At 42.6% G+C, this 130,178-nt stretch overlaps 3 protein-coding genes across 5 annotated transcripts in view; 1 reads left to right on the top strand and 2 right to left on the bottom strand.

Moving 5' to 3' along the window:
* Positions 1-20,059: 20,059 nt before the first annotated feature.
* LOC149455927 (uncharacterized) lies at positions 20,060-44,932 on the bottom strand. The gene is made up of 2 exons (XM_089685675.1): positions 44,887-44,932; positions 20,060-20,810 (listed from the first exon to the last, which is right to left on the bottom strand). The coding sequence occupies exons 1-2, from the start codon at positions 44,930-44,932 to the stop codon at positions 20,122-20,124; spliced, it is 735 nt and encodes a 244-aa protein (XP_089541801.1). The 3' UTR covers positions 20,060-20,121.
* Positions 31,174-99,019, top strand: FSD2 (fibronectin type III and SPRY domain containing 2). 2 transcript variants are annotated; one of them, XM_089685708.1, is made up of 13 exons: positions 31,174-31,451; positions 46,638-47,523; positions 50,399-50,494; positions 55,414-55,647; positions 61,420-61,442; positions 64,488-64,609; positions 69,273-69,428; positions 79,277-79,411; positions 80,997-81,150; positions 83,224-83,357; positions 86,516-86,645; positions 90,628-90,804; positions 98,585-99,019. In XM_089685708.1, exons 2-13 carry the CDS (start codon positions 46,642-46,644, stop codon positions 98,835-98,837), a joined length of 2,496 nt encoding a protein of 831 aa, XP_089541834.1. In that variant the 5' UTR covers positions 31,174-31,451; positions 46,638-46,641; the 3' UTR covers positions 98,838-99,019. The 2 variants fall into 2 exon arrangements, with proteins under 2 accessions (XP_089541834.1, XP_089541833.1); XM_089685707.1 differs by having other exon boundaries at positions 31,189-31,490.
* A 16,655-nt stretch (positions 99,020-115,674) lies between these two features.
* Positions 115,675-130,178, bottom strand: part of PDE8A (phosphodiesterase 8A) — a 413,353-nt gene continuing 398,849 nt past the window's right edge. For both annotated transcript variants that reach the window (XM_089685705.1, XM_089685704.1), the window contains exons 17-22: positions 129,902-130,100; positions 128,116-128,333; positions 125,502-125,634; positions 121,073-121,237; positions 119,103-119,232; positions 115,675-117,206 (exon numbers count right to left, since the gene is read on the bottom strand). In XM_089685705.1, coding sequence (XP_089541831.1) covers positions 117,100-117,206; positions 119,103-119,232; positions 121,073-121,237; positions 125,502-125,634; positions 128,116-128,333; positions 129,902-130,100 — 952 coding nt within the window. In that variant the 3' untranslated portion in view covers positions 115,675-117,099. The remainder of the gene's footprint in view (positions 117,207-119,102; positions 119,233-121,072; positions 121,238-125,501; positions 125,635-128,115; positions 128,334-129,901; positions 130,101-130,178) is intronic.

Below are 130,178 nucleotides of genomic sequence, written 5' to 3'. Positions count from 1 at the left end.
TCATTTTGGATAGAGTAATGGAGGGTTATAACCCCGGTCAGATTTTTTTTCTGTCATCTGTCCCATTATGGAGATTTACCTTCACTGCCTGTCCCATAGACAAACAGGAAGTGAGAGGAAATCACTGCAAATGAAGGGAATTCCTTGGGGACCCCCAGGTCACCAGAACTAGTGTCCCCATTGGTAGATTTCCCTTCTGTGACTTTTCTGGGGGCAACCCAAAATTTTGGATTGTCTTTCACTTTCGATAAAACAGGACAGATAGGACGAATCTCCCCACCGGGGGCAGAGGCCACAATAAAAGCCTGACAGGTGTTCTCATCCCTCTCCACTCTGTCCACAACTAAAATAAAGTTTTGCCTTTAGTTAGTATCAATGGTAATACTACACTGACACTGGCTGGAAAGGGGTTAACATGTAGGGCAATCAAGGGGTTAAAGTGTGCCTAACTACGTGTATTATGTGCTGAATTTACTAAACCTCCTCTAAGTTCCTCATCCGTGCTCTGCAGGGATGAGAAATTTACAGATCGTTCCCTCTGTACAGAGCACTGTGTTGTTTACCACAGCCGATCAGCAGGTCCTGGCCATGAATCATTGGGGGGAACTTGCTGACAGGTTCCCACTGTGTACAATCCGCGGGTGCTGGTGGGTGGGGGGTACGCCCGAATCACAGAAGGAGGCAGTGACAAATCTGTACGTCGATTTTCCTACAGTGGCAGTACACTGTGGGCGGGTGGCCATGAAGAGGTAAAATACACTACAGTACACCAGCTTTTTTCAACCAGGGGGTACAGGCACCCTGGGTGCCTTCAGTTTTCCTCAGGGGTGCCTTGGCAAAATGCCTAAAAATTGCCCAAACTTTCTATACCAGCTAGTAAGTGGATGAAGCCTGCCTTTTAGTTACACTAAGCCACAGGTTTCATTGTGCACCATTACAACCTTCCAGCTGCCAGCATCTTAATAATCAATGACGTCATTGGTTGATAAGAAGGACTTGGGGGGCCTTCATAGCATCCTTGTTTGTCCCTTCCTCACCCCTCTGCTTCTGCACTGGGGTCACATTAGTGAAGGGAGAGAAACTGAGGGAGAAGAGAAACATAGGTATACTAGTCAGTACCAGTGTGCAAAGGTGTGTTTGCTTTGGAAGAATAAATCACCTCTAATGTTGGGTGTCCTACATGTGTGGATGTTGCTGTATTATGTAAAACCGTTAGTTTAGTTTTTTACATTCTAAAATGAGGGAGCCTCAAGATTGTGCACAATTTTAAAAGGTTCCTTGACTGAAAAAAAAGTTGAAAAACACTGCACTGCATGACATGTCCCCTTCTTCCTCCATCTGGCTGCCTGCCCATACGCGTCCCCCTCTCTATCCGGCGCTGCTGCTCATCCATACGTGCCCCCCTCTCTATCCAGCGCTGCTGCTCATCCATATGCGCCCCCCTCTCTATCCGAGCTGCTGCTCATCCATAGGCGTCCCTCTCTCTATCCAGCGCTGCTGCTCATCCATACGCGCCCCCCTCTCTATCCGGCGCTGCTGCTCATCCATAGGCGTCCCCCTCTCTATCCGGCGCTGCTGCTCATCCATATGCACCCCCCTCTCTATCCGGCGCTGCTGCTCATCCATACGCACGCCCCTCTCTATCCGGCGCTGCAGCTCATCCATACGCGTGCCCCTCTCTATCCGGCTCTGCTGCTCATCCATACGCGTTCCCCTCTCTATCCGGCACTGCTGCTCATCCATACGCGTCCCGCTCTCTATCCGGCTCTGCTGCTCATCCATACGCGTTCCTCTCTCTATCCGGCACTGATGCTCATCCATACACGTTCCCCTCTCTATCCGGCACTGCTGCTCATCCATACACGCCCCCCTCTCTATCCGGCACTGCTGCTCATCCATACGCGTCCCCCTCTCTATCCGGCACTGCGGCTCATCCATACGCGTCCCCCTCTTTATCCGACACTGCTGCTCATCCATATGCACCCCCCTCTCTATCCGGCATTGCTGCTCATTGGCACTACTGCTCATCCATACACATGTCCCTCTCTATTCGGCACTGCTGCTCATCCATACACTTGACCCTCCTTATCCGGCATTGCTGCTCATCCATACACATGCCCCTCTCTATCCAGCACTGCTGCTCATTCATACACATTCCCCTCTCAATCCGGCACTACTGCTCATCCATACACATTCATCTCTCTATCCGGCACTGCTGCTCATCCATACACATGCCCCTATCTATCCGGCATTGCTGCTCATCCATACACATTTCCCTCTCTATTCGGCATTGCTGCTCATCCATACACATGCCCCTCTCTATCCGGCACTGCTGCTCATCCATACACATGCCCCTCTCTATCCGGCACTGCTGCTCATCCATACACATGCCCCTCTCTATCCGGCACTGCTGCTCATCCATACACATGCCCCTCTCTATCCGGCACTGCTGCTCATCCATACACATGCCCCTCTCTATCCGGCACTGCTGCTCATCCATACACATGCCCCTCTCTATCCGGCACTGCTGCTCATCCATACACATGCCCCTCTCTATCCAGCATTGCTGCTCATCCATACACATGCCCCTCTCTATCCAGCATTGCTGCTCATCCATACACATGCCCCTCTCTATCAAGCACTACTGCTCATCTGTACACATGCCCCCTCTATCTGGAACTGCTGCTCATCCATACGCATGCCCCTCTTTATCCAGCATTGCTGCTCATCCATACATGTCCCCCTTTCTTCACCTTCCTGCCATCCATACTCTTCTCCCCTCTCCTTGCTTCAGTGTGGATCATCACTGTCTAACCCTGCTCATTAAAGTCTTTACACCCGACTGATTTTGGTGTATATTTTAGAATTGGTTTTATATTAGAACTTTGGCACAAAGTGCTTCATTGTTATGGTGCACACGAGTGAACATTTCTAAGTACTGTTGCATAGAACATTTAATGTGATTTGGTGCAACACCACATAGAACTTGTCTTTTAACAATATTAAAGCGGATGTAAATTGTTTGTTTAAAAAACAAAAGTGGGTCCCATGTGGTTTAAGCCATAATGTGCTAGTATGTATAGCATACAAGCAAATTATGACATGCTTACCTTAAAATTAAGCCCTCCAGAGGCACCCTGTCACCACTGTCTGAGCTTCCATCTTCACCCGGTCTTCCTTCCGACTGTTTGAATAGCTGAGCAGTAATGACGTCACTCCCGTGCATGCGCTCAGCAGTCAGAGCCTCGGCACAGAGCTCTGAAGAAACGGCGTGCCATCCCTTCAGTGTGCATGCGCTGGTGACGTCACCGGCTGCTTCCAGTGTGAATATCTCCTAAACACTGCAAGTTTAGGTGATATTCACTGTACCTACAGGCAAGCCTTATTATAGACTTACCTGACAGTACAAGTTCAGAAGCTTTAGTGTACTACCGCCTTAATTTGGCACATGGAAAGGCACCAATTTATAACACAAAACTGACATATTTTCCCTTTGTTAATTCCCGCCAATGTGCATTTCTGCTAGGCTTCATATATTGAGGAAGATCTCTGAGGCCTCATTCACCCTGACATTGACAAACACACAATTATGTGCATTTACTGTATGATGAGGACAGTTTAAGGGACACAATTTTTTAAATATACTTTTTGCATAGTATTACACATTGAGTATATTATTATTGTGATTGTTTTGCCACAGTATTTTAAATAATTACTATGCAGCACTATTTTAAACTATTTATACTTGATCACATGTCAGAACACAAAGAGTGTGGGCAGCAGTGATAATATCTATCATACAAAGGGTTTTTTGGAGTATAACATTGGTTGCACTGGAGGTTTTTTTTGGTTTATTACATTAAAAATGGAATGAGGAAAATGAATAAAACAAAAATGTTTACATATTAATGTTTAGAAAAAAGAACAGAAATAAACAAAACATAATCAGGAAAATATTAGTAAAAGGTAAGAAGGAGTTAATTAGGGCTGAATAGGTAAACGTTAATAAGGAATTAAATAGGAACAAATTTTATTTAAAAAAAAAAAAAAAAAATCTTATTCGGTTGCTTAAATTGACATCTCAGGGCATCAAAGCTTACACATTTGATCTGTAGATGAATTAAACAGAGTAGATACAAAAATAACAAAGTAACTTTGTAACTCTCCATCACAAGTCAGATAGAGTCAGATGGTTCATTTCTTTACAGCAGCAGATTGTACAGCTGCTGTATTTACACTTCACCTCCAGATTATCATTTTGACAGTTGTGAATTACCAACACATATAGTTACATAGGGGTTTATTTACTAAAACTGGAGCGTGACAAATCAAGCTCACTTCTGCATAGAAACCTATCAGTTTTTAATCTCAGCTTGTTGAATTAAGCTTTTGGCAATAAAATCTGGAAGCTGATTGGTTTCTATGCAGAAGTGAGCTTGATTTTGCACTCTCTAGCTTTAGTAAATAAACCCCACTGTTATTTACTTAATCTGATAGAAAATAGAGTCAAGTCCATCCAGTTCAACCAACAGAAAAAAATAAAAGAAAAACACACAAATAGAAACCTCCATATACACTATTCAATATCCACAGTTGATCCAGAGGAAGGGAAAAAAACCCCCAATAAAGCAGATACAATTTGCTTCAGCAGGGAAAAAAAATTCCCCCCAAAGGCCATCAGATATTCCCTGGATCAACTTTGCCTATAAATATCAGTATCCAGTTATATTATGTGCATTTAGGAGTCTATTCCACATTTTCACCACTCTTACTGTGAAGAAGTCTTTCTGTATTTGGAGATTAAATCTCTTTTTCTCGGACGTAAGAGTGCCCCCTTGTCCTCTGTGATGACCTCAGGGTGAATAACTCTACACCAAGTTCACTATATGAACCACTGATGTATTTATACATGTTGATCATATCCCCCCTTAATCTCCTCTTCTCAAGAGAGAATAAATTCAGTTCCTCTAAGTTTTGTTGCCCTTCTCTGCACTTTCTCCAGTTCCCAGATATAATTTTTTTGAGCTGCTTCACAAAATTGAGCAGCGTATATTGCATATAGACTAGTATCCTAAAGATATTGGAGTACAGTCTTTATATGAGTCCACTGGGTTTTTGGGATCAGAAGAGACAAACGTTTCCAAAAACGATCAAGTGGACTTGATATGACATCTTCCAAAGTTGTGAACAATACAATAACCACAAATAACATGCTTAGGTACAATATCAAATGGGAATTGGTCTTACGATAGTAACAAATCAAAAGACTATTATACAGTGTTGATTACCAGACAATTCAATTCAATGATGATGTTCTCATCATCCGGGTTTAGCAGAAAACATGTTGAGAATGTCGAATTTCTGGACTAGAAACCCCACGTCCATCCTAAGTAATCACATGCGAGGCATTACGTAATAGGAATGAACAGAACAATCTTACATATGGGACAGGTGTCGTACAGGTCATTATATAGCATGCATGCTGGGCCTTGAGATAGCGCCTGGGGGAAAGGGGAAAAAAAGTACTGAGGCCTGTTTACAAGTGGTAGGTCAATCCCTGTCACACTCTAAAAAGTTTTTTTTGTTACCAGATGGGTGTAGTGAGTATCCCCTCGGGGTGGCATGGGGTTATTCCCCACAACAGGAGGAGAGTCAGGTACTCTAAGTTTGCTCAGGGTGTTAGCCAGATTGGACTTGGCATACCAAGTAGAAAACTGAAATGTGGTCATAAGGTGCTGAATTTCACTTAGCGAAAAAGTATGTTTGATAAATGCCCTCCAGTGCGTGAACAATCGTTTAGTGGGTCCAAAATTCTGTACCAGATCATCTAATTTTTCCAGATACAGAAGTGATTTCAGGTCTTTCTTAACTGACACAAGGGTTGGACCTTGCGGGGAGATCCAGGGTTTCGCACGGTTTGAAGTCGTCTATGGTGACTGCAATAGGGCTATGATCCGAGATAGCTATTTCCAAAATATCAGAGTATCGTACTGCAGAAAGAAGATGAGCAAAAAAAATAATCAATACGGGACAGGGTGTCATGTAGTGGTGAATAGAAAGTAAATTCCCTATCTGAGAGGTGGGAAAGGCGCCAAACATCCGCCATGTGTAAGTGAGAGACAGTGTTTGCCAAGTGCGAGGAGGGATTTTGAGGAAATCTGGAAATTGGGTTGGGCCTTGGATGATGTGAGGCTCTATCCTCAACGGTATGCATTAAGCTATTAAAGTCTCCACCCATGAGATGGAGAGGCTCAGGGGTGCTCATGACCTAAGAGGTAAGATCCTGGAAAAACGTTGTGCCTGGAGAGTTAATAACATAGATATTTGTGAGTGCTATATCTTTGGATGCGATTGTTAGATGAGTTGTTAGTTTGCAACCTTCCGGGTCTCTGTCTATCGAGTGAATAGAGTAGGATAATCGTTTGTGCAAGAGGATGGCCACAACAGCCTTGCAGCCCACAGCTGAGGAGCCAACAACTTTTCCCACCCATGGTTTTTTGAGGCGCTGAAGATCATGTTCTGGCAATGTCTGCCTTTAAACGCTTCAGATGATGTAGGATCTTCATCCTCTTGCCCGGGGAACGAACTTTAACGTTCCAGGATATAACCCACATGGTGCCGGGTAGTTAAATTACATGCTTGTCAGAAGAATCATTCCCAGGCAAGAGGATGAGGAGTAGGGAAGAGGAAACTGACAAGAATCTTATATCTGAGGGAGCGGTCCACCTGTGTCAGACAAATACAACGGGCAGGCTGTATAAGATCGTAGCCTACTTTTTCCCCCAGGGATATGCATCTGAATTAGTATAGCAATGCAGAGAGTATTAGAATGAGCTGATGCACAAAAAAACAAAAACAAACAACAGGTAAAGCAATAACCCAGAATCCAAATATGTCTATGGACTTCACTTTTTTCCGTGCGAGAAATATACCACAACCAGAATGTCTAGCTTCCTGGCCCCTTGCTAATGAGAAACTCTCGAGAGTGAGGCAAACAGAGCGGGGGTAATCAGAGTGTGCATAGCATTGCGACTGCACCTTGGCAGCGAAGCTAGAAATTCTTAGCTCTATATCTTATTATATGATATTATAAAAGACGATATAACAACACAATAGTAATACTATATGATGTTATATCATATCATATTATATTATAGGCTTGACAGGGTTCTCCAGCCGGACAAATATATAGATAGGAAGGATACCTTCAAAGTAAAAAAAATAAACATGATGGACATGGTAGACATGATGCACAAGGCACATTAAAGGCTGAGGAGAGCATGCCCTCCTTGGGGTGAGGTGGCATGACCTCTCAGTTTCAAGTATCGCCCCGCTTCTTGGGGCCATTTGCATAGCATCCACATTTGGGAGGGTGCTTAATGGGACTACTTTGATGTTTGATAGCGTTGGTTCCTACAGCGGATGAATCAGCCATTGTATCGTCTATGAGATGAGTAGAGGCCAGGTCGCCAGCCAGCATGGATTCCACATACTGTTTAGCCGCCACAGGAGAAGTGAAGGACAGCTGGTCTCCTTCAGGGGGATGTAGATGCAGAGTCGCCGGGTAGGCTGGAGAGAATTTCAGATTATGTTAGTAAAGAAGAGAACAGGTCGGGGCAAAAGACTTGCATTGTTTTGAAACTTCCATGGAGTAGTCAGCGAATAATAATAATTTGTGATTGTCCATGGAAAAGCTCCCGCTCTTGCAATAGAATACCGCATAATTTAGGTATTGGACAATTATCGGTCTGGGCTTAAGTTGTTCTTGCGGTGGGCCCACCCGATGGGCTCGTTCAACAACACAGGGATAGCGAAGGCCCAAAACTTCAGGAATACGGTGGCTGCAGAGCTCCATTAAGGATGACAGTTTATAAGATTCTGGCAGTCCTATAATGCGTAGGTTATTCCTATGAGATCTGTTCAACAAATCTTCTTTTTTGTCAAGCAAAGATTGGGGTGCCCCCCTGTGTAGTGATGGCTGTGTTTACCTGGAGACTTTGCTTCTCTACATATGCTTCTTCTAGCCTACGTGTCTGACTGTGAATCTCCTGTCGTAGCTGTTCCATGGCTTGTTGCACTGCCCTGTCAACAGCCTCTGAGATCAGTGGGGTTGAGTATGTGTGCCACAGCCTAAGCAATCCTTGCGTGTGTGGATTCAGTGCCTTCCGCCGGCTGTATAGATGGCGGAGGATGGACATCCGCAAGCTGTTCATGCTGTGCATTGGTAGCCATCTTGGATGTCACCTGTGTCGAGATTCCGCTGGGGCCCCTGTGATGATCAGGGATCAGATCACTCCAGAAAGCGGTCCATCCAGTCCCCTGGGGTAGGAGGGAGATGGCCCGCCCACTGAACCAGAGCACTGGCACGGTCTCTAAGTGCAGATGACAGCAGGGATGGGAGCAGCGACAAATCACTCCATCCTCACACGGTGCTGGAACCGGAAGTTGAAAGTTTGTTTTGAGGCCTGAGTACAAAGAAATCTGACTGTGGGCTTAGTAAGGCCGGCCAAAGATGGAGCAAATTTCTTTCCCGCAAGAAAGAAATTTGCTCGATTCCTCTATCAACACAGACAGTGGAGAACACAGTTATTATTGCTAGTGGCTATAACAGTTGCTAGCAATAATCAAGTTGGGTACATTCAACCTTCCCATACACACATGGTTTGAATCTCAGCCAGTTCCTTCTGAACAGGCAGAGATTTGAACCGTCTATGGCCAGCTTAAATTTCCTAGAACAGCTATAAAATATAACTCTACTGGTGATGCAGTGGTGGGGTCTCTGTCCTACTCTACCGAAAGACATCACTATAGTCCCACTATAACTAGGGAAAACCAAGCAACACATTAGCAACTGACACACATACATGTGAAAGAGGTGAAATCTTGGGAATGCCTAGGTAGTTATAGGGAGGTCAGCTGAATATCACCTGAGATCCAGTTCATAAAAGTAATGTAAAGGTAGAGCCAAGGTACCCTCACCTACCATGTCTAACTATCTTGAGCTAAACTACATTAAAACTCCCTGCCCCAGCTGCTTACTTACATCTGCAAGATAGCCATGGGATGCTTCAAGCCATAACCTTGTGTTGGTTATCTTTGGCTGAAATCCCCCTTGCAATGAGTCCTCATAGACTGGTATAGGAGTGTCCTTTGAGAACCTCCAGCCTTGGGAGATGGCCCTTACAAGTACAATTAAGCCGGCCATAGACGATTTGAATCAGATTTGAACCATGTATCGTGTGACGGGAGTCACTTTGGGTGGGGGCCCATGGAACCCAGCTTACGTTGGAGAGACCCCTGTCTCAGCCCCCCATACCCCTATTATGTGCAAGTCACCCTGTGCCCGTTAGGGGTACAAGATGATCTGTCTTAATATTGTGTAGACATGTATAGGTGGGGTGGGGGTTGTGGATTGTTTATTGTTGTGGAGCTGCATCCCATTGTTCTGTTGTTTGTCTGGTTTGGGGGCAAACTATTATGGGATGTATGTGTTTATGTGTATTAGCTTAGTGGGGGGGAGGGGGTGTCTCCAGCAGCCCTCTCTCCTGATGGGACTGTCTGCTGGTGTGAAGTTTGAATACCTGTGTGTCTCTTGTTACTAAATATAGATTGCCCCACCCTGTGACATTATGCAGGGAGGGGGGATTCGTCCCCTGACTGTATATATCTCCTATCTGTGTTCAAATAAATTAGTCTACCTTCTGGCTTACTTCAAATCTGGTGTCATCTGGATCTTGCGGTAACAAAAGCCAGAGTCACTGGTCTCATGTTCCAGAGCCTGAGAAGCAGCTTCTTGATGGAGATACCCAGTCATGGGTGTCTGGGGTCCGTTACATATGGGCAGGCTGAATGTACCCAAGTCGATCGATCAACTTTGGTACAACCAGCCTGCCGGATTTTACATGCGATTATTGCAAGCAGCTTTTATAGCTGCTAGCAATAATCACTGTCTTTTCTCGGCGGGGATGGCTTCTTTAGCTGGAAGAACACAATGGATTGGCATGAGGGATTCCCCTGTCAACACTGACTGTGGTTGCAGTAAAGAAATTTGCTCTGTTAATGGCCTGCCTTACTAAGGATAGAGTAACTGATAGGAACCTTTACACAGGGGCTGATACATTGCACTAAGCAGATTTTAAATCATCATACCCGCATGCATTTCCACATAAACCTTTGTTTCATAAATAAACATCACAAAGGATTCCTGCACAACTATTAGTTTTCCAAAGAGAGCACAATGGCAGCAGCCTCATCTCAGGCTCTCTCTGTCAGATGAAACAATGAATGGAGCTAATAAGGGCTGAGTCATTCTTCTGACTGATTCACATGGGTATGAAAGTTTCATTTGATGATCAGAAATCCTCCTGCGCTTCTATGGACAACCCCCCTCCTCCTAATTAATGTGCTGCTAACACTCAAACCAATACCCCTAATCAGTGTAGAAATATAAATAAATTAGTGTAGCGCTTAAACATAAATAGAACAAAACCATTAATGATATAAATAATAATTAATGTGACAAGTGCTGTGATCTTCTCAGTGCTCATAAACCACTAAGTGCCACTCTATTACAAATAAAATAATAAAAATATATATTTTGTGATAGTGTCACTTCAAACAAAATAAATCAATATCGGGTGACGGTGCCACTTCAACTTCATTCAATGTCCAATATTCCAATTCACATCCATCTATTCAAAGTGTTCTTTATATACATGCATAGTGTTTGTAGGTAGTGCCACTCGTGAACCAACACACTTCTATCCACTTCGGCTGCAGTGCCTGCTCACCTCCTTCCTGCAACCCCAAGGGGCCCACAAGCCTTTAGGATCACCCTGGATCCTCAAAATTCCTGGTTTTGGCACCTTCCTGATATTCCTCCTATCAGGCCTCCTCCACTCCTTCACTGCTATGCCTCCCAGGTTCCTCACCAGCGATTGTCTGCAAGCTCTCTCTCACCAAGATAGTGAGTGAAAAAACAGATCCTCCATTGTGTAGTATTTCCAATCAGTAGGGTTTATTCACAAATAGCAAAAAGAGTGACTTACATTCGGTTGTACAGCCTCAATACGTCCCTCTATGGGTGAACTGCAACCTCTATGGGTGAACTGGGACCCAGAAGAAGTCACGAGGTACGTGACGTAACGCGTAGGCAAAACGTAGATGCTACTTCCGGTATCCGGAGTGTCGCACTTCCGGTGTGGGACGCCATTTTCCTGGTTATCAGGAAGTACTATCAGAGGTTGCAGTTCACCCATAGAGGGACGTATTGAGGCTGTACAACCGAATGTAAGTCACTCTTTTTGCTATTTGTGAATAAACCCTACTGATTGGAAATACTACACAATGGAGGATCTGTTTTTTCACTCACTATCTTGGTGAGAGAGAGCTTGCAGACAATCGCTGGTGAGGAACCTGGGAGGCATAGCAGTGAAGGAGTGGAGGAGGCCTGATAGGAGGAATATCAGGAAGGTGCCAAAACCAGGAATTTTGAGGATCCAGGGTGATCCTAAAGGCTTGTGGGCCCCTTGGGGTCGCAGGAAGGAGGTGAGCAGGCACTGCAGCCGAAGTGGATAGAAGTGTGTTGGTTCACGAGTGGCACTACCTACAAACACTATGCATGTATATAAAGAACACTTTGAATAGATGGATGTGAATTGGAATATTGGACATTGAATGAAGTTGAAGTGGCACCGTCACCCGATATTGATTTATTTTGTTTGAAGTGACATTTTTATTATTTTATTTGTAATAGAGTGGCACTTAGTGGTTTATGAGCACTGAGAAGATCACAGCACTTGTCACATTAATTATTATTTATATCATTAATGGTTTTGTTCTATTTATGTTTAAGCGCTACACTAATTTATTTATATGAAAGTTTCATTTGAAGCTATTGAGCACTGTAAATACCAGGCTTTATCGCTAAGAGGTAAAGAGGAACATGAAAACATGAAAGGGGTCTAAGAGTTTACCTGCTTGTGAAAACAATATCTTGGAGCTTTAAAGGAGAACGCCTGAGAAGACACCACAGATATTTGCTTTGGGACATATAAGCTTTACTTGACTCTAACTCATGCTGGGTCATATAGTCCAGTGAGAGTTTAAAATGCTGCAAGAGTCTTGTATGTTGGTGATCAACAGAAGATTGCTAGTGGATCATAGAAGAGTTGGTACTATTTGTATGTTATTAGTCACCTGGGAGCATATTTTTCCAGTAGCTGAGGAACTTTCTTCAATTCAATTGACTTTTTGGATATCTGAACGCTGAAGACTATAATATTGACTCCAACAATCCAGCAATGGCTCCACATTGTAGATCACCTCTGCCTTATGGAGGACCTGCCATCTTGCATATGTGATACACAAAGCATTTTTTTGAAAATATGGACTTGTTGGTTCTTCTTCAAAACTATTTCACCTTACCTGGAGTTAAAGTGGTAGTAAAGTCAATAAATGGAAATTCACTGACAGGCAGGGTTTTATAACAAAAGAGAACCTAGAGGTTTCTTCTATCATGAATATCCCCCCTTCCTGTTGGTGGATAATGCAATCTGAGCCGCACATGTGCAGCTCAGACCCCATTTATGGCCCACACTGCATGCTCCGGCGATGTGATTCCCGTGCGGGAGTGACATCACCTTGGCCCGACCATGTAAGAGGCCAAAGATAGGAAACATGGAAGGAAGGAAGACCAGGCGAAGATGAAAGCACTGGGGACCATGGAGAGCCATGATAGCTCAGCACTTGAGGGCTCCGCTTGTAGGCAAGTCTGTCATAATGTGCTAGTATGCAGTGTATACTAGTATATTATGGCAGAAACCAGCTGGGGGACCCATTATTTTCTTTATCAGCAAGAGTTTACTACTGCTTTAATGTCATCATGTCATACTGATAATGGGTGACTAAATAGTCCCAATTAGATGTATAGTCTATTCCATAAATAATTTAAAGCGGTTTGTAGAAAAGACCTACGTCCATAGCATACCATCTCCTTTTCTCTTCCTTTCCTCTCTCCCTCCACTCTTTACCTCATTACTTTGTATCTTTACTTCTCTGGCCTTAACGGGTCTGAATGTGAAATGTCTGTTGTTACGACAAGGTTGTGTTTAGGACAAGCACCATTGTATTAGATAAAGGAACATGGGGCTGACCGCACTTTATGACTTTCCTAATGTCTTTGGATATACCCAGGGTGTGCCCCGTAAATAGACCAGTACAATATGCTGTTTATGGCCATGTATGCATGTCTTAGTGATGTACTGTAAAATGTCCTTATTTCTCTCATGTATTATTATAATTATTATACGGGATTTATATAGCGCCAACAGTTTGCACAGTGCTTTACAAGATAAGGGAGACAGTACAATTACAATACTTTCAGTACAGAAGGAATAGGAGGGTCCTGCTCGTTGAGCTTACAATCTAAAGGAAGGGGGAGGTGATACAAAGGTGATAGCTGCAGGGGATGATCTGGTGGAGGTGATTCAAGTACAGTTCTTAGATGGAGGTGGGGTAGGCTTCCCTAAAGAAGTGAGTTTTCAGAGATCGCCTAAAGGCAGACAGGGTAGGGTGATGACCGGACATGCTTTGGTAGGGAGTTCCAGAGGATGGGAGAGGCTCTGGAGAAGTCCTGGAGGCGAGCGTGGGAGGAGGTGATGATGGAGCTAGAGAGGAGGCTATCATGGGAGGAGCGGAGTGGGTGATTTGGGCGGTATCTGTGGATGAGGTTGGCAATGTAGCTTGGGGCAGTGTTGTGGATGGCTTTGTAAGCTGTGGTTAGTATTTTGAATTTTATACGTTGGGTTAGTGGAAGCCAGTGGAGGGATTGGCAGAGAGGGGCAGCAGTCGCTGATCGGTTGGTAAGGTGTATGTTTAAATGTTTAATAAAACAATTAAACAAAAAAAAAGTATTATTTTTTTAATAAATGCATACCCAATTGTGTCCTTGGAAATTGAAATGCAACTTAAAACAGAACTAAACTGTATCTGAGCGCCACAAACTGAAAACATTATTTCATTAATGTATTATTCAGAGCAAACTCCCCCATCCATGTCTCCATACTTTATTTTCTTGAGAAAATCACTTTGAAAAACACCCCCTAGCATTTCTAGCTGTGGCCAACTTGAGTAAGGGAAAATGATTCATGTAGCATTTTCCTAATGGAATCCATCTGCCGTTAGCTCAGGCATGCAGACAGGAGAGTGTGCCTAGCTGAGAAAACCCGTCACTCCCCCTCCCCTCCTCCAGATGAAAAAAAATGCCCATCATGACTCCTGGAATATAAGATATCATTTTGGCCTAGGCTAGAAACCAGGAAGCAACTGCAGAAATGTAAAAGACAAAAGTGTAAAACAAGTAAATATATTATTTAGTACCTTCCAAACTAATTACTAATGTTATCAGTATCATCATTATAATAGTTAATATTGGTCGAGAGAGTTTAGTTCAACTTTAAATTCAGAGCTCTCTTATTACATTGAAAGATTCAGTCTTTTATACAGGCAATGGTGGAACTACCAGTGTCGCAAAAGGTTGCACTTGCGTCCGGGCCCTGGTGTTGCACCACTGTGGGGTGGGGGGGGTGGAGGTGGTCAAAAGCCAAGACTGTGGCTCCCCAGCGATGTTGCTGGCTGCAGTGGTCTGAGTGTCTCTCTCACACAGCCCAGAGCCAGCACTGACAGTTCCCCACCCTTGCATGGATAGGAGAGGAGTAAAAGAGCTAGATCTGCTCCTACTCCTTCCTGTCCTCTCCTCCTATGTCTTCCCACCCACACTTCAATCCCCGGCAGTGCTGTGCCTTAGAAAAGGGAATGTCTGGGTAGGAAGTTTGAAACCCAGCAGCTGGATTATAAAAAGGTGCAGTCCTGAGCCTCCATCCTGGGGTGACTGAAGCCTCCCCACTTCCTCCCTTCTCCCCTGCCTCTGTAAGGTACGCTCTGTGTTCTCTAATGTAAATGGGGCATTGGTGAGCAGATACCCCAGTGTTCCCCCTTACATCAGAGCCCCCATTAAATCAGAGTTTCCAGAGCACCCCTTACATCAGAGTTCCCCTTTACACCATAATCCACAGAGTTCCCCCTTACATTGTAAGGGGAAATTTTGCACACTCAGATGTAAGGGGGAACTCTTCAGACTCTGATGTAAGGGGAGCTCTGGGAACTGATTAAAAAGTAATGCTGGAAACACTGATATAAGTGGCAGCTCTGGTTACCAAACACCCCCTTATATCAGAGAACCCCTTTACATCAGAGTCTGCAGCATTCCCCCTTACATCAGAGTTCCCCTGATTCCCCTCCATACATCCCCTCCATACATCAGAGTTCTCAGTGTTCTCCTTAAATCAAAGTCCCCAGAGTTCTCCCTTACATCAGAGTCTGCAGAACCCCCCCTTACAGTGTAAGGGAACTCTGTGTGTTGAGATGTAAGGGGAACTCTGTGCATTCAGATGTAAGGGGAAATCTGCTGATTCAGATGTAAAGGGGAACTGTGTGTATTCAGATGTAAGGGGAAACTATCCAGATTCAGATGTATAGGGGAACTCTGTGAATTCAGATGTAAGGGGAAACTCTCTGGATTCAGATGTAAAGGGGAACTCAAAAGGTCATTATATTTTCTTTCATCATGTTCAGAATATAACAAATATTTTGTGCCCACCTAAAAAATGTAAATATACTGTTGTTTTGATAGTAAGGTAAGACGGTCAGGGTATGTACAGTATACACGAATAGTAAATTGTCATTATTCTTAAAATGAATCTTATATAAATTCTGCAGTGTTGGAAAATTGCTCTAAAATCAAATCAGTTTCTACTCTGCAGGGGCAATAATAAATATGATGGGGCCCATTAAGCAATATATTGATAGAGTTGTGCCCTCTAGTTGGTTCTCCATTCGGGTACATGGAGAACTTGAGTGCTGTGTAGTTTAATTAAAAAGCAGTGTGGGCACTGCTACAAATCTCTGCTACGCTCCTTCATATGCACAGATATTTGCCTTGGACAAGGTTGCTATGAAAACCCTTACAGTATAACTAAAGAAATAGACATGCAGACATCATATATGCAATTTGAACATCTTAGTAAAGTGCAGCAGCTCTTATTGCCCAATTGAAAAAAAAGCGATTCACTGTGGATCTCTGTTCAGAAAGTGGTTGACAATTGGCTGGGAGGTAATATGTTGCCTTCTCATTACCTGTTTTAACCTTAAGAAGGCTGAACCGCTGCAACCATGTGCATTGCTCCATTAACTTTAATAGTACTGCCTAAAAATGCGACAGGTTGTTTAATTTTTGCCATGAAGCAAAGCATCATGGCCAAGGCATATGTGCAAACCTGATCGGCTGCAATATCTTATTTAGGTCTATTAAGGTGGTCTGTTAGGGGTGGTAAAACTTCAGCTCAACTGCCTGCTTTTAACGCCCCCTGTCCCCTCAGATTCCTGAAAATACCCACAGGTATCCTGTTTTCTATTTCCAGTGACGTCACATCCGGCCCATGGAGTGGAAGAGCTTCCAGGTCCTTGATAATAGTGATATTACATGCTGTTTTAAATGTGAGTGCATTACTGAGTAGCAATGCCCCCTTGAGGGCCGCTGAGTTGTTTTCGGGTTCCCTGTCTCCCCGCCTTGGAAGCCCAAACCCTGCTGACACTACCTTGAACCTTTGGCCAGAAGAACCCTTTGGCCTTTTACCATAAAATAGACTCACATAAGCACAATAAGATGACAAGAAAATATGTGCAAGACATGACAGTTAACACTCTTGATAAACTCAAACAAGGGTTGTAACATAGCACACTCAAATCAGTTCTTTCGTATGTCCAGCAATTCAGAATTCAAACAGTCACCTCAGCCCTAAGATGTTTTCTCTCAAGTGAGCAGAATGGGAAGCAATAAAATTGATGGACTAACTCACATTGGGCCCTCAGGTACTGGTGGCTGGGTTTAATTCTGAAAGAGGAAGACCTCTGTAAAAGGATGTATTAATGTCCTTTTAAACTGCAATGTTCAATCTTCTGCGCGCTTGATGGGGCCCTGGTTGGTGCACATAAAGATTCAAATCTCTCTTGATGCAAGGGTAGGAGTTATCCACAAAAGGTGAACATAAAGTGAGGGCAGCTGCTCCCTTAACTGATGCTGAATTAGGATGGTGTCCCTTTAATATTCCCGGGGTGAAAGCATAGGATTAGGCTGAGATTGGGAGGATTGGGGGGGGGGGGGGTAGAACACACTCCTGTAGTAGAATGAGAAGGTTCCCTGGTGAGGGGTGCAAACTGAATCTGAGGCACCAAGGCAGCTTGACCCGCCAGGTGTAGATATTGCAGTAGGCTCTTGTGATTTATTAGGTTGAGAGCGTGTAATGATTAGTAGGCAAGATGGGCCAAACAGAGTAACTGAGTTTAGCAATGACTTTTGTAACTTAAGTAATTTGGAGCTCTCTCACCTGAACCGTGGCTGCGGTCAGGTAGCGGAAACTCTCTCTGCAGATAGGGGCCCCTGTGTTCTCCAGATTCCTCTGACCACTTCAGATGACAGCACTCCAGACTGAATGTTCGCTAGGTTGCCAGTCCAGCTCTCCTGTGGTCAGCGGTCTCCAGCTCTTCCTCCCTCCTTCACTCTCTCTCTGTGGTTCTGGCCCAGTCTGGACCTCCAGCGTTCCACACAGCTTTCCTCTCCAGCCCTCTGTTCACCTCCCTCTCTGGTTCCTGGGCTTTGGTATTTATCTGTCCAGCCCATCAGCCAGCTCCTCTGGGAAATGTAGTTTGTCATCTCCACAATAATAGCGAAGTCCTGCTAGCAGCCTACAAGTCCCACAAAGCTTTTCTTTGGCAGAGTCCATCTAACTGGGCTGCAGAATGCTTCCATCTTGTGTTCATTTAACATCCTGCACCCAATATTTCTGCAGGATGTTACAATGGTAAAAGGTTTTTTTAAACAGATTGAAAATGCAACACTATGATGCCCTTCTTTACTCCCCTTACTTCCATCTTAGCCATTGAATGCTTGTAGCCATAAAGGAGAAGTATACTGCAGTTGGACAATAGTGGAGGAGATACATGAGAGGAGGATCCAATTAGGAGCTTTGTATAACATCGTATAAGTTCATTTGAATGATCTGGCTGTATAGAGCCCATTCCATCTGGAGCGTGTGGGTACACCAGGCACACATACACCATTGGCGCAAAGAGGAAGTAGAAGATCAGCAAAATGATGCACTTTATATTCACTTGAGCACCTAACCACTTCAAGTCTGGACACTTTCACCCCCCTCCAGTCCAGGCCAATTTTCAGCATTCAGCGCTGTCGTACTTTGAGTGATAATTACTCAGTCATGAAACATTGTACCCATATGAAGTTTTTTATAATTTTTTTTACACAAATAGAGCTTTCTTTTGGTGGTATATAATCGCCGCTGGGTGTTTTATTTTTTGCGTTATAAACAAAAAAAGCAAAAAATGTGGAAAAAAAAGATTTTCTTTGTTTCTATTATAAAATTTTGCTAACAGGTCATTTTTCTCCTTCATTGATGTGCGTTGATGAGGCTGCACTGATGGGCACTGATAGGTGGCACCGATGAGGTGGCACGGATAGGCAGCATTGATGGGCACTGATAGGTGGCACTGACTGACAGCACTGCTGGACACTGACTGGTGGCACTGCTGGGCACAGGTGGATGGCGCTGATGAGCACTAATGGGCACAGGTGGGTGGCACTGCTGGGCACAGGTGGGCACTGATGATCGGTGCCAATCCGTCCTGTGACAATTGCCGTTATCGGCAGTACTTTCCTCACACTGTGACGGCGTGAAGAAAGTGCAGCCGATAACCGGCAACTTCATTTACCGGTGATCTGCTGTGTCATTGGACATGGCTGATCACATGGTAAAAGGCCTCTGTGATTGGCCTTTTACCACATCACGTGATCAGCTATGTCTGTAGGACACAGTGATCACGGAGATCGTCAGGTGTCTGCCCCCGGGTGCGCGCGGGTGGGCACGTCCTGAGAGGAAGTCATATGATGCCCTCCCAGAACTGGACAACCGTGCTGTAGCCATCATTTGGTTATAGCACGGTTGCCAAGTGGTTAAACTTCTTTTACTTTATTTTCACTTGGTAGTCCTGCATATAAGAAACTTCCCAACCCTGGGTGGCTACATCACTCCTCCACTGTATTTATGGAAGGAGCAATGGTTATTACCCTAGGCTGCTCTCCTGGCAGAGCACCAAACATGTCAGTATCTCTTCATCTCCATTACATAGGGGGTAGGGCAATCAGTACTTTAAATAAGATGGCTAGGAAGGAAGATATTCTTAGCTGCAGCTTACTGGAAGTGACACGGACATGGAATTTTTATCAAGATCAACTGGTATTTTCTGTACTTGCTGAAAAATGCTCTAAGCTTGGAAAAAAAAGAATATTAATGCAGCCATCACATCTAAGGATTAAACACAAAAAAAATATAAATTTTTTGTTGTAGGATATAGTTATCTTTTGAAGTGGAAATTGGGCCTAAAGAATTAAGGGTACAGAAACAAATATTTGTGGAAGTTTGTTTAGGAACTTAACTGTAATTGTCATGGTGTAAGGTCAGGTTCAGAGACCAGTTGCTATAGCAGTAAAAGGCTTACCTGGAACCAGCAGGATAGGTACACCAGCGGATCCCCCTGGGAATGACGCAGGCTCACCTGAGGTGCGGGGTCTAAGTATTAACCGGTATTCACCAGAGCTCCTAATGGTGGAGATGGATTGGGCTGCGTGTTAATACCAGGTCGCAGATCTCAGGATCACCCCACCAGGGAATGAGCAGACTGGGAACCAATAGCGGATCAACAGGTTAGGGATCAGACGAAAGCAGAGTCGGTCACAAGCCAAGGGTCGGTCACAAATGGTAGCAGATCAATCGTGGTCAGGAACAAGCCAAAGGTCAGTAGCGGAGGTGTAGACAGTAGCAGGATATTGGCTGGAAAGGCACAATAATCTGGCAAGGAGGAAGTCCAAGGACATGGCTTATATAGGAAGTTCATGGGAGGAGCAAGGAGTTCAAGGTTCAAGAGCAAACAAGGCACAAGGCAGGATTATCCAATAGATGAGGCAAAGTGTTGTCCAGCATCCTAGGTAGCTCAGTGAGTAGAGTTACTGCCTGACACAGTAGAAGTCCCAGGTTCAAGTCCAGGCCCTGACAGTACTCCCCTCCTCCCAGGACGTCCTCTGGACGTCTTAGGACTAGGCTTGTGTGGAAACCTCTGGTGGAATTCTCTTGTTAGTCTAGGAGCATGAACATTCTCCTCAGGCTCCCAAGAATTTTCTTCTGGTCCATATCCTTCCCATTGAACCAGATACTGTAACTTATTCCTAAAGATCCTGGAATCAAGGATTTTCTCCACCACAAATTCTTCTTCACCCTGTACCTCAACAGGTGGAGGAGGTGGAAAAATTCTTCCAGGGAAAGGATTTTCCTGAAACGGTTTGAGTAGTGATATATGAAAAACAGGGTGAATCCTCATACTATCCGGAAGCTGTAAGCGAAAGGTGACTGGGTTGATTTGGCCAGAAATCTGAAAAGGACCCACAAACTTTTGACCCAACTTAGCAGATGGCACCTGGACCTTCAAATTCTTTGTTGATAACCAAACTTTTTCACCCACATGAAAAGTAGGAAGTGTTCTCCGGTGTCTGTCTGCAGACTTTTTGTAATACTCCTGAGCTTCCCTCAAAGTCTCAATCAATTTCTCTTGAATCTCCTGCAATGTAGTTAGTCTATTGGTAACAGCAGGGATTGGAGCTGTGATAGGGAGATCAGGAATAAAAACTGGATGGTAACCGGCGTTTAAGTAAAAAGGACTTTGAGAGGTGGAACTATGTTTAGAATTGTTGTATGCAAACTCTGCAGTGGGAAGACAGTCCACCCAGTCATCCTGAAGATAAGTGACAAAGCATTGAAGATACTGTTTCATTGTTTGATTAGTTCTCTCAGTCTGACCATTAGACTGGGGATGAAAAGCAGAGGACAGATTAATTGTAACACCTAAGGCTGAGCAAAAACTTCTCCAGAATTTCGAAGTAAACTGCACACCTCTGTCAGACACCACATGTTAGGAATGGACTGGCCAGCAATGGTGGGACTCACCTGCCTTTTGATCTGTAGTACCAGGGCTGGCCAGCGGGTGTTCCCTGCAATCAGAGACTCAACTTTGCAGCCAGCTAACACCTGTAACTGATGATGCTGGGGTATTTAAGGGATGGCCAGACCCACAGACTCTGCCTTGGTGTTGTGTTTCTCTTGGCCCTGTATCCTGTTCCTGCTCTCTGTTCCTGCCTGATTCTCTGCTACCTGTCCTGATCCCTGGCTTGTGACCCTGACCATCTCTCTGCTTGACCCTCTGTACTACGCTGCTTGCTACCTGCTGAACCTGGCCTGTGACCCCGACCATTCTCTGCTTGCTCCCCCTGTACCTACCTGCCCTATTGATATTGACCCGGCCTGCCTGACGACGCTTGCTTGTATATACTGTTATCTGTGGGTGGTTGGTTTGGTTTGGTTGCACTGTGTTATGTTTTAGTATTGCACTGCGTTTATGTTTGTATTGTTAGTGTTAATAAATTGTATTGTTTATCACATATCTGAAGTCTGCGTTTCCCTGCATCAGTCACACACCTCTGGTCATACCTGGGAGCCCTGACATTACACCAAGGCCAATCCTGACCAGAAGTGGCTGCACAGGGAAGCCATCTTGGCTTGTTGATGGGAAGGATGGATCTTGATGAGGTTGAGTATTTATATCTGCTAGTGTTTGATGACAGGGAGTATGCTTATCAAACTCTGAAGGAGTATACCCGGGATGAATTGCTAGAATGTATACGGCTCGCTCATGTTCTAGTAGATCAGGGCACAGTGTTCTCTGAGGTGCAGCCATTGATTGAGGTTTGTGCAGAGTTGGTTTCATCTGGTTCCCCCGAATGCAGGGATGAATTTTTGCCACCATTTAGTGCAGACCAGGTAGAGTCCCTGGTGTGGTTATTAGAGGATGATGTGGGTTACTTTCTGGAGCGTTATTCCACATGTTCACCACTGACACTGCGAGATTGTATAAACGCAGTGCAGTCATTGACCAGACAGGCTTTGTGTAAGCTCAGCTTTGTTCAACCCCTACTGCAGACATGGACAGACTTGTTGCACCCAGCCTCAGTCAGCTTACAAAGACCCAGTCCTGCTTCTAACTCTACTCCTGTATTCCCACCAGCTCCTCCAGTTACAGCCCAGTATACTTGGCTATCTACCGCATGTCAGTACCCTGTTCCCACTCGCTGCACCTATCCTGCCTTTAATCCTGTAAAAAAGCCCTCTGTAGCAACTGCTCCCTCTCCTGTTCCATCCTCCAGTTCTTCTCTGTCTCCAGCTGCTCCATTCGTTTGCAGACCTGCGTTTACTTGCAGTGCTCCAGTAGTTAAAACCAGAAAAAAGCGAAAATTCTTTCCAACCAATACCATCCTGCCAGTATCCAAACCGGTGAGCCTGCCTTCCGTGGTTCAGACTGAAGCCTCTACTTGGCCTGAAGCCTCTACGCGGCCTGAAGCCTCTACGCGGCCTGAAGCCTCTCCTTGGCCTGAAGCCTCTACGCGGCCTGAAGCCTCTCCTCGGCCTGAAGCCTCTCCTCGGCCTGAAGCCTCTCCTCGGCCTGAAGCCTCTCCGCGGCCTGAAGCCTCTCCGCGGCCTGAAGCCTCTCCTCGGCCTGAAGCCTCTCCTCGGCCTGAAGCCCCTACTCGGCCTGATGCCTGTACTCTGCCTGATGCCTGTACTCTGCCTGAAGCCTCTACTCGGCCTGAAGCCTCTCCTCGGCCTGAAGCCTCTACTCGGCCTGAAGCCTCTACTCGGCCTGATGCCTGTACTCGGCCTGATGCCTGTACTCGGCCTGATGCCTCTCTTCAGCCTGAAGCCTCTACTCGGCCTGATGCCTCTACTCGGCCTGAAGCCTCTACTCGGCCTAATGCCTCTACCCAGCATGATGAACTGATCCAGCCTGACGATCCTATTAGGCCAGTTGACTCGATGCCCGCTGTTGATCCAGATGATCCGGTACCTGATCCGGTGCCCGCTGTCGTGCCAATTGACTCAGAGCCCGCTGTCGTACCTGGTGACTCGGTGCCCACTGCCTTGCCAGATGACACGGTGCCCGCTGGCAAGCCAAATGACCTGATGCCTGGTGACCTAGTGTCCGCTGTCATACCTGATGACCCGATGCCCGCTGTCGAGCCAGACAATCCGGTACCTGATGACCCGGTGCCCACTGTCGTGCCTGTTGACTCGGAGACCACTGCCTTGCCAGATGACGCGGTGCCCGCTGTCGAGCCAAATGACCTGATGCCTGGTGACCCGATGCCCGCTGTCCAGCCAGACGATTCAATGTCTGCCCCGGTGCCCGCGGTCATGCCAGTTGACTCGGAGCCCACTGCCTTGCCAGATGACGCGGTGCTCGCTGTCGAGCCAAATGACTTGATGCCTGGTGACCCGATGCCCGCTGTCCAGTCAGACGATCCAATGTCTGACCCAGTGCCCGCGGTCATACCAGTTGACTCGGAGCCCACTGCCTTGCCAGATGACGCGGTGCCCGCGGTCGAGCCAAATGACCTGATGCCTGGTGACCCGATGCCCGCTGTCCAGCCAGACGATCCAATGTCTGACCCAGTGCCCGCGGTCATACCAGTTGACTCGGAGCCCACTGCCTTGCCAGATGACGCGGTGCCCGCTGTCGAGCCAAATGACCTGATGCCTGGTGACCCGATGCCCGCTGTCCAGCCAGACCATCCAATGTCTGACCCAGTGCCTGCGGTCATACCAGTTGACTCGGAGCCCACTGTCGTGCCTGGTGTCTCGGTGCCCGCCGCTCCGCCTGGGGGCCCGAGACCTGTCGCTCCTCCTGGGGGTCCGGCGCCCGCCGCTCCGCCTGAGGGCCCGAGACCTGTCGCTCCACCTGGGGGTCCGGCGCCCGCCGCTCCGCCTGAGGGCCCGAGACCTGTCGCTCCACCTGGGGGTCCGGCGCCCGCCGCTCCGCCTGAGGGCCCGAGACCTGTCGCTCCTCCTGGGGGTCCGGCGCCCGCCGCTCCGCCTGAGGGCCCGAGACCTGTCGCTCCGCCTGGGGGTCCGGCGCCTGCCGCTCCGCCTGAGGGCCCGAGACCTGTCGCTCCGCCTGGGGGTCCGGCGCCCGCCGCTCCGCCTGAGGGCCCGAGACCTGTCGCTCCTCCTGGGGGTCCGGCGCCCGCCGCTCCGCCTGAGGGCCCGAGACCTGTCGCTCCGCCTGGGGGTCCGGCGCCTGCCGCTCCGCCTGAGGGCCCGAGACCTGTCGCTCCGCCGGGGGGTCCGGCGCCCGCCGCTCCGCCTGAGGGCCCGAGACCTGTCGCTCCTTCTGGAGGTCCGGCGCCCGTCGCTCCGCCTGAGGGCCCGAGACCTGTCGCTCCGCCTGGGGGTCCGGCGCCCGCCGCTCCGCCTGGGGGCACGATGCCTGTCGCCCCGCCTGGGGACACGATGCCTGTCGCCCCGCCTGGGGGCCCGATGCCTGTCGCCCCGCCTGGGGGCCCGATGCCTGTCGCCCCTCCTGGGGGCCCGATGCCTGTCGCCCCGCCTGGGGGCCCGATGCCTGTCGCCCCGCCTGGGGGCCCGATGCCTGTCGCCCCTCCTGGGGGCCCGATGCCTGTCGCCTCGCCTGGGGGCCCGATGCCTGTCGCCCCGCCTGGGGGCCCGATGCCTGTCGCCCCGCCTGGGGGCCCGATGCCTGCCGCCCCGCCCGGGGGCCCGGTGCCTGCCGCCCCGCCCGGGGGCCCGGTGCCTGCCGCTCCGCCCGGGGGCCCGGTGCCTGCCGCTCCGCCCGGGGGCCCGGTGCCTGGAGCCCCGCCCGGGGGCCCGGTGCCTGGAGCCCCGCCCGGGGGCCCGGTGCCTGGAGCCCCGCCCGGGGGCCCGGTGCCTGCTGCTCCGCCCGGGGGCCCGGTGCCTGCTGCTCCGCCCGGGGGCCCGGTGCCTGCTGCTCCGCCCGGGGGCCCGGTGCCTGTAGCCCCGCCCGGGGGCCCGGTGCCTGCTGATCCGCCCGGGGGCCTGGTGCCTGCTGCTCCGCCTGGTGGCCCGCTGCCTGCTGCTTCGCCTGGTAATCCGATGTGCCTCTGCCCGGAGTCCTGCCCGATGTGCCTCTGCCCGGAGTCCTGCCCGATGTGCCTCTGCCCGGAGTCCTGCCCGATGTGCCTCTGCCCGGAGTCCTGCCCGATGTGCCTCTGCCCGGAGTCCTGCCCGGTGTGCCTCTGCCCGGTGTGCCTCTGCTCGATGTGCCTCTGCCCGGAGTCCAGCCCGGTGTGCCGCTGCCCGGAGTCCTGCCCGGTGTGCCAGTCTTTGATATCCCGCCAGTTGCCAGACCCGGGCGGTGGAACATTTTGCCCAGCTAGGACTGTTTGGAGCGTCCTGAGGCCGCTCCTTGAGGGGGGGGTACTGTTAGGAATGGACTGGCCAGCAATGGTGGGACTCACCTGCCTTTTGATCTGTAGTACCAGGGCTGGCCAGCGGGTGTTCCCTGCAATCAGAGACTCAACTTTGCAGCCAGCTAACACCTGTAACTGATGATGCTGGGGTATTTAAGGGATGGCCAGACCCACAGACTCTGCCTTGGTGTTGTGTTTCTCTTGGCCCTGTATCCTGTTCCTGCTCTCTGTTCCTGTCTGATTCTCTGCTACCTGTCCTGATCCCTGGCTTGTGACCCTGACCATCTCTCTGCTTGACCCTCTGTACTACGCTGCTTGCTACCTGCTGAACCTGGCCTGTGACCCCGACCATTCTCTGCTTGCTCCCCCTGTACCTACCTGCCCTATTGATATTGACCCGGCCTGCCTGACGACGCTTGCTTGTATATACTGTTATCTGTGGGTGGTTGGTTTGGTTTGGTTGCACTGTGTTATGTTTTAGTATTGCACTGCGTTTATGTTTGTATTGTTAGTGTTAATAAATTGTATTGTTTATCACATATCTGAAGTCTGCGTTTCCCTGCATCAGTCACACACCTCTGGTCATACCTGGGAGCCCTGACACCACATCATCAGGGATTCCATGCAGTTTAAAGATTTCTCAAACCATCAGTTCAGCAGTCTGTTCAGCAGTGGGCACCCCCTTAACTGGAACAAAATGGGCCATTTTAGTGAGACGGTCAACCACTACCAAAATGGTGGTCATTCCTTTTGAGGGAGGTAAATCCACCACAAAATCCATAGAAATAGACCCCCATGGTCTTGATGGAACAGGGAGTGGCTGAAGCAACCCCAAAGGGGAGGCTCGGGGAATCTTATTGCGTGCACAGGTCAAGCATGAGGTCACATAGCGTTTGACATCTTTCTTGTACCCCGGCCACCAAAAGGAACGTGATAATAGTTCTTCGGTCTTAGCGACTCCAAAATGCCCAGCAAGTTTGGAATCATGAACCAACTTGAGAGCTTCCACCCGAACAGATTCAGGTACATAAAGATGATGTCCTTGAATCCAAAAGCCATTCTTATAAGTCAGGTTAATGTCCGTAGGTGGATGATTGAGAAGTGGGTCATTCTCATACCCCTCTTTAAGAAGATTCAAGAATGCCTTAGGACTTGTGGCCCCTAGAAAGTTCTTTTGAGGCAGGATTGTGCATTCAGAAGTGTTCTCCTGGAGAGGCCCAGACGACATTCGTGATAAGGCATCAGCCTTTCCGTTTCTTGACCCAGGTCGATATGAGATAATAAAATTGAACCTGGAAAAGAACAGTGACCAACGTGCTTGTCTAGAAGACAATCTCTTGGCAGAACGGATGAATTCTAGATTTTTATGATCCGTGAAGACAGTCACAGGATGCTTAGCCCCTTCCAACAGATGCCTCCATTCGGAAAAGGCTTCCCTAATTGTCAGCAACTCCTTATTCCCAATGTCATAATTCCTTTCAGCAGATGACATCAAACGAGAAAAATAAGCACAGGGATGAAGCTGCATTTTTTCTCCTCGTCGCTGAGAAATGATAGCTCCCACGGCGGAGTCTGAGGCATCCACTTCCACAATAAAAGGTAGCTCAGGATCAGGATGTACCAATATTGGTGCAGATGTGAAGAGAGTCTTTAGCTTACTAAAAGCAGTTTGTGCCTCAGTTGACCATGCAAAGGGCACTCCTTTCTTTGTCAGCTGTGTAATTGGTGCTATTACCTTAGAGAAGTTTCTTATGAATTTCCTATAAAAGTTTGCAAATCCAATAAATCGTTGTATTTCCTTAACGTTTCCAGGGGCAGTCCAATCCACCACTGCCTTGATCTTTTCAGGATCCATGCTCACTCCTTCTGAAGAAACGATATATCCCAAGAACTGGATCTGGGCTCGTTCAAACTCACACTTCTCCAGTTTGATGTAAAGTCGGTTCATCCTTAACCTTTTGAATACAGTGCAGACATGCTTGCGATGCTCCACCAGGTTGTCCGAAAAGATGAGGATATCGTCCAGATAAGCAATAACAAACTGGTCCAACAAATCTCGAAACACATCATTTATGAAGTGCTGAAAAGTCGCGGGAGCATTACATAGGCCAAAAGGCATAACTAGGGACTCAAAGTGTCCATATCTGGCTCTAAAGGCAGTCTTCCATTCGTCGCCTTGACGCATGCGTACCAGGTTATATGCCCCGCGTAAGTCAAGTTTTGTGAAGACTTTGGCAGAGCGGAGTCTTTCCAACATCTCTGCGATTAAAGAGAGTGGGTAACGGTTTTTAACAGTGATTTTATTCAAGCCCCTAAAATCAATGCATGGACGCAAGGTGGAGTCCTTTTTCTCAACAAAGAACAGGGCTGCTCCTGCAGGAGATATTGAGGGTCTGATAAAGCCCTTCTCCAAATTCTCATCAAGCCACTCCCTTAGCACCTTTAACTCAGGTTCTGATAAATTGAAAATGCGGCTGAATGGTATTTCTGCTCCTGGAAGCAGTTCAATGGGACAATCATATGGACGATGAGGAGGTAGTTGATCCGCATTTTTCTTATCACAGACGTCTCGAAACTCATGGTATTGTGGAGGCAGATTGTCATATGACTGTGCAGTTACCATATCAGCCTGTGATTTCCTGATTGGTAGACAACTTGTAGCACATGGTTTCCTACAATGTTCCTCACAATGGGGGGATGTAAAATTTATGGTCCGTGCTCCCCAGTTGATGAAGGGATTATGGTTAGTAAACCAAGGGATGCCCAGGATGACAGGAAATTTAGGTGATGTAATCAGCTGAAAGCTGATGGTCTCAAAATGGTCAGCCTGAAATTGGAGTACTAGAGGAACTGTTTCATGAGTAACTGGTCCTGATGATAAAGGTGAACCATCAACTGTCTCCATATCAATAGGGGCAGATTTGTTTCTCCTGAGAATATTATTATTGTGGGCAAACTCTATGTCCATAAAGTTTCCCCCAGCCCCAGAGTCCAGCATAGCAGAACAAGGAATTTCATGGCCCTCAGTAAAAAGTTTGATAGGGACAACAAAATGAGACTGTTTAGGACCAACTTTATTTTCTTCATCGATCAATGGGGAGATAGACTGGGTAATTGAATTTATGCGTTCAGGCAGGATAACATCAGTCGCAGCAATTGTTCTTTTGACTTTATTAGGACAATTGACTGCGTAATGCCCAGAGTCCCCACAGTATAAACATAAATTCTCCAAACGTCTTCTCTCCTTCTCTTGAGTAGAAATTGATCTTTTAACAGTATCTACTTGTATAGGTTCAGGTGTGTTATAATCTGAAGAAATGGTTAAATCCTTCTGACTGAACTGATTAGCAGAAAAACGCATGCCACCATTACTTCCCAATCTCTCCTTTCTTCTTTCTGTCAGTCTCTGGTCAATCCGAATGCATAATTGGATGAACTCCTCAAGATCGTTAGGAGTCTCTACTCTGGCGAGCTCATCCTTCACCTGTTCAGAGAGCCCCTGCCGGAACTGACTCTTTTGCGCTGCTGGGTTCCAGGTGGTGTCTGAGATCCAGCGTCGAAATTCAGTTGTATACTCCGCAACAGGGCGTCTACCCTGCCTCAAACTATGCAGCTTTGCTTCAGCGGTAGCGCAGCGGTTGGGATCATCAAAGACCTGGTTCATTGCAGTCACAAAAGTCGCAAAACTGTTTAACATTGCATTGTTTTGCTCTATATAGGGAGAGGCCCAAGCTAGGGCTTCCTCAGTCAGGAGGTTTATAACAAACAATACCTTCTGCCTCTCAGTATTAAATGCAGCAGGTTGCATCTGGAAATAAATGCGGCATTGGTTAAGGAAACCCCTGTAGTGGCGGCGGTCTCCATTGAACTTGAGTGGCAGAGGCATGCGTGTATTAGCAACATCGCGGGAGCACATGTCCAGCAATCGTGTCTGCAGAGCATGGATCTCTTCCTGTTGCCCTTCTACTACACTTTGCAGTTCAGCAAATTTCTTTTGGTAGGTAACACCAAACTCTTGTAGCTCTGAAATTTGCTGCCTGACAGGAGCCATGGCATTTGCTATAGCGGCCTCCATGTGTGGGCCAGATTATTCTGTCACGGTGTAAGGTCAGGTTCAGAGACCAGTTGCTATAGCAGTAAAAGGCTTACCTGGAACCAGCAGGATAGGTACACCAGCGGATCCCCCTGGGAATGACGCAGGCTCACCTGAGGTGCGGGGTCTAAGTATTAACCGGTATTCACCAGAGCTCCTAATGGTGGAGATGGATTGGGCTGCGTGTTAATACCAGGTCGCAGATCTCAGGATCACCCCACCAGGGAATGAGCAGACTGGGAACCAATAGCGGATCAACAGGTTAGGGATCAGACGAAAGCAGAGGGCTGCGTGTTAATACCAGGTCGCAGATCTCAGGATCACCCCACCAGGGAATGAGCAGACTGGGAACCAATAGCGGATCAACAGGTTAGGGATCAGACGAAAGCAGAGTCGGTCACAAGCCAAGGGTCGGTCACAAATGGTAGCAGATCAATCGTGGTCAGGAACAAGCCAAAGGTCAGTAGCGGAGGTGTAGACAGGAACAGTAGCAGGATATTGGCTGGAAAGGCACAATAATCTGGCAAGGAGGAAGTCCAAGGACATGGCTTATATAGGAAGTTCATGGGAGGAGCAAGGAGTTCAAGGTTCAAGAGCAAACAAGGCACAAGGCAGGATTATCCAATAGATGAGGCAAAGTGTTGTCCAGCATCCTAGGTAGCTCAGTGAGTAGAGTTACTGCTTGACACAGTAGAAGTCCCAGGTTCAAGTCCAGGCCCTGACAGTAATACAGTATATTTGAATATTAGCTTCCATCCCAGTTTCAGAAATGTAAACTTTTATTTAATAATCCTTAGCTATATTAGGAGATCTAAACAAGTTCCTGATAGAAACTATAACAAAATGTAAGTTTGCACTGGAGATACACAGCACATGTACAACTGTAAAGTAGGCAGGTATATGCCACCAATGGGGAGAAAAAAACCATTGGTCCTCTAATTGTCTTCTGAACTCCAGAATAAGCAAATGTTGGCTAAATACAAGTCATGTGTATGTGTATTCATTTAATATTTGTGTGCTTTGTGTATTTCTTCCAGATCTGTGCAGCAAGCCAGTGTGAATGTTTGCCTCTGCGCAGGAACTTCCTGTAATGAAGACCAGTCACTGCTGCTCTCTCTCCTTGTGCAAGGTGACTGGTCTTGTTTCCGCCCTTCATGAAGTTTTCTGCAGGAAGCCTGTAGTGGGTGGGGCCTGCTAGGTCCCTCCCACAGCTTTGCTCCTTGCACAATCTGTGTACAGCACAGTGACAATGCCAGTGCTACTTTCACAAGGTAATAACTATGTATGCAGAGGTATTTGGTACACACAAAGTTTCTTTTTGGCTATTGAGGAACGTATTTAAGAAGGTTTGTGCTTGGATTTCAGTCTCATGTCTTTGAGTATCTTTATTGTTAATGATATGAATGTCATAATAATATAAAAATAGTACATATAGTCATCAAAGTTTTTTTTTTAATATTGTCTTATACCCTGTATCTGTTGAGCAGATTAATAACTCTACGGATGGAATTAGGAAATCATGACGAGATAGTTTGCCGTCTTGTTCCAAAGCTGCCAGATTTTATAATCAAGATGAATCCTCTAGCGTTTCTTTGCCTCTTTATGGCAGAAGTTATAGTACAGAAACTCCAGAACATCCATTATCAAGAGGGTTTCAAGACTCGGCATTAACATTTACAGTGAATATTCAAGACAGTATCTGTATTGGTGTGATTCCATTACTAAACGTTGTGACATATTCTCAGCCACACTTCTGATATGAGAGGAGAAGGGGACAGCTGCAGGAGATCTATATTTATCAGTGTCTGCACTGCTGGGACATCAGGATTTCTGAGCACACTTTCTAAAATTACCATGGGGCTTTCATCATCCACAGCGAGCAGCAAAGCCTAGTCTCCGGTGAGCGTCTTACAAGGGGCCAGGGAGCCAAATTATCGGGTAAATCTGTGCATGTTTTATCTTCACTGATCATTTAGGAGCTTGGCACTGTGCTGCTAATGCTTCCCTCTCTCTCCATGTGTTCTCTACTGAATTTGTATATTCATAACATGCCTTTAATGTTTACAGCCTCCAGGAAAGCCAGCAACTCCAACATTCACGCTTCTAATGGTTTGCATAGACTGGAGCCTGTGCACTTATGTGGCTGCATTCTTCTGCCAATAGATAGGGACGTGGTTTGAATCCAAATCTGCAAAGTTTGAAATTCGAGGTCCCAGCAAACTTTTCCTCAAGTTCACCCTTGCTAACTTTTTTTTAACCCATAATTCTTTGTAAGGCCTCTTAGATAAGTCAGCCTTCTCACTCTAAAGGTGGAGGTGGTGGTGGGGGGCTCACAGCAGCCATATTTTAATGGTGTAGGAGCTGGAGAGGACAGGGAGAGCTGATAGACTGCATGCAAAGCGATCAGGGTGGTATAGAGAATTGCAGTGGTGGGGTTTTGCTTGCTGCCTTCACCTCCTCAGGTTCACAATTCTTTATTTAACCCAAATGTTCTTATAAGGACAACTATTTAAGGCAGCAAGTTTAATTGCTAACTCTTTGAGCAACCACCTTCTTTGCTGCCTTCATTTTTGTTTTTATTTTGAGGGCATTTTTTGTCTCTAGAGGAGATGTGTGGGACATAAAAAAAACAAGCAAACAAAAAAACAAATATGCATGCCTGGTCTTCACTGAGCAGAGAGCAATGAGTGTCAGTCACTGGCTCTCGCCTCTGCCCCTCCAGTGCTCACTGGAGCACTGGGCTGTGGAGGCGGTGGGAGTTCTGGCTCAGGCTCTCAGTGGAGCACCGAGAGGCTGAGCCAGCTACCAGTCAGGCATCTGGGTGGATCTTGAACTTACAGTCGAGATCGCTGTGTGATGTCACCCATCAGCGGCCTTTAGCCTGCAGTCGGCTGAATCTGGGTCACAAGAGTGCAGACATAAATGTGACCTAGAAGAGAAGTATGGGCAAAAAAAAAGCTTTGGCCGTACTTCTCTTTTATTTTAGTTTGTGGTTGGTTTGAGTGATCACATGATCACTATGTAAGCAAAGCTGTTATGAAGCAATCTCATTCATAACAGCTCTGCTTCTCTTCATAGTGAGCTGTGATTGGCCCACAGCTGTCACATGATACATGGGGCCAATCATAACACCCTGTACCATGTGACATGCTCCAGCCAATCACAGATCACTGTCTTGAGCTGTCAAAAACCTAACTCATTGATGACAGTTCATGACTGAGTTAGGGTTATGACAGGAAGCTTTGCATTGCAGGAGAAATTATCTTTATTTCTCCTGCAAAGCAAAGTGTAGAAAAAAAAATTCCCTGAAAACACACACACACACACACACACACACACACACACACACACACACACACACACTAGTACAATGTTATTATGGTAACATTGTACTAGTCTGATAAAAGTATTAGAAAAAAATAAAAAATACCATATTGAGAAATTAAAAAAAAAAAATTTAAGGTTTTTTTTTTAACTACTTGTCAACCACTTACCCGCATTTTGTGGGCGAGCAGCAGCTCTTGGCAAAGCAACGTAATCTTGCGTCGCTTCCTGTTTTATGGTGTGAACGCGCCTGTGCCCCCTGCCTTCCCTCCCCCGGTTGGTCCAGGGAGAGAAGAGAGAACACGGCACAGAGTAAAAGCACCACTACATTTTACACACACACATTAGATTAGCACATTTAACCCTTTAAACTCCCCTATTAACCCTCTGATCGCCCCGTCACCCAGCCAGTGCAATTAGTAAAGTGTCAGTATATAGAATGTTTCAGTGATCACTGCATTCCTGCCACTAGTGACATCAGACAGCGTCAAGGTCAGTTAGCGCCCCTCCCAGGGTCAGCTAGCGCTAGATTGCCCGCACACTATTGCACTCACGCTATAGGTCGCTGATCACCGCCATTACTAGTATAGTGTTTGTACGGATCAATATAATGATCATGAACAGAACTATACTAGTGCCTGCTTTGTATAGTGTCTCCAAAACACAGGGTTAGCGGGATCGCCCCCGTTCACTGCCAGCACTAGCGTTTAGCCCCTCTGTTTGTCACAGAAGATTTGTACCAACTGATTGTGGGCCAAGGCAATTTATACGCACAATACATGGCCGTCCACCCAAATTCAGCTCCTGCCAGACAATTGCATGGAAACCTATCACAGTTTCTGAATTTTAAACATTTTGGGCCTAACCATCAACATGAGCAATATAAAAAAGAATGAACTGCAGTCATGTTGATCCACAGAGCCCATTCATTATATGCCTGTGTTGTCTGCTGTTACATATATGCCCAACATGAACCAGAAATGTACTGGTACGTCACTGGACTTTGAGTGGTTATACCGGGATGATGCCTGCAGCTACAGGCATCATTCTGGTACCATTTTGTCAGCTGGCGGTTGGCTTTCATGTAAAAGCAATCCTAGTGGCCAATTAGCTGCTGAATTGTTTTTATGAGCAGTGAAACAGGGCATTCCCCCCCCCCACCCCCCTCCCTCCTGCTGCCTTCCACAGTTTTCTTGGGCTCTTCTGTCTTACAGGGGAATCCGAGAATGCAGCCGGCAGTTCCGCTGGCTGACTATAGAGTTGGTCAGAGAACAGAATAGCTCAAATTATCTCTATAGTCTAAGAAATCGGAAGCTATGAGCATTTCATCTCTTCACTTTCGCAGGATATAAACAGCACCATTTGTAAATTGGGAAAGCATCTGATCACACCGATCTTGGTGAGATCAGATGATGTAAGCACAGAGGAAATATCTAGAGTCTAATAAACCCCAGATTTCTCAAAAAAGAATATATGACAATGCCCATTGCAGTCAGAGGAGATATTTATATTCCCTGTGATAGCAATGAAAGTGATTGAAAAAAAAAAAAAAAAAAAAGAAAGGGACAGTGTAAAAATGATTTAAAAAATCAAAGCAACAGAAAAAAAAGCACCCTTGCCCCCCTGCGCACGTACGTGTTGACCCGTGACAATAAGTAAACAGCGGTTGCAGCATGCATGTGAGGTATCACTGTCAGATCAAGGGCAATAATTCTAGCACTAGACCTTCTGTGTAAATATAAATTGGTGACCTGTAATAAAACTGTATGTATTTTGTTGCCATTGCACCGGTATGCGCAATTTTAAAGCATGTCATGTTTTTGTGCATTAAAATTCTAAAAAGTGTATTTTTCTCAAATGATTTGCGCTTGAAAAATCGCTGCGCAAATACTTTGCGATGTAAAATATTTCAACACCCACCATTTTATTCTCTAGGGCCTCTGCTTTAAAAAAAACATAATGTTTGGGGGTTCAAAGTAATTTTCTAGCAAATAAAAACAGTTTTTTCATGTGAACAAAAAGTGCCAGAAAAGGTTTGATCTTCAAGAGTGGGTGATGTGTGGCATAAGCTTCTAATGTTGGCCCTGAAATGCCAGGATAGTAAAAGCAACCCCTCCAAATGACCCCTTTTTGGAAAGTAGACACTCCAAGGTATGTGCTAAGAGGCATGGTGAGTATTTTACAGATCTCATTTATTGCCACATGTTTTTGGAAAACAAAGAAAGAAAACAAAAATGTATTTTTTCTTTTCTTTTTCAAAACCCTGTGACAAAAATTATATCTGTAATACTCAACATGTCTCTTATCACATTCCTTGGGGTGTCTACTTTCCAAAAAGGGATCATTTGGGGGTATTTGTACTATCCTGGCATTTTAGAGCCTCCGAAACTGTGATAGGTAGTGGGGAAGTGATATGAGGAAATATGCACTTTGAAAGCCGGGAGGTGGTCATTGGACTTTGGGGGCCTGTATGTAGCTAGGCTGTCATAAAGTCTCTCATATCTGGTATCCCCCATACACGGGAGAAATAGAAGAATGTGTTTTGGGGTGTTATTCCACATATACCCATGGCATGCATGAGCAATATATAATGAAAGTGAAAACTTTGTGTAAAAAAAAAATTTGTCATTTTCGAAACATTTGTGGCAAAAAAATAAAATATTCCATGGACTCAACATGCCTCTCTGCAAATCCTTGGGGTGTCTACTTTCTACAAAGGGATAATTTGGGGGGGGGGGTTGCATTGCCGTGGCATTTTAGCACCTTAAGAAATGTGATAGGCAGTCAGAAAGTAAAAGCTACGTAAATTTCAGTATATATAACATAGTTTGTAGGCGCTATAACTTTCACACAAACCAATTAATATACTGCACATGTATTGAGATTTTTTTTTACCAAAGACATGTAGTAGAATACATTTTGGCCTGAATTTGTGACCAACTTTGACTTTATTGGATATTTTTTACAACCAAAAGGGAAAAATATCATTTTTTTTCAAAATGTTCGGTCTTTTTTTGTTTATAGCGCAAAAAGTAAAAACTGCAGAGGTGACCAAAAACCACCAAAAGAAAGCTCTATTTGTGTGAAAAAAAGGACATCAATTTCGTTTAGGTACAGCATTGCATGACTGCGCAATTACCAGTTGAAATAGCACAGTGCCGAACAGCAAAAAATGGCCTGGTTAGGAAGGGGGGTAAATCCTCTGGAGGGCAAGTGGTTAAACTGTGTGTTTACTTTGTGGTTCAAAGTCAGGGAGTCCTCATGGTCAAAGATTCTCGGTGGTGTCAGCAGGGACTGTGCTTTCAAAGCAAGCCCAGAACAGATAGGAAACCCAAAAATACAATACTCAGCGGCCCACAAGTCAGTAGCACTGCAAATATAAAGGATCTCAGTTTCCACACCATCAACCATAGTAAAATGAAGAAAGAAGCTTGATAGTGCATTCAGTTTAAAACTATTTTACCACTTTATGTATGTTTATGTATTATTATTATTATTATTATTATTATTATAATACAGTATTTATATAGCGCCAAAAGGTTTGCTCAGCGCTGTACATTATAACGGGAGACAATACATGAGACAATACAGTAACAAACAATACACGAGGGATTCAAGGGCCCTGCTCTTTCGAGCTTACATTCTAGGAGGGGGGGGGATAGTGGTACAGGAGGAAGTGACTGTGGGGGGTGGAGTGGTAGGAGGAGTGGAGGAGATCGGCTGTTAGGTGAGGGTGGGGTAGGCTTCCCTGAAGAGATGGGTTTTCAAGGTGCGCCTAAAGGTGAGGAGGGTGAGTGACAGTCTGATGGATTGGGTAGTGAGTTCCAGAGGATAGGGGAAGTCCTGGAGAAGTCCTGGAGACGGGCATGGGAGGAGGAGACCAGGGAGCTAGAAAGTAGGAGGTCTTGTGAGGAGCGAAGATTATGGGTAGGGTGGTATTTGGGTATCAGGTCGGTGAGGTAGTTTGGGGCAGCGTTATGAATGGCTTTGTATGTCAGTGTTAGTAGTTTGAATTTTATACGTTAGGCAATGGGAAGCCAGTGGAGGGAATGACAGAGGGGGGTGGCAGAAGAGGAGCGGTTGGTAAGGTGGATGAGTCTGGCCACTGAGTTCAGGATAGACTGAAGCGGGATAGCCTGTGATGAGGTAGGCCAGTGAGAAGGGAGTTGCAGTAGTCCAGACGTGGGATAATAAGGGAGTGAACGAGTTGTTTAGTAGTGTCTGGGGTTAGGAGCGAACGTATCTTGGAGATGTTGCGGAGGTGGAGCCTGCATGAGTTTGCCAGCGATTGGACATGGGGTTGGAAGGACAGGTTTGAGTCTAGAGTGACACCTAGGACTTTGGCTAGCAGGGTGGGACTGATGGTGGCGTTGTTGGTCGTGATGGAGAAGATGGGGGGGCGCAGGCTGGGGGGAAAATTAGGAGCTCGGTTTTGGAACGGTTCAGTTTGAGGAAATGGAGCGACATCCAGTCTGATATGTCATTCAGTAGGTGGGTGATACAGGCGGAGACTGAAGGGGTGAGGCGAGGGGTGGAGAGGTAAATTTGCATGTCATCGGCGCAGAGGTGATAGTTGAAGCCGTGGGAGTGTATCAGTTTGCCGAGGGAGGAGGTGTAGATGGAGAAGAGAAGGGGCCCGAGGACAGAGCCTTGGGGGACCCCAACAGAGAGGGGGAGAGAGGGGGAGGTGGTAGCGATATAGCTAACGCTGAAGGAGCGTTGGGATAGATAAGAAGAGAGCCAGGAGATGGGCCGGATGGGGACAGTGCAGGAGCAGGTTGCCGTTCATAAACGGCGCCCGCATTTTCAAGCTGTGCACGCTCCCTGAGAGAACACAGATCGCTGTATGGGACCTCTGTGTGAGTTCCGGATCATGTGATCACTGATTGGCCAATCAGTGATCACATAGTAGTAAGCAAGATGTCACTTGCTAACATCATTGCTTACTACTTGTGAAATCTGTGAATAATTACAGAGGTCACATGGTACAAGGCTATTCACAACAGCCTTGTACCATGTGACAAGCTATGACCAATCACAGCTCTCACAGTATTTCTCAATGGCTGCAAGAATGCAGCCAGAGAGAAGGAGAAATGATTGCTTTTACACCTATAAAGGCTGTAAAAGAAATCATTGTAAACAAAAAAAAAATGTTTATCACCCCCCGCAAGTAGTACAGTGTCACTATGGTGACACTGTACTGCTGGGGTGACAGTATGTTAAAAAACAAAACAAAAACATGAATAAAAATATAAAAAAATGAAATAAAAATGTAAAAAAGTTTTTTGAAATTATAATTTTTGGTTAAAAACTAATTTGGGTTTTTTTTTACTAAAAAGATAACCGAATAACTTTTGGCCAAGACTTATGAAGAAAGATTATTTATTTGCAAAATTTTATAAGAAAATCACTTTTTTTCAAACTTTCTTAGACTATTTTCATTTAGCAAAAAAAAATAAAAATCCCACTGGTGAATAAATATCACCAAAATAAAGTTTTATCTGTCTCAAAAAAATGCTAAAAAATTCATATGTGTACAATGTTGCATGACCGCACAATTGTAATTCAAAGTGTGATAGCACTGAAAGCTGAAAATTGGCCTGGACAGGAAAGGGGTAAAAGTGTCCGGACATGAAGTGGTTAATGATAAAGAGATACACTTACACAGAGTATTTCACATGTAACCGGCGCTAGGTGGAGATCCTGAAACACAACCGCCACGCAGGTAACTCTCTCACTCGGCAGATGGAGCACTTTGACTGACAGATACAGACACAACCCTGCCCCTGATGCCTTTGTCAGCACAAATTTTCTCAAAATCCCCCCCAGCCAACCACTAGAATTATACTATTACAGCCTGACAAGGCTGTACACATGTAGTGACCACGATGCTGTTATCAAATACTTGGCTCGCAGTTGCAGTATGGTCCTGCAATGTAAAATTCAGCAAAAAAAGAAAACAAACAAAAATAAAGAAAAAGATATAATATTTTAGGAGGCTGCAGTAGTGCCTCCTGAACTCCTGCCAGTCACTGCTATACCGCCCTCTGAATAGCGATCCACTGTGGATCATTTTTCAGAGGACGGTAAGCATTACCATCTGTCTGAAAGAATCCTAATATTTCAATTTTATACCATTTTATATATGCTGTCTCCTAATTCTTGTAGGAAAACACTTACCTGTGCTCTGTCACTTTAGCATACGGTATTTTTAAGCTAGTTTTGCTTATGCACACTGCCCTGCTACGGGTCCGTTTTTACACTGCTTTAACTCCTAGATTGTAAGCTCCAAGGATCAGGGCCCTCCTATCCCTCTTGTATTGAACTGTATTGTTGCTGTATTGTCTCCTGTTATATTGTAAAGCGCTGAGCAAACTGTTGGTGCTATATAAATCCTGTATAATAATAATATTATAATAATAATAATAATATAATAATAATAATGACAAATGTGGTCTCCGAATTCTTGCAGGAAAATATCTGCCTTGTGCGCTGTGATTTTAGCACATTTTGGCCTAGTTCGTTGTATTATCATCTGCAATCACCTGTATGACCTGGAGGCATGTTGCCAAGATGAATGGGCAGCTACACCACCTGCAAAAATTTGGGGCCTCATAGACATCTATTACAAAAGACTACATGCTGTCAATGATGCTAAAGGGGACAATACACAGTATGAAGAACTAAGGGTATTGCAGATTTTTGAACAGGGGGCATTTCATTTGTTTATGTGTTGCCATGTTTGGTTTTATGATTGTCCCATTCTGTTATGCCCTACAGTTGTATTTGAATCCCATAAGAAATAAAAGAAATGGGTTTTGCCCGCTCACTCATGTTTTCTATAAAAATGGTACATACTGTATATTACCAAATCCCCAAGGGTGTGCAAACTTTTCAGATTATGTAATAAGACATTTTATTGTATCAGTATTAAAAACCAGATTGCCATCCCATGAGTCAGAGAAAGTTCAGCCCAGTAAAAACAGACAAGTTAACACTTGAACAAAAAAAAGGGAAACTACAAAAAGACAAATTGGATAAATATTCTATTGTGTACATTACTGTTTTCCACAACCTTTCAATTTTGCAGTGGCTAAGTGGTAATGTTAGATCGGAAGAGGCAGCAATCACATATGGGAGTGGTTGACTTGGCTGATTTTGCCCTTTGATTGGCTGGTATATGAAGCCCCTCCTCTGTGATCAAAACATTATACAGTAGATCTGAATGTGGTTTCTGCTGGGAGCATCACCCTGTTCTTTTAACTTTGCACTTTGTATTGGTTATTTGATTGCTGTTCCGGAGACAACTATTCCCTAACTTTTCCTGAAGAGGCGAGCGATGACCCAAGAAACGCGTTGAAGTTTGATATCCCGATATACACCTATTGTGGAAATTTAAATTAATTAGTAATCTGTACAATAATGTATTGGGGCACCTGACGTGTGAAAATGATGTATTTCTAATGAGTTTGTATAAGGAATCGCATACAACATTTTACAATTAGTTTAAAATAAATGAATAAAAACTGTGATTTTTTTTTTTTTTTAAACATAACTAATGGGTGACTTAGTACCTTGAAAGTCCTGTAGGTTTTTTCTGTAGGATAAGGAGCCTTGCTAATCTTTCATTTAGGATGTGGTACCTTAACTAGGGCTAGAATTTTACCAGAGCCTCCTCTTTTTTTTTTCTTGAAAAACTAGAGAGTACCCAAAAATGTCCATGTGGTGACCCCACACAAATATAATATACAAATTCCATGAAAGGAATATCTCTGGTAGGAACAGAACTCCGCATAACTACCATGCTATCTACTAGATTTGTCTCCAATGGAAACAGATCATTGCTATGGTCTCTAGGTTGTTGTTTTTTTGAATGACTATGTGCCTCGCCTGATCAAGTGGCATGTATGTTCTTTTTCTTTTTTCATATGTATACACATATACATCCTAGGCGTATATCATATTTTACTAAAAAATTGCATATTATATTGTGCTTGCGTTCACTAAAATTCAAAACCCCTGTGCAAATGCTATGTGACATAAAAAATTGCAGCACCACCATTTTATTCTCTAGGGCTTCTGCTTAAAAATATATTATGTGTAGGGGTTTTAAGTAATTTTCTAGCAAAAAAAAATGCAGATTTTGTACAACTGAAATGCCAGAATTGGTCTGGTAGTCAAGTGGTTAGTGACCATGTGCACCACCTGATGAAGTGGCGCACAACTTTTTTTTCTTTTTTATTGAGACGAGGGAAGAACTGCCCATATTACACAAAGATTTCTCAACAAATGTACAAAATCTCTTTGTGCCATACAGGGCCGTAGATAATTTGTTTTCCTTCTGTCTTGCGAAACCACGGAACAATAATTAGACAACATGCCTGCCACATTGTGATGAATTGTGGGTCAACAGTGGGAGGGGCTTGACCCTATTCATTAAGGTTGGTTTAATAAAGGCAAAATAGACTGTGCACTCTGTAACTGCAGTTGCTCCAGTGCTTAGTAGATTAGGGGAAGCTCTACTGATTGCCTCATTCAATCATGTTCAAGCAAAAATGTTGTTTTTTATTTTCCTTGCATGTGATTAGATATTCTTTGTAAAGTGAAGCTTCCCCTCATTTATCAAGCTCTGGAACAACCTCACTTGCAATCTGCAGTCTATATGTCTTTAGTAAAACAACTCCAATGTGTACATGGTAAAATATGGGCTTAAAATTTCGAGTCCAGACCTACTAGCCAGGCACAAACCTTACTCTCCACCAGTTGCCCCACCCAACCTTGCCCAGGTCCACCTCCAACCCCACCCCCAGACCGTCCCCCAACCCCGCCCCCAGCCCTGCCCCCAACCATGCCCCCTTAAAGCTTATGAAATTAAATTTTTCTTTAGAATAAAGAGTCCAAAATATAAAACTGTACACAGTAATGTATATCCCAGCTCCCCTGTACTCCATTATAGTGATATGACATGTATACAGTAATGTATATCCCCCCTCCCCTGTACTCCATTATAGTGATATGACATGTATACAGTATGAATATCCCCCCTCCCCTGTACTCCATTATAGTGATATGACATGTATACAGTATGTATATCCCCCTCCCCTGTACTCCATTATAGTGATATGACATGTATACAGTATGTATATCCCCCTCCCCTGTACTCCATTATAGTGATATGACATGTATACAGTAATGTATATCCCCCTCCCCTGTACTCCATTATAGTGATATGACATGTATACAGTAATGTATATCCCAGCTCCCCTGTACTCCATTATAGTGATATGACATGTATACAGTAATGTATATCCCCCCTCCCCTGTACTCCATTATAGTGATATGACATGTACACAGTAATGTATATCCCCCCTCCCCTGTACTCCATTACAGTGATATGACATGTATACAGTATGTATATCCCAGCTCCCCTGTACTCCATTATAGTGATATGACATGTATACAGTAATGTATATCCCCCTCCCCTGTACTCCATTATAGTGATATGACATGTACACAGTAATGTATATCCCCCCTCCCCTGTACTCCATTACAGTGATATGACATGTATACAGTATGTATATCCCCCCTCCCCTGTACTCCATTATAGTGATATGACATGTATACAGTAATGTATATCCCCCTCCCCTGTACTCCATTATAGTGATATGACATGTATACAGTAATGTATATCCCCCTCCCCTGTACTCCATTATAGTGATATGACGTGTATACAGTAATGTATATCCCAGCTCCCCTGTACTCCATTATAGTGATATGACATGTATACAGTATGTATATCCCAGCTCCCCTATACTCCATTATAGTGATATGACATGTATACAGTATGTATATCCCAGCTCCCCTATACTCCATTATAGTGATATGACATGTACACAGTAATGTATATCCCCCCTCCCCTGTACTCCATTATAGTGATATGACATGTACACAGTAATGTATATCCCAGCTCCCCTGTACTCCATTATAGTGATATGACATGTACACAGTATGTATATCCCAGCTCCCCTGTACTCCATTATAGTGATATGACATGTATACAGTATGTATATCCCAGCTCCCCTGTACTCCATTATAGTGATATGACATGTATACAGTAATGTATATCCCAGCTCCCCTGTACTCTATTATAGTGATATGACATTTACACAGTAATGTATATCCCAGCTCCCCTGTACTCCATTATAGTGATATGACATGTACACAGTATGTATATCCCAGCTCCCCTGTACTCCATTATAGTGATATGACATGTACACAGTATGTATATCCCAGCTCCCCTGTACTCCATTATAGTGATATGACATGTACACAGTATGTATATCCCAGCTCCCCTGTACTCCATTATAGTGATATGACATGTATACAGTAATGTATATCCCAGCTCCCCTGTACTCCATTATAGTGATATGACGTGTATACACTAATGTATATCCCAGCTCCCCTGTACTCCATTATAGTGATATGACATGTATACAGTATGTATATCCCAGCTCCCCTGTACTCCATTATAGTGATATGACATGTATACAGTAATGTATATCCCAGCTCCCCTGTACTCCATTATAGTGATATGACATGTACACAGTAATGTATATCCCAGCTCCCCTGTACTCCATTATAGTGATATGACATGTATACAGTGGGGATCGAAAGTTTGGGCACCCCAGCTAAAAATTTGTATTAATGTGCATAAAGAAGCCAAGGAAAGATGGAAAAATCTCCAAAAGGCATCAAATTACAGATTAGACATTCTTATAATATGTCAACAAAAGTTAGATTTTATTTCCATCATTTACACTTTCAAAATAACAGAAAACAAAAAAATGGCGTCTGCAAAAGTTTGGGCACCCTGCAGAGTTAATATCTTGTACCTCTTGTACCTCTCCCGCACCTGTCCCCTCAGTGGCGGTGACGCATAAGCCGGGAACTGGAAGTTGTAAACCGGAACTCGGCTTGACAATGAGGCTTGGAGCTCAGGTGCAGTCGCTCCATGCTTCATCTGTGCTCGCTGCTCACCACAGAGGAATTTCTTCTCGCATTTGGTGAGTGGGCGAGTGGCTTTTTCAAGCCCTGACATATGACAGTCCATGTACCCAGAAAATATGTTGTAATTACTGTGCTACAAGCAAGAGTCTTACAGACGTGTGCAAACCTCAGCATATTGATCTGTAAATATGAAAGTCTACCATTACATATGGTTTTCTGCACACAGGTACCAGCAACTCCCTGTGACAGCAAAAAAGTATGAAACAAATAAGGGTGACCAAAGACCTCTCACCACATCAATGCTGCAGATGACCTTGTGATGCTGATCAATCTCACATAATCTGTCCTAACCAAGCAAGAAGTAGCCAGCGATGCTCTGGGCCTTCTTCTCAAACCTGGTGTCCACACAGTGCTTTGGCTCAGCAGTCCATCCCGATTGCCAATCCTGTAAGCGGGATAGAGGTGGAAGAGCAGACCACACTATGCCAATAGCACAACAGAGGGGTTAAAGCTTAACTCCATGTTTAGGCCAAGCTGGCCCAAATGAAAAATTTCCTTTACAAACAGATGCATTCGCTTTCAGTGCTATATACTGTAAATGTAAGAAGCATCAGCAACATACAATATACAGCGCTATGTTTGGAAAGCATGAATGTTCTGTTCTTAGAATAAAATTGAGCTGGGTTGAGCACTGCCCAGCCATTCAAGGGAAACCTTATATTTTATCAATGAATACAGAGCTTCCCCTGATTGGTTGAGGTGGAGATTGTGACATTATCCACCCACGACATCGGCCACTCACAGTCACCCTTTGCTGGCTTAGCTTCTAACTGTGCAGTATAGGAACTCTGGACAGCTGCACTCCAATAGCCACCTTTATTTTACAAAAAGTCTTTAAAGCAGAACTCCATGAAAAAAAAAATTGCATGCAGTGAGGCTGTGCCCCCACTGCATGGGTTAACTGCTCGTTTTGTCCAGGAGTGCACCGAAAGGCTATACTTACCCAATCCTTTGGAAAACCGTGCCCAGTGGTGGACTGTTCCTGCCATCCTCATGTCCAGAGTTGGTCTATGGGCGTGATGACATCGTGAACAGTCCATGCACAAGACCGCTAGCGTGTGGGGGGCAGGAGCGACAAGGATTAGGCAAGTATATCTCTACTATCCCTAGACAAAAATCAGCAAGTAATCCATGCAGTATGGGCACAGCCCAGTGCCTCGGAATTTTTTTTTCCCTGGGGTTCTTTAGAAACATAGCAATCACAGTGAAAGTAATGGGAAAAAACTGTATATGCATTTCATGCTGAACTAGTGCTTACTCATAAAACATCTATAGCACATTGTTAAGCGCTCAGTGTGAAACGCATCAACAGTTTTTTTCCTCTACTTTCACTATGATTACTGCTTTTTTTTAGCCCTGGTTCACACTAGAACACGGAACAGGAAACCCACGATCTCTGCGCATTTCCCACACTGTGTTAAAACATACTGCCCTTGCAAACTGCAGCGAGTGTCAGTGCAATGTTCAAATCGCACTGCACTGATTCTCTCATACGTCCCACCCTTCTGACATCACCTGGGATCTCCCGAGTCCCAGCCTGTTTGTTTTCCTATGCTACTATATTCAACATGTGTTAAAAGAGGAGGAGGCAAAATGTATACACAGCCCTCCTGCCAGGCCGCTCTGCTTACCAGCAGTGTGGAGGAGACAGGCTGGTGTGTGGCAAAGTGGCTCCTGCAGCTGAAAGGCTACACTAGCCTTGCTGCTGTGATGTTGATGGATTCTCTGGGAGAACCCTCCTGACCCCCCCCCCCTTATCTATGCCCCTGGTGCCATAAGGAACACATCTTGTGCTGAAAGATTAGATCAGAGTGCGACAACTGGACAAACGTCAGTTGGAGTAGTTGAAAGCTTGTACTTGTATGTTTCTTAGCTATGTCCAATCCTTTGATGAAATAAATTTAACTAGGGTGATGATGGCTGGAAAAGATCAGTAGAGATTGCTCATTTGGTCACTCGATTTATATGTGTGCATATGATAATAGAAATAGCCAGTTGTCAAGAAATATGATCTTCTTGCTCAAATTATGTCATATAAATATTTGATCAATACTTAATGTTCAATCATTTCTGCCATTTGTGGTCATCATTATAGCGAATGCCCCATGGACTATTCCTTTGCTACAGGCTATCAGTAAATTCAATATAAGACCCATTTGTTTCAAGTAAACACCAGAGTAACCAATCAGAACATGTTGGGCTTGATTCATAATTGCTAGAGTTAAAATTTGTTTTGCTCAAATTTTTTTGATCTGAGTTGACAGTCCTCATCACTATTCAATGCTGTGACATACAGGATGGCAAATTATTATGTGGTCGTCGCCATATTACTTGCAGTCAGGGAAACTCTGGGGAAAGCTTGATTTACTCACATAGATTTTAATGGTCTCTGGGGATGCTGGAGCTACAAGTATAGACAATGATGCTTCTTACAAATGTATTATTAAACATTATTATATATTCATGCTGATAATGTATTCTGTCACACTAAATTAATCAGTGTTTGTATGTGTGCAACCTGCGAACAAGAAGCACCAAATACATTATCTCATTACTAATGCCTATTACTGCAAATATTAATTACCTAGCACAGTTGATTATTATTAACCCTAATTACTCTAACTATATTTTTATTGTTTTTTTTTTCTTTAAAAAAATAATTAACTGACTCTGAAATTAAATAATTATACATAGCGTGATGGAGAATGACACAATAGAGGAATTTGAAGCCATTGGTCCAGATGAATTTTATTCTTGTTTGGCTAAAGCAGAAGATCAACTTGAACCTATAGAAGAAGAAACTGAGCCTGAGGAAGAGGGCGGCTACAGTTTCTATCACACGGATATCTATGACTCACGTAGCAAAGTGGGAGTCTGTCCAGAAAAAGGAAAAGAGGAGCAAGAAGAGCAACAGCAAGAAGCAGTGTATGAACTGACTTCTACCGATCCTGAACAGATCCACACTGAAAGTGAAGTGGATGAACTGGCAAAGCTATATGGATTGGCTGATGATGACAAAGACTCAGGTGTAGATCCAATGATACTAGAACCACCATTCAAACACACCCCAACACAACATAATGTTCAAAGTACAGAAGAATCCCTACCATTACCCAAACAGAATAAACTATGTGAAACCCATCCCTATGAAGAAAAGCCCCTTAGACTTCCAGATGATTTATCAAAAAGTGAACATATCAAAACTAACAGGCATGAGCTTAATGGAGAAGGCATTCATCCTGAAGATAAAGAAGAAGGTCTTGAAGTCAAACATTCCTCACATAATGGTCAACATATAGATAAAACTCCACAGCTGAAAAGCCAAACTCCAAAAAGTGAGGGAGAAGATCTTGTACAGAAAGTAGAACCTACTGAGTCTACAAACACTAACCAAGAAAACAATGTACAAGGATCAAGTTCTGAGAACCAAACTTCTCCCACTGATGTTAAGAAAACTGTGGAACCTCCAGACATTTTCTGTCTTGAATGCAAGATTCCTATTAGAGCATTTGACAAGCTATTTGGCAAACACAAAGACCACAGTGCCAAAGAAATAGCATCTGCTGTAGAAGACATCAAGGTACAGTAAGCAAGCTTAAACACCATACAATGCAATTACCAAAATGAGATAACAGACAGACTAGGATATGTAACAGAAATTTCACACCTTTCACTGAAAATTTCAAGGTTAGACATATCTAAATACAGTAAACAGCACGAGTTACTTCTCATGGGAAGTAAAAGTACACATAGAAATGGAAATGTCTTTGTAAAATTTTGGATTTAGGTTCTTGTCTCTGGCACAAAACAGTGAGGATTCATGACACATGGCCCTTTTAAATGGCATGTACCAAATAAAAAAATGTCTAATGCCCATTTCAGTAACTTTACCGACTTGCAGCAGATTCAGATAGTTCTTAATAGGAATAGGAATAATTGCAAAAAGGTGCTATTAAAGCACCAAATTAAAAATGAATTACCTCCAGTTCATAGATAACAATTACAGTGAAACTTCACCCAAAAGGGGAACTTCCACTTGTTTATATCCTCCCCTCCCACTGCCGCATTTATTATTATTATTATTATAATACAGGATTTATATAGCGCCAACAGTTTGCTCAGCGCTTTAGCACTTTTTTGAGGGGAGCAGGTATCTGGTTTTGACAGGCATTCCCAACTACTTCTGGTCAGATGCACTGCGGCGCTGTGAGCTGAAAGTTCGACTCCCCTCCTTCTCCCACAGCCTTCTGGGACACTTCACAGATCCCAGAAGACTGCAGGATCATTCATAAAGCGCAGCGCTCTTTGTGCATAAGCAGTAGGAAACTGGCTGTGAAGCAGCTCTCTAGGAGCCAGAGTTATCAGCAGGTTAAAAAAAAGCAGAGAGCCTTCATGGTGAATGAGGGAATTCTTGCAGTATATGGCTTAAGGCTCTCTGCCTTAAGCTGGCCATATATCTGCCTAAATCCAAAAAGTGCCTAAGACACTCTTTACAATTCCAATGCTTCTCCACACTGTTTTAGACAGGTACATGAAGGATAGGTGCCTTCAATAGTTTTGTTTTTGTTTTACATTTTTTTCATCTGATAAACCTGCAAATAACACACTTGCCATCCCTTGGTGGCTATGTTCTCCTGTATCAATGGAAGGGGCATAGTTGGCACCCAGACTGGAGTTCAAAAATTCCTGTTATTGCTCATCTACATTACTTAGGAGCTCATGAGATTAGAGGTTTACACAAGAAAGATAGGGTTGTTTGGGCTTTCTGTCAAGCTCACAAGAATTGGCAAGGGCACTGCATTTCTGGCAAGGTCAAGTCTTTTGTGCATTTGATGAAAATGTTCTTAGCCTGAATAAAACAAATGCAGGCGTCAGATCTAAGGACTGCAATATATTCAGTTTTTTGGGTTTAGATATGTTTTATGCCATGCCACTTCCTCAGGGAAAACTTCAGCCAGTAATTCAACTGTAACTTGAAACAACTCACAAAGATGGGTCTTTGAAACAGAACGGGGAATGGCTTGGCAGAAATCTACTGTATGTGTTCAGCCTGGGCCTAAAGTACAAAGGGGTGCCACAGGGACACAGAAATGGATTTAGCCCTTTAATTGTCACTGCCATAAGCAGTACAGATGCTATCACTTAGATACTCTTGCAACCTAAGGCTAGATCAGGATCACTTTAACCCTTAAACTAACACTGAAGGTTAACAGTATGTTCACCTTAAACTAATGCTTAAAGCGGAGCTCCACCCAAAAGGGAAAGTTCCGCTTTAAAGACTGGTCCCCTGCTCCCCATTAAGGGTTGGCGCCTTTAGGAAGCGGGTATACTAAACTGACAGGTACCCGCTCCCACTTTCGCTGTGATCGCCTAGGCAATCAGAAGCAGAAGTTGTCCTCCTACCCTCCCTCACCGTAGTCTTCTGGGACATGTGAGAGGTCCCAGAGGACTACGGGGCCATTCAGGAAGCGCAGTGCTACTCGCCCATGCTCAGTGGGCACCCGGCTATGAAGTGTCACAGCCGGGTGCCCACACTGAAGATGCCGGTGCCTGGAACAGTAGACGGGTGGTGAAATGGGCTGTGGGAAGGACACTGTGGGATCGTGGGACAGGTAAGTGGCTGTTTTTTAAAAGTCAGCAGCTACAGTTTATGTAGCTGTTGACTTATTTTTTTACAGTGTGAGTGGAACTCTGCTTGAAATTATCTCAAAATCTTTAATCCATACATTTATACATATTAAAACCCTAAATTGCAGCTTACCAGTCCTTAGATGTGATGACTGCATTCGTTTTCTTTTTTTTTCAAGCTTTTCCCCTTATTTTTACCTGGTGATCCTGTCAGCAACACACTTACTATCTTAGGGTGACAACATTCACTCCCTGCTCTGTATCTATGGAGGAGCAGCGTTGTCACCCTAGGATGCTTACATCTGATTTGGACTACAGAACATCTCATCCTCTCTTAATTTTATCACATGATAAGGGGGTTGTAATCGACAGAAGAGAAATTGGCAAGGCTGAAAACACTGTTGTGGATTTCAGCATAGCAGGAACATTGTGTTGTTAGCTCACTACAGGAAGTTAGGAGGTCATTGGATTTCTGGCAGGATCATCGGGTATTTTTCTGTGCTTGCAGTGTTTTCTAAAGAAACAAAACATGGGGAAATGTACATGTATTGGAGAGATCTACTTTTTACTTATTTCCCTTACATAAACATTAACCTAATGTTTAAACTTTAAATCCTAAATTCTTAACCTATGCCACACCTTAACCTAACCCCTACCATTAAGTTAACCCCTTCTCATCCATTTTTGTCAGCCTCCCTTGTAATAGGCTAAATTATGGAGTCAGCAGGCAAAGTGCGTCAAGACCCAGCACTCGTTACATTATAATGTGTATATTTTTGCATGTACTACATTTAAGATATATATTGCTTACTCTTATATTTTTATAGGAAGATATACACAAAAACATGTGCAAACTGGAGGAACAGATTACCCAGATGGAGAACTTTGCTGGTCATCTAGAAGAGATATATATCACAATAGAGGTAAATATCTATACTCATGTTGTTGAAAAGAGTTTGTTCACCCACCTGTGAATCGGACCATAACTAAGCTGTCTCATAAAACAGGTGCAAGATATATTGTGACATTTGCTTATATTGTTGAATTAACTATTATATGATGTGTGCAATGCCAATCACAAAACGGCGGAAAGCAGAAAAATCCTGTCAGTTGCAATATGGAATTGTTAGTCAAGGGGATCAGGATTACATGTTTTGGACGAACCCATCTTTACCCATACGCTATGACTTAAAATGCAAAAAAAAACCCAGAATACTTTATTTTGTATATGTATAGCTAGGCCCAAATATATTTGGACACAGGCACAATTTTAGTTTTTTTCAGGTATTTACCAAAACATATTCAAGCTATAGTTATATAATGGATATGGGCTGAAAGTGCACACTCTCAGGTTTAATTTGAGGGTATGTACATCCAAATTGGAGGAAGGGTTTAGGAATTACAGCTCTTAAGAGTAGCCATCTCCCCTTTTTCAAGGGACCAAAAGCAATTGGACAATTGAATATAATCATAAATAAAATATTCACTTTTAATATTTTGTTGAGAATCCTTTACTGGCAATGACTGCCTGACGTCTGGACCCCATGGACATTACCAAAGACTGGGTTTTCTCCTTTCTGGTGATTTGCCAGGCTCTTACTGCAGCTGTCTTCAGTTGTTCTTTGTTTGTGGGTCTCTCTGCCTTTAGTTTGGCCTTCAGCAAGTGAAATGCATGCTCAATTGGGTTGAGATCAGGTGATTGACTCGGCCATTGCAGAATATTCCACTTCTCTTCCTTCAAAAGCTCCTGGGTTGCTTTTGCAATGTGTATTGGATCATTGTCCATCTGTACTGTGAAGCGCAGTCCAATCAACTTTGCTGCATTTGGCTGAATCTGGGCTGACAGTATATCTCTAAACACTGCAGAATTCATCCGGCTGCTTCTGTCACATCATCAATAAACACCAATGACCCAGTGCCACTGGAAGCCATGCATGGCCATGCCATCACAATGCCTCCACCATGTTTTACAGATGACGTTATGTGCTTTGGATCATGAGCGGTTCCAAGCCTTCTCCACACTTTTTTTCTTCCCATCATTCTGGTACAGATTAATCTTTGTTTCATCCGTCCATAGAATGCTTTTCCAGAACTGGTCTGGCTTTTTTAGATGTTTTTTGATAAAGTCTAATCTGGCTTTTCTATTCTTCAGGCTTATGAATGGTTTGCACCTTGTGGTGAACCCTCTGTATTTGCTCTTGTGAAGTCTTCTCTTGATTGTAGACTTTGACAATGAGACGCCCACCTCCTGGAGAGTGTCCTTCACTTGTCTGGATGTTGTGAATGGGTTTTTCTTTACCATAGAGAGGATCCTGCGATCATCCACCACTGTTGTCTTCCATGGACGTCCATGCTTTTTTTATGTTGCTGAGCTCACCAGTGCGTTCTTCTTTACTCAAAATGTAGCAAACTGTTGATTTGGCCACTCCTAATGTTGCTGATAACTCTCTGATGGATTTGTTTTGTTTTTGAAGCCTTACAATGGCCTGTTTCACTTGCATGGACAGCCCCTTTGAACGCATGATGTAGGTTGACAGCAATAGATTCCAAATACAAATACTACACTTAGAATCAACCCCAGACTTTTTACCTACTTAACTGATGAAGAAATAATGAAGGAATAGCCCACACCTGGCCATGAAACAGCTTTTGATTCAATTGTCCCATTACTTTTGGTCCCTTGAAAAAGGGGGCCTGGCTACTCTTAAAAGCTGTAATTCCTAAACCCATCCTCCAATTTGGATGTACATACCCTCAAATTAAACCTGAGAGTGCGCACTTTCAGCCCATATCCATTATATAACTATAGCTTGAATATATTTTGGTAAATACCTAAAAAAAAAAAAAAAAATTGTGCCTGTGTCCAAATACATATGGATCTAACTGTATCCGTGTTTATAAGAATTTGTTTGCAAAAGTAGGCTGTTGCCTTTTCATTTCTTCCTTAGCTGTGAAATATCTGGTGATCCTGACAAGTTCCCCTTCTATTCTGTTTCAATCTGACCACGCAAAGGGGTGAAGAAGATCCACCCTAACGTGGTCAGTTTGCATTTCTGTCTTAAAGTGGAATCCCAGGCTAAACTTAGCTAAACTTAAAAATGCTACCTCCCCCTCCTAACACCAATAACGTACATTCATAAAGTATTCAGACCCCCTTCACTTTTTTTCTTATTGTTATGTTGCAGCCTGATGCTACAGTTGTTTAATCGCTTCCATGCCGCCCTATAGCAGAAATACTGCTACAAGGCGGCACGGGTGCACAAAATCACGTATATATGTTATTTTGCATTTCCGGCCATGGCTGTCAATCACCAGGTCTCGGCTGGTGATTACTGTCTGGCGCCCGGTGATTTCCGATCATCTCAGATGGGGAGGAGAAATGTTTTTTTTACTAACAGTTCTCCTCCCTCTCAGCTCGGGCACACTGCACAGCACAGCCATCCAAAGCAGTGTGCTTACAGTGAAGCACACTGACATGGCTCCCTATGTAGAACACTCCCAGAACACAGTTAACACTTTGATCGCCCCTCATGTTAACCCCTTCCTTACCAGTGCCATTAGTACAGTGTCAGTGCTTTTTTTTTTAGCACTGATCACTGTATTGGTGTCACTGGAGATGTCAGTGACACCAAGTTACTTCCCCCCAGTGTCAGAATGCCCGCCGTAGTCCTGCTATAAGTCGCTGATCACCACCATTACTAGGAAAAAAAAAAAAAATTCCAGTATCTATACCACCATTTGTAAATGCTAAAACTTTCATGTAAACCAATGAATTTACATGTATTGGGATTTTTTTTTAGCAAAGACATGTAGCAGAATGCATTTTGGCCTACATTTATGACAAAATTTGATTGGCCTGGTCAGGAAGGGGGTAAATCCTCAGGAGAGCAAGTGGTTAAATTAATTTTTTTCTTCTTGTTAATCTAAACTCCATACCCCATAATGACAAATAGAATTTTAGAAATGTTTGCAAATATATGAGAAAGGAAAAAACTGAAATTTCACTAAGGCATAAGTATTCAGACCCTTTGCAACAACACTTGAAATTTAGCTCAGGTGCCTCCTATTTCACTTGCTCATTGCTGAGATGTTTCTACACATTGATTGGAGTCTAACTGTGGTAAATTAAATTGATTGGACATGATTTGGAGAGGCACACACCTCTCTATAAAATGCCTCACAGCTGACAATGCATACTGTAACAGAGCAAAAGCCATGAGGTCAAAGGGACTCAGAGACAGGATTATTGCAAGGCACAGATCTGGGGAAGGCTACAACTCAAATTCTGCTATACTGACTGAAGATTCCCAAGAGCACAGTGGCCTCCATAATTTTCAAATGGAAGAAGTTTGGCACAACCAGGACTCTTCCAAGAGCTGGTCACCTGGCCAAACAGAGCAATCAGGGAGAAGGGCCTTGGTAAGAGAGGTAGAGGTGATTAAGTACCCAGGATCCAGTGTGGAGATGGGACAAAGTTACAGAAGGACAACCATCGCTGCAACCCTCCACCGATCTGGGCTTTATGGCAGAGCGGCTAGATGGAAGCATCTCCTCAGTGTAAAACACATGAAAGCCTGCTTTAGGTTTGGAAAAAAAGCACCTGAAGGAGTCTCAGACTATGAGGAACAAGATTCTCTGGTCTGATGAAACCAAGGTTGAACTGTTTGGCTTCAATTCTAAATGTTATGTCTGGAGGAAACTAGGCACTGGTTTTCACCTGCCCACTACCATCCCAACAGTGAAGCATGGTGGTGGCAACATCATGCTGTGAGGTGTTTTTCAGCAGCAGGGGCTGGGAGACTGGTCAGGGTTGAGGGAAAGCTGAGTGGAGCAAAGTACAGAGATATCCTCAATGAAAACCTGTTCCACAATGTTCAGGACCTCAGACTCGGCCAAAGGTTCACCTTCCAACATGACAATAATCCTAAGCACACAGCCAAGACAACACAAGAGTGGCTTATGGACAACTCTGTGACTGTTCTAGAGTGGCCCAGCCAGAACCCTGACCAAGAACCCTATTGAACATCTCTGGAGAGACCTGAAAATGGCTGTTCACTGACAGTCCCCATCCTACCTGACTGAGCTTGAGTAGATTTGCAAAGAAGAATGACAGAAAATCCACCAATCCAGGAGTGCAAAGCTCGTAGCATCATACCCGATAAGACTCAAGGTTGTAATTGCTGCCAAAGGTGCTTCAACAAAGTTAAGGGTCTAAATACTTAAGTACATGCGATATTTCAGTTTTTCCTTTTTAATAAATTCACAAACATTTCTAAAATTCTGTTTTCACTGTGTCATTATGGTGTACTGAGTGTAGCTTAATGAGAAACAAAATGGTAACTGTAGTATCAGGCTGCAACATAATTAAATTGAAAAAAGTGAACAGGGTCTAAATACATTATGAATGCACTGTACTAACTACCCTGTGGAAGAAAGATGCATATACTTAACTTTTTTCAGGCCACTCTTGTCATTTGATCTCCCCCCGCAGCTGCAGGGGAACAGAGAGATCACTCGGCTGGTGAAATCTGAGTGGTGATGTCACCCATAGCCCATCAGTTGTCTGCGCTCCCTCCTCTCCCCTGCAGTCACCGCGGGCAGACGCAGGGGATATGGTCATCTGAACAGGCTGAAAATAGGTAAGTACTGACATCTTTCTTCCACAGTTATAATAGGTGTTAGGAGAGGTTTTTGTTAATATTAGTTGAGATTAACCCAGAATTCTAATTTAAGAGAAACTTTTAAATGCTTCCAAAGCCTGCATAACTGGATAGCAGGAAAATTCTACATGTGGTTGTTGGAATCCTTTAGAAATGATTTTGTGTTTTATTTGAACTTTTAGGAAAATTTTGGGCGACAAGAACAGAACTTTGAGATGCATTATACAGAAGTAATGGACTCAATTGCATCTAAACATGAAGAAAAGCTGCAGGTTCTGGCAGATGAAAAGAAACGCAAGTTGGAGTCGTTATTTGGGCAGTTAGTTGAATGTGGAAAAAGTCTTGACACCTCAAAAGATTTAATGGAGACCATACAGAAATTATTTAAAGAGAACAACAAGGTGGAATTTGTGAAGGTAAGAGCAACAATATTTATAAAAAATATAAACACATTTCCTTAAACTTTCAATAAAGACCTTATACAAAGATAGAACAGAGAGTATGAGTGAAAGCTACAAAGACCAACATTTTAAAGGCCAAAGGCAACGAGAGGATCAGAACCTTTGGCAGGCTTTGATTGCTGTGTGTGTTCCTAGTAGGTATACTATTTATCAGCTCCTGTCTTGGGTATGAAATTGAAGTCTTTCCAATCGGGGCAATGACAAAAATGAAATAACAAACAGTGCTAAAGTACACAAATGAAAATGAATCCCTATATATGTAAACTTGAAACGTAAATCATCCAGTGAAAAAATATGTTCTATTATAAGAACAGCATAAAAATCCCTTAGAGCATTAATAGATACCTTTTGTGCTCTCTGATCTCTAAGCGCTCGCTACTCCCCTTTTTTTTAATGACAAAAATTAAACCACCGATATATAATAAAGAACAAAAGATATAGAACATCTTTCAGTTTTTTTACTGTACAAACTATATTAAAACAATTGAATAGAGTAGGAAATGATGAAAATGCCCATGTCTTACTTGGGAGATTAAATTTCCCTGCAGGTCCTGTTTTGTACAAACAGAAGGAAAAGAGAAAAAAAACACATATAAACTCAATATACTTTACACTTAATTCACAAAGCTGCAATGCATGTTTGCCATAATAATCATTTCAGCCATGTGATTGATATTTTCAGCTTATCTTGCTGTGATCATTCTGGAAAATATTATACTGTATATTACTATGGTGTCCTTTTATGAAACAGAGATCAGCGGCGATCCTGAGGATCATTGCTGATCTCCGATCATTAGTGGTTTATGAAACAGAGATGATAAGCGGAGAACATGTTCTCCGCTGATCATCTCAGCACACACATGGCCAGTATATGAAGCAGCGATCTCAGCCCTTCACTGGCAATCTGTGTTCTCCCTCCAGATTCTCCAGTTCAGAGCTGGAGAATCGGAGGAACCGCAAACGAAGCAGCGATAATTTACCGCTGCTTAGTAAACGGTGTTTGATCTCTTACTGTAATCTCACGAGATTATAGTAAAAGGAGCCGTTTTCCAGCGTTGAAAGCGTTTGTAGATCGCTTCTCCTTTCATTCGGAGAAGAGATTTACACCACTTCATAAAAAAGGCATTCAGAGGAGAACTGTCTCCTCTGAGAATGCAGGAGAACTGAGCTGCGGTCATTTACTGCTGCATGATAAAAGAACACCTATATTATTATTTTAAGTTAGTGAACTGATCCATTCATCCAGATACTGTGGGTAAAATCTCCCCAGAGGGAACAAGTTACAATAAGAAACCAAACTAGTTTTTGGTTTTTTTTTTGATCAGATGGAGCTGGACTGTTTTTGTCTTCACATTATTTTGGTTATAAAGATGATTAGAAGGTGTTGACTACTGCTGTTCATTTAACCACTTGACCTCTGGAGGGTTTTGTAGCAAACTTGCTCATCAGAGTGGAAGCGGAGTTCTTTTTTTTCTTGTTATTTTCTGTTATTTGAGGTATTCCTCAATCATTCCTTACATCCCCCCTTTCCCTTCCTGAGAGACCAACGTTATCTCCTGGCAGATGGTGGGGTCAGCCCAGGAGAAACATTCCTGGTGGGGCCAACAGTCCTGGGAAGCATTGACCCAAAACTGTGTAAGCCCCCACATCATAAAACAGATAATAGCTTCTCTCCCGGACTTGAAAGAGAGTTGAACATACCTCAGGTCAACCGTATGTTTCATGTCATGTATTATGAAGCTATAGTTAATTCAGTTTCCCACTGACCACTCCCAAAACGTGTAGTAAGAGCCCCCCTCCCCTTTGAGAGGGACTTTTAAGAGAGACAAGTGAGTTAGAGCAACACACACACAGAGATCTCCCAGGAAAATCGTAACAAAAGGAGATCAAGAAATCACCTTGCTCTACAACTTGGACTGCAAACCCAGGCATATGGGCAAGTAACTTAACCCTGTAATCTTCTTCCTAATTATCTCTTTGCTGTGCCTTTATATACATATATATATATATATTTTTGTGACATCTCTTTGTAAATATTTTATCGCACCTGTTTTGACCCCTTTTAGTAATAAATCTTTCTTTCTGAAAGTGATAAACTGTTTCTAAGTGCTTACTTGCAATTCACAAATTCCTGCCTTTGAAGAGCCGCTACTGTTTGTTATATCTCTGTATTGTAGGTCCGCGGGCCGTGCTATATAGATCAAAATTTCAATCATTATAGTGTATATTTGATAACGGGAGTTTCCCAGTCTCTGACAAAAGTGGTGGTGGCAGTAGAGGGTTAGTTGAGTAATTAACCCGACCCAGTAACAAGCGCATTTAGGCTGCAGGCACCGATTGTAGTCCATTAGCTGGGCAATCGCTGTGCTGGGTGCTGCTGAGTGTGGCCTTGTTACGCGCGTCACACCACGGTTTTAGATCGGCCGGTCCTTCGGTCACAAGTTTGGTGAGAAGGTCTGGGGTCTGACGCCGTGGGCGTGACGTATTACTGTTAGTCGTGGTCGTGCGATTGTCGCCCTGTTGGTGGTGGTGACCACGGGCCATGACAGGTTTTACCCCCTTTCATGACTGGACCATTTTTTTCTATTCAGCACTGTTCTGCTTCAACTGGCGAATGCATGGTCATGCAACACTGTACCCAGATGAAATTTATATAATTTTTTTTCCACACAAACAGAAATTTCTTTTGGTGGTATTTGATCACCACTGTGCTTAATGTTTTTTATTACATAAACGAAAAAAGACGAGAATGTTGAAAAAAAAAAATATATATTCTATTTCTGTTATAAATCATATCCTATAAAGAATTTAAAAAAATCCAATTTCTTCATAAATTTAGGCCAAAATGTATTCTGCTACATGTATTTGGTCAAAAAAAATTCCAATAACTGTATATTAATAGGCTTGTGTGAAAGTTTTAGCATCTAAAAACTATGGTATATACACTATTTTGCCAAAAGTACTGGGACACCCCTCCAAATCATTTAACCACTTGAAATGCATGCCTGCTCTAGTTTTTTATCCAGATATACTGTAGGTGTGTGCACATTCATCCCACCCCCCCCCCCATGTCAATATTCTGGTGATCTAGGAACCTCTGCTTTTAGTGAAGCAGAGACATTCTCAAAACATACCCACTGCAGGTCTCTCACATCTATAAAGCCAGATGTACACAAATGTCAATGTAAACAGTAACTGCAAGCAAACTGAATAAAACCTGTTTTGCAAATTTGAATATGAGTGGTGAAAAAGGAAACTAAGGTGAAGGAAGTTGCACTGAGATATAAGAAGTTGTATTTGTATTTAGTTATCAATATCGTCATCATACAGTACAGGGCACAGGCTGGAAATTCATAGACCGAGTTATAGGCTTGTTACTTTAGGTGGTTGGACTTTCGCAAAGCTCTTCTGGACATGTCCCCCACCCAGGCATACCCCTATAACTATCTCATGCTGTTTTTTTTCAGAGGCGTGAGGTGATGATCTGCTGCTCCTTTATGGAAGAATTCATTTCTTCACTTGTTTATTATTTTAATTTGGATTCTTCAATCAACCCCTTAAACAAACTCCTCACTATCTTGTAATTTAACAATAGAAGCAGTGCACCCAGATCAGTGCAACCTTGCTATAACTTTGGGTGTTGTACATGGGCCCCATGCTATGGGGAGAGCCTGTAACGTTGCTTATGGCACTGGATCCTGCTTGGGCTTCATACGATTTTCTGATCATGTGTACTAGGCTTAAGTAAAGACATAGTCCTTCCCTCTTTGTGCCCTGTTCCTAACCACCGCAAAGAGATTGTTCTTTTTTTTGTTCACACATTGACAAAGCTATCTAAAATCCACAGCTTCTACTGGGAAGACAGATTCTCTTTTTGTCTTGTAATCAGGGCCTCACAAAGGACATCCTGCTTCAAAATTATTGATTGGTGGATCAGACAACTTATCTCAAAATCTTTCACTCTAAAAGATGACACCTCCAGCATTCTTACATGCTAAATTGGTGGGTGTTTTCTGTGCATTCCAACAACAGGCCTTTGTTGCCCAGATTTGCAAGACTGCTGACTGGTCTTCAGTTTATACCTTCTCCAAGTTCTGCCAGATGGATGTCCAAGCTTCTGCAGATGTAGATTTCAGCCACAAAGGCTTACAGCAGCACTCTGAGTTAGGTTTGTTGACCATTGTTATTGTTGGGCCTGTTGGTACAGTTCTGTTTGGCTTGTTATAGCCCACCCTTCTTATTCAAAGCTTGGGAATGTCCCAGGGTCTATGGATATTCCATCTGTACTGTATAATTTAGATAATAGGAATTTTAAATGATCTGTAAATTTCTTATCTTGGAGTACAGTACAGGACATAGGCAACCTTCCCCTCTATTCCTGTGTTATTCTTTATTTTTTGCTAAAAAACAGGGCACTCACAGAGTGGGGTGTAGTTATAGGGGTATGCCCAAGGGAGGCGGGTCCAGCAAAGCTTTGCCTGTGTCCAGTCACCGGAAGGTAACAGCCTATAACCAGGGTCTAAGCCTGACTAGGCTGCAGCAGTCCATCACCTTACACCACTAAAAACCTGAGGTCTCATAGCATAAGCTAGGGTTATAGGTGTATGCCTAGTTGGGGGGGGGGGGGGCATGTCTGGCAGAGCTTTGCCTATGTCCAATCACCTGAAGGTAACAGCCTATAACCTGGGTCTAAAGATAGGGACATGATGAAGAAACAACAGAGATACTCATGAAAAAGGGCCAACAGGAATATTCTTAATAAAGAGCATATAAAGAGGTATACTAATGAGAAATGAAAAATATAATCACAGCACTAATCGGTACACACAGAAAACAAAAAACAATAATGAATATCCATTAATGAGCTTGCATGACTGTTATGCTGTTAGGAGGGGGTCCATCTCGTTCAGTGAGAACATGCACAAGAGAGGAGGCATGGATCACTTTTTTCTGAGTACAAAGAAACTTTATTGTATGTAGAGATGGAGCACTTTATTTAGGGAGAGACTTTTCTTTGAAGTAGAACCACTTAATTGTGCAATTGTGTGTCACGGGTTGCGGATCCATTTCATATTGGTCATTAATGAACATTCATGATTGGTTTTTGCATTTAATGCATACTGTTTAGCGCGGTGATTATATTTTTCAATATTCAGTGGTTTGTACATTGAATACAGCAGCAGTATCAGTACTGTGATAAGGTTCTATAGCGTGGGTTTTTGGTTTATTTTATACTCATGACAAAGCCAGCAGGGTTATTCATGATACAGAACCAACCGGGATACTTATAATAAAGAGCTAGCAGGGATACTCATGATAAACAGCCAACATGGATACTCATGATAAAGCGCAAACAGGAATACTCATGTTAAAGAACCAACAGGGACATTCATAATAAAGGACCAACAGGGGTACTCATGATAAAGAGCCAACAGAGATCGGTGGCAGGAGGAAGCCAGGTCAAGCTTTACTTATGCAAGAAAAATCAAGACATAATATTACATATAATTTTATCTAAGTATATCTCTGAATTTACTGGGGGGTTTTTTTGACATATGGCTTCCCATGAAGGTAACTACCTCTGTCTATGCATTTTTATACCATATGTTACGCAGTCACTGATTACTTTAGTTGTCTTATATTCCTCTGTAACAGCAATTCACTTTTGGTTTATGTCCTTGATTGTTTAATATGTAATCCTTGTTTTTATTTCTTCCTATCCTGCAGACTGCACTGGACACAACCAACAGGTAATGATAATTTTAGATTTACATCATAATATATATTTCATAGTATTTCTAGAATGATGAATTCAAATGTAGAAGTAATAAGAAACATTAAAAGGGAAAAGGAGAGATCCAGGAGCTCACGGAGGACATTACAAAAAGGCAGAAATACACAATAAGAATCAATTTAGTAAAAACTAAACTATGTGCCTGTAGGCAGGAGTCACTATGTTGCCCCTGTAGCACTACCCTCTTAGGAGTCACTGAAGTTTTGAGTCCCCCTATAGTCCTGCACAGCCAGGCAACATTAATTTTCCCAATAACTTGCATCCAGGAGACAGTAAGCAGTTCTTGAGCTTTATTTTGAAGTTTTATTTGAGGATTTGAATTGGGATAGGGTTAGGGGTGTACGGGATGCCCAATAGAACTGTGCAACGGAGGACAACGTCCTGGAACTATATACAAGTTTTTACAGCAAAATCCTCTTCTTGGAGAGCTAGCCAGCATCTCCGGTTGTACCACCCCAGACCCTAGATTCTCCTAATCCATCCGATCTGGGTGAGTCCCTGACCAGGGGATTCAGTGCCTGTCACGTCAAAGTAAGACAGTGCCGGGTAGTCGCTAATCTGGTTTCCCACCAGAGTGCTCTTTCCCCTATCTGGCCCAAGGGGTGCAGGATTACTTACTTAGTCCTTCTCCTCTGTTGCTGGTGGGTCGGTGGCTGCTACCAGGCTTTCGAGCTGGACCGCTCTTTCCTACCACACAGGTGGTCCTCTCTCAGGGGGAAGGTGAAGTCCCAAGCTTTCTTCCTTCCAAGATCCTCCTGCCTGGAGGTGAGCCCCCTCCCAGGCTCCTGCTCTCCATCCTCATCTTTCACCCGAACTCTTCTTCAACTCTCCTGCTGCAGGGCAGGCTCAGTTACTCTTAAAGGCTGTCCTGGCCCCTTGCCAAGCCTCCTGCTGGGGATTGGACAGGATCCTCTAAGAGTACAGACCAACCACTCCTCACCTCCACCCACTGCTTCTGGATCTTTATCCAAAGTTCTAGAACAGGGAGTCCCTGAGAGCTGGTCTGCAGAGCCTCTCGACTCCGAATGCAATTTGACCCACCTGGCTATAACACGCAGGCTGTTACTCAGCCATCCTCTCTAACAATTTGAACTAGAGCTCCCCCTAGCTACCTAGCAGGGTGATACACCCTTTTAAAATAGATTTTCCTTTAAAATCCTTCCAGGAGGATAAATTCGTTTTTTCCTCCTGGCAGGATCATATACAAGCTTGGGTGAAATCTAAAAGAAGGGAGATGCTGGCTGATGGGAAAAGCATTGCCAGGGAGGAGAGCCATGACCTAGGAGAAAACCTTTATTCTTCGCAACCCCTGAGATGGGCACCCCTGCTACTGGGCATACAAAGGTACACTGCAACAACAAATGGAACTGCAAATTGAGAAATTATCAAGATATTAATTTTACTTGGACTTGAAAGAAGAACTGTTATAATAAAATTGAGCCTATGGCTGCTCCATGTGTCTGAAGTGGATCCTTAGTACCTTTGCTGCTGTTAAGAGGGGTTGTGCCCTGTTAGAGTGATTGTAAAGTCATATTTTTTTTAAATAACAAACAATCCCTGATAGTGTTCCCAAGAAATCCCGTAAGCTGATCTCTTACATGTTTCTGACAGCGAGAATCACCATAGCTAGACTTTGGAAGCAATCAGCTATTCCACTTGATTATGTTAAAAAGAAACTAAACTGGATTATGGTCAATGACAAGCTCACTTGTATCCTGCAAACTACTTTTAAGAAATTTGATAGCGTATGGAACCTGTGGATTCAATATATATCTGTGCCTTAATGCCTCCTATCCAGACCCTCTCTTCTAATTGTTTTTTCTTTTCTTTTCCTCTGTTCTGTATTGTTTTGTTTTACATATTGATGAGGCGAAAATCACCTGCTCTCATCTTGGTGGTACTAAGCGTTTTTTCTTAAGCTGTTAGTTGTTCATGATACAATTTGTTGTTTCTAGTGCCTTATGTTTATATGTCTGATGGCACACTTTTGCTGGTACTACCCGTTATTTTTGTTTTAAAACTTATTCAATAAAAACCATTGGAAACTTAAATAACAAACAAGTCTACACTTACCTGCTCTGTACAATAGAATAGCATAGAGCGGTCCCCATCCTCCTATTATCAGGTACCCTGCCGGCGCTCCTGGATCCTCCTCTTCTCAGTGTGCCATCACAGGAAACAGTTTCTTCTTGTGGCACATGTGTAGGCATGATCCCAAGCCCCACTGTCTGGGTTTATAGACATGGACAGCAAGGCTCAGCCCAATCCCCCGCTCCCTCATCCAAGGATTTGACTGACATCATGGGGAGCCAATGGCTTCCATTAAGCAAAGCTTGTGAGAGCATGGAGAAGAGGAGAGCGCCACTGAAGACAGACACAATGCTGGATCGAGTGAGGACTTAGGCTTTCCAACCACTTTCAGCTTATGCCAGACTGTACATCTCATGAGGAACCCATATGGAGAAGGGGGATCCCAGTGTACCCAACTATGTGCAAACCTGATTGGGCTGGGGGGGTGGTGAGAGTCTGTCCCTTAACCACGTGAAGACATCAGGCCTGGCACAAAAGGTTTCCCCAGTCAGAGTGGTGATGTTGTTAAAGGTGACCAGTAGTATGGTGAGTGCACAGGGTCCACCTTGTCTCAGGCTCATTCTATGTGCAAGAGTGAAGGTGGAGAAGAGTACTCAGAGGGCTGTGGATTGTGAGTATTGCTGATGTTAGGACTGAATGAGCCCTTCTTTAGGAGGTCCCTAGTGGAAGACATGTCAGCAACACAATCACACATTTGGGATCCACATGCAGGCCATTAAATAGTAGATGTGTATGGATTATTTTTGGAGAATAAGGATATCATTTAGTGTCAATTTAATTACAGTGTTCCAAAAAATAGGCTTTGGATAGATTTATGTTTTTATTCTGTGCAATGACCATTTTAGATAATCTGTTTTCAATGTGGATACTGTCAATATTATCAATAATAATACTATTCTAATATTCACAGACTCAACGAATACTTCAGCACAGACATCAATGTAAATATTTCTACGAATGCAGAATTTGAAAACAATAACTTAGATTTTTCTGAAGTGGAAAAGCTTTTGGATTCGATTAATACACTACCAGGTAATGTACATCTGACAATTCTTACAAACTGTAAGTGGTATTAAACCCAAAAATGTAACATATTGCACCTTACCAGACCTTTAATGTGGTTGCTGCATAAGTTTTCTTTTTTTAGGCTTTTCTCCTTTGTTTTACCTAGTGATATGGTCAGTAGCACACTCTGGACACCATTGGACAGAAGCATTATCAGCTCCAGAGTTGCAGTTAAAGCAACAGTTTATTTTCCCTTTGGGATAAAGGTTTTGCATAAATAAATAAAAGCTAATCACTGTAAGCCCCCCTGTCAGTAGTAAATGGTTTGTCATAACCCTCTACATGCTACGTCTGTAGGACAGTTTATGCTGTTGAAAACAGATTTACTGTCAGAATCACCAAGTGAAAATGAAGGAATGCTTCTAAAATTAAGGCTCCCATCATCCAGATTTGGTAAGCTGCAATAAATTATAATTATTTGCTTTTGGGTTTAATACCATGTTGGAGCACCTTTACCCACTTACACAAAAATCCAAAAACATCATAGTACAACCAAACACTATTTTGTAAACTTTTTTATTCAGCATCCTGGTTTCTTTGAGGCACTGATGACATAGTCAGGATCTCACAGATGCCCCCTTGGAAGACAAGGTCACCAATGCCCTCCAGGGAGGCTGGTTTTGTCTATGAACTATATGAGATTTTGGGTAGTTGGTATGTATCAATAACAAGCGGTGCAAGAACTTGTACAGCACCGACACTAGAACTCTGGGATCCTGTGTGGCTTATTTAATAACAAGTCTCCCCAAATATCATATGGCACATGCATAAGATCTAGTATGAGGCATACACCATAGCTGATCTCACGCAAACTGTTATTCAGGCTAAGTTCACAATAGCCCAGATGTTGCAGGCTTGTTGCGGGTGGGGAAATCATTGCGATTCCCACACCTACAACCACCCGCAGCCGCACTGCATTTCTCTTGTGAGATGTGCGGGGATGCTATTCATTCTGAATGGCATCCCCATGCATCTCATCTCACAGCACGAATGCGAATGTGGGAACTGCACTGAAACTGCATGGTCAAAAAGCCCGTGCGGTTTCTGGGCGAATGCATTTTGGAAAAGGTGCATATACCTTCCTTACATGAAATGCGGGCACAGCAGCCCATTCAAATCAATGGGCTGCCATGCTAGCAATAGTGTGAACCAGGGGTCAGAAACAAGCTGCCCCAAATCTCCTATGGTGCATGTACAAACTCAGGTGCAAACATCATCAGTGGGCCAGCACAGAATGAGGAAGACAGCCAACGATTATGTTTTTCCACTTTAAGGAGTAACTGTGTAAACTGTGCTTTAAGGTGTAACTAACTACCCTCATCTCCTTCACAGTCTAAAAGAGACCCTGTCACCAGACCATTTATTTCAACAACAATATTCCCATAAGTTTATGAAGGTAATGACTTTTAGGTGCAATATTTACCTGTAAAAGCCTCTGCAGCCATTCAAAAGCCCTCAGACTGTTGTTGGGTGCTGCCATCTTGGATGTGATGTCAACTGGACCCAGCAGATTTAAAGCGGTCACTTCACCAATTAAAGCCTACAGCAAAAAAATGGCTGATGTGTGCTGATAATCACCTGTTATCATCTGAACAAGTAGATAGATTTTGCCAGTGGTGTGATTCATAATGGAATAAAATCTGAATCTGGCTAAGAACTACCAAAAACACAGAAGAAGTAAGGTTATCTGCCAGGGATCTCATTCACTCATTTGTGTGGACAGCCTGTTTAACCCTCATATGTATGCCACGTTCGTCTAGACCAGGGGTCTTCAAACGTTTTAAACAAAGGGACAGTTTACTGTCCTTCAGGATTTAGGGGGGCCGGACTGTGGCCAGTGTGAGTAGAAAATGTCTCGGCATCAGTGGGAGTAAACAATGCCCCTTTATTGGTTTTAGCAGAAGGAATGGTGCCTCATTGTTGGTAACAATGGGAGGCATAGTGCCCCATTTACAGTGTCAGTAGGAGGAGTAGTGCCCCATCATTGGTCTTAGCAGGAAGAATAGTTCCCCATTGATGGTGTCATTAGGAGGAGTGGTGCCTCATTAATGGTAGGAGGAATGGTGCCTCATCATTGGTGTCAATTCAAGGAATAGTGTCCCAAGGGCAGATAGAGTCAAGCAAAGGGCCACTGTTTGGAGACCACTGGTCTAGACCAAAGACGAAAAGACCTCTATATATTTCTTATATGATTTGCACATTCTTGTGATAGGATTATGTCAGTAATTGAAAAGGATATGAGATAAGTGTGATTTGATAAAGTGAACTATATGTAAAGTGAGTGTGCTTCCTATTTTTGCTCATAAATGATCACTAATTCACTCAATACAATCCGAACCTCATTCACACAGTGCTATGCAGTACATAAAATAACATACACAAAAAACACACAAAGTCTGTTATAAGTGCACGGTGCATACACAATCCACACTGTACACTCTAGTTTTTCTCTTGATTTTCCACTGTGAAGTGTTCAGTGCATAACTTAATTAATAAAGTGATCACGTGCATCCTGTTCCTGAGGAAGCCAGGTGGGAGGGGCAGTTGGGTGGAACATCACTTCCGGCCCGTAGAGAGCATGCTGGCTGCAGCACTACCTGTTTTTTACTTGCGCGTTGTATTCTATGTGCTGGATGTTTTTAAGTAAGTAACAATTTTAGTGTCATGTATTAATTCTTCTATTTGATCTGCATAACTGCGTGAGAGTAGATGACCGCATACTTACCTATATACAAGTGGCGGAACGTTTGGAGGCATAAAGAGATGTCTGGTGAAGCCTGGTGGAGTGGAGGAGAGTTCAGGAGGGATACTGATTCTAAAAAGCCATTTATGATTCTTATGCTTTATGCCAAGGTCAAACATTTCCAGTGAGTGTGGGAGCACTTGAGGGGACACGGAGCACTTTAAAGCACATGATCACTTTATGGATTGAACTCACTGAAGCTTTGCACTAAAAACTAAAAAGTGGAAAATCAAGAAAAAACCTGGAATGTACGATGTGCACCAAGCACTTGTCATTGATATAGTGTTTTTTTTGTATATGTTATTTCATGTACTGTATAGGGCTGTGTGGATGAAGTTTGGAGTACAAAACCCTACCACAATCGTACAGGCACTTTCATATACATTAGTTTAAAAATGATTGACTGATCAGTGTGGTTTTGGGACTGTAAGAGGGAGTTGGAACTTCTGGAGGAAACCCACACAAAGGCAAAGAGCATATACAAAGTCTATTTTAAAAATATTCCTTGAGGAAGCAGATCCCATGCCCTCAGTTCTGCAAAGTGAAATGTTAAAAAAAGGCACTATAAAATACTTACCTTTAAGGGGTGATTTACTAAGGAAAGACGTGAACTAGATGTCCAAGCATGTGCACAGTTATTACCATACCTCTAAGGTGGACCCTGATCCTGAGGTGCCACCCTTAGTTTTTTTTCAGGGACCCTGGTATCCCCCAAACTTAATCGATTAAACAAATACTGTGAGTGCTTCTTTCCACCTCCACGCCTTCACATTAGCTAAACAGGTCACACAGAATTTATTGGGCAATAAAAAAGGTGGAGGAGAGTGCAGTAGGATAGGGATTGACCATGGATGGCATAGTCAACATACATGACAGAGCACTTGCTTTGGGGGATTTGGGCACTCTGAAGATAAAATTAGGATGCCAGGCAGTTGTGGCTATCAAAAATAGGAAGCACACTCACTTTATATATAGTTCACTTTATCAAATCACACTTATTTCATATCCTTTTCAATTACTGACATAATCCTATCACAAGAATGTGTAAATCATATAAGAAATATATAGAGGTATTTTCTTCTTTGGTCTAGGCCAGTGGTCTCCAAACTGTGGCCCGGGGGCCAGATGTGGCCCTTTGCTTGACTCTATCTGGCCTTTGGGACACTATTTCTCGAATTGACCCCAATGATGAGGCACCATTCCTCCCACCATTAATGGGGCACCACTGCTCCCAATGACACCATAAATGGGGAACTATTCTTTCTGCTAAGACCAATGATGGGGCACTACTTCTCCTACTGACACCGTAGATGGGGCACTATGCCTCCCATTGATACCAACAATGGGGCACCATTCCTTCTGCTAAAACCAACAAAGGGGCATTGTTTACTCCCACTGATGCCAAGACATTTTCTACTCCCACTGGCCACAGTCCGGCGCCCCTAAATCCTGAAGGACAGTCAACTGTCCCTTTGTTTAAAAAGTTTGAAGACCCCTGGTCTAGACAAACGTGGCCTACATCTGAGGGTTAAACAGGCTGTCCACACAAATGAGTGAATGAGATCCCTGGCAGATAACCTTACTTCTCCTGTGTTTTTTGGTAGTTCTTAGCCAGATTCAGATTTAATTCCATTATGAATCACAACACTGGCAAAATCTATCTACTTGTTCAGATGATAACAGGTGATTATCAGCACACACAGCCATTTTTTTGCTGTAGGGTTTAATTTGTTAGCAGCAGATGAGTCACCAAGAAGATCATCATCATGTACCTTCAGCTGTTTGTTCTAAGATCACATCATGCAGTCTACCACCATTGTTCATGGCATAGTATTTATGATATTTATGAATTGCTCTTTTAGTAATCCTTATATTCTTGTACTACAGTGCCTTCAGCTCCTGTAATTAACCCTCAAGCACCTAACTCTGCCACAGCGACATCTCTCCGTGTATGCTGGAGTCTTTTTTCAGAAGATACAGTAGAACATTACCACCTCTTCTATAAGCCAGTATCTGATGTTGCTCCAGGGGAGGATCGGCAAGGTAAGGTTTCTCTAATGAACTACTGAACTGTGAAAAATGCATTTTTCCTCGCTATTCACACAATTGTTGGATATATATCATAAAATGTACTATTAGGCACAAACTAACTGTTAACATTTTAAGATAAACATACATTTAGGTCAATTGCATAGATGTCAGAACAATATCGATGTATTCAATACATTCCTTTATATATACAGCATAGCCCCCATTTACCACTACTATATACAGTGTATATATATATATATATAAAATTCTATTTAAGAGTAAAAAGTGTTTCCATTGTTATGACAAATATTCCAGTAGTGGGATGAGGGCAACTTTCTCACCTTGTTTCGCAAACGCCAAGGGGGGGTATGTATGATGATACTACCATAGTCAGTCATACAGCAAACCAAAAGATCTAATCCCCAATATGGGGAGGGGACTTTTAGGGATATTTTGAAGGATTCAAAGACCATTTACAGTTGCAAGAAAAAGTATGTGAACCCCTTGGGATTACTTGGAGTTTTGCATGAATTGGGCATAAAATGTATTCTGAACGTCATCTAAGTCACAACAATAGAAGAACACAGTCTGCTGAACATAATACTACACAAACATTAGATGTTGCCATGGTTTAATTGCACATAACATGTAAACATTCACAGTGCAGGGAGGAAAAAGTATGTGAACCTTTGGACTTAATAACTGGTTGACCCTCCTTTGGCAGCAATAACCTCAACCAAACGTTTCCTGTAGTTGCAGATCAGACCTGCACAACGATCTGGAGTAATTTTGGACCATTCCTCTTCACAAAACTGTTTCAGTGTAGCAATATTCTTGGGGTGTCTGGTGTGAATCGCTCTCTTAAGGTCATGCCACAGCATTTCAATCGGGTTAAGTTTAGGACTCTGACTGGGCCATTCCAGAAGGCGTATTCTGTGCTGTTGCAGCCATTGTTTTGTTGAATTACTTATATGCTTTGGGTCATTGTCCTGTTGCATCACTTATCCTCTGCGGAGCTTCAGTTGGCGGACATATAGTCGTACGTTTTCCTGCAAAATGTCTTGATAAACTCTGGAATTCATTTTTCCATCAATGACAACAATCCGTCCAGGCCCTGAGGCAGCAAAGCAGCCCCAAACCATGATGCTCCCTCCGCCATGTTTTACAGTGGGGATGAGGTTTTGATGTTGGTGTGCTGTGCCTTTTTTTCTCCACACATAGTGTTGTGTGTTCTTCCCAAACAACTCAATCTTGGTTTCATCTGTCCACAGTATATTTTGCCAGTAGTGCTGTGGAACATCCAGGTGCTCTTTTGCAAACTTCAAACGTGCTGCAATATTCTTTTTGGACACCAATGGCTTCCTCCGTGGTGTCCTCCCATGTACTCCATTCTTGTTTAATGTTTTCCTTATTGTAGATGTGTCAACAAAAATGTTAGCATGTGCCAGAGATTTCTGTAGGTCTTTAGCTGACACTCTGGGATTCTTCTTTACCTCATGCAGCATTCTGCGCTGTGCTCTTGCAGTCATTTTTACAGGACGACCACGCCTAGGGAGAGTAGCAACAGTGCTAAACTTTCTCCATTTGTAGACAGTCTGTCTTACCGTGGACACATGAACATCAAGGCTTTTGGAGATACTTTTGTAACCCTTTCCAGCTTCATGCAAGTCAACAATTCTTGATCGTAGGTCTTCTGAGAGCTCTTTTCTGCGAGGCATGGTTCATATCAGACAGTGCTTCTTGAAACCAGTAAACCCAAAACAGGTGTGTGTTTTTTAAGGGCAGGACAGCTGTCAGCAACACATCCAATATCATCAAACTGATTGGAGTCAAGGTTGGCTCACTCCTGGCTCCAATTAGTTCTGGGAGAAGTCATTAAGCTAGGGCCTCACATACTTTTTCCTCCCTGCACTGTGAATGTTTACATGTTATGTGCAATTAAACCATGGCAACATCTAATGTCTGTGTAGTATTATGTTCAGCAGACTGTGTTCTTCTATTGTTGTGACTTAGATGACGTTCAGAGCACATTTTATGCCCAATTCATGCAAAACTCCACGTAATCCCAAGGGGTTCACATACTTTTTCTTGCAACTGTATATGCTGTCTCTAATTATGCTTATTCAAGTTGCCATAAATTCTAGATACCAATTTCAAATCGTTCACCTCAAAAGAGACAGTAGGTTTATTGTATCAAACTTCTCAAGGTAGAATATTTAAAAAATAGGATATATATCCTGTAGTGGAAAGACTTTTTTAAAGGGTTCCTCTCATGAGGGGGACACAGACTTCCACAAGCTCCCACAACACAGCCTTCCCCTACTTGGTTAATATTATCATACAGGATTAGTATAGTGCCAACAGTTTATGCAGTGCTTTACTACATAAGGGCAGACAGTACAATTACAATACAATTTAATACAGGAGGGATCAGAGGGCCCTGCTTGCTAGGAGGGAGGGTCAAGAGATACAAAAGGTAACTGTGGGAGATGGGCTGATGAAGAAAACACATGTACAGTTGTTAGGTGGGGGCAGGATAGGCCTCTCGGAAGAGATGAGTTTTTAGGGATCACCTAAAAGTGAACAGAGAAGGAGATAGTCAGACACATTGGGGAAGCGAGTTTCAGAGGGTGGGAGTGGCTCTGGAAAAGTCCTGGAGGTGAGCATGGGAGGAGGTGACAAGGGAGCTAGAGAGCAGGAGGTCTTGGAGGAACAAAGAGAACAATTTGGTTGGTATTTTGAGATAAGATTAGTGATGTAGCTGGGTGTTGAGTTGTGGATGGCTTTATGAGTTGTTGTATCTTGAATTTAATTTGTTTGGTGAGCGAAAGCCAGTAGAGGGAATAGCAGAGAGGGGTAGCAGACACTGAGCGGCTGGTAAGGTGGATGAGCCTGGCAGCAGCATTTATGATGGACTGAAAGGGGGATTGCCTATATAAAGGTAAGCCAGTGAGGTTTTAGTTTACCCAAGGCTTTTATTAGGTGTTGGTGATTGTTCATGTGCCTTTTCTAAGCACCTTTGGGAATAACAAAGATCTGTGGATGACGTTTTACCTTTCACAATACAAGACGGGTCATGGGATATTGTGACTTACTGCAGATAACAGTTTCCAACTAAACTAAGCTCCCTTTGAGATCCCCTGCAACCCTACTCAGCATATGAAGTGTTGATACACACACTGTAAAAATGATTTTATTGGATCGAGCTAATTATTATATCTGATGAATAATATACTTACCTCCTGAAGAAGACGACCATTGGTCTAAGAAACACATAGAGTTGCATTGTCACATCTTCCTATCTTATCTGACAACTGGAATAATGCAAAATGATTGAAGGCAACACAATATTTTGATCCTTCTAAATCTGACATTATGTTAATGGTTGATGGGTTATAGATGAGAAGGTTAATATGTATGTCTATAAACAGGTGATAATTCAAAAACTATTATTCACTGGACATTGTTTTAAGTCTTTTGTAATATTTTTTTCGTTTTGTTTTGATATTTTATTGATTTTTAAGGAAATATAGATCAACAGAATCACCCAAGCAGGAGTTGTATCAAAATCTCAAGAACATATAACAAATCGGTATAAGAAAAAAATCCAGTATGCAGGGCTTTGAAACATTAGTGCAGGCAGTTAAAAAATATCAAAATAATTTGATAAACCTGAGAGGGGCCAATGTTTACTGACCCACTTACCATCCTAGATGTAAATAGTAGGGGCTCATGGTGGCAGATGGATAGGGGTAGTTATAGAAATGAAAAGAAGATAAGAGGAAGAAAAGGATTGTATAGACTCAAAGAATCTGGAACAAGGAACAAAACAATAAAAGAGGCAACTGAGGCTTGATAGATTCAAGGAGTGAAGCACAAATCTAAAGCCGGCCATACATAGATTGAAATTCCTCAAGATCAGCAAGAACCAGCCAAATTTCCATCCATGTATGAACAGGGTGGTTGAACAGATGTTGATCTACTAATTTTGTCAACAAAAAAGTCTTCTTCTTGGTGCCTTGCTTTTTAGACCTCTTCTTGGGGTTATTTGGGGGCCGATTCAGAAAATTGCATTGGCTGGATTGCATCAGCTCTAGTTTCTTAGATATGGTTGAATTTATACCATTTTAGTCAGTTTTTGAAAAGATCTTATTGACCAACTTGTTCTTCTGTTACCTAGTTTTTGTGTATAAGTTCGCAGACATAATGAAAGTGTTTACGTACTTTCAGCTGTAGTTTTACATCAGAAACATTGAATTCTAAATCTCCTAGATTGTAAGCTTCAAGGAGCAGGGCCCTCCTAACCCTCTTGTATTGAACTGTATTGTTTCCAGTTATATTGTAAAGTGCTGAGCTAACTGTTGGTGCCATATAAATCCTGTATAATAATAACGTTTTTACCTGTATTATAGTTATGATTGTATAGTATGTGTGTATATTGCCACTCTTATTGTTTCATTTTTGCAGGTTGAGCACCATAGAGGTTATGGCTACTTTTTTATGTTTCTTTCATGTTACAAGATTAACCACTTCAAGTCCAGACACTTTCACCCCCTTCCTGTCCAGGCCAATTTTCAGCTTTCAGTGCTATCTCACTTTGAATGACAATTGCACGGTCATGCAACACTGTACCCATATTAATTTTTTAGCATTTTTTGAGACAGATAAAACTTTGTTTTGGTGGTATTTATTCACCGCTGAGATTTTTATTTTTTTGCTATATAAATGAAAAAGTCCAAACATTTTGAAAAAAAAAGTGTTTTTCTTATAAAATTTTGCAAATAATCTTTTTTCATAAATCTTGGCCAAAATGTATTCAGCTATCTTTTTAGTAAAAAAAAAAACCCAAATTAGTTTATAAACAAAAATTATAATTTAAAACTTTTTTTTACATTTTTATTATATTTTTTACATTATTATTTATGTATTTTTTAACATACTGTCAACCTAGCAGTACAGTGTCACCATAGTGACACTGTACTACTTGTGGGGGGTGATGAAGATTTTGTTTTCTTTTTTTTCACTGATTGCTTTTACACCCATAAAGGCTGTAAAAGCAATCTTTTCTCCTTCTTTCTGGCTGCATTCTTGAAGCCATTGAGAAATACTGTGAGAGCTGTGATTGGTCACAGCTTGTCACATAGTACAAGGCTGTTGTGAATAGCCTTGTACCATGTGACCTCTGTGATCATTCACAGATTTCACTAGTAGTAAGCAATGATGTCAGGAAGTGACATCTTACTTACTACTATGCATGTGATCACTGATTGGCCAATCAGTGATCACATGAATCAGGACCTCACACAGAGGTCTCGTACAACAATCGGTGTTCTGCTGTGTCCTCCAGACACAGTGGGCACCGGATTGCGGTGCCGCACACTCCCAGGGAGCGCATACAGGCACTTAATGCGGTGGCCATTTATAAACGGCCACCCGATTCGGCACTGCTCCCTTCCGGCCATTTATGTACATGGGCCAGACAGGAAGTGGTTAAAAAAAAAACACTATTAAAATATCCTGATTTTTGATGGGCAACTATCATGTACCTGTATGCGGAGCCTGAGATGACGAGGGTAGCCTCTTGCACAGTTCCTGTCCAAGCAGCCCTGGATAATGAGACAGCACAGGACTAAAGCAGGGTTCAAGTTTAAATAGACCGCTTGTCAGCAGTGTCGCATGTTTGTGCGTGTACACGTGTGCCTGTGCGAGTGCTCATACATGCAGGAAAATGAGAAATCTGTCTTCTATACTTATGCCTCTGCACATATTTATTAGCCACACAACAAGTCTTTAATCTGATGGCTGGTAACATGTTCCTGACAGCAAGGAGAGTGAAGAGTGGCATATGGCATGTACGCTGTATCTCAAAAACTAGAGCAGATAGAAAAATATTGGTGGCATTTTTTTGGAATCAGCGGATCACATATACCCAGGAACAAGTCTAACATTAGAGGCACCAAAATGTGTGTTGACCTGTGTTATGACTTTATTAAGAGGTAATAAACACCCGCGCTTCATTTACCTACACATATACACACAAGTGTTTCACTTACTTAGCATGTAAAAAAATATCTGACTCGAGATCCACTTTAAATATATTAGTAATATAATATTTAGTGCATTAATACCAGGTACTTTTCAAGCATTATGAGCTAAAGTGGTCCTGCTTAACAGCATATTTGTAGGAATTTCCATGTGGTGAAATAATGATGTATGAGTCACAAATTAAATCTCAACGGATTCTTTTTTTGATGCTACTGCTGTGCAATGATAAATCCATGGGAATTAAAGAGTATATTACATGCACATCCCACGTCTTTGTTGAGCAATTATGATCAGGTCCTTCTCAGCTCTACCCTCATCAGTGGCCAGGATTAAATCTGAGCCTTCATTACACAGTGTACATTTGTCACTATTCATTCTCATGATAGGATGAGTAACACCAATTTCGATAAATCATTTGAATCTCGCTGACCTAACACGAAATACAAAAATGATTATGCCAGCATTAACAACGTACTGTGAAACAAGAGATGGAAACAAATAAATGTATGCTATCCTCTAGAGTTTGCAGCCAGTAAAGTAAAATTGTGTGATGTGTACCTTGAATTCTGATCTACTGATATGAAAACAACATTTATAAAAATGAATGAAAAGAGCAGGGATAAAGCATCAGGGCATACTTGAATCATGGGCCTGCATACAACTGGATATCTGTGTGTATAGCTACTGTGATCACTGAACCTATCTACCTGACCATACACCAGTGCTTCTCAATTATTTTCTGTCATGCCCCCCTAGGAAGAAGAAAACATTTTGCACCCCCCGCGCGACTGTAAATAGTATCATTTGTCTATAAAATTGTTATAAGTACACCTCTGCATAACACTGTATCCTTATTAACGTATAAGAGAATAAAAAAAGAAAGAAATGTGGATCAATTTACAACAAAGAATAGCTTTATTAACTGTAGCAGAAAAGATTTAAAGTGCATCAGAAATTCAAAAAAAATTAAATCCTTAATTAAACTATAAACATTTTTTGTTCGGACATGTCAAACCATATGATACTGAAAAAATACATAAAATCAATAAATAATAATGAATTCAAACCGATCACCAACATTTACTTAGGACCTAATCATTGGCGCCCCATCATTGGTGTCAGTGGGAGGAATAGTGCCTCATTATTGGTGTCAGTGGGAGGAATAGTGTCCCAACATTGGTGTCAGTGGGAGGAATAGCGTCCCATCATTGGTGTCAGTGGGAGGAATAGTGTCCCAACATTGGTGTCAGTGGGAGGAATAGCGCCCCAACATTGGTGTCAGTGGGAAGAATAGCGCCCCATCATTGTTGTCAGTGGGAGGAATAGCGCCCCATCATTGGTGTCAGTGGGAGGAATAGTGTCCCAACATTGGTGTCAGTGGGAGGAATAGTGTCCCAACATTGGTGTCAGTGGGAGGAATAGTACCCTGTCAGTGGGGGGAGGAATAGTGCCCCATCGTTGGTGTCAGTGGGGTGAGGAATAGTGCCCCATCGTTGGTGTCAGTGGGGGGGAGGAATAGTGCCCCATCGTTGGTGTCAGTGGGAGGAATAGTGCCCCATCGTTGGTGTCAGTGGGAGGAATAATGCCCCATCATTAGTATCAGTGACACCAATGATGTGGCACTATTCCTCCCACTGACACCAATGACACTTGCTGACCCCTGTTGCAGTATGGTGCTGCTGCAGCCAGCATATGTGGTTGCAGCAGCACCTCTGCACTGCACACTTACCGGCTTTTCCCTCACTCGATTTTTGCGGGTCCGCTCGGCTCCGCCTCCTCGCCCGTGATTGGCCGCCTGTGTACCTTTCCTGAGCTACAGTTCTGGCGGCCAATCACCGGTGAGGAGGCGGAGCCGAGCAGCAGGAGTGAGGGAGTGGCCGGAGTGACGGAAGGAGCAGCGCTTCCTGGATGGATCATCGTGGGAGCCAGGTAAGAGACAGCAGCCCTCTGCCCACCCCTGTACTTAGTGTCCCTTCTGTCGGAAGGGGGGGGGCGGCGGCGGCACCGCGCTGCCCCCCTAAAAAGTTCCACCCTAACGTATACCGGCGTATAAGACGACCCCTGACTTTTGAGAAGATTTTCAAGGGTCAAAAAGTTGTCTTATACGCCAGAAAATAAGGTATGTTCCCCGAGGTCAAACGCGCCCCCCTTGACGGAGGGGGGGCGCGCCCCACTATTTGAGAAGCACTGCCATACACTGATAATCAGAGTGTATGATCACCTATCAATGAAATGTGAATGCATTCGTTGCATGTAAACAAAAAAAAAAAGCAAAATGTATGCTATGCTGTGGTAGGAAATCAGGTATGATATTTATGGGTCCTTACTGTGTAATGTTAATCTCTATTTCAGGCTCCAGAGTATTGAATTTCATAGGTTTATAGGGTTTTACAGTCTCCTTTAACCACTTGTCTACCGGGCACTTTCACCCCCTTCCTGCCCAGGCCAATTTTCAGCTTTCAGCGCTGTTGTACTTTGAATTACAATTGTGCGGTCATGCAACACTGTAACCATATGAAATTGTTATTTTTTTTTTAGACAGATAGAGCGTTCTTTTGGTAGTATTTAATCACCTCTGGGTTTTTTATTTTGTGCTAAACAAACCAAAAACAACTGAAAATGTTGAAAAAAAAAATTTTTTTTTCTTAATTTCTGTTTTAAAATTTTGTAAATGAGTCATTTTTATCCTTCACTGATGTGCACTAATGAGGCTGCAGTGATGGGCACTGATGAGGAGGCACTGGTAGGTAGCACTTATGGGCATTGACAGGCATCACTGATGGGCACTGAAAGGCAGTACTCATATATGGCATTGATAGGCAGCACTGACTGGGACTGATTGGCAGCACTCATAGGCGGCACTGACTGGCACTGAAGGGCAGCTCAGATTGGCACTGATATGTGGCATTGATGTGCACTGACAGGTGGCATTGATGGCCAGTGAAGAGGCTACCCTGATCATTAGGGCACTGATCGTCAGTGCCCTGATGATCAGTAGTGATGTGATTGACACAGCTGGTCGCATGACAGAGCCAAAATCATACGCTCTTTCTGCTGATTAGTGATCCTTGGAGCCTTGGACACGGCGCACCACCGATCAACATGCTGCACGCCCCCATTGTGTACACGTGTGGCTAGAGTGGGAGGACGTCATATGACGTCCTCCCAGAACGAGAGAACCACTTCCTGTCCATCATTACCTTATATGGCGGGCGGGAGGCAGTTAAAGCCCAAGTGCAGTCAAAATCACAAACAGAAAAATTAGCACAAGGAACTGATTTAAGAATAGTAGGATGTGTCCCTTGTGCCGACTCCTCTTCTGTTAGTGAAAAGCTGCCCCTGTCTTTTACCCCCACCACCACCATCATAATCCTCCAATGCAGTGGGGTTTAATGCAACTAAATGTTTGTCACAGGCTCTCATCAAGAGAGCTGGACTTTGCCCATCTTTTCTGCCCAGCTCCACCATTAGTAGAAGCCATGCTACAACGTCTATGAATGGAGGTTGGGCAGACGATTGATATTTTACTCTCTCCAATTACATTCGGTGAAAAGTTTAATACCTCCACTGTGCATCTTTCTATTTAGGTATAGTTCTTCCTGGTCAGTGACTCTGAAATGATTGAAGTCACTCGATGACATGACAACCAGTTTTTTGTTTTTTTTTTCTTGTTAAAGAGGACGATGGCATTGTCAGCCTTCATACTTCCTTCTGTACAATTTTCCTGTAAACTCTACGCACAAATTGCTTGTAATAAATACAGTATTACCTTTAACTGATATATCTCAATCATGTATTTCTCTTTTTGTCTACAGAATTTATGATAAAATCTAAAGAAACATATTGTACAGTAACAAACCTGACACCAAACACACAGTATGAATTCTGGGTGATTGCCATAAATGCCAGTGGAGAGAGTCCAGGAAGTGAAAATGCAGTGTATGTGACAGGTAATGGTATTGTATAAAAAACGTCAAAAAAATCTTTGTAAACTTTAATTAGTAACTAATACATACAAGGAAAATGGGCACTGAGACACTCTGAAAAAATGAATCCCAGATATGGATAGTTTATACTCTACAGTTACATTGCTCCAGCTTGGACCATTGTAAATATGTACATTTTGGGGTCAATTCACTAAAGGTTACTGCATGCTATAGCATGGTCACGTGACTCATTTGCATAAATTATTGCATGTGATAACAAAATGTCCAATTCACAAAAAAAAAGATTCTGCAGTATTCAACAGGAAAAAAAAAAGTGTCACTAAGTACTGCAAAAAAAAAAATCATGCGGTAAGCTGTTAAATCCAATTCACAAACAGAAGAGAAAGTAAAAAAAGATGCGATATTTATCACCAGGCGATATCACATGCAGTATTTTATCAGATGCAGAGTGGGGGTCTCTCCCCAATCCTACCAGGCCCTAAAGGTTTGGTATGGATATTAGGGGAATCCCATGCCAACATTTAAAAATAAAACTGGTGTGGGGTCCCCCTCAAATCCTTACCAGACCCAGAATCCTTAGGTTTGTGAAGGGACCCCCACAAGTTTTTTGTTTTAAATTATGGTATGGGGATCCCCCAAAATCCATACCATGGTGTGGGGTTTTCCTTAACCACTTCAAGTCCGGACACTTTTACCCCCTTCCTGTCCAGGCCAATTTTCAGCTTTCAGTGCTATCACACTTTGAATGACAATTGCGTGGTCATGCAACACTGTACCCATATGAATATTTTAGCATTTATTTGAGACAGAGAAAACTTTATTTTTGTGGTATCTATTCACCACTGGGATTTTTATTTTTTTGCTATATAAATGAAAAAGTCCAAACATTTAAAAAAAAAGTGTTTTACTTATAAAATTTTGCCAATTAACAATCTTTCTTCATAAATCTTGGCCAAAATGTATTCATCTATCTTTTTAGTAAAAAAAACCCCAAATTAGTTTATAACCAAAAATGATAATTCTTCTAAAAAATTTTTCTACATTCTTATATTATTATTTATGGTCTTCCCTGATCCTCCCCTTTTTTAACTGTCCCCAATCCACCTGCCATAGCTAGAGCAGCAGTGGCAAGTGTGCACATGCTCTGTGTATTGCTAGAAAGCTTTTTTTTTTGGGGGGGGGGGGGAGTGTGCATGTGATCAGCACCAAACCAATTAGCAATGTCCAGACAGAGGGTCAGGGGTCGTGCTGCCTCATAGGACGGTCAGAGGAGAATGAAAAAACTACAAGATTAACCAGTGCTCAGCCGGACACTGATAGAAGTCACAAACCTGCTATATACTGCTGATGAGAAAAGGTATTTAGCAGTTTATAAATACTGAAATAATTGTGCACTGTGAGATCAGATATAGTGAATGCAGGGTCCAGGGAGAGCGGATATAGTGAATGCAGGGTCTGGGGAGACTAGATATAGTAAATGCAGGGTCCTGGGTTTAGTAACACTTTAATAGCCCTGCATTGTGCAGGATGACATGTATTACTAATTAATTAGAAGTGGATTATGATTGGTGCACTTTTCTCTCCCTAGCTCCAGCTCCTCCCATCATTAAAATGCGAGAATGCCTGAGTTGTGAGAATGCAGCTTTAATATGCTGGGAATCAGGGAACATTAACCCTGTAGAATCCTACACCGTGGAAATACAAAAAACGAAAATTGAGAACCAAGACAGTTCTGTTTCTGAGTAAGTACACCCTCCATGTATCAGTTGTAATAGTTGTCTTTATTCTTTCATTAAAGTGTAACTCTCCATAACTGTAAAACTGTAAGGCAAGGACATGCTTATGTTTCCAAAGAGCATTTAGCAGTTATTTTGTTCTTATATCCTGCAATGGTGGGTTGTTCCCACACAGGTAATGTTTTTCAAATACTAAAGCTGAATTCCAGGTATGAGAAAAATATATTTGAAATATATTTAAAAAATATTCTTCCCAAATATATTGACATATATTTGAAATGCTACAATTTTGGCCATATTCAATATATTGCAATAAATATATATGTATATACTGCATGTTGAAATGCATTTTTATTACAAAATATATGAAAAATATTTTTAAAAATACATTTCAAATATACTGTATGTCTTTAAAAATACAAATCTACATTTTTGGAATGCATTTACAAATATATGTAAAAATATATGTTAAAATGACTTTTTTTTATATGTTAAAAAAAATCTGAAGAATATATTTTAAAAAAGAGAGACTGTGCAGCACAGTGGCTAAATGGTTAGCACTTCCACCTGGCAGCACTAGGGTTGTTGGTTCAAATCCCAGCCATGGCACCACCTGCCTGGAGTTTGCATGTTCTCCCTGTGCCTGCGTGGGTTTCCTTCAGGTACACTGGTTTCCTCCCACACTCCAAAGACATGCTGGTAGGTTAATTGGCTCCTGTCTAAATTGGCCCTAGTATGTGTATGTATGAATGTAGGTTAGGGACTTTAGATTGTACGCTCCTTGAGGGTTAGGGACTGGTGTGAATGTACATATGATGTCCTCCCACTGTAGCTAAGCATGCGTGCCCCCTGGTGATTGGAGGTGTGATGTGATCCTGGGACACAGCAGATCACCGGTCGCAGTAAAGAGCCGATGACACAAGCTGTATCATGTGATCAGCTGTGTCCAATCACAGCTGATCGCATGTAAATAGAAAATGCCGGTTATCGGCAGTCCTCTCTTCACACTGACAGCACGTGAGGAGAGGAGAGATGGTAAGCGGCATTCCTCAGTGGGGACATCTAAACTGATCATCAGTGCCCTGATGATTTATCAGTGTAGTGCCATCTGTCAGTGCCCATCAATGCCACATACCAGTGCCCATCAAAGCTGCCTATCAGTGCAATATATGAGTGCTGACTTTCAGTTACCACCAGTGATGCTTGTCAATGCCCATGAGTGCAGCCTCATTAGCGCACATTAGTGAAGGATAAAAAAATATTTATTTACAACATTTTATAACAGAAACTAAGAAAAAACTTTTTTTTTTTAAATTTTCAGTCTTTTTTAGTTTGTTTAGCAAAAATTAAAAAACCCAGTAGTGATTAGATATCACCAAAAGTAAGCTCTATCCCTCTCAAAAAAATGATTTTGTTTGGGTACAGTGTTGCATGACTGCGCAATTGTCGTTCAAAGTGCGACAGCACTGAAAGCTGAAAATTGGCCTGGGCAGGAAAGGGGTAAAAGTGCCCGGCAGACAAGTGCTTAATGGAGCACAAGTGGGGTGATATCACTGCACTTGTAGTCCATTGATACTTTCTTCAGCTCCATAGCTAAAGGTCCTTACCTTGAGCTGGAGGAAGAGTCTGCAGGAGCCACAGCACTGCAACCATGATCACTGTGGCAAGGTTTTGCAGAGTCAAATGTAAAAAAAAAAAAAATAATAAAAATGAATAAATGCACACTTTTGCTTTTTGCAATGGGCATTTATGTATTTTTTTATGTATGTAAAACACTGCATTCTCCTATAAAAAGACAAAATCCCTATAATAAATGTAATGTATTGTATAGATGTGCAAAGCAGAAAGAAGGGACAGATGGTGATGGAGGGTAAAAGCATTATATACGGAGATTACAGCTCTGCTAGATATTTATACAGAGGCTGAACATTTATACTTTTAAATTGCACTGAATGAGTCCTCAATTTCCCCTGAAAAGCTTTTATTTGAATAAAGTACTCTTAGTGATAAAGGAATTGTTACTTTTGCTGTCAGCTGCGCACGTGCACGCCGCTCATTCTACACAATGTCTTTTCACAGGTGTATTGTTGGAATTCCCATCTGTGAATCCCTCATCCAGCTGAAGTCGAGTGAGACGTATGACATCAGCGTCAGAGCTGTGAATGTGGGGGGGCCGAGCGAGAGCAGCAAGTCTTTTCCCATTCATACTACAGGTATTCCGTGTGCTGGAGGAGGACAGTGTATGCCATTGTTACCCGTGCATCTCTGCTAACCTTGTCACATACGTTGTGTAGGAATACCATAGAAACCATTCACAAGTCCCCATTGACCCGTACAATCAGGGAAATCAGCCAACAAAGAACCAATAAACGCGAGACAAACGACCTCATTTCTAAAGTTATTCAATGACGCACTTTGATTGCCTCGCAATGACGCACAATAGCTGTTTTCACTGTTAGGGAAGTAAACTTTCATCTCTTAGTTATTAAAAATAATATCCTTGTGAAGCCTTTAAAAGATACTATAATAGTTTGTGAGCAACTCTTTTATCATTTTTAAAGTTCATGCCTTTTTTATATTGATATTTTATATCTCTTTATGTTTACATAAAATCTTTATTTTTCAGATTCACATTTAACACCATTCCTGTCTCCAATCTGTAGACTAAAACTAGCCATACACAGTTTTTTTTTTAATTCAGCCAGCGGGCTGAACCAAAAAATAAACAGGTTCCTCCATCCACACAAAGGAGATGGATGGAGAAATTCACAATCCCAATCCCCCACCTTGCTGGAACATTGTATTCTGACAGAGGTGAGCGTTGCTGTCAGAATACACTGATCAGCGGCTGCAGGCGATGATCGACAAAAGGTTTCCAGGGTGCCTTTTCAACAGAAGTCAATCAAAAGATTGACTGCTGTTGAGCAGGGATAGCCACACACTGATCAAAATTTGTCCACTCTCTGCTCAGCTGGACAAATCTCGATATGTATGGCCAGCTAAGCATTCCCTTGCATGATGCCCCCTATTTTGTTAAAGCCCATCTCTGGGGAAAGGAAAAATGCTCCCTTGTAAAGTGGGGGCAGCCCCAATGCAAGGGTTAAATACTCTTCTAGGATTAGGGGAGGTCAGAAAAAGCACTCTTATCCAATCCTCTGTTTCCCAGCCAGAACTCTCCTCTACCCCTCTTGGCTTTGGCAGTGGACTGTCCCTCTGTGTCTTCATGTGCAACATAGAGCTATGGGCTCTGCATTAGATTTGATGATGTTAGAGGACCTGCAACCGCCAGAAATTGGGGGAGAAAAGGCTGCGGGGTCTGGTTTTACAGCCATGATGGAGCCTGTTGCCCCCTACACTTAAACAAGCAGTCATCCCTTGCAGTGCAGAGGTAGCCCCACCGGAAGAGACCATATTTCCTTTTCATGAAGTTCAGCCTTAAAAGTATGGACTAGAAAAAAAAATTATACTCACCTAGGTGGAAGCAGAATCAATCTCATGCTGCATCTGTCCCCCGCAGGCTTTACAGAGAATTGAGTGATCAAAAACCACAATTGCTCAGTTCTCCCCTGTGCTCTGAGCAGAGAGCTGGGACTGTCAGTCTTCAGCTTTCTGCTCTGCCCCTCCAGTGCATGGAGGTGGGAGCAGCTGGTTCAGGCTATCGGAGTATTGCCAAGAGACTGAGCCAGGTGCCAGTCCATATGGTCTGGATCTTTACAGAGCCTGGACCGATTCTGTGATGCCAGCCTACAGTGAGCTTCAGCTGGCTGAAAACAGGTCACAGGTTATGCAGAACTAATTGCACTGCTGAGATCCATAGGAGAAGTAAAGCCTAAAAAGCTTTGGCTATACTTCTCCTTTAATCTACCTTTTGACTTTGACAGCTAAAAGCCCACGTGGCTGCTAGCTGTCAGACTGGGTTGTCACTTATATCTTAGGTTCCCCACTAATAATCAGTGAAGTTGTCAATTATGTGATCATCGTGCTAGTTCTAACATATGGTCACAAAGCTTTGCTGTCTGTTTTTCTATGTGCAATGACACTCAAATTTTTTATCAATTTGGCAGCTTATTATAATGATACACTTGAGAAGAGTATTTATTAAAACGTTGCACCAACTAAAAGCTATATATGACCGTAGAAAACAACGCAGTACTTGTTTAGGTAGGCAACTTAGTCAAACAGCTATTAAGAAGTCAACTGACATATACTGATGCTGCAATATTAAGTCCAAACACAAAGGCATCAATGACCTATGGTCAGAAAAACATTAATACAGGGTGCATCCATAACTCTGGATACACAGAGCATTGGATTTTCGAAAGAAAAAAAAAGAGAAAGCAGCAGGAGACTGTCTATCTCTACTTGAAACTCTTTATGTAGGGGGAAGGGGCAGAGGATATTAGTCACTACTCTCACTCATACAGTGTGTGTGTAATCAGAGCTTCAGCTATTGAGCTCTGCAAACAATTTTTCTTTCTGAAAGCTGTTACGTTTTGCTTGGAGGCTAGAATTCTATCTGCTGCCTGTGAAAAAATTATATTTCAATTCAATATTTCATATTTACCTAAATTTGTTTTTTATTTAATTTTTTTTTAATTTAAAGAAGCAGTAAAGGTGTCATGCAGTCATAGGGAAGACCACAGGCTCTGTAATGAGTGGTTCAGCCACAGCAACAGTAAACCCAATGGCCCACCTCTGTGATTGATTCAGGAATGATTGTTTCATTTACCCTCTTTGCACCAATTAGCTTATGTTTATTAGGAATAAAAACCATTCACACCCAAAATTGTACCAACATGACAGTGTGTACAGTAGGGAGCATTAAAATAAGAAGATTCCTTTGCATGCACTACACAACTACAAGTATTTTTATTGTAGGCATCATTTTTGTATTTTCCTCACTTAAAATTGGCTGTGTATATTAATTACATACTCATATATGCCAATTTCTAACACATTTCTAACAAACTTGCCTCACAATATTGTGTATCTGACTTTTGTGCAATTAAATGAAAGGCTACCTAATACCCAACCTGTTAAATGTTGTTTGCCCCTGCATACATTATTTAGTACATTGCTATCAAAACACCTATTTTTACAATTTTTTTTCTATGCAGTCCTATATTTCTAAAGTTCTGGCTAGTCTGGGTGCCCTGTGGTGGACCAACAATGCTGCTGAATCCATAGAGCAGTGAGGTCCTTCCCATCCATAGCTTCAAAGTCTTGTTGGCCTTATTGGAAACTATCGGGGAGTATCACAGCAATGGGGAAGCAAAATTTAACTGGGTAGCCTTTATTTACTGGGTAACCTTTAATTTCCTTCTTAACGTGAACTATTTTACCTGCGCCTAAACACATGTAATCTGCTTAGGTACATTTTTCTATCTTAATGAAGAAACTGCTCATCCACTGCTCTCTATTTCTGATAACGGATCCACAATCTCTTGTGAAGAGGAGGAAAGTCTGGAGGATTTACCATACCAATGCAATAATTTCTCAAGGTATTTTATAGAGAGTGAAAAAGTCATGAAACATTTCATAGCATAAAGGTACCCACAGACAAGAGATGACAGATCCAGCTACACTGGGCAATGATATTAAGCCCTCTTGCACACTGCTGCTCCTAAATGTACGTTTAGAAGCTTTCGGCATTTTGTTGCCAAAGCCCCTGAACTCAGCTCAGTAAAAGCCTACAGTATGTGTCCATGCACACATAGGCTTTTGGAAAGAGGAATGTAGCAACCGAATGCATGTACTCCTGCGCTGAACTGTAGACTCCCCGCTATGGTGGTCCCCACATGGAAAAGGAAATGTAATGCAGGCCTTGCTGCCCTCAACGGACCAGGGATATCCAAAAGAAACTGTGCATAAAAGACAAAAAAGAGGGAGCACAGGCCTAGTGCATTACCTTAAAAATAAGATTTATTAATAAAAAGTGAATACTCACAAAAGTAAAATGTTGTAAAATCAGATAAACGCGGGAAGCATGTCACACAAGATAGCAGTATGGTACAGGAACCCCTGTGGATGGTCTTGTGGGAGACTGGAAGCCTCTAGATAGCTGGTGGCTGATGCGTTTCAAGGTAAACACCTCTTCTTTAGAGCCAATGTGTGTGTTACAACATTTTATTTTTGTGAGTATTCACTTTTTATTAATAAATCCTATTTTTAAGGTAACGCACTAGGCCTGTGCGCCCTCTTTTTTGTCTTTTATGCACACATAGGCTTTTACCAGAGTTTAGGAGCAGCAGAGTTTGAAGGCTTTAGGCATTCAGGAGAGGAGTGGTTTGACAGAAAAATGCCAAACGTAGCAAAATGTGTGTAAATGCATGATGATGCTAGGCGTGTTCATCGTTTTGGCAATTTTCATTTCAATGGCCAGAATAAACTATTTATTCTAGCCAATGAAATGGATAAATGCCCAAGCACTGGGTACAAGCATAAAAAGAACCAAGAACAATATCTAAGGAACTGCAGCCCTCACTTGCCTCAGTTAAGGTCAGTGTTCATGATTCAACAATAAGAGAGAGACTGGGCAAAAATGGCATCCATGGGGAACTTCCATGGGGAAAGCCACTGCTGACCAAAAAGTACTGCTGACCAAAATGTACACAAAACCTTGTCTCACATTTACCAAAAACATCTTGATTATCCCCAAGACTTTAAGGTAAGTATTCTGTGGACTGATGAGACAAATGGTTAATTTTTTGGAAGGTGGGAAGGTGTGTGTACAGTTACATCTGGTGTAAAACTAACACAGCATTTCATAAAAAGAACATCATATCAACAGTCACACATGGTGGTGGCAGTGTGATGGTCTGGGGCTGCTTTGCAACTTCAGGATCTGGACGACTTGCCATAATTGATGGAACCATGAATGTGGGGGAGGTCTGGAGGGAAGAGGGGGTGGAGGTTTATGTGTAGGAAGGGTGAGGGGGATAATGTGTAATGTTAATGTTCTGGGTTCCGAAGTGTATATGAGCTTTTATTATGAAAGAACTGAACAGGATCAATACCAAACATGTCTTAACGCAGCACAATGCCTATAGCAGTGCGTAAGACATGTTGAATCACGAAAGAGGGGGGGGGGGGGAGACAGAGTTGGTCGGTGGTTGCATCCACCTGACGTTCAACTTGGGAGTGCTTGCGGGGTACCCATAAGGCTTTGGTATTCTGAAGTATTCTGAATCTGAAGTTTGGAAGTGGGTCCAGCAGGACCAGATGTGAGAGAATTTTGAGGGGACATCATGAGCTGTCGTGATTAGTTTTTCCATATCCGCGATTCTTCCGATGCGGTAAGCCAGTTCCTTACCAATGGGACTTTATGAGATTTCCATAGGACTGGGATACATAGTCTAGCGGCGTTTATCATATGCATCACCAGCGATTTACGATATAGACGTCTGGAGAGGGGGGTGTGGTGGAGAAATTGGGCCGGGGTATATTCAAGAGGGAGGGTGGAGACTGAAGATGTGATACGATGGACAGCCTTCCAGAATGGCTGGATAGAGGGGCATGTCCACTAGATATGGAGAAGTGTACCCCCTCCTCAGCACATCTCCAGCATTTATCAGGGACTGATGCGTCGAACCAGTGAATCCTCGAGGGGATCCTATACCAGCGTGAGAGAAGTTTGTAGTCATTCTCCTGAGTGGTAACATTGACAGAGCCTTTATGAATGCATGAAAAGATTTGCTGCCAATCTAAAGCTGTCAATTCTAAGGCTAAGTCTTTTTCCCACGCTTGGCAGGCAGAGAGCGCTTGCGGGGCTTCATTATTAAACATTAGTTGATACGTGGTTGATATAAGATGCTGTTGAGGCATGGCTTTGGAGCAGATGGATTCAAGGGTCGTAAGGGGTCTATTCCATTTAGGGAGGTTTGCTGGAGTCTGAAGAAAGTGTTGTATCTGTAGATATGTCCAAAAAGGAAAAGCCCGGTCCCGCATGGATTTGGCTAGGAAAGTGTGGGTCATCACCTGACCTTTATGGAAAAAGTGTCTAACTCGCATGTGACTATGGGGGCATTGTCCACCCAGGAAGGCATTCTGCATACCTGGGGGAAAATCAGGATGCATGTGTATAGAGGTTAATGGGCTAGGTATAGAGGATACCGAGTGCATCTTACATACGGAATGAAAGATTTTTAGTGTCGGGCCAATGAGTGGATGAGAAGAGAGAGTGTGGGGAATATGTTTTGCTTGAAGCCAGGCGAGCGATGTGATGGGGATTTGAGAGAAAGAATCCTCCAGATTCACCCAAGCCTTAGTAGATGAGTGGACATTCCAGTTGATGATTCTGGAGAGGTGACAGGCCTGGGAGTATTTTTGGAAGTCTGGGAGTCCAATCCTCCCTCTAGTTTTAGGGAGCACCAATTGTGAGAAGGAAATGTGTGGGTGTTTATGACTTCATAGAAATTGAGAACAGAGATGTCTACAAAAGGGAAAAAAATGCGGGAGGCAGATGGATAGGGAGGGTTTGAAAGAGGTAGAGAAGACAAGGAAGTATGTTCATCTTCAATATGGCTGCCTCCCAAACCAAGAGAAAAAGGGTAGGTGCCACTTCTGCAAGTCTGATTGAATTGTGCGGATAACTGGAAGAAAGTTTTTTTCATATACTTCAGAGAGGTCTCCAGGAAGTTGGATGCCCAAATATGTGATAACACCCGTTTTCCAGGTGAAAGGAAAGTGAGATTGGCAAAAGGAGACCAATTCTGCGGGGAGGGAGACGTTTAATGCATATGATTTGGAGAAGTTAATCTTCAAATTTGAAATCTTCTGGAAGTGCGCAAAATTGTTAAGGAGATTGGGCAGGGTAATACGAGGTTCCGAGAGGAAGAGTAAAATGTCATCTGCGTAGGCAGCGATCTTGTAGTCCTGACCCACTACCAAAATACCCTTAATGTCCTGATTAGAACGAAGTCTACAAAGAAGAGGCTCAAGCGTCAGGATGAATAATAGCGGTGAGAGTTGACACCCATGACATGTGCCATTTTGGAGGGAGAAGGCTTCCGAAAAGTGGCCATTCACATGTACTCGAGCTTTCGGAGTAGAGGGCCATGATGAAATTTAGCATGTGATCTCGAATGCCAATATGTTTTAGGACCGCCTCCATGTAGTCTCAAGCTACCCTGTCGAAAGCCTTCTCGGCGTCCAGAGAGAGGAAAAGTCTGCTTGTTTTTAGTTGTGTGCAGCCAGTGGTGGAGGTTAGGGGTTTGATAGTATTGTCTCTGGCTTCTCTTCCCGGGCCAAAACCCACCTGATCTAGATTTATGAGGGAGGGCAGGACGGGAAGGATGTGATTGGCCAAAACCTTGGTGTACAGTTTTACATCAACGTTTAGTAATGATATGGGCCTGTAGTTTGTCACAGATGTCGCGTCTTTGTTGCCTTTGGGGATCACCATAATATGCGCTTCTTGGAGGTTATGGTGCGAGGCAGGGAGCGTGCACATATGTAAAATAACATTTTCTTTCTGGTTTGCAGATGTATTGCTGTCCTGGGAACCCTCATACCCTTCAAAGGAAAGCATTTCTGGGAGGTGGAAGTGGATGGGAATACAGAGTACAGGGTTGGAGTTGCCTATGAAGACACAAACAGAAGTGGAATGCTTGGCGCTAACAATAGTTCCTGGTGTCTGAGGCACATCTGCACACGAACGCGGTAAAATATTAACTCAAAACATATTTATACTTTTACAAGCAAATTGGGATAAAACCGATTTTATTATTTGTTACCATTCACACTGCATAACGAAAATTAAAGAAATAAATTGCTGCTTACCTTTTTACCTGCTAAAAAATGTTGCTTAGCTTTCATCTTCTATGTAATGTTAAGCTGGGGGCTGGGGAGTTATGTTTGCCATAATTACTCATGTCTTTACTGTGCTGAAAGATCTTTGTTATTAGTTATAAACTAGATATCCTAACAAAGGGTTAATGAGGCTCAAAAGGCTGAAGGTTTTTTACCTTAATGCATTAAGGGGCTCCCCCCAGCCCCCCTTTACACCCCTCTGAGCCCAGTCTCTGTCTTGTGCTGTGCAAGAGAGCTGTTTGGCTTTCTCTCCCTCCTCATAGGCTCAGAGACAGCAGGAGGAAACATGGGTCAACTGCTGTCAATCACAACCAATGAGGAGGGAGTGGGGAGCAGAGGTGAGCAGCGCTCTGTGTGTCTATGGACACACAAAGCCAGCTCAGGAGCAAGTCCACACAAGTGCCCCCATAACAATTGGCTTGCTATGGTGGGCACTTGGCCAGGGAGGAGCCAGGTGCACCAGAGAGGAGGAGGATTGGGGCTACTCTGTGCAAAACCACTGCACAGGGCAGGTAAGTATCACGTTAGTTATTTGTTAAAGTGTTACTAAACCCAGGACCCTGCATTCACTATATCTAGAATCACACAGTACACAGAACATTGAAATGCAATTAATTTAGTAAACATAAACTGCTAAATACCTTTTCTCATCAGCAGTTACAGCAGTCTTGTGACTTCAGCAGAGCACTGGTTAAAGCTTTTAGGAGGAGTTTTCCTTCTGTGCTAGGAGGATGTGAAACCCTTGACCCTCTGTCTGGACAGTGCTGATTGGCCCTGTGCTGATCACATGCACTCTTTAAAGAAAAAAAAAACCCTCTCTAGCAATACACACCTAACTGAGCATGCACATATGACTGTGGATTCAGTCTGTATCAGGTGGTTATTTCAACAAGAGGAGGGGCAGAGAAGAAAGGATCAAACAGCCTTTTTACACAATGCAGAGGATTAACCCCTTAGGTTCCAGTGAGTATAACAAGCATGCTTTACTGCATATACAGACTGATCCTACTGTTGTGGGTTTAGTAGCACTTTAAATAAAGGGGTTTACAGTCACTTTAAAGATCTCAAACCCTGGTTGGTACATTGCATGATATTGCACCATAAAAAACAAACTGTCCCTCAGTCTGTTCCCTAACTGCACATTGTGAGCCTCTTTAAAGCTGAAAATTATACCTTATGGCGCCGCTCCAGGCTATGGATGGAAGGAAAAGGATCACCCCACTGGCAGTGAGAAGAGGGGAGCATGAGTCCCAGCGATTCCAGTGTCAGCCAATACAAGTGAAGGGATGGACGCTGCTCAACCAACCCAGGAGTCCAATGTTGAGGAATGGCCTCAGCCACCGTACTGGCCACTCCCTCTGACGTGTTTCACCCCGCCCATCGGGGCTTGGTCACAGAGGTTTCTTAAAAGCTGCTTATAGTGTCTCATATACAAACAACTAGAAAGGTCACAAATATTTTTAGGCTTCTCAAACTTTACTGCAAATTTGGAAATACAGTTTAGATCAGAAGAAACAGATGCCCCACAGTCTACTTTCACACTAGCCTGCATGTTGGAACGCAGCGTTGTACTCTGCAGGCCATTGACAGCGCTAGCTCCGGCAGGGAGAAGTGCAATGCGCATTTCAGCTCATCGCACTTACTTTTTTTTTTTTCCTAACTTTATTTGAAGTGTCACAGATTGACACTTCATTCATGTGACTGCACAGCAGTGTGGTGCTTTGCACTGTTGTAGGGTGACATGCGGTGCCATCTAGCGTGTTGCAGGAAAACGCAGACATGTGGCATCTTTTGACAACCCACTGCAGCTTACATCAAACCAGCGTGTGCTTTGCACTAGGCCTTTTCTATGTGCCCTAGCAGTGGCCTGCTGTTATCCAGGGCAGAAAAACACAGGTCACCACTGATCGTGTGAACGAGCCCGAAGACATTCACATAATAGTGGAAAATTCTGGTCCTCCATCATTACAGGTCTCCTTAGATTCCCATACAAGGTACAGTCCTCTCAGCTGATAGGTCGATGCTTTGGATCATGTTCCTGCATAATACAATATGATGATATGACACAAAGCACAGGGGAAGCTGGATCCCGCTTTCCTGGCAGTGCACAGTGGTGGCCCATTTAACTAGTAGGTCAGCGTCGAAGAGTTTTCGCTGGCAAATTTAGCCTGATGTACTGTATATCCAGCCATCCTAACAACAGTCCTCAGCACTGGAAGATTTGTGACAAGTCCTCACATCTGAAACACCCCTGGCCTCTCCCATCAAAGGTAAAGCTATACTAAACCTAAAAGCAAACATTTAATATATTGCAGCTCACTAATTCTTAGATGTGATGGCTGCACTAGTTTTCTTTCCTTTATTGTCACCTGATGATAGCACCAGTAAGTCTGTTGTTTTTCAACAGAACAAGCTGTCCTGAAAATGTAGCAGTTACAGGGTTCGAGCAAACCATTTACCACTGACAGGGGTGCTTACAATGATCAGCTTTTATTTACTTATGTAAAACATTTATCCAAAAATGGAAAAAAAAACTGCTTGCTGTAACTGGTTATAAAGTGTGAGCTGAAGTTCGCCTTCAATTTGTTGGTGTATCTAAAGCCGGCAATAGATGGTTTGAATCTTGGCCAGTTCAGCATGGATCATTTGATCCACGTATGGGCAGACAGATTGTACCCAAGTCGATCCATCGATTGACTTGGGTACAACCATCATGTCAGATTTGGAGCATACAATTATTGCCAGCGGCTATAGCCATTAGCAGTAATAATTGTGTTCTCCCAGCAAGGAGAACACAATAGCTCCGTGGGTGGGATTCCCCCATCAACACTGACTGGGTTGAATAAGGAATTGAGTGATTTTCTTTCCTGCAACCCGTGGTTGCAGGTAAGAAAATTGCATCATCTATGGCCTGCCTAAATGTACTAGTATTATTATTATAATACAGGATTTATATAACGCCAATAGTTTGCTCAGCGCTTTACAATATAACAGGAGACAATACAGCAACAATACAGTTCAATACAGGAGGGATTTGAGGGCCCTGCTCCTTGGAGCTTACAATCTAGGAGGGAGGGCTAGTGGTACAAAAGGTAGTAACTGTGGGGGATGGACTGGTAGGAGGAGTAGTGGATTCCAGTATTAGCTGAGGGCAGGATAGGCTTCTCTGAAGAGATAGGTTTTCAGAGATTGCCTAAAAGTGAGCAGGCAATAGTCTGATAGATTGGGGTAGAGAGTTCCAGAGGATGGGGGAAACTCTGGAGAAGTCCTGGAGATTAGCATGGGAGGAGGAGACAAGGGAGCTAGAGAACAGGAGGTCTTGCGAGGAGCGGACAGTTTGGGTGATATTTAGAGACAAGATTGGTGATGTAGTTTAGTGCAGAGTTATAAATGGCTTTATACGTTATTGTTAATGTTTTGAATTTTATCCGTTGGGAAATGGGAAGCCAGTGGAGGGATTGGCAGAGAGGGATGGCAGATACAGAACGGTTAGTAAGGTGGATGAGTCTGGCAGCAGCATTCATGATAGACTGAAGAGGGGATAGCCTGCGATGAGGTAGGCTAATGAGGAGGGAGTTACAATAGTCAAGGCGACAGATAACCAGGGAGTGAATAAGTTGCTTAGTGGTTTCTGAGGTTAGGAACGGGTGTATCTTGGAGATGTTGCGGAGGTGAAGTCTACAAGATTTGGACAGTGATTGGATTTGGGGGTGAAAGGACAGATGGGAGTCTAGGATTACACCTAGCACCCTGGCATGAGGGGAGGGACTGATGGTTGTGTTATTGATCTTGATGGAGAAGTCGGGGGAGGGGGCACGGGCTGGAGGGAATAGTATGAGCTCAGTTTTGGAAAGATTGAGTTTGAGGAAGTGGAGTGACATTCATGCCGATATGTCGCTTGTACTAGTACATCTAACACTCCCTTGCCCCCAGATTAACAATGCTGCTGTCCAAATGTGCCCCCTGTGCGCCTTCATCCAGAACAGGGGCACTCTAATACAAGAGGAGTGTTACTGGTCAGAACACCCCCTTGAAAACAGAGGGAAAAAAGCCCCAAAAAAGAAAACTAATGCAGTCACCACATCTAAGGAATAGATGCAATATATTTTATTTTTGGTTTTGGGTTTAATACCACTTTAAAGGAAATATGTGTTTTGCCGATGTAGAGAAAACAAAAATAGTTTTACTGCAGACCCTGCAGCTGCACATACTGACCTTTCCTTTACCTAAATATTTGGGCAGGGAGCGTCTTCTCATCTCTTTGTAAACTCAAGTTGTGCCTCGGAGCTTACAGAGGTACTGTGGGCCAACTGAGCAACGGGGGGGGGCACAGGAAAGACAGGTGGGTGAGACGGCATTAAAGTGATACTAAACGATATCCTTTTTTTCCAAAAATAATCCATATACCTACATCCACTAAATAGACCAGTAATCTATTTTTTTAATAGTTTCTTAATGTGTTTTTCTACCTCCTTGTAACATCTGTCAGCTCCAGAACCTCTCCTTTTCCCACTCAGCTCCATTTGTTTGGAATCAGCAGTGTATGTTAGTAGTGTTCATGTACACTGCTCTAAGTCCACTACCAAACCCATAGACTCAGGAACAAGAAAGAGAGGGTGGCTATGTTCCTATATACAGTGTGACCATGGAGAATGAACGGAGGAACCCTCTAACAAGACGTAGGATCACAGCAGTAAAGATAAAAGACATTTGGAGGAGGCTGAGAACAATAGAAGGGGCTGAGTGAAGAACGCACACTTGAATAGAATTTTACATTTTAACATTCTGCTAAAACTTAGTGTATTAGTACTGCTCAGACCTTGAAGAAAGGGGTTCACCCTGAAAGCTTGTCCTGAAAAATTGTATGTTAGTGTAAATAAAAAAAGTATCATGGACAGTACTCAATTATTTCTTTTTAAACCAAAATTTAGTGTCACTTTAATGTGAACGATTTTATTTTGCATAGCATGTTGCATCCCCAGCCAGGCCCCCAGCAGAAATAATATCTTTGATCTTTGCAAAACTGAAAAAATACCACTTCTTCCATTGTTGACCTCAATCTATCGGCTGGAATGCTGACCCACCCTGCTTCAGTACTTTCTTAGTCAGTGACCCAATAGATACATGCAGATACGCAAAGTCACATGTCTGGATCTGGATCCTTGTTCTAAATCTACGACTCAAAACTTTGAAGCAATTGGATCAGGAAAACTGCCAGGCAACTAGATTTTTCACAATTAGTAGCCATCAATGGCATCCTCAATGTTTTTCTCAGAACGATTTACCTTTAGGCCCCTTTCACATGGACGGTTCGATCGGGTCCGCTTGTCAGTTTTTCAGGCGGACCTGATCAGACTATCCATAGCCCTCTATAGACTGGTAGGTGTCAGCCAACGTGTCCACTGACAACCCACCGGCATCCGATCCTATACTCTAAAAACAGACATTCCCCATCTGTCTGGCGGATCGGATGACAGTTGAGTGGAGACGGACAGGCAGTCTGTTTCCATCCAACCGTCCCATAGAAAACAGCAGGCTGTGTCTGTGTTCCCTCTGCAGCAGCACAGCAGACACAGACCTGTCATCCACTTGCTCAGGGGGCATCAGCGGAGAGATCCTCCACTGAGCAAGCAGATCCACTGACAGGTCCACCCCGTCTGAAAGGGGCCCAAGAGAAATGTCACAGGATTCATTAAGTGTTCTTGCATGGCAAGGCCACTTACTGTTATCTCACATATATATTATTATAGCCAAATTTACCACCCTAACTCCTCCCACAGTTTTTACACTACATAGACAGTAATGTACCGACACGTGCGGATTGTTCCCGATTGGTGAGCTATTACTTTGTGGAACGTTTTGCCAAATGATTCACGAAATATCGGCGTTTTTGTGGTGAAATTGGTCCCATAGGAATGAATGGCGGAATGTTCAAAACTAGAGTGGGAGCTGACAAAGCTAGAGTGTGAGCTGAAAAATCAGAACATGATTTGTAAACTGCCATCACTCCCTCATTTTCAAGCCCACCTACACAAATCGTATATCAAAACTTTCAGCTATCCCTGCTGCCACTAAAAATGTCCACGGCTAAGCCATAGTCCTGATGGTTTTCACAATATGACCATTTGTTTGCAACTCACGCCGCCCATTATTATTATACAGTATTTATAAAGCGCCAGCAGTTCGCTCAGCGCTGTACATTACAAAGGGGGACAGAACATGTGACAGAGCAATAACAATACAATGCGATACACAAGGGATTCAAGGGCCCTGCTCTTTCGAGCCCATTGACATTCATTGAAACTGCACTCTAGCCACCTCAAATTTGAAGGGCAATTTCTAAACTGCGTCTGTGCCTTCATTTTTAACATTTCAGAGACATACTATGCATCAAAATGTAGGGTCTTGTGATTCTCACAATATAAAGCTCTTCGCTGTAGGATTTATAGTTTTTAAAACTACGACCATTTGAAGACACCAGTGAAGTGAGCAATTTGGAGCAGTTTGTTTATAACCGCTCTTCTCTGCCCTATTTGAAATCTAATTTAGAATTGGTGACAGTTTGGTCGGCTTCTGGTTAAAGGTTTGGAAATAACTTTTCTACAGTAGAGAGTATTTGAGGTGATAATGCTGCTAATGTATTTTTAAATGTATGTTTTAATGTAACTGTGAAGCACTTTGGGCAACAACATTGTAATTAAATGTGCTATATAAATAATTAAAAGTTGAAATGCATTTCTCACTCTATCAAGCTTGCCATGTGCACTTTTTAAATTTGATCAATCAATTGGTTAGTGTAATGTTTACTATCTTTACTCACTCCAAACACTCCACACAGTTACTCTGCCCACTCCATAAAGTTACTCTGCCCACTCCAACCACACAACAGCCACTCCAACCACACAACAGTTACTCCGCCCACTCCACCCAGTTACTCCGCCCACTCCAGTTGTAGACTACTAGTGGAGGCAAGAACACTTCACACAATTTCCCCAGAAATTGTAGCTTTTCTAGTTATTTGTTATTACATCACTGTGACTATTCTCATGATTATAGCAAACTTCACATTCACTTTTAACCTTGGTTTACACTGATGCTTTTTAGTTGCGTTCCAGACCGCTTGGAATTGCATGACAAGTTAAAATGATCCTCTATGGAGAGCGTTCACGTATATGCAGTCCAAACGCAGTGCGATTATTAAAAGGGTTGTGCGTGTGTTTGGAGAGGTGCGTTTTAAATGTAAACCGCACGTGAAACAATTATTGAGTAACGAGTATCAAATACAATGCAAGTTCAGTGCATTTTTACAAGTGTGTTTCTGGGAGGGAAGGGAGGAAGGACACTAGGGCATCAATCCAAATCGCATGAAAAATGCACTGCAATGCCATCTGTATCGCACAGGAGGTGCTCCTTGAATTGCACTTGAAAACAGAATAAACATGCACTGCAATAGTCTGAACCTAGCCTTAGCAAGCTCACTGGCAAGAACGACATCAGTACCTCCAAAACAGAAGCAGGTAGGACTCTGCAGGGTAGAGATTGCCTGGAAGGGAGTTTTTCTCAACAAAACTTTAACTGTAATTTTTGATGTAACACTGACATTTTATCGATTTGAAACATCTCTCACCAGGCACAGATATGAGTTCCTGCACTGTGGAGTGTCCCCAGACATCCGGACAACAATACCAGTGACAAGGATTGGAATTCTGCTGGATTATGACTACAACAGGTTATCCTTTTTCAATATGAACATTCACCAGCACCTATACACGTTCGAATGCCAATTTCAGCATCTAGTCCATCCATGTTTTGCGCTGGAAAAACGAGGACGATTGAAGATCCATAATGGTATTCCAGTTCCCCATTCACTGATTTTGTCCTAAGAAGAGTTTATAGTCATTGATATAAATTCATCTCTCCCAGATCTCAGAGAAATCTGTATATACAGGAATGAGGCTAAACATGGAAATGGAGCCGTTCCCATCCCCTTCTCTATGTAGTTCAGATACTAGGCTCAATGAGGAAAGTGGACTGTTGTAAAAATAAATGTATAAAAGGCTTGAAACTTGAGTTTTTATTTGGTCTTATTTTATATTACTTTTATTACTATTATTTAAATCAATAAAACATTATCCGTATTCTCCAAAAATAATCCACACGCATCTACTACTTTATAGCCCTGTAATCTGTTTTTCGTGGAATTATTTCCTACTATGCTTTCTGCCTCCCTGTAACTCCCCATGTGAGCTCCCAAACCCCTTCTTTTCTCCCTTCAGTTCCATTTGTTTGGAGCGTGCCGTGCATATTAGTTGCAGTCATATACACTGCCCTATGCACATTGCACATCCCATTGTCCATCTAGGGGAGCGAGCAAGAGATGGTGGCTATGTTCCTACATACAGTGGGACCATGGAGAGCAAACTTAGCCACCCTCTATCAAGGAGGGCTTTTTCAGACAGGCAGCAGTTTTCAGGCATTCAGGAGGTACTACTGCTGCCTTTTTTTTCTTTTAATTGCCAAATGGCAATTTTACATTGCAGAGCCATGCCACAACTGTACAGTCAAGCATTTGGCTCGCAGTTGCCGTGCGGCCCCATTGATCTCAATAGGTGAGTTTGACAGGCAGAGCTGTCTGTCAAACTCTGCAGACCTTGCAGGCCCCAGCATGTGTACAGTCCTATCAGGTTGTAATGTTAGAATGCCAGTGTGTGTGGTGTGTGTGGGTGTGGGGTACTAAATACATGGCTCAACTGCCTGTTTTTTTACCACGCCCTCCAGTTGCTAAAGTAAAAGAGTCCAACATTAGATCAAAGCAAAAAATTAATTTTATATATATATATATATATATATATATATATACACACACACACACACACACACATATATATATATATATATATTATTATTATACAGGATTTATATAGCGCCAACAGTTTGCTCAGCGCTTTACAATATAACGGGAGACAATACAGAACAATATAGTTCAATACAAGAGGGATAGGAGGGCCCCGCTCCTTGGAGCTTACAATCTAGGATATATATATATATATATATATAAAGGAATTTGGAGGAGGCTGAAAGCAATAGAAGGGACTTTCTTAGGTTTATTTTTTTTATTACTGTATCTAGAGTTTAATGTCACTTTAATCTGTTCTGGTCGTGACAAAAAAATAACATGACTTGACTTATGTTAAAATTCGGCCATGCATAAATGTCTACAACAGCAAATAATATGGCCCTGGAGCCAAATGCTTTACCACGGCAAGAATAATATGTGCACTGCACTGCTCTATGGCACATGAGTGGACAGGATTTACAAAGAGCTTTATAAATAAACATATTATTACATGAGAGTATAAAAAATACAGTGAGCGCTCCAATGGTCAGCAGCTGAACATTCAAGGAAAACACATAAAAGTCCCGAAAATACAGTATATATATAAAGAAAATGCAGCGCTGTGTGATGTTACTATGTTGCAGGCAGATATAAATAATAAATGAAACCAAAGCAAATGAATAAATAAATCAATAAATAAATCAATAAATAAATAAATCACAGTCCGGTAATGGTGCTCGCTGATTCCCAGTGCAAAAGTTAGAAATGCGCACTAACCAGAAACGTATTAATAATACGCATTTGTATATGATATCATAGTAACATCACACAGCGCTGCATTTTCTTGATATAAACATATTATTACATTTTATTTCATTCTTACTAATATTATTTGCTTATGCAAACCATTTGTATTATCAAGAAAATTTCATTTTGCCCATAGTAACCATCCAGTGAGAGTAACCCACTCCCCCCAACTATATGACAGAAATACAGCCCTGATCACATTTCTGAGTCTTACCCATTCTTTCATGCGGTAGTAAAGTTTGGAAAAAAAAAAAAAAGTCACCCTACAAGTTACTAGCATAATTGTGCTACTATACATTACATATTTGCACATTATGAAAAATTTAGCTTAAAACGAAACCCACTAGTGGCGTGCTGTCACCGCTGACAGGGCTTCCATCTTCACCTGGTTTTCTTTCCAGGTTCCTGGACTCCAGCCGTTTGAATAGGTGACATCACTCCTGCGCATGCGCACAGGAGCCACGATGGCACCACAGTGCTCTGAAAAGATAGCACACTCAATATGCCATCCCTTCAGAGCAGTGTGCATGTGCCAGTGCTCTATTCAGCTTACCGGCAGGTATAAATCACCAAGCGGTGTTTATTACTGCTTTAACAAAACCTTTTGACCTTAATTGGGCTTTAAGGCAACTATCTTTCTATCACAAACTGTTAATTTGCTCATTACAAAACCAAAGTATGCTAATTTATCACAACTCATGTCTCGCACATATTTATGTAGACACCTTCTAATTGAACTTTCTTATCTCTATAATGGAATCTGTCAGGTTTAACATGGTATAGAATTCTTCAAATTAAATATTCTCTGTAACAACGTCTTATATAAACATGTAATATATAAAGAATGCAGCGCTAAAATGACAAAGTGACTGACGTGAGCGCTTGTTTGCGCTAAAAGTGATAGCAGTATATATGAAGTGTACCGTCAAATAATGACGCATAAATGGGTGAAAATACACAAGTAAAAGTGACTTCAGTGTATAATGAACTATTATTATGACAGTCATTTTAGTGCTGCATTCTTTATATATTATTTTGTTTGAGGATAAAGAAGTTCATCCAAAATGCTAGCAGCTATTTTACAACTAAGTACTCACTTATTCTCCATTTTTTTTTATATAAGTATGTATCCATCCACAGTCATGTATAGATTACTGTTCACCATCAACAGTAATGATCAATATGTACTATACTGTATAGGCGTGCAAGTACAAAGTCTGGAATGGTGGCTGTAAATCAACACGTTTCATGGTTGTAAAATAATTATAATAAATTACAATGTTATTATTATTATAAAAATAATGTCTGGTGGTCCTGTCATGAAGGTCATTGTTCAGGTTAGTGTGACAACATTTTGGTCTTGTTTTCCAACTGTGCTTTCCTGTGTTGTCACCTTGTCACATGGGATTCCTATGGAGACTACAAGTGGCTGTTTCAACAAACATTACACAAGCGTGGTCCACTGTTCCCACCATCAGAAAGCCTGCCCAGGACAATTCCATGTAGTCATTGCAGGAAAGTGGCTGCAAATAGACTGTACAAGATCAGCAGCACTGTGATGAGACAAATGATAAAAAAGTTCAAACAAAACAAAACATGGCTGTTCTTTATGCTACTCAATGGTTTACCAAAATCCACCTCTGGCTGCTGCAGCATTTGTTAAAATGTTTACTTATTTTAGGACACATCAATGATGCACCAAGGAGGGTGGAAACATTATACATTCAGTGAGACCATGCAGGGCTAGAATAGCCACCCTCAAAAACAAAGTTCAAGGCACAGATTTGTAAAAAAAAATGTATATTGATAAATATAATCATAGATAATTACTCAAACACATTTATATGAGTGATTGGGAAGGTAAGAAACAATATGTTTCTGTGATCTCTTAAAGCGGAGTTCCACCTAAAAAGGAAGCTCTGCTTATCTGCCTCCCCCCCACCTCCGTTACCGCATTTAGCACCTTTTGGGGGGAGGGAGCAGGTACCTGGTTTTGACAGGTTCTTGCACCCATTTCTGGCTCAGTTTGCCGCAGCAAACTGACCTGGAAGTTTGCCCCCTCCTTCCCCCCGCAGCCCTCTGGGACACTTCATAGGTCCCAGATGACTGCGGCCCATTCACAATGCACAGCGCACTTTGCACATATGCAGTAGGAGGCCGGCTGTGAAGCCGCAAGGATTCCTTTAGTCAAGATTGCAGCACCAGCACTCAATAGCCAACTGAAGAATCGGCTCAGGGTGAGGACACCACTGGGTCTGTGGACAGGCAAGTGCCCTAATATTAAAAGTCAGTAGCTGCAGTATTTGTAGCTGCTGACTTTTAATTTTTGGGTGATGGGGCCGGAAATCTGCTTTAAGTACTAGTGTTGGGTTTTCTGCTAGGATATAAAGGTTAAAATATAGGACAGTCTCTCTCAACCTTTTTATCCCAGAGGAACCCCTAAAATAATGTTAAGGTATTAGGGAACCCTTACTAAAATCAAGTCATTGGTGTCAATGAGAAAAATTCTCCTCACATTGGTAGTCAGTAAGAAGAACGGAATAATTAGAGTGGCGTTCAGAATGCCACCCTAAGGCTTTGTTTAGACTTGCTGTTGGGAGCAGCAAAAATGCAAAGCTGAGCCATGTTTTTGCCACCTGCCAAACCCCCCCCCCCCCCCTTAAGGTGCAATAGAGAGTTGACAGGCGTGTTTTCATGGCCGGCTGCGATGCTTTACTTTACGCCTACCGTAAACTTCACCCAACATGTAGCATTCGGCCGATGGGGTACTGGTATTATTAAGGATGAGCTAAATGGACCTTTTCGGGTTGAAGATGGACTCAAAATCAGCTTTCAACCCTACTGCCAGTTTTTAGAAGACACTTTCTTCAAGCAGTGGTACAGGAAAAAGTCTGCATCTTTCAAGAAGGCCATGATATCTATGCAGGACATTGCTCCATCTCATGCATCGAATTACTCCACTGCATGGCTAGCCAGTAAAGGCCTTAAAGATGAAAGAATAATGATATGACCCCCTTCCTCACCTGACCTAAACCCTATTGAGAACTTGTGGGCCCTTATTAAACGGGAGATTTACAGTGAAGGAAAACAGTACACCGCTCTGAGCGGTGTCTGGGAGGCTGTGGTTGCTGCTGCACAAAAAATTGATCGTCAGCAGATCAAGAAACTGAGAGACACCATGAATGGAAGGCTTATGACTGTTATTGAAAAGAAGGGTGGCTATATTGCTCACTGATGTTTTTTTTTTAAATGTCAGAAATGTTTATTTGTAAATTTGGATTGTTTGTTTATCATTCTCACTTTAACAGATAAAAATAAACAAGTGATGTGGGAAACCGTTCGTTTTTCATTTAGTTGCATAATAATTGTGCACACTAATAGTTGCCCAATAATTGTGCACACATAGATATTCTCCTAAGAAAGCCAAAACCTCACTTTTACTTTCTTAAATATTCAGGTTTGAGGTTTATTAACATTTTGGATTAACCAAGAGCACTGTAGTTGTTCAATAATGAAATGAATCCTCAAAAATACAACTTGCCTAATAATTGTGCACACAGTGCATATATATATATATATACACATACACACAGTGGGTATAGAAAGAATCACCCCCCTTTAAAATAATCACTGTTGTTGCTTTCCATCCTGAAAACACAGACACAGTTTTTGTTGTTTTCCAACTGTATTTACTCAGTGTAACTTATAACATCCAAGTGAAAGATATAACACCAACATGTCAAAAAAAAAAAAAAATCAAAAAACAATCACTGAGTTAGAAAAACTATCATCCCGTTGTGTCAGTATTTTGTTGAATCACCTTTTGCTTTAATTACAGCCTTTATTCTGTTGGGATATGACTGTAACAACATTGCACATTTAGAATTTACAGTATTTGTCCACCCTTCTTTGAAGAACTACTCAAGGTCAGTTACATTTGATGGTGACCGTTTGTGGACTGCGGTCTTCTTGTCATTCCAGAGATTTTCAATGGGGTTTAATTCTGGGCTCTGATTACGCCAGGCAAGGACATTCAGCTTTTTCTCCTTCAACCACTGTGGTCATTTTTTCTGTGTGTTTTGGGTCTGTGTCATGTTGGAAGGTAAACCTTCTTCCCATTGACAACTTTCTGGCAGAGGGCAGCAGATTTTCCTCAAGAATTTGATTGTATTTTGCCTCATCCATTTTTCCTTCTATCCTGACAAGTGCTCCAGTCCCTGCTGCAGAGGAACATTCTCATAACAGGTTATTACCACCTCCATGCTTTACTGTAGGAATGGTGTTATTTGGATGGTGAGTTGTATTGGACTTCTGCCAGACATATCATTTAGTGTTGAGGCCAAATAATTCAGTTTTAGTTTCATCTGACAATAACACCCTTTTCCATGTGGCCTCAGAATTTTCAAGGTGCGTTTTGGCAAAGCTCAGTGGTGACTGCACGTGGCCTTTATTGAGGAGTGGCTTTTTTTCTTGCAACCCTCCCAAACAAGCCACATTTGTGGAGAATTTTGTGATATTGTTGTCACATGCATTGTTGTCACTCTTTGTCATAAATTCCTGCAAATGCTTCAGAGTTGCTGTAGGCCTCTTGGTAGCCTCTCTGACCAGTTTCCTCCATCCAGTTTGGAGCAACGTCCTGATCCTAGGAGGGTCTGTGTTGTACCAAATACCTTCCACTACTTATTAAATAACTTCACTGTGCTTCTAAGCATTGTTAAATACTTATTAAAGAAACATATACATTTTTTTTTATATCCATCTCCTGACTTGTGCCCGTCCACATCATTTTCCTGGAGATCTTTGACAGCGCCTTGCCACCTATAGTTGATTGCTTGCTTCAGTTGGACTACCAGGGACTGAAATTATCCAGGAAAGCTCTTCGCAGGCTGAGCTAATCAAAATGACCACAGATGATCATAGTCAACTGGCTATGTGTGCCATTGAGAAGGTGATTACCGTATTTTTCGCTCCATAAGAAGCACCTGACCATAAGACGCACCCAGGTTTTAGAGGTGAAAAACAAAAAAAAAAAAATATTCTGAACCAATGGACTGCAGACACAGTACAGGGGATGACCAGAGACTGCTGACACAGTACAGGAGATGACCAGAGACTGCGGACACAGTGCAGGAGATGACCAGAGACTGCGGACACAGTGCAGGAGATGACCAGAGACTGCGGACACAGTGCAGGAGATGACCAGAGACTGCGGATACAGTGCAGGAGATGACCAGAGACTGCGGACACAGTGCAGGAGATGACCAGAGACTGCGGACACAGTGCAGGAGATGACCAGAGACTGCAGGCATAGTACAGGAGATGACCAGAGACTGCGGACACAGTGCAGGAGATGACCAGAGACTGCGGACACAGTACAGGGGATGACCAGAGACTGCGGACACAGTGCAGGAGATGACCAGAGACTGCGGACACAGTGCAGGGGATGACCAGAGACTGCGGACACAGTGCAGGAGATGACCAGAGACTGCGGACACAGTGCAGGAGATGACCAGAGACTGCGGACACAGTGCAGGAGATGACCAGAGACTGCGGACACAGTGCAGGAGATGACCAGAGACTGCGGACACAGTACAGGGGATGACCAGAGACTGCAGACAGTGCAGGGAATGACCAGAGACTGCAGACAGTACAGGGAATGACCAGAGACTGCAGACAGTACAGGGGATGACCAGAGACTGCAGACAGTGCAAGGAATGACCAGAGACTGCTGACCTTTGGGGAGGGAGGGGGAGCGGGTACCTGAATTTGACAGGTACCCACTCCCACTTCCGCGGAGTTGTCCTTCCCTCTTCTTCCCGGGCCGGCTTCTGTGACAGCCGGGTGCCCACTGCGCAGGTGCGAGAAGCGCTGCGCTTTGTGAATGGCCCGGCGCCGTCTGGGACCTTTCATGTGTCCCAGAAGACACCGGATCATTCACAAAGCGCAGCACATGCGCAGTGGGCACCCGGCTGTCACAGAAGCCAGCACGGGAAGACTGTGCAGCGCTGGAGCGAGGAACAGGTAAGGCCCTGCAGGAGACAACAGCTGAGCGGCCGGCCCGGTATTCTGACATGGTGGCCGCAAAAATACCGGACCGGCCGCTTTATATTCGCTCCATAAGACGCACTGATATTTCCCCCCCTTTTTTGGGGGGAAAAAAGTGCGTCTTATGGAACGAAAAATACGGTAGCTACACCTGATTGAGTTTACAAGTCATTTTTAGGAGGGGGGTGATACTTTTTCCAACTTGGTGATTCTGTTTTTGATTTTATTTTAAAAAAAATTTCTGACACGTTGGTGTTATATCTTTCACTTGGATGTTATAAGTTGCACTTATAACAGCTGGATAAAACAAAAACTGTATACCCACTGAGTGTACATATATACACACACAAATACATAAAAGAACAAGCACTTTATATGCAATCAAATGTTATCACTTATCACAAAATCTTAAATCTACTATTTCTGCAGTTCCTTCATGGGAAATGCTATTCTTTATTCATATAGAAGTACCATACTTGACATCAATTGCATCTGTTACCATAGAAACTAGCGTTAAGGTGAGATTCTAAGAAATGTGTCAGGCATTAATGTATCTCTGTATATTTATATGTACTATTTCCAGTGATTAGGAAAGACCTGCAGAACAATTTTGCTGGAGTAAGTTTTTTCTTAAAATAGCGTAAATATGCCATTTCTGCATGCTGTGCATTTCATCGCCAAATGCATTTGATACATGCTGTATATGTGGGCAGTGTCAGTATTTAGAGTACAATAGAAATAATTACAAACCCTATGTATATCAAAGAACGCTATTTTACTCCACTAGAAATTAGATCTGTAAAATAATAGGATTTTCGTACTCTTGGAGTTCTTGAGGGACACAGGATTCAGAGACATTTGGGTTATACTGCCATCTACAGGGCGATTTGGACACTGGCAAAAAAAAGTGACCAACCTAGTATAACCCCTTTCATTCCCAGCATACCTCAGTTTTCTTAAAGTATGGGTGAGAGCTAGTCCATAAAAACAGAGAGGTGGGGCCTGTATCCTGCAATGAACTTCAAGAAAAGCATTTTATGGTGAGTACTAATCCTACTTTCTTTCTCCTTCATTAAGGGACAGGGGATACAGAGACACTAGTGGTATCCAAAAGCAGTCCAACTGGCAACATAGCAAACAAAACACTAATAGGCTCACAATAAAAATAAAATTTAAAAAAAAAAACTGCTGACTGCCTGCAGTTCAAAGTGCTGCCTGAAGAACCTTATGCCCAAAGCTGGTATCACATGAGGCCTGAAAATCCACTTGGTAAAACTTAAGACTGTTTGAAAAGAATGTATGAACAAAAGACCAGGAGGCTGTCTTGCAAATTGCCTTACGCAGAAATCTTTCCACCATGAGAAGTGCGTCTTCCATGTGCGATGCTATGAGAATTTTACTTCCTAGAATTTAGCATATTAGGAATCACCGATTCAACAAGACTTGTGCTTTAAAATCCATGCCATTAAAGTCAGAAACTATGAAGCAGATTGATCAACCGATCCTTAGGAAAGAAGATCCTGATGGTATAGAAGGGGAGCATCTGACCAGAATCTGATCATGTTCGTGCACCACATCCACCTGGGTCAGGTTGGAGCTATGAGGATCAATGGAATTTCATCCATCTTAATCCTTCAGAGCAGATGAGGAAGGAGGTTGTGGGGACATCAGGCTATACCAATTCCACATAGTCATCAAAGACTCTACTGCCTCTGCTAGAGGACCTCTGCATCTTGAGACAAACATTTCCAGTTTGTTGTTGCACCTGGAGGCCAGGAGGTCCACATTTGGCATTCCCCACCCATTACACCAATATTGGTACACCTCCAGGTGTAGGGCCCATTCCCCCAGATCCAGGCACTATCTGCTGAGGGAGTTTTCCACTAACTGCCAACTCCTGAAATGTAAATGGAAGACAAGGCTGGAACATGAAGTTGTCCTCAGGACAGAATTTCTTCTACCTCTCTTGCTACATCAAAGCTTCTCGTTCCTCACTGATGGTTGGTGTATGTGGCACTGCTATGGTATTGTGGCACTGGATCATGATTAAAAGGCGCACCAGTCCAGCTTCATAGGGACAACCAAAATCACCCAGAGCTCCAGAATGTTAATCTGAAGATGGAGTTTCTCAAGTGTTCAAGTCCCCTGCACCGACAAGGTGTCTAGGACTCCTTCCCATCCAGATTCCAAAAGACTGTAAGGAAGAGATTGGAAGGATTTCCCCAACTCCAGAAAAAGATTTGTGTGCCTCCAGGCCAGAGACAGTCTGGTCCTATATGACAGGAGAATGGGTTTGCTAGAGACCTATTTGTCCCACGATCACAGGATGTTGAGTTGCAGGGGTCTGGAGTGGAACTGGGCAAATGGGACTGCCTCAAATGAGGCTACCATCAGCACCATGACTCTCATACAAAAGTGAAGAACAGAAAAGTCAGGAAATGAAAAGGTGACGTTTCTCCCTGGAAAAACCGTGTCTACAATAATGCCCAGAAACTCCAATTGCTCAGCCAGCTCCAATGCTGGCTTCTGAAGGATCATGATCCAACTGAATGTTTTTAGGGTTTGGACTATACATGTCATAGTGTTGTTCAAGACTTGTGCTACTACCCTCAACAGGAGGTCATCAAGATATCACACAATGGGGATGCCCTGGGGCAAGGCAAGCACAGGGGATACAACCTTGATGAACACATGGGATGTGTAAGAAAGGCTGAATGGGAGAGCCATGAACTGAAAGTGCTGGGGACCCACAGCAAAGAAATTGCTGATATACTGGAAAAACTGAGACATGCAAGTGCGAGTCCTTGATGTCTACAGAGGTTAGAAAGTCACCCTGGTGGATTCCATGCACAACCTTTGGGTTCTGAATGAAAACATTTAGAGCATTGAGAACCAAGATGGGGTGATTGCATGCACAGAAGATGCTTTTTTCAAACCCTCTCCACAGACCATTTCAACCATGTTCACTGATAGGAGACATTTACAGTACTAACCCATCCACACAGTAGTGTAAGGCAGCCTGCATGAACTTCAAGCGCTCAGTGGGATCAGTGTGGTTCAAAATTGAATCCCTTTTTATGAGTTTAATTCATTACCCTAATGTTTCGCAGCCAGCAGAGGTAGCAATGCAGGGCCTGTTAGTGAAAACAAATTTTCCAAAGAATCTCCAATTGTTTATCCATAGTATACAAACACTGGAACATCCTCTACAGGAATGGACGTGACACAGCTGGATCAACGGTGGGAATGGCCCATATTTCAATAAAGGACTCCTCAAATGGAATGCAACACTTCTGAGAGGTGTGAGTAGTTTATCAGGGGTAGCCCAGTCTCTGTACAGGACTGAGAGCAATGTGTGCATTGGAAAGGTTTTTGGAGTAGTAGGGCCTTCAAGGGATACCCATACTAGCAACACTGTTAATAGCAGTTAAATTCTGTTCTTCCACTTTTCAGGTGACACATACCACATCAATAACAGCCCCAATAGCGTCTTCAAGCCTAGAAGCTATGAAAGCTGACTGTAATTATCCAGGGACAATATCATCCGGAAAAGTTTTTTGAGACTCTTCATCAGATAGGACTTCTACAGCAGATCGCTCAGAAGCCAAAGGAAGGTCAGATAAGGATTCTGGGGGGGGGGGGGGGGTGGAAGGCACTTCATAGGCTCTGGCGGTCAGTGTTAGCTATGAAGTTGCAATTTGGCCCAGGAAATCCTGCATAACTGCAGTGAAATCGACCTGTGATAAGGCTTAGGAGGGACCACACCTGATGAAGGGAAGACTCAGAGGAATGTATGAAGGAATGCTGCTGGTGTCAGGCCCTTGAGAAGGAATACTGCAGGCCGTCCCAGAACTGAAAGTGGATTTGAGCTGGAGGGACTCGATACAGGACTGCTCCCCTTGAGATTGGTAACACCTTGGGAATTCTGGCAGCTAAAAGCAGGTGATTCAAACAGTGATCTGGGAATGGCAGCAAGAACTAACCAAGTTGTCTCTTGTGATTAGGAGCAGTGGCAGGAAGACACTATTTCAAAGTGAATGGTGGGAACAGAGCACCGAGTATACATGACACGCTGCCTAGTGGCACAGCATGCAATTCCTCAGCTCTTTAAATGAAAAAAGGGATAATGGTGCCCAATGGTTCTAATAACAGAAGGACCTTCTAATGCTCATCCCTACTCATAAATGAGTCGTCAGAGTCACACCAGAGGCTGTACCATAGCTCTGCACCTGGAAATCACTCCATGGATAGTTAGCACAGTACACAAAGGTCTGGACTGGGGTTCTGCTATGGGCTGGTATTATTTCAGTAATAATAGCAGCCCATACCAGATCTCCACCATGCTGGTGTCTGAGTCAAAGTGGAGCTCTGTGCCCGCTACTGATCCAGCCACGGCCCCATTAATCTGGTCCATCAAGAGTAACTTTCATCGCATCAGTCCATAAAACCTTTAAAAAAAAAAAAAATCTTTCTTCAGACATTTCTTTACCCAGTCTTGACATTTCAACCTATGTGTCTTGTTCAGTGGTGGTCAGGTTTCAGCCTCCCTTACCTTGGCTATGTCCCTGAGCACTGAATACTTTGTACTTCTAGGCACTCCAGGTAGGCTGCAGTTCTGTAATATGACAGAACTGGAGGATAATGGGTTCCTGATAGCTTCAAGTTTGATTCTTCTCAAATCTTTGGCAATAACCTATGTTCTTTTTTTCTCAACATGTTTCTTGTGACCCTGTTGACTATTTGCAACAAAATGTTTGATGGTTTTGTGATCACGCCCCAATATCTTAGCATTTTCAAAATGCTGTATCCCTCTGAAAGACTTTTTACAATTACTGAATTTTCAGAGTCAGTATCTCTTTTTTGACCCATTTTGTCTGAGGAAAAGTAGCTGCCTAATAATTATGCACACCTTGATATAGGGTGTTGATCTCCTTAGGCCACACCCTCCTTCATTACACAAATACACAATCACCTGATATGCTTAGATCCAATAACCATTTAAGTTTATACAGCTTGGAGTTGGACAATATGCATAAAAATTATGATTTGGTCAAAAAACTCACTTGCTTAATAATTGTGAACACAGTGTATACTTTAACACCTAGTTCATATTATAATTTCAGTGACATCTTCAAATCTATTCTTTGAGTCCAAAAAGATATCTTGGTAAAAGTCTGCATCCAGATAGATAATGAGTTGCTCAAGGTGCTCCACAAATTTTGCCAGTAACAGTTAACACTGCCTTACTGCTTCATAGCGCAGACTGAGCAATATTCAGATTTCTTCTATCAGATGGAATAATCCACCTACCCAAGCATCCATGATTTCACCAGCTTTCTGTAAGGTTTTTACAGACACCTCCCAAGATGTCACTGGATTGGCAGGGTGATATCTGCGAGATATGGTAACGAGATATGGTAACGAAGTGGTAGCCTGTAAAGGATTTTAAAGGATTGACTATGGATAATTTGATGTTCTGCAGTTTGTCGCCATTCCATGGGCGTGCACAGTTTTAAAGCATGGTATCTATTTACTAAGCGTAACATGATATTTTATATTTTACCAAAAAAGTGGATATTATATTGTGTTTGTGTGCACTAAAATTCATTAAAATGTATTTTTTTTTAAATATTTGCGTTGGAAAGACCTCTGTGCAAATACCGCGGGACATAAAAAAGTACAACACCCACTATTTTATTCTCCAGGGCCTCTGCTGGAAAGAAATATAATGCTTGGGGGTTCTAAGTAATTTTCTAGCACAAAAAATTATGATTTTTACATGTAGGAGAGAAATGTCAGAATTAGCCTGGGGCTCAAGAGGTTAATGGCCATCTTCTCTGCCTTGCCTCCCTCACCATATGAGTGCACTAAAAGTCATAGGATTCCAATGACAGGGAACTAATTGTGGCAAGGTTACCAGAGTAATTGAGTTTAGTTCAAAAACATTTAAAGCACTTGTTAAGTAACATTTAAAATACCTTATCTTGTGTGAAAAGTAGAATGCCCCTGGACTGGCATATTATTTATCAGCATCCACATGCACTCGTCCTGGAATGGTACAGTTAGATTACCTTGCTATTATCCAAATGATAGGAGTCATATGTATGTGGAAGGTTATAGTCAGAGGCAACCACAGAACTCCCCAAATTAATACACATAGAAATAAGGCAGAGCAATGGAAAATTAACCTTAGATACACAATATATAAAACTCTGAATGTGAACATGAAAGTGATACGATTATTCACAAAAATACTTCGGAGCTCTGTTGTTGCTTTTGTTTTTGACAAAATTACACTGAGAATGACTTCTTATTTGAACATAACTACCATTCACAATTTCAGCACAACTTATGCAGGCCATAGATGGGTCGAAAATCGGCCGATTTTTCAGCCGAAAATAAAATTGGCCGATTTTCGGATCGTTAATGGGTTAATAGGTCGGCCGTTTTTCGGTATTTTGGCAGATTTTTTATCGGTAAAGTTGGAAAAAGATCAGCCGATTTTGCCGATCAGCCGATTTTCACGGCAATTATGGGCAAATCGGCCGATCTTTTTACCGATAAAAAATCTGCGCATGAGCCGTGACCTGCAAGAGGAAGACAAAAAGAAGAAAGAAGAAGAAGAAGAGGAGGAGGAAGAAGAAGAAGAGGAGGAGGAAGAAGAAGAGAATGAAGAAGATGAAGAAGAAGAGGATGAAGAAGAGGAAGAAGAAGAAGAGGATGAAGAAGAGGAAGAAGAAGAGGATGAAGAAGAAGAAGAGGATGAAGAAGAAGAAGAGGAAGAAGAAGAAGAGGATGAAGAAGAAGAGGAAGAAGAAGAGGATGAAGAAGAAGAAGAAGAGGATGAAGAAGAGGATAAAGAAGAGGAAGAAGAAGAAGAAGAAGAAGAGGAAGAAGAAGAAGAAGAAGAAGAGGATGAAGAAGAGGAAGAAGAGGATGAAGAAGAAGAAGAAGAGGATGAAGAAGCAGAAGAGGAGGAGGAAGAAGAAGAGGATGAAGAAGAGGTTGAGGATGAAGAAGAAGAGGATGAAGAAGATGAAGGAGAAGAAGAGGATGAAGAAGAAGAAGAATTCCAGTCCGACAAAAAGTGTCCCTGCAGAGAGCTCCGCTATTTCTTTGACAGTTCCTTGACATTTATAGCGGCTGCAACAATGTATCTGTTTCCGAATAAAAACATCTATATCCGAAATGGATACAATAGATACATTGTTGCAGCCGCTATAAATGTCAAGGAACTGTCAAAGAAATAGCGGAGCTCTCTGCAGGGACACTTTTTGCCGGCTGTAGACGGGATAAAAATCGGCCGATTTTTTTTTACCGTTCCTGGTAACGTTGGCCGATTGAACGACCGATTTTTCGTTTTCTTAAAGAAAAATTGGCCGGTTTTCTCCCCATCTATGGCCTGCATTAGGATCTGACATAGTTATTTCATCAAATAGTTGCAGCTGCCACTAACTACACAGGACTGTTGTCATTTGTTAACACAAATGTTAAAAAAAAAGTAAGAAGGGTTGGGAAGAACTTCAATTTTATATCAATCAATAATGTAAATTATTGCTTGAACCATTAAATAGTCTCTGAGATAGGAAAGCCAGGCACATTCTGTTGACTTACCTGATTTTTTTGCAGAATCCAGAGGACAGGGCTTTGCATTTGAATTCCTAAATCCACCTACCCATTTAACATGAGGCTAAAATTTGTTCCTTCATGAGAGTGAATGGAAAAAGAGGAGTCCATATAGTCCCTCTCTACAGACTGTTTCACACAGGCTTCAGCTTGCATAAGGACAGTGTAAACAACAAGCTTTTACAAAGCATGTGTAGAGCTCTGGAGCAAGCTTTGCTGAAGTTATTAAAGTACCATTCAGCTCCAGTCTTTAAATATGGAACACAGATCCTAATGGGAGTGCTGATTGCCACTTTACACATGTTGCTAGCAGGCTTCAGCACTTCTTGAAAGCCTGCTAGCAGCTTGTTTAAAGTGACAGTCAGCACTCTCATTAGGATCTTTGTATATCATTTTTAAACAGGAGCTGAAGGACAATTTAAAGACTTAGAGAAAGCAGCCTGAAGCTTGCTTAAAGCTTTGCAAATGCTTATTGAATGTTTCATGAAAGCTTACTGTTCACACTACTCTTAAACAAGCTGAACCCATGTGAAACAGGCAACTCTGGTGGGGAAACCTCACCAATAAATAAAAATGCAATAGACAACTCACCCCAGCAATGTCTAACTATGATTTAACCTCAACATTGGATAGATTAATACCTTTATATAGTCTGACAATAATTGTTTTAAAAAGAAAATAATTTTCACATATACAGTATATTTTCTATTTAACCTCTTGGCGCCAGCCACACCCAAATGTGCGGCCTCCCGGCGTCTGGGCCTTGATGCTGAGCAGCCGCACAGTTGCGTGCAATTAAGAAAAACATATGTGCTGAGAGCGTGTGCCCTGCGCGCTCCCAGCGCTCATGTCCGGTACTCACGGAAAAGTCCTGATCTCCTCTTGTGATTGGGACCTTTCCCGATCATGTGACCGCCGTGACAGAGAATCCCCCCTAAAACCCTCGTCCAGCCACCCGGCTTCTGAAACCCTTAAAGGGCCAGGAGGTGCCAGCACCAAGGCATTAAGATATCAATAGCAAGTGCAGAATGAAAAGCACTGTTCACAGCTGTATTCAATAGATGGCTGGGTATCACTTTATGTTGCGAATTGTAAAATATTTCCCAATGGATAAAACTGCGTTCAGAGGGTTTTTTTTTTTTTAGGGAGGACACTGTCTGTATATTTTTGTGACTTAACTGACTTGCAAAACGAACACTCGTACAGCTATGATTGTGTGTGGGTCCCTGAATTTTGTTGTATTGTACTTGCTAGGAGGTTACCTCTGCTCAGCATAGTATCAGGAAGACCGATTTTGTTGCAGGTGCAGCTCACAGATGCCATTGTGTCATGCTCTGTAATGTCTTCTTAGGCCAATGCTAGCAGCTTATGACAAGAAAAGACACAAGTAATAAAAATACCAACAGTTGACAATTCTTAAAATATACACTTTATTGTTACTGGTGCTTATTGTGAATGTTTTATTTAATCTGTGAAGGTACATACCTTTTGAAACTGGAGTTAAGGAATACCCTTGCAAAAGAAAATAGAGAAGCTACAAAATGCTTAAATATATACCTCCTTGTCCATTTCTGCTGTGGAATGCATTGTAGAAACATTGTAGAAAATAAGGCAGACTTCTGATAGGGAACCAAACTGCAAAATTTGTTGGAGAGAAAAAGCAGGTGCCATCCTCGCCTTGTAGGATGGATCAGTGGACCTTCCAACACATTGCATAGCAACTCTAGGTGCCCACTGGCATCACAGGGTGAAATCAACTGAAAGAAAATCAGGGCCGTCACCAAATTAAAAGAATAGCATATCCCTCCAGGGGCACTGGATTCAACGCTACAGAATCTTCTATGACACCATCCATTATTTAAAAAAAAAAAAAAAAAAAACAGAAATCAAACTAAATCAAAACCCCCAACATTAGTTTAAACATCCACATCGAGTTCTTACAGTGCAATACAAATGTGTCATTTGAATAATATTTCTGTATTTGCAATATGAAAATAAAAGGTCTGTACATCAATTAAAGGTATAGTAATGACTATGAATTGTGTGAATTTGTAATGCATCTAAAGTTGGCTTTGGCTTTTTGTTTTTTATTATTTTTTTTTTTATAAATCCATAGAAAATATTGAACATCTAATAAAATAAATAAAACATATTTTAATCATAGATGCTATTGATCATGTTCAAAAACTCTTCTGTGTAGTTTTTTTTTTTATTTCTTTATACAATTTGCTACTAAACAGCCTTGAGAAAGCTCCCTATCAGTAGTGTGCAGAGGTGAATGATTGCCCCTTTTTCGGTGATATTAAAAAATAGAGTGGATCTATTTTTCAGAGATCAAAAACTCCTTCAGAAAGAGTGCATTAATGTGTTGATTGTTAACAACTATAAGTGCTTTAAAAAAAAGCAGAGTGTTCTCTTCAAAGCCGCGAGACACGAACAATAATTTTCCTTCACTTGCAAGTCTGAGTTTTTGTTTTTCTTTGCATCATCTCTCGGAGGAAACTTCCATCCAAGAAATCCTCGATATTTCCATACAGGTATGAAGAAAATTGGCAAAGTTTTTTTTTTCCATTTTTGAGTACAACCCGTCAGTACTGATATTGCAGCAATCCAGTGTAATTTAACTTGTGATATAAGTTAACGCAAAAAAAAAAGGCTTATTTGTTGACTTAATTGTGTTTTTTAAATTTACTGCAGGGTACTGGAGGTAACCTTTAACCTGACGATCCATGGAACTTCCGCAGAGTGAAGCACGCTCTGGTATAGATGAAGTTACCAACAACGAACTGAATCCCCTGTAAGGATGGGCTTCATTGACTGAAGGGTGGCAGCTATTCTGGGGGTGGTCGTAGAGTTTTTAGCTGTCTTTCATCTAGTGATTTCCAATATTTGAAGTTATTATCCAGATGTTGCATTAAGTTCGGTAAGTCAGCAAATGCTGTGGGGGGAAAATTAAAACTGCTTGATAAATTGAATATGTTAATAGATTTGCCTTTACAGTAAATTCACCTAAATAGAATGTAGTGGCTTGATTTTTAGATCTACCCTTTATGTGTAATTTAGTTAATAAAGGAAATAATCTAAATAAAGTAATCACGCTAACTCAAATTTCTGTTTAGTTTACAACAGTATGTAAAAATCCCATCTTAAAGGAGAGAGAAACAAGTAGCAAGCTGCTTCTACTGTGATCACCAGCACCGCCTGTTGTCTATAAATTCCTCTGCCTGTAGTGTGATGTTGGGCGGGACTGCAGCTTCTGTCACAGGACCTCTTGTTCTGTTCAATGAACTGAACAGAGCAAGAGGTCCTGTGACCAGAAACTGCAGTCCCGCCCAACATCACACGTGACGATCACTCAGCATGGATCACCCAGAGCTCAAATTCAGGTCTGAATGTGATGCAAGATCGGCCCACTGGAGAAATGGCCGCAAACTGCAACTTAAACATCTTCTCGGGAAGCAGAGTTGACATAACATCTCCTGACTCCGATTTATTAGAGAGAATTCATATCACTTCAGTCTCCGTCATCTGCCACCTTTACCTTAGGGAAAAGCTGAGGAGGATCACTTACTTATGTGCCTGAACAGTATCACATAATGTGAGTGAAATGATTTTCATCTTTTTATCATTTCAATAAACATAGTTACATTAGGGCGGATGTGCGTTCCCTGTTGTTTTTTATTTTTGTAAAGTACCGATGCATGGAGGTGCGATTAAGAATTAATGGCACCACTTGCATGTCTGCTAAAGTACATCACATTACTTTGCAAGGTTGGGAATGCGTGCAATTTTGCGCGTGTTCCCCAGCCACAGAGACGTGAACCTAGCCTAAGAGGAGAGGGGGCTGTGATGTGAAGGATCTGAGTCATTGCATAAACATGCGATTTGAACCTCTGCTGGAAGAACATTTTACTGACCAGACTTCTGCTAATTTTAATTCAATACACCTGGTATAGGGGCAGGGTTTCTTTAAGCTGTGCTCACTTTGAATACGTAACTATGTTTAGAGGAAATTAAGGATGGGAAAAAAAAATAAGATTTTGCCATAGATGATCCCAGTGAACACAGCTTCACTTTATTTACTGGGCTATGCAGAAATGTTCTGCTGCTTCAATTAAACAACCCAGTATGTCCTCTTTAGTATATTTATTAGCGAAGTCTTGGCTACTGTGTTGGGTGACTTCTCTCCACAGCCATGCATATCAATGTCATCAATGATGAGAATAGTCGTGGTTAAAGTGGCCACTGTGAGTTTCCTCCTGCACCAGTGCACTGCTGACATTTAGCTATACAACAGGGCAGCACAGTGGCTAAATGGTTAGCACTTCCGCCTCATGGTACTAGGGTCATTGGTTCGAATCCCAACCTCGGCACCACCTGCCTGGAGTTTGCATGTTCTCCCTGTGCCTGCATGGGTTTCCTCCAGGTACTCCAGTTTCCTCCCACACTCCAAAGACATGCTGGTAGGTGAATTGGAACATGTCTAAATTGTCCCTAGTATGTGTATGTATGAATGTGAGTTAGGGACCTTAGATTGTACACCCCTTGAGGGTTATGGACTGATGTGAATGTACAATATATATGTAAAGTGCTGTGTAAATTGACGGCGCTATATAAGTACCTGAAATAAAAATAAATAAATAATACAACAGAAGGAGGCGTGATGAAAGGCTGCATATAAAAAAGCGAGTGTCCCAGTCACTGGCCATTACATTTTTCCCACTTAACCTGAAGGATCCCAAGTGTGCATCTTTAAAGAAACACCTCCTTGTTAACCTGCATAAAATACAATGCAATAAGATGATGACATCCCTAATATAAAATGTTATCTTACCATCCCATGCATCGAACATGTCGGTGATGAAATAATCCACAAATGAGATTTGGGATTTAGGAATACTACATGTATTCCTGTCAAACACAGGCATTACCACAGGTAAACCTTGCCGCTTCTCTTCGTCTGTCTACAGAAAAGAAGAAAAAAAAAGAATTTTACACTCAGGTGCAATCATTTTACACTTGTTTATAATAACCGAAAATATGACAGATCTTCAGACAATATGGATTTGAAGCTATCACATATTCATGCTTTGAAAAAATCCTTGAGGACAAATCAAAAACAGAATATCCTGAAGCCACAGCGTGTATGGCAGGTAGGGAGGATCACAGACACAGCTGTTGTTCTCACAAAGCAAGATGGCACCAATTAGGATGGCATGGGACAATCTTCTCACCTTGTCTCCTTGACTCCAGCAAAGGACAATAGAAAAACAGAATTGTGTATCTCTTTCCAATGTCCCCAGTGTCTAATGCAAAGGGAATGGCTACATTTTCAAGAAAGAGTGGTTAACTTTTCTTTATAAAACACAGTACCCTGTAGCTATGGTTAAATGAAAATCCACCTTTACATACACATCACGTTTTACGGGTTTAACGAGGAACTGTGGGGGGTGTTGCCACAATGCCATAGTGAGCCACAGGCAGTGTACCCAAATTCATAGCAGACAGGTAAAGCAATTTTCAGAGGGACATACAAAGTATCTTTTACCAAAAACTATCCCTGCTAGCTTTTTTTAGCCACTTTAGGTCTGCTTTAAAACTGGCCATACACAAGTAGAATGTTGAACGATTGTAAGAATATGCGTACGAAAATGCATGGTACATTGGATGACTTGATGAATGTTGTTTGAAAGTACTTGAAAGAGAAATATCGGGTAACTTAATAAAAAATTATACTCACCTAGGTGAATGCAGCATCAGTCTGATTCTACATCTGTGCCCTACTGCTTCTAATACTGAGAACTGAGCGATCAAAGACAGCTGAACACTTAGTTCTCAGCCTTCAGTGAGCAGAGAGGCGGTGACTGGCAGTCTCTGTGGCTCGCTGAGAGACTGAGCCAGATGTCGGCCTAGGCGTCTGCTTGGATTCCTACTTTAAAGTCAGGATCTTTCCAGACTGTACAAAAAATTGGCAACCACCCCAACCCACAACCAGCCCTTACAGTAATGTGCACATGGAAGGGCAACGCACATCGCAAACAAACAAAATATTTCCCAGCACACTTACCAGCCAGCCTGCAAAACAACCGAATTGCCCTATCTAACAGTTAATGTTAAAAACAGAGGTTTTTGTTTGCACACATTTGCAAATATATGTGCAAGCCGCAGTGCCCACATCAAGAGACCTCTGTATATACTGTGGTCCTAACGCTATAATTTTCAAAGCCATTATAGTAGGAGCACATACAGCAATGGATAGGTTGAGGGCAGGTGTACCTGGAGGGAGCCCACCCCTCCCCAAAGGCACAGAAACGCACATGACATTCAGCAATAGTACAATGGCAGTGAAGACATCCAGGGTGTCCCTGCACCCAATTCAACCAACTATACAAAAAAATGGCCACCACCCTAACCCACAACCAGCCCTTACAGTAAGGTGCACATGGAAGGGCAAGGCATATCGCAAACAAACAAAACATTTCCCAACACACTTACTAGCCAGCCAGCAAAACAACCGAATTGCCTTAACAGATAACGGTTAGGGCAATTTGGTTTGGCCTTGGCCATACTTCTTCAAAAAATTTTGTTTGCTTTTAAGATTCAATTTTGGCCAAGCGAAAACCACATACACTATTGGAAAGCCATTTATTTAAGAAACATTTTACTGCGGCTGAAAACGAATGTCAACTTGACCCCACAAATGATTAGAAAATCCAACATTCTTATAATGAAACATTTCAAATGAAATTCTACTAGGTTGTGGCCAGCTTTACTCTCCATGAGTACCCCAAATGTATTTTTTACCTGTGCAAAGTACTCTTCTGATATCCTACCAGCCCATTCAATACACTGCTCCAGTGCTCGGCATGGATTGGAGATGTCTGCACACTTAATAAGCATCCTCTTTATAAGTATTCGATTTTCCGGGGATGTCAAAACGGTTTTAACAGACTCATCATCGCCATTGCCCTATGGGAAATTAAAAGAGGCAAACATAGGGGGTAATATTTTCTGGTACTGTAATGAGTTTGAAACCTAGAGTGAATCAAAGTCTTGGGGCTCCTAGATCTGTTCTTTTTATTCCAGCTTAAATGCCTCATAAAGATCTAATGGCAGCACAAGTACAAGCAAATATAGCTATAGTACAATTACTAATATACAAAAATGAAAAGCAGCCTATACATGTTTAGGTTTTTATTGCAGGCTGTGTCCTTGTCTGGGAGATCTGCACTCACTTCATGTTTATTTGAGGGATGTCAAAAACTGCATGAAACAAGGCAAGAGCCCCCCAGTGAGGACATACTGTAGACAGCAATACATTTGTTTAATTTTTAAAATTTCTTTCAGGTACTTTTACAGCACCATCAATTTACGCAGCACTTTATATATATATTATACACTCACATCAGTCCTTGCCTTCAAGGAGCTTACAATCTAAGGTCCCTAACTCACATTCATACATATTGTATATATATATTAGGGCAAATTTAGACAGGAGCCAATTAACCTACCAGCATGTCTTTGGAGTGTGGGAGGAAACTGGAGTACCCGGAAGAAAACCCACACAGGCACAGGGAGAACATGCAAACTTCATGCAGTTAGTGCCTTGGTTGGGATTTGAACCGATGACCCTAGTGCTGCTAGGCAGAAGTGATAACCACTTAGCCACATATTTTATTTCTGGAAGAGTGAGGAAGGGTTAGAATCTCAGTTCTATTGGGGAAATTCTTCCTCATTTCATATCTAGGTGATGGGTGTCAGACAAAAAAAGCCCATACATGAGTCAATTTTTTTTGTTCAACCAGTGGGCTGAGGGAAAAAAACTGACTTGATTTCCCTATTCACACATTCAATGTGAATGGAAGAATCCTCCCTACTGAGCTATTGTATGCCGACAGTGGGAAGACTTACCCACTGTCAGAATACACTGATCAGGGCCCCTGGCTATAGCCAGTGGCACTGATCGAGCAGGAAAAAATCCAACAGGGTGATTGTATAGAAGTCAATTGGTAGATCAACTTCTGTGCAAACGCCTTGTCCCATACATGGATCAAAATGTGTCCAGTCTTTGTTGAGCTGACCAAATTTTAACCCGTGCATGGCCACCTTTAGTGGAAGTCTCCCCAACTGGGACTTAGGCAGCAATAAATATATTACAATTTTTTAGAAGAATAACGGAATGATTGAATCTCAGTTGAGGAGATTCTTCCACATTTAGTCCAGATAAGAAGTATCAGACAAAAGAAGTGATAGAAAATCTCCTCAATGAAGGCAGATAGTATTTAAAAGCCTACAGAAGTTCCAAGACAAATGCAATGTAATAACTGTAAGCAATGCATTCCTGTTCAAGTAATGTCTGTGCATAAAAACTTAATAAAAACTACTGGAATGAAAAAAACGTTCTAAAGTTTTGTCCAGAGCTAAGCTTCAACAGCTGTAGACAACTCCACAGAGCTTCTACAAATCCTTACGTACTATAGGTCCATGAAACGTCAGAGAAAAGCATCACACGACGTTATCTGCATGGTTGCTCTGTGTTAGCTACCAAGCTAATGAATAGGCATAACAGCCAATCAGCGAGGTCACCACTGAAGGACTCCATGTTTTTTCCTTTAATAAAACCTTTAAAACTTTGTAAGGACTACAATTTAAAAGTCATTATTAATGTGAAGTCACTTAACAAGTACAATAAGCTTGAACTCCTGTGATCAGTAAAACGTTTATTAGTTGCTAGCTGCAGCAGTGATGTGAACACATCTTGCTACTGTAAACTGAAACCTACTAACCCCAAAAACTGGGGATGTCCAGGCTGAGCTGAGCTACTGGAAAAGATAGCAGTCTGTTAATGGGCACCTGTCCTGAAAGTCATAGGTAGGCTCTCCTTACTGTACTCCTTCTGAAACTACTAGTGGCTTAGCTGTCATATGCTTTGCCTTTAAAGTGCTAGTAAAGTTATTTTATTTCACTTGTACCTACAGGTAAGCCTATAATAAGGCTTATCTGTAGGTACTGTAAATATTTCCTAAATGTGCGCAATTTAGGAGATATTTACCAGTGTAGAGGACCGGCTTATGTGCTCTGACGGAGCAGCATTGCCCGTGCTGTTCCTTCAGAGCTGTGTGCTGTAAAAAGTGATTCAGTGACGTCATCGGGGGTCAGCCATTCAAGCCGCCAGAGCCTAAGAACCCAGAAGAAGGGCGGGGTGAAGATGGAAGCCCTGTCAGCGGTGAAAGCGCGCCACTGGAGGGCTTCGTTTTAAGGTAAGTTTAACATAATGTGCTAGTATGCAATGCATACTAGCACATTACGCCATTGTTTTGCACGCTTTTTTTTTTTGTAAAAAAGGTCATGGTTTACTACCGCTTTATTACTTGCGGAGTTACTGGCTTCAAACAAGTATAGAGATAGGGAATTCTGAGTTTTAATTGCTTGTTCTGGGTCTCTGACTCCAAAGTACAAAGTCAAACTAAAGGATAAGTTCACCTTTTTGCAAATAAAAAAATGTGCATTTATGATTATTATTATTTTTTTTTTTACACTGGAGCCTGTAAAACATTGCACCCGCGATCAGCATATCGTGGGCACAATGCCAGGCTCCTGCAGACTCTCAGTACACAGTCTGCCCATACCTCCCGTACAAACTATGAGAGCACTCACCTGCACCCATGCAGTTCATTGAGAACTACAAGCGGTCAATTGTGGTGGCTGATGGTAGTTGTAGTTCATTAATTCACAGAACTCTGTGAATGAATGATGTGGTCATGAGGGGCTCTGCACAGCCATGCAGTTTTTAAATTCTGACAATGGGGGGCTAGGGTAAAAGGTCCCCCGAAGGCTGTCAACGTGGAAAGAGAGTCGGGGGGAGAGGAGGCAGGAGCTGGAATAAGTTACATTTTCCAACCGTATGTAGGGAAAGTGAACTTAGCCTTAAAGTGGAGGCTTGTCTGCCCCCCCCCCCTCCTCCGCTGCCACCTTTAGGGGAGGAGTGCTCAGAACCAGATGCCCCCTCTCACTTCTGGTTCAGTTTGCTGAGGCAAACTGACCTGGAAGTTCGGCCCCCCCCCCTTTTCCCCCGGAGCCTTCTGGGACACTCCACTGGTCACAGAAGACTGCGGCCCTTTCACAAACAGCAAGGATTCACTGCCAGTTTCCCTTAGTCAAATTGGCTTTTCCAGCCCCCAATAGCCGATTAAAGAATCAGCTGGGTGAGTACAATGCTGGATGCCTGGACAGGTAATTACCCTAATATTAAAAGTCAGCAGCTATAGTAGCTGCTGATTTTAAATATATATATTTTTTTTGTGGGGGGGAAGGGGTGGAACTCCTCTTTAAGCAAGGCAATCAGCATTTCAAGCAAGATTTCTGGCTATGCAAAACATCACTATAAAATTCTCAAGGTCCATATTGTATATACAAAGAATTCATTTTCTATGGACTATTTTCCTATACGCTGTGGACCTTCAAGTTGTATACAATCTATACACTTATAATTTACACTTGAGTCTCATAAAGGGCGTATCAGTGTTGGCAGTGTATATTGACTATTCTTGGCCAAGATTTCAATTGTTTGTAGGTTTTTGTTATGGTATATTAATAAAGTTTATTTTTATTGCAGCATTTATACCTATTTTGTTGAGCCAGACAACAATATGTTTCAAAACAGTTAAGAGGGGTTTTTGTAATCAAAGCTAGGATTTTTTTTTTGAGGTTTTCAAGATTTCTGGCTGCCAAGATCATTTTCCAATTGCAATACTCTTTCAGTCAGTAACATGGAAAAATAATGCAAATTAGTTGTTCTGGCTCCAACCTGCTGCACACTTGTTTTGGGTCAGTGACTCGAAGTATTTAAGCAGGAGGATCAGAATGACAATAAAGAAGATTTCAAGACTAGTATTATAATTGTTTTATAAAAAAACGTTTCTCAAGCAACCAAATTTTATCTTACTCTTTTTTAATCGATAGGATAATAACTGTCATGCTTTTTATAAGGAAATAGCCTCAAAAACCTTTGAAAAAAATATAGAATTAAAACATTGTTCTGATCCTAAGGGAGATGCACAGTGCAGACTTTCCTATGTTTCCCTGCAAGCTGCAGTCAGACTCTTTAGCCTGTAATGTGTGATGAAATTAATGACAGGCTGCACGGTACGTGGAAGCTGATTAAATAAGGTCACTTAGTTCTGGGTCTTTAGGCCACTTTAGTTCTGGGTCTTTAAGGCACAATTTTACACACCCCATTCTCTTCAAGTGCTGCCAATGGCTTATTGATGCTGTTGACAAACTTGTTGACATGTTCAAAATGCTTTGTCATCTCTGTTGCTAAAACCATGTCGATGATAGCTTGCCGTAATGTACGGTATTCATTCCTGTTACAAAAACACAAAAGAAGCTTTAAAAAAAATGTTATCCAGCCAGTTAGTAAAGCTAAAAATAAAGCAATGCGCATCAAGCACATACTAGCAGAACCACAGAGAAGTGGTCATCCCAGCACCATGGCCATTACCAGAGTAAGATGACTTACCAACAAGGACACCATTGCTGGGTAGTAGAGATTTTATAAAGCCCAACTACACCCAAAATCACTTCATTCAAGGCAAACTATAGCCAGTAAAAAAGAACTTTATCCAAAGACTCAAAGAAAAGTGTGCACACATATCTCAGATCTGTATTGAGTTGCCATTCATTCTGATTCTGCCTTCCAACTCCCCCTGCCCCCTTTTCAAAAAATTAAACTACACAATCTCCTCCATACAACATTACAACCAGCTTCCTATTACCATTTAACACGTCACACTGTGCACCAGATCATAAAAGACAGCAGCAGATGTATAATTTTCATATATTTTCAGTTTTATATACAGTGCCTTGAAAAAGTATTCATACCCCTTGAAATCTTCCACATTTTGTCATGTTACAACCAAAAACGTAAATGTATTTTATTGGGATTTTATGTGATAGACCAACACAAAGTGGCACATAATTGTTAAGTTGAAGAAAAATGATAAATGGTTTTCAAATTTTTTTACAAATAAATATCTGAAAAGTGTGGGGTGCATTTGCATTCAGCCCCCTTTACTCTGATATCCCTAACTAAAATCTAGTGGAACCAATTGCATTCAGAAGTAATCTAATTTGTAGAGTCCACCTGTGTATAATTTAATCTCAGTACAAATACAGCTGTTCTGTGAAGCCCTCAGAGGTTTTTTAGAGAACATTAGTGAACAAACAGCATCATGAAGGCCAAGGAATACACCAGACAGATCAGGGATAAAGTTGTGGAAAAGTTTAAAGCAGGGTTAGGTTATAAGAAAATATCCCAAGCTTTGAACATCTCATGGAGCACTGTTCAATGCATCATCTGAAAATTGAAAGAGTATGGCACAACTGCAAACCTACCAAGACATGGCCGTCCACCTAAATTGACAGGCTGGGCAAGGAGAGCATTAATCAGAGAAGCAGCCAAGAGGTTCATAGTAACTCTGAAGGTGCTGCAGAGATCCATAGCCCAGGTGGGCGAATCTGTCCACAGGAGAACTGTTAGTCATGCATTCCACATATTCTGGCCTTTATGGAAGAGTGGCAAGAAGAAGCTTGAGCTATTTTGCAAAGAAGAAAAAATGTCATTCTCTAGATGTGCAAAGCTGGTAGAGACATCCCCAAAAGGACTTCCAGCTGTAATTGCAATGAAAGGTGATTCTACAAAGTATTGACTCCGGGGGGCTGAATACAAATGCACGCCACACTTTTCAGATATTTATTTGTAAACAATTTTGAAAAACATTTATCATTTTCCTTCCACTTCACAGTTATGTGTCACTGTGTTGGTCTATCACATAAAATCCCAATAAAATACATTTATGTTTTTGGTTGTAACATTACAAAATGTAGAAAATTTCAAGGGGTATGAATACAAAGCACTGTATTTAAATATTATTCTATGATGCCACTGTCACCTTTAATTGTGTGGCTTTTACATTTCTACAAACTTCTTCTTTAAATGTGAATTTAATTTTCACATATTGGGCTTTGGCCCATGAGTCCACCAACAGTAAAAGTTATACATAGGATAAGACTGTTGCACAATACAAAGAATTGGATCCTGTAAGCCAGGGTTTCTCGATCAGGGTTACACAGAACCCTAGGGTTCCTACAGAGGTTGAGCAATGAGCAATTTCTGCCTCTCAGATAAGTTCCCAATGACATCTTTGATCTTTTTAGCTATCTGTAAGGGGGAAATTCTTCTCAATGATCACAAGTGTAAGGAGCATTCTTCCCTCTGACCAGCACACTAATGTATCATGGATTATAGATATTAGCAGGGTTCCCTGAGACCGGAAAGTTATTTCAAGGGTTCCTCTGTGTTGAAAAGGTTGAGAAAGGCTGATGTAAGCAGTACAAGCAGTCATATCACAGGATCTTAGGAGACTAGAACAGCAAGCAATCCAAAAGGCTGAATGAGTTTGTAGTCTACACTAACGTGTTGATCAATTTATGACCCAATGCTGCCTAATATGCTACAATGGAGAATTGCCTGACATCCTTGGTACAAATAACAAGCAAGTCAGGCAAAAGGAGGAATGTCTAAGAGTCTTCATATGGTCATCTTAAACTTCTGAAAAGAAAGCATATTCTAAATGAAACTGCTCCTAATTTAACAGTTGAACTGGCTACATATTTAATCTGGGCCAACCAGCAGGTCCAGAATTCATTATTTATACATGTCCTTGAAGAACACATAATAGTTTTTCTGATACTGCATATCTAATCTTCATTTACTATCAAACTTTTCAGTGATTCAGTTGCGAGTTAGAACAGCCCACTAAAGCAATGCTTGTCCCGGGTCTTACCTCTCCATATTTTTGAATATATTGCACTTATCATCTCTCGTGGTCAGCTGGAAAGCCAGTGCCGCATGATGGCTCTCCAGCACCGCTGTGTCATTGTAAAGGATGGCCAACTCACTTCCAGCATTGCAGAGAAAAGAGTTTGTTCTCCCTGGATGATCCACATCATGAACAGTGGCAGCAATGAGAGCAGCAACCTCATCAATTGGATCCAAGCTTTGCTGAAAAGAGATATTAAATCACTAATAGTGCAGGCTGGCACATTTGTGAACATGGTGCTAATTGTTCTATGCTCCTCAGGACAGGAAATCATATAACAATTGACTACAGCATCAGCAACAACAAATATTAGTTTTGTTCAGTTCAATGTATTGTTGCAAAAAACATAAGTGACAGTTTGCAGAGTTCTTGTACTGTATGTGTCAATACACCTTTCCTGCCCCAAGAGCCAGGGAGCGCCTAGGCCTCATGCGCACTGGATGTTATTTTCAGCTGCTCTTAGGAGCGTCTGTCGTTTTTTTTTCCTGCCTCTAAACCCCCTTGCATGTTAGCCTATGTGTCCATAGGCTAAAGGAGTCTAGAGGCATAGACGTTTAGTGGTAGAAAAATAACCCACTGCCAAAGCGCCCAGGAGCAGCGGCATTTTGGCACAAAAAACCGCTTGAGGCATGCCAACATGTGTTAACGAATTTACATGTGTGTTAATGCTAGGCATGTTTAGCACTTGAACGTTGATTCATTTCAATGGCCAGCTTAAATGATTATTCTGGCCAATTAAATTAATTAATACCCAAACTCTTCATGTGGATAAACACATCTAAACGCGTTCCACACTTTTACAAATGTCTGACATTTTTTATGCCAAAACACTGCTGTCAGGAGGAAAGGCTGCCAGAGTTTGAAAAATGTCCGGTATGCATGAGGCCTTATTGGGTGTCAATATACCTTAACAAAAATAAATGTAGTACATCTTGCCTACCCCAGATTCCAGGAAGAGCTTAACGGGTGTCAATAACTTACCTACCCAAAGTAAGTGATTAGGATGTGTCAATACAGTTTACTTACCCCAGGTGTCAGGGAGTGCATTGTTGGTGCCAATACACAATACCTACCCTAGGGGTCAGCAGGTATTTGGTGAATGTTAGGAATATGTAACAATTGGCTCCTTTTGAAGTCCAGATATATACATCAGTTATATGAATTTTCCAGCATTGCTCTGCTATAATATGGGCACTTTCCGGAGTGAAAATCAAGCACAGGCACCAAGATTGTACATAGACACTTTCTGACCAAAATTTTTACCATCTGGACAGAGCAAAGTGCATAATGTATTAGTAATGTTGTTGGTTTCTACAGAGTTGATAGTTCTAGCATTTGTTTTTTTCCCCACAAAACCGCTGCCTCCACGGTTTGTGGATAACAGCTGCACTTTAGTACTGTGGTAACCCAAGAACAATTACAGTATGTTAGTATCAGATATAAAACATGAAGTTACTATGTAAATTTTCAGGCGTGTTATCATGAACTGCTCAATGATGTGGAGAGACTCTATCATTTGTTTCCTACCTAAAATATGGAGGTTGGAGAATCTAATCATGTGGAGGTTGAAGGATCTAACCAATGATTTCTCATCAACATCAACTTGGAATGAGTCCTGTGATCCCTGTCCAGATGCAATGTATTCCTAACTGGGATCTGTGTTACAGCCAACAGCATCTTAACAACATTAAGTGTTCAGTTAGGACATGAAAAGTCCTAAGGGAAATATAATTATCAATTTGTTCCTTACCTTCACTCTTTCTTTGCACAGGAAGTAAGCAGTGGCATGTAATACATCAGCGGAATGTGTTGAGTTATGATAAGCATTGCTCGTATGATAGTTTGACTCAATAATGTGGAGCCAAGATCTCAATGTCGCTTCTGAGCAATTCAAGAACGAACAAACGCCAAATCGAGCAAACATTTTAAGGCCAAGGTACACTAAGGGCCTGTGTTAAAACAGCAAATTCATATTGTCAGATGAATTATTGGTAACTTTCTGTAATGCTGCTTAATAAGAGATTACA

This window comes from Staurois parvus, unplaced genomic scaffold (genome assembly GCF_062004578.1).
Source record: "Staurois parvus isolate SC_StPar_1 unplaced genomic scaffold, SC_StPar_1.0 ptg000381l, whole genome shotgun sequence".
In the NCBI taxonomy this organism is placed as follows: domain Eukaryota; kingdom Metazoa; phylum Chordata; class Amphibia; order Anura; family Ranidae; genus Staurois; species Staurois parvus.
Note: the sequence above shows the minus strand (reverse complement) of the source record. Positions and strands in the feature narration are given on the sequence as shown.

Coding starts and splice junctions, on each gene's coding strand:
- LOC149455927 (XM_089685675.1), bottom strand. CDS start 44,932: ATGGCAGGAACAGTCCACCACTGGGCACGGTTTTCCAAAGGATTGG. Junction 20,811..44,886: donor ACGGTTTTCCAAAGGATTGG/GTAAGTATAGCC, acceptor GTTACCATCCAG/TTTTTATTCCTGATCTCCCT.
- FSD2 (XM_089685708.1), top strand. CDS start 46,642: ATGGAGAATGACACAATAGAGGAATTTGAAGCCATTGGTCCAGATGAA. Junction 79,412..80,996: donor AAATGCAGTGTATGTGACAG/GTAATGGTATTG, acceptor TTCTCTCCCTAG/CTCCAGCTCCTCCCATCATT. Junction 83,358..86,515: donor TTTTCCCATTCATACTACAG/GTATTCCGTGTG, acceptor TAATCTGCTTAG/GTACATTTTTCTATCTTAAT.